This window comes from Myotis daubentonii, chromosome 1 (assembly GCF_963259705.1).
Source record: "Myotis daubentonii chromosome 1, mMyoDau2.1, whole genome shotgun sequence".
Lineage (NCBI taxonomy): Eukaryota > Metazoa > Chordata > Mammalia > Chiroptera > Vespertilionidae > Myotis > Myotis daubentonii.
Genome location: NC_081840.1, coordinates 189,829,930 through 189,938,756, shown reverse-complemented (window position 1 = coordinate 189,938,756; position 108,827 = coordinate 189,829,930). Strand labels below are relative to the sequence as shown.

Genomic DNA, 108,827 nt, shown 5'->3' with positions numbered 1-108,827 from the left:
CTCCCTATCCGCCCTGCTCTGTTTGAGACAGGGGAAGGCGCCCCAACCTCCTGATCAGCCCTGCTCTGTGCCTGATAGGGGGGAGCTCCCCAACCCCCTGATTGCCCTGCAGCTCTGTGTGTGACAGGGTGCGGTGCCCCAACCCCCTGATCTACCCTGCTCTGTGTGTGACAGGGTGCGGCGCCCCAACCGCCCCCCCCCCCCAAGGGCCCTGCTCTGTGTGTGACGGGGTAGAGCCATAACCTCCCCATTGGCCCTGCTCTGAGTGTGAATGTGGCGGCGCCCCAATCCCCTGATCCACCCTGCTCTGTGTGTGACAGATGGTGGTGCCCCAACTCCCCTAATGACCTTACTCTGTGAATGACAGGGCAGAGCTCCTCAACCCCCTGATTTGCCCTGCTCTGTGCATGACAGGGGGGAGCTCCCCAAACCCCTGATTGACCCTGCTCTGTGCGTGACAGGGTATGGAGCCCCAACCCCCCTGATGGGCCCTGCTCTGTGAGTGATAGGGGGCAGCGCCCCAACCCACTGATTGGCCCTGATCTGTGCGTGACAGGGGTGGCACCGCAACCTCCCCATCAACCCTGCCTTGAGTGTGACAGGGGGCAGTGCCCCAACCCTCCAATAGGCCCTACCCTGAGCGTGACTGAGGGTGTCATCGCAACCTCCCGATCCACCCTGCTCTGTGCATGACAGGGACGGCATCCCAACTCTCCAATCAGCCCTGCTCTGAGACCGACCAGGGGCTGCACCTAGGGATTGGGCCTGCCCTCTGCCACCCAGGAGCAGGCCTAAGCCAGCAGGTCATTATCTCCCGAGGGGTCCCAGACTACAAGAGGGCACAGGCCGGGCTGAGGGACCCCCCCCCCCCCGAGTGCCCAAATTTTTGTGCACCGGGCCTCTAGTTTATTATAAAAAAAAGTGAGGATAGTGTCAAATCTGAAATAAAATGAGGAGAAAGTGATTGGTGATGATGTGATCTAAGTTATCAGAAGTGTTCTAGTTCTAAAATGAAGGATTGTTGCAGGATATAAACTTCAAAAAATTATTATTTGAAGTATTAGATAAATTTTTACACTGTTCTCATGTACCAATGCCCTTTCCCTCCCTTTATAGTGGAACCTTCCATTAGATCAATTAATTTGATTTTGTAGAGTCTCTGGCTCTATTTACTTCCATGGCCCCAATATATTTTCAAGAGAACTACAACTACTCCCATCAAATTCATGCCCCCTCCCACCTCCACACACACACATAATTCCTTGCAGGTCCATTTCTATATTTATGTAGCTGTTTAGTAGTAAAAGAGAATCTTGCCTTTAATTTGACTGTACCACAGTGTAATGGAAAGAATAATATGTTGTAGTCAGTTGATAAATTTCAAGTTTTAGCTTTACTACACACACACACACACACACACACACCCTTTGACAAGGTCTTAACATAAGCGTTTTAGTTTCTTTACATGAGAAGTATTTTTTTTTCATAGAATTATAAAGCTTATCTAAGATGTATATTAAATTAAGACACAAAAACATCCAATCCAGTTTTTCTGCAATTTGAATCTATTTGGACTTGTAATTGAAAAGTTTTGAAATAATAAATTTCTAAGGAAGGCTTGGAAAATTTCTCTCTTCTTAAACTGCAATTGTAAACCCTTTCCAAAAAAACACATGAAAACACAATAATGTTACAATAATGACACCTTGCTTATCAGGTTGTTTTGTTATTATTATTGTTTGTGGTTTTGTTCATTTCTTATGGAAACAGGGGATGCAATTTTTTTGGTGAGGTAAAAACTATTTTCCAACTCTGTTATAAAACCCAGGTATATTTTATTTCAATAGTCTTGAAAACTATATTAGATAAAATTAGCTATTAAAATTATAGTATTTTTTGCCTAACTGGTTTGGCTCAGTGGATAGAGCTTCGGCCTGCGGATTGATGGGTCCCAGGTTCAACTCCGGTCAAGGGCATGTACCTTGGTTGCGAGCACATCCCCAGTAGGGTGTACAGGAGGCAGCTGATCGATGTTTCTCTCTCATCGATGTTTCTATCTCTCTATCCCTCTCCTTTCCACTCTGTAAAAAAATCAATAAAATATATGTAAAAATAAAATAAAATGACAGTATTTTTAGAAATGTTAATAGCTAATCAAAAATAATAAGTTGTAGATTTTTACTGTTTTAAATTATTTAAAACAGCATGTCAATGGCTTCTACAGGCTACTAATATAATCTGTAGTTTTTGTTAGATAAGAAGAAAACTAGTGATTGGAGCATAGTCATGAAATTTCCTAATATGTGCTGTATGTGTTCATATTGGTTTTATATATCTGTGTATTCATATGTGCACATAACATGCTTTATATCATATAACTATTTTATATTAACTATACCCATACATTTATGTCATATATATATACATATATATATATGTACAACAAAGCATGTAGATAAACTTTATGTTTACTTCATTAACAAAATTATGAAAATCCTAATAATTTGGACCCATCATACCTCATCAGCATTATCTGCTACCATCCACGTGGGGGCAGCACCTCCTAAAGCCAGATAAACTACTTGAAGGAAAGGAAGTCCTGAGTGAGATCAGGGTTTCGCATTTATAGCTGTGACAGGATACACAGATATTTGTATATCATAGTTTTGAAAGTGCTTTTACAAATAATTTCTTGTTGAATCCGCATAAATTTATTATACCTTAACTTTATGATGTAGATGAAGAAATCAAGGTCAGAGAAGTGGAGAATTTTCTGACAATTGAAAGTTTTGTAATTATATCTCATTTCCATGAATTATATATTTCTCATTCCACTACATTTTGGCTACAAAATTATGGTAATAAAATCATTGGCAGAGATGCCATCTATACAGAAAGCAGTTTCCAGGTGAAATTTAGAAAGCGCTATGAAAAATTATTTTGTTAAAAACCCGGGCAGAGAAATCCCAAATATCATTAGCTTTTGGCTTTTGCTTCGACTGGTATCTACCATGTCAGCTAAATGGAGGAATTTGTGTCTTGCACTCTTCTATTCCTTACCCGGCATAATAAACTGTTTCTTGCCTCACTTAGGAGATAAAAAGGTCAGTTTTCTGGCTTTATGTCTCTCCTAAATTCACTTGCATGGACACAGTGCTTTTCAAGAAATTTAAGCTGGAAGTGCCAAACTCTTGAATCTCAAAAATGCTCCTGAGCATTTTTGCCATCTTTTGGTTAAAAATATCACAAGTAAACAGTCCTTCTATCCAGGCCCTCAATTGTAGAGGCATTATGTATGTTGAGGCCAAAAATCAAGATATAATGATTACTGCCATTAATTCTAATTAAAAGAGCCTTAAAATATTCAATTTTTTTCTATGTAGGAATAATGTGTATAGGAGTAGTTTTTTTTATGGAACTCGAGGTTTGGAAGACAATCTGCAGGTCATTTAAGAGAAACTAAGAAACTTCTATTACTAATATCTTATTTCCTATGTAATAATGAAATAAATCTTATTTCACTTTTCCTATGCATATAATTATAGCTATCATACTTATTAACTCTGGAACCCATTTTCTTATATGATCCAGAAAAAAAAAATTCATCTGGGAGAATATTGGTGAAAAAGAATGACATTTTAAAGTTAGTACTCTGAGATTTGCATATCTGAAAAATACATTTGGGGGGAGTAATTGCTTAATTCCAAAATGGCAGTGATGCTATTCTCACTTTTAATAATGCATTTCAGATTTTGTACATGATCAGAAAAACATTAATTTGTACCATTTCTTAATTCAGAATGTACTTACATTTTATTGTATTTTGGGGTTATAGGGTGATCAACTTGTAAATGCTTTATGAATAAATGAAAGGACTATGCATTCATAGTAAGAAAGTTTTATATCACTCAATTGTGTCATGCATAATAATAAGATCCCTAATCTCTTTATTTTTATCTATCTGTCTATTTTACACTGTAATTTTAGACTCAAAATTTTGTTCATTATTTCTTCTATATGACATGTCATTTAGACATGCCATTCTGTCTTCTGTGATTAAAAATGCTCATTTTATGTATTTTTGCTAGTCTTTTCCTTCCTTTCATCCTTCTTCCCTTTGCCCCTTTTCTTTCTTTCCCTTCCTTCCTTCCTTCCTTCCTTCCTTCCTTCCTTCCTTCCTTCCTTCCTTCCTTCCTTCCTTCCTCCCTTCCTTCCTTCCTTCCTTCTTTTTCTTTCTGCCTGGTCCACGTTTCTTATTATTTTAGATTGCTTATGCTTTTTAACATTTTATTTCATTTTTAAAAATACTGTTATTTTAATTTATTTTGTTCTGCCATGTCATTTGTAAATTCCAATATAATTTTTTTTTGCTTATATATTTCTATAAAGTAAACGTTTTTAAACTATTCAGAGATATATAATTCCACAAATAAAATATTATCCTCCACAAAAGGAATTCTTTAGCAGAACTTTATTTTTTCATTCATAGACTTCTCTTTCACACAGTATTTACAATGAAAACTTTAGTAAGATTTTTCTTTCACACTCTCCCCCCTTTCAATTCCTGAGTTTTAGTGGAAAGCTTGGGGATTCCTCGTCTTATGTTATAGTTAAACTAGAGACTCCGTGCACAAAAATTTTTGCACTCGGGTGGGTCCCTCAGCCATGCCTGTGCCCTCTCGCAGTCTGGGACCCCTCAAGGGATGTCCACCTGCTGGCTTAGGCCCATTCCCTGGGGAATCGGGACTAAGCTGGCAATCAGACATCCCTCTGGCAGCCCGGGAGCCCTCGGGGGATGTCTACTTGCCAGCGGGGAGCAGGCCTAAGTTGCAATTGCACATCCTTAGTGCTGCTGAGGAGGCGGGAGAGGCTCCCACCACCACTGCTGTGCTGGCAGCTGGCAGCCTGGCTTGTGGCTGAGCAGAGCTTGCCCTGTGGGAGCGCATTGACCACCAGAGGGCAGGTCCTGCATTTAGCATCTGCCCCCTGGTGGTCAGTGTGTGTCATAGTGACCAGTCATTCCCAGTTGTTCTGCTGTTAGGGTCAATTTGCATATTACCCTTTTATTATATAGGATTGTTCCTTAGACTTTTCAATTGTTCTTTCATTTTTGTCTTCAAATTTTATCAGCTTTCACATTAAGATTTATAACTATTATATATACTCTATTGCAACCAATAAAGGACATCAAAGTTATTTAATAAAAAAATTTGATATTTTTTTCCTCCTCATAAGCTTTTCTTACTTATCCTGGACCCCTGGCTAATGTTAATCAATTGTTGTATATTTTTCTGTATTCCTACATAAATATATACCCACATACACTCTAAGATGTATGTGTATATGGGCTTTTGGTGAACTTGACAAGAGCATCTGGTGAGATGATAAAGGTGAAAAATCTCACTGCAGTGGATTCAAGGAGGAGAGAATCTGTAGATTTTGAATATATGGTAGTCAACACTTTCCATGAGTTGGTTGTAAAGGAGCAGAGAAATGTGCTTGCTGGAGACTTAAGAATAATAAGGAGATTTTTTTATTTTGTTTTTAACATGGAAGAAATAACATTCATGAAATGAGGAAATGATTGTGAAATGATTCGTGAAATGGGAAGGAGAGCAAGTGGGCATGGGAGACACTACATTCAAAGAAAAAGGAACATATGAAGCACCTGAGGGATCAGACACACATAGGCTGATTGACAAGAGTGTGTGATAATTCTCTTCTGATTACTTTTGTCATGAATTGGAAGGTGGTTTTGGAGGCTTGAGAACAGCAGAGAAAGTATGAAATTGTCTTAGGAGAGTGGAAAGTGAATGAAAACAGAATATTGGAGAGGTGATGACTATAAAATGATGATTATGAATATAAATATTACTATTCAGCATGATTACATGGATTTCCCAGCCACCATTAGCTGTGAACATTGGGATTTTGCCAGACCAATATGAGGATGGGGTAAAGGAGCTAAGATGTATGATTGATACAACAGTGATTGATGTATCATAAAATCTCAACTGGGTAAGATTGCATTTGTATGTGCAATCTAATGAACAAGATAAAAAGAAAAGAAACAAACTCATAGATACAGAGAATAAATAGACTGACAGCTGTCAGAGGGGAGGGGAGTTGGGAGGCTGGGTGAAATCTGTGAAAGGATTAGGCAAAAACAACAAAAACTTATGTACACAGGCAACAGCATGGTGATTATCAGAGGGAAGGTGGATATGGGGGCAGGTGGAAGACGGTAAATGAGATAGATGGTGACAGCAGGAGACTAGACTTTGGATAGTGAGTTTTTTCTACTCATTTTATTAGTTTCTCCTCAACACTGTTCAGATCCATTCATCTTATTTTGAGATCTTTATACTAGTTGTGTTATTTTTGGTATAAATACTTCTAATAATTTTCTCAAAATGTAATGAATGGAATACTGTTTGAACCATTAAATGTTCTCAAAATATTTTAGTTTGGTATTGCTGCATGAGTAATATTTTGGAAGGAGTTTCTTAGTGCACAAACACTTTCCTCAAAAGCTATAGACATTATACTTACAGAGGAGAAATCCAATAGTGGTCCAATTTTCCTCCCTTTGAAATAAAATAAACCAATTTATTCTGACAGAGCATAAACTTTTTCTCTTCACATGTTAAAATCTTTCCAGTGTGAGTTTTCATTTCTTAAAGCCTGCCTTAGATTTATTGGACATATTTCATCTAAAATTTTAATTTATCCTTCAGCATAGTGAAACACATTTTTAAAATTATTTTTTGATTATTGAATTTGTTTTCCCAAATTTTGTCTTTGTAAATCCTTTATTGTTCTCTACAGAGTATTCATCTCTCTTCCATTTCCCTAATCCTTAATCTTGTCACATATTTTTCATTTCTCTGTGTATTATTTATAGGATCATTCTTTCTTCTAACTATTAAGATAACTCAGTTTTCATGAGTCTTTTATATTTGGAAAGTACAATTTTTAAAATATTTGTTGTTGTTGTTGTTTACAATTCTAATTTTTTTTATTACATTTAAAAATTTCCTGCTTGATGCTTCTCTGTCTCTGGATCTGTTTTTGTTCATCAGTTTATGTTGTTCATTATATTCCACAAATGAGTGCAATCATGTGATATTTATCATTCTTTGACTCGCTTATTTCACTTAGCATAATGCTCTCCAGTTCCATCAAACCTCAGAGGGAAGGTAGGGGAGGGTGGGGGTAAGGAAGAGAGATCAACCAAAGGACTTATATGCAAGCATATAGGCCTAATCAATGGACACAGACAATAGGGGAGAGGTTGCATGAGTGGGGGAGGGGTAGGGGGTAATGTGGGGATAAGGACACATACGTAATAACTTAATAAAAAAAATTAGTAGTAATTTTGAAAGACTAAAAAATAGATTTTAATTATGGGAATTAAAAGAATATATAAAGTAAAAAAAATAAAAAAATAAAAATCTCCTGCTTTTTTCAAGGAGTCTATTTAAATAGGATCTTCCTGTCTTGTGGGTTCTTTTTCACATTACTCAAATAAGATCTTGCTGTTGGTGTATTTTCATGTAGCCTTCCTGCTTACAGAGACTAAATCTCCAAAAGTGTTCTTTCATGGCCGTTTACTTACTCTGGCCAGGCTGCCCATTTTCTTCTAGTCTCTCAATAATCATTGGCTAACCGATTCCAAAAATATTTTGCTCTATTTTAGTTTTGTACTCTAAGTACTGTACTGCTGTATTTCCTATATTCTACAGAAAGATCTGTTTTTTCAAATCCCAAAATATTGCACTAATTTACTTATTTATTTTAAAACTAGAGGCCCAGTGTGCGATTGAAATTGCTCCAGGAGGCGCCCCGCCTCCCGCTGTGTGAGGAGGCACCCCGTGGGGGCTGGGACTCACGCCTGACCTGCATAGCTCCAGCTGGCTGCAGCTTGTGTCCGCTGGGGTGGGGGCAGGCGCTCCTGTGTGCTGTGTCTCCACCCTGGTCCGCCCCCAGCCCCAGCCTCCCCGTGGCCACTGGGGTGTGGGCTGCATGCAGTCCCCTCTGGCCCATCTGTGTGTGCAGCTCCTCCTGAGCTGTCCTGATCCAGCCTCCTCCTGAGTGGTCATGAAACTCGGCTAATTAGCATATTCCCTGTTTATATAGATAGACTTTACAGTCTTGAATTCATCCTAGTTATATTCCTATAGGTTTTTATGACTGTGTCATACTTAATATCTAAGTAAATGAACTATCTGACTCAAACTATTTAATCACTCAGTCCCTCCATTTATAAAATGAAGCTAATAATAGTGCCTATTTAAAAGGGAGTTTTTCAGATTAAATGAAATGTTACAAGGTCAACCCAAGCTTGACACATTGAAAGTAATCCATGCTAGTTTTTATGGTTTCACTTGTGATTTTTAATAACTGTCCTAGAGAATTTACTCAATAAATACTTGATGATAACTCATTCTAGTCACCCCCTGTTACTCACTCCTCATCTTACTGGCTTTGCAAATTCCCAACCCTGATTAAGTTAAACATTCCACCTACTTTGTGCCCCAACAAAGCTAGAGAAAAAACACTACTGTGGTAACTGGTCTCACTTTAAATTCAAGTTCATGACCATGCCCTCAGGTTTCTTTCTCTATTTCTTTCTCACTCTCCTACTCTCCTAGAAAACCCTCTGACATCTCCTTTTCTGTTTTTCTTTGCTCTATTTTCTGTTTTATTTTTTAGGCTACCACTCCTGATCTTTTTTGTTGAAATGTTTTAACACATGCGATTCAGAATATGGTGGGAGAAGTGTCCTAAACACTTTGCTTACTCAACTCAGACAAATGGCAAATATATTTACACTAGGGGCCCAGTGCACGAATTCGTGCACTTTGAAAGGAACTGTGGGCTGTGAGGCTGTGGTGGGAACAGGGGCAGGTCTTGGCCCATCCTCTGCACTCCAGCCTGGCCCCTCTCTCCACGGACCCCCCCAGGTCCCCTGTCTGCCAGTAGCCCTGCTCCTGCCACCACTTCCATGAGCTGACAGAGCAGAGTGATGGGGGCTAGCGCCTGTAGTAGGTGCAAGCAGTGGCTGCTTCCTAACTCTGACAGCAGGTGTGAGTGCCCGGTGGGACAGCGGTGCACGGGAGCAAAGAATTTTCAATAACCACCAGAGGCTCATCCCAATGACAGCGAATGACCACCCGCCTTTGTCTGGCTCCCCCGCTCACCTGCTCCACCATCCTACCACCTGCCGTGTTCCACGTGTGCACCCTGGTGGTCAGCGCATGTCATAGTGACCAGTTGTTGGGTTGTTTCACTTTTCGATCTATTTGCATATTAGGGTTTTATATATATAGATGGCCAGCCTGCCCAGGTTCCATTCATGAGGGCTTCATGATAACATAAAATGACTGTATACACTGAAGCTGTGTGTCAGCACTTTAAGTAAGACTTCTCCATCAGAGACAAAAAAATACCTTTTAATACTAGATATCTACATTATGGCTATGGTACTCACCTATTATGGTAGCAAATAAAAATGTCCAAGTTTGCTCAGAATTCTCAGGGGACTGTTGAGAGTAACTTGTGGCAGATATTAAGACCCACTCCCCTGAATAAGCTCTGGAGTACTAAAGACAGATAGTTAAAATAAAATCATTATAAAAGTAAAACGTTACATCATATGCCCTATAACAAAAGTGAAAATTATTTTATCCAGGGGCACTGTATTTTATGAATAAACATTTCTTTTTCAAACAGCTCTAGCATTTTGCACGAACTATATGATTTAGGTGACACAAAGGAAAGAGTTTCAACAATTTCATAAAAACAAGAAGTAAGCAGTGACAATAAACGTTTTGAAAGCCTCAGGTGTTCAGCCCTTAGAATTTGGTCTCCCATAGAGGACCCCCAAAGAGCTCAGAGGCGTCCAGAACCAGACCTAAACTAGCTGGCTTACTCTGAACATCACGGTTTCTTCATTTTTGTACTCTAGTCTTATGAAAAGTTTCTATGTGTAGGTTCATTCCATGTGTAAGTACTATTTTAATGAGACAATTTTTAGGTGGTAAACTTCTTTTCCTCTCTATTACAGTGTTACTGACCACTTATAAGTCAATTGTAGTCAAGAAATTCATTTATAAATCGCATATTTTGGAACACATTTTTCTGGTTTTACTTGTTCTATAGTTCAAAACCAGCCTAAGCCAAACACTTCCCTTAGAATTAATTAATTTGAAATGTTGTACACAATAAACTGTTCTATATGCCTTAATCACGTTCCAATAATAACCTTGTGGAACAATAACCAGAGTGCTAACTTGGAGTGTCAAAAGAGGATCCCCCTGCTGGGGACTGTATGCCCTGTACCTTTCATTCAAACAAATGGTAATACATAGAGGTTTAAATATCTTAAAATTTTCATTTCTACTGACTCACATGCCAGGAAAATAATATGTCAGTGTGAAAAGAGACTGGGAGAAAGAGCCATTTTATAGGTTAATATATATTTTTTATTTTTACCAAATAAAAAACATCCTGGAACTTACCCACTCCTGGCATTTGTGAGATCAAGAGTACAAATAAGCCCTAGCTGGTTTGGCTCGGTGGATAGAGCGTTGGCCTGAGGACTGAAGGGTCCTCAGTTTGATTCTGGTCAAGGGCACATGCCTGGGTTGCAGGCTCCATCCCCAGCAGGGCGTGTGTAGGAGGCAGCCGCTCAATGATTGTCTCTCATCATTGATGTTTCTATCTTTCTCTGTCCCTCTTCCTTTCTCTCTGAAATCAATAAGTATATATATATTTTTTTAAAAAAGAGTCCAAATAAAAGCCCACAGCCCCTCCCAGCTCCATTTACCACCCAAAGAGGTCTTATATAAATGTATTTGGAGAAACTAAGCCACATAGCTATTTTGGTAGAATTAGAAATCAGGTTCCTGTCTGAATGCCATTACTCAATTCATGCTGCCTATTATTGTCACTCAGACCTTCTAACTTGACTGTGTAACCAGGAATATATATGTTTTCCTTTTCACAAAATAGAAGACCCTAGTGGTATTATTTTTAAATGAATGCATGAACAGAAATTCAGAGACAGAAGAGGAAGACCTATGGGATAAGTTACTGAAGAGGCAGTGTTTTCTACAGTATTTCCTGTGGGGCACTGCTACCACAGAAAATTGTTATCCCAGGAAAAGGAGGCATTAATTCCCTCTGTGTTGCCTGAAACTCTTATCTAAATTCACAGCAAGTATGAATCTATAAAATTAATGGTCAAATATTTAATTATATCTTTTTGAATTGGAAGTAAAATGAAAAATATTTACTATTGTTAACTATTTGTTGATATTAGTTTTTATGTTATTACTAGAGGCTCGGTGAACAAAAATTTGTGCACTCGGGGGGATCCCTCAGCCTGGCCTGTGCCCTCTCGCAGTCTGAGACCCCTCAGGGGATGACTACCTGCTGGCTTAGGCCCACTCCCCAGGGGATTGGGCCTAAGCTGGCAGTCAGAACATCCCTCTGGCAGCCTGGAAGCCCTCAGGGGATGTCCACTTGCCAGCGGGGAGCAGGCCTAAGCTGCAGTTGGGCATCCTTAGTGCTTCTGAGGAGGCAGGAGAGGCTCCCACCACCACTGCTGTACTGGCAGCCATCAGCCTGATTTGTCGCTGAGCAGAGCTCCCCCATGTGGGAGCGCACTGACCACCAGAGGGCAGCTCCTGCATTGAGCGTCTGCCCCCTGGTGGTCAGTGTGTGTCATAGTGACCAAACATTCCCAGTCATTCAGATGTTAGGGTTAATTTGCATTTACCCTTTTATTATATAGGATTAGCTGTTAAACAATTAATCAACTTGCCCATCAACTACTAGATAGCCTTTCTTCTTAGTCTTACCAAGGAGATCATTCTGGGGTAGCCAGTCATAGAGCTAAGCATTGGCTCCTAATGTGGCTGGTTTCTTTCCTTTGTATCTCCATAAAACCTGTGGAAGACAGTGACTGTATTTCACAAGTAATACCACAGGATAATGACGTTTTAAGGTTGTAGAGTTTGTATACATCATGCATCTAATCTACTTCAGGTGAAGGTTGAGAAGGGAGTATAGAGGTGTACTTTATAAACACAAAGAAATAGTAGGGTTGGTTATAACAACCTTTTAAAAAGAGTTTGTGGTAATTGCCTGTTATCATTTTGTCTATTATCACTAAGAACTTCCAGGAGTGACATTGTAAGTGAACAATTAGAAAATAATGCCATGATAGCCTAATGAATCAGAGTTTGGCAGTTAAAATTTTTATGGCCCAGGACCTCCATTTAAATTTTTGTCACTGGCAACCCTAGTTTTATGTTCATATTAGTGTTTCTTATGAATCTCATTGCTTTATATTTTGACTGCTTATTTTTGGATGACTGGTTATCATCTCATCCTCCGTTTATTTCTAGCTTTTTTTTTTCTCCCACAACTTTTTTTTATTTTTATTTTTTTTTTATTTTTATTTTTATTTATTTATTTATTTTTTATTGCTTAAAGTATTACAAAGGGTATTACATATGTATCCATTTTATCCCCCTGCCCTAGACAGTCCCCTAGCCTCCCCTATCACCCAGTGTCTTATGTCCATTGGTTATGCTTATATGCATGCATACAAGTCCTTTAGTTGATCTCTTACCCCCCTACCCCCTGCCCCCCAACCCTCCCCGGCCTTCCCGCTGCAGCTCGACAATCTGTTTGAGGCAGCTCTGCCTCAGAAAACTACAGGACGTTGAAAAAAGACATAGAGGAAGACATAAACAGATGGAAGAACATACCATGTTCATGGATTGGTAGAATCAACATCATCAAAATGTCCATACTACCCAAAACAATCTATAAATTCAACGCACTTCCCATTAAAGTACCAACAGCATACTTCAGAGATCTAGAACGAACTTTCCAAAAATTCATCTGGAATAAAAAAAGACCCCGAATAGCTGCAGCAATCCTGAAAAAGAACAAAGTAGGTGGGATCTCAATACCAGATATCAAGTTGTATTACAAAGCCACTGTTCTCAAAACTGCCTGGTACTGGCACAAGAATAGGCATATAGATCAATGGAATAGAATAGAGAGCCCAGAAATCGGCCCGAACCAATATGCTCAATTAATATTTGACAAAGGAGGCAAGAACATACAATGGAGCCAAGATAGTCTCTTCAATAAATGGTGCTGGGAAAATTGGACAGATATATGCAAGAAAATGAAACTAGACCACCAACTTACACCATACACAAAAATAAACTCAAAATGGATAAAGGACTTAAATGTACGACAGGATACCATAAAAATTCTAGAAGAATCCAAAGGCAAGAAAATCTCAGACATATGCCGAAGCAATTTCTTCACTGATACAGCTCCTAGGGCACTTGAAACTAAAGAAAAAATGAACAAATGGGACTACATCAAAATAAAAAGCTTCTGCACAGCAAAAGAAACCATCAACAAAACAACGAGAAAACCCACTGTGTGGGAAAACATATTTGCCAATGACATATCTGATAAGGGCCTAATCTCCAAAATTTATAGGGAACTCATACAACTTAACAAAAGAAAGATAAACAATCCAATCAAAAAATGGGCAAAGGACCTAAATAGACACCTTTCAAAAGAGGACATTCAGAAAGCCACAACTTTTTTTTAAAGTAAAAATAAGGTAGTGCTTTTCCTTATATTCTAAAGTTTGGTGGAGTATTCTGTTTGGTTTCATTTATATAATTATCATATTTGCATTTATATATAATTTTTATAGAATTTTATGGAATTTAACCAAATATACAAATAAACACAGCTGTTGGATGTTTTATAAATAGCAATATATAAAGAGCTGTAATCTAGGATGGTGGTGATAACATTAAAATGAATTGAATATCATAAATTAGGACATGCAAAGGGCTAGGCTATATTAACATTTCTATGGCCTTTTAATTCTAGAAAATGTTAATTAAAATGCTAAATGAATCTAGGCTTCTAATTCTGTGCTTAACTATGATGAATCAAGTCCTAATACAAACAAAGACATGGAGGATATTCTTATGCAGCTTTCATACCTATGTTTGCCATTTCATTTCTCCTTTTCCCTGGTCTTGGAGTAAATGCACTTCAGAACTATTTTGGGAGTTGTTAGAGCAGGCCTTAAGATTTCATGAAAAGTGGCCCTTAATGTTTTCATCTCTATTTCATTGAAAACAAAAAATTGTAACAACAACGCTCAGCAAGCAAGCTGCAAATATGCCTACACTCACTATTGTAATATTTTACAAATTTTTACTTAATATTCATATCTGATATGTTAAGTGTAAAATGAGATTCAACTTTCAGTGGGAAAGACACCAGCCCAGCAGGATTAAAGGTTGTACTAACCTTCTGTGGAATCTGGGCAAGGGCTGAGGCAATAAGATTGCCCTTTTCTTCTGTGAGATTTTGGATGATTGAGCCCAGAGAAAACACCACAATACCATCTTTCCTGAGCTCTGGACAAATTCTTCTATTTCCTGTAGAGAAAAAAAATCTTTGTATTACAGATATACAGTATGTTAGGGAATAAGATAAAGTTCTCTTATCCTTCTAAAATAAAGATTCAAGGGAATTGTCAGAGGCCTGGCTAGATTTTTTAAAAACCATTGACATTTAGAACCACCTCCTTGTTTAGGAGGAAATATATAATGCAATATACAGATAATGTACTGTAGATTTGTACACTTGAAACTTATATAAATTTATTAACCAATGTCACCCCAATAAAGTTACAGTTTACATCTAATATATCATTCCTGCATTGATCGGCTTATGGCTTTATTGGTAATTTTCTCATGTTCAAGTCTTCCTTTATTAATATGCCTAAGCAGATATTTGTTAGAATTTTGGTATCTATAATCCTATCTAATAAAAGACAAAGATGCTAATTGACCGCACCCTCACTACACCCATCAGCCAATCGGAGTGATATGCAAATTAACCACCAACAAAGATGGCAGCTAATTTGCATACTGCAGGCAGGGCAAGCCAGCCTGAGCCGCCAGCCAGGACCCCTGTGTGCCACCTAAGCCCCGCCATCAGCCGGGACCCCCTTGTGTGGCCCTGGGCAGCGGGGCTTGGCAGCGTGATTGGCCCGAGGAAACCCTATTCTTGCAGGAATCTTCCTGCAATGGGTCTCTAGTAATCTATAATAATAAAAGGGTAATATGCTAATTAGACCAGACTTCCTTCCGGATGTCATTCTTGATTTCCTTCCAGAAGAAGCCGGGGCCAGAGTGAAGCCTGGGACCCCAGTGTCTGCCAGCGGCTGCAACAAAGCCAGCCCTGATTCCAGGTGCCAGAGGAAACTGGTGCCAACAGCCAGGGGAAGGAAGGCCTACTCTTTCATGGATTTCGTGCATTGGGCCTCCAGTATAGTAATAGTAATGTATTGGAAAAAGAGATATAACATATTTAAACAGCTCTATAATCATAAATTCCTTTTAGGAGATAGTGATTGCCTGTATTTCTGATGTATAAAACTCCCAACTCAGTGGACATTAGCTACATGTTCTTAATTTCAGCCTTAGCACAGAGTTGATAACTAGCTACTTTTGTAAATTAAACTGCCTCACCATTTAGAGTTGTGCAAGTTGGCCATGGGAAACTCTGGGTTTGGCCCAGTCAGATCATCCTATCTAATAAAGAGGGAATATACAAATTGACCATCATGCTGTAACAGTCAAGATGTCCGCGCCCACAGCGGAGGCAGGTATTCCATAACACAAGATGGCTGTGCCCACAGTGGAGGCTGAGTTCCCATAACAAGTCTTAATGAGCAATCAGCAGGGATCTGAGGCTGTGTGGCACTGGGCTGAGGCAGGGGACCTGAGGCTGTGCCCCCCCCCCCCCGCCTGGTGGGACTTGACAGGGGACCTCAGGCTGCACCCCCTGCCCTGGAACCAGGCTGCGGGACATCAGGGCACGTCCCCCACCTGATGGAGCTTGATGGGAGACCTCAGGCTGCACTCCCCACCCCAACGCCTGGCCGGGGACCTGAGGCAGCGTCATCTACCTGGTGGGGCTTCACGGGGACACTCCCTGGCCCAGGCCAGGGGACCTCAAGATGCACTCCTCAGCCCAGTGGAGCTTGACAGAGGATCTTAGGCCGGGCTCCCCACCTGGCAGGGCTTGACGAAGGACCTCAGGCCATGCCCCCCGCCTGTGGGGCTTGATGGGAGACCTCAGGCTGAACCCCCGGCCCTGGACTAGGGGACCTCAGGCCACGCCCCCACCTCAGTGCCAGGCCTGGGGACCTGAGGCAGCACCCCCTTCCTGGCAGGGCTTGACGGGGACCTCAGGCCATGCCCCCTGCCCTGGCACCAGGCCAGGCAACCTGAGGCCATGCCCCTCACCCAGCAGGATTTGACAGGGTTGGGGAAGGCCGGGTCTCGGTCTCGCACAATTTTGAGGCATACGTGAGTGGGCAGGGACTTTCTTCTGGTTCCTGTGACATGCCCCAGACTCTGACAAGAGGAAGATTTTCACATACATTTTACTAATTTTATTTCATCTCTGACACTTCCATTATAGAGAAAGGGCACATAGCAATATTAAAATATTTCCTCTAATTAATTCTCTTTTAATGTGCATGAATTTTGTGCACCAGGTCACTAGTATTCTATGAGAACAATATCCTCTAGACATGCATCATGTATTCCTTGTGAAATCTTTTGTGGCAAATCTGGAATCACATATTCCCCATTTAAAGGCTGTTAAATGACCAGAAAAGGCATGATGTCAAAGTTGACTATGTCAACTTCATTAATATTAGGAGGACATATTTGACACCACAGAAATTATTTTGTTATTATTTTGATTCACCTTCCCAAACACATGGAGTTTGAATAAAATGTATGTGTGTGTGTGTGTTCTTGATTGGAGGACCTGTCATCATCATTTTTCCTTTTTCTGATGTTTTGACAGTTTATTTTGAAGGTGAGTTAAAAAATATTTAAGGACAATCTGAGAAAAAATTGCACAGAATACACTCATTAAATAAGTATTGTGATTAAATAAAAATAAGTGCAATGCCTTTCTTCTGCAACTCCAGTAATAAGTTGTTATTCTGAAGTTTCTTATACTTCCAAAAATGGGGGGGGGGGGTGGATTATGACAACTAAACTACCTCTTATTCACAGAAACCAACATTTTTCTGTTCTTCCCAATAAGTCAGTTTCCATCTTCCAACTCTGACTTGTTTTTTTAAAAGATATGATGCTAGAAATTCAGAATGATTTGGTAGCCTCTCCTTTGCAAGTACAGCAATTTTCTGTAATAAGAGGCACAACAATCTGATCTAGGTAAGTACAGTTGACAAAGACTGCAGATCCACTTTCTGCTTTGATGATTTTTCTGCATTAATATTCTCAGTTTTACTATCCTCTCAACGTTATATGTGGGACTACACTCAGAATGAGGATTTTTTTTGAAACCGGTGCCTGTCTTCCAGCCTCTGCTCTGGTTCCATGTTGGACACTGCAAGTCACAGTTTCTGGATACCAATCCATGTCTGAGCCTCCGATTTCTAAAGAGCCCTCTGTAAAATAAACCAAGAATTCTCCTAGGAACATCATGTACCCTGAAAACTTCCTAAAGGGATTTTTAAAATATTCTTACAATACAAATAAATGAGGGTTTCCTCTTCAGTCACTATTAATAGTTAAACACAGTACCTATGTAATGCTTATCTATTACTCATTTGTTTTTTAATACTTTTTTTTTCTTTTAACATTCCTGATACTCCTCAGTTGGCAAAAACTAAAACCATCTCCCTTAAGGACAAGTATAAGACAGGGATATCTGCTTTTACTACTCTTCAATATAGTACTAGAAGTTCTAGCCGCTATATTGATTTCAGAGAACAAGGAAGAGGGATTGAGAGAGAGAGAGAGAGAGAGAGAGAGAGAGAGAGAGAGAGAGAGAGAGAAACATCAATGGTGAGAGAGAATCATTGATCGACTGCTTCCTGCATGCCCCCTACTGAGGATGGAGCCTGCAACCTGGACTTGTGCTCTGACTGGGTATCGAACTATGAGCTCCTGTTTAATAGGTCAATGCTCAACCAGTGAGCCACACCAGCCAGGCTCAATGGGATTTTTATACACCAATGATGATCTATCAGAAAGAGAAACTAAACAAATATTGCATTTACCATTGCAACAAAAAATTTCAGATACTTAGGAATAAACTTATCAACAAAGGTAAAACACTTGTACTCAGAAAACTGTAAGACATTGATAAAACAGATAGAAAAAGATATAAACAAGTGGAAGAATATATCATGATCATGGATTGGTACAAGTAACATAATTAAATTGTCCATACTATCTAAAACAATCTATAGATTCAATGCAATCCCTATTAAAATACCAATGACATATTTCACAGATCTAGAATAAATACTCCAAAAATTTATATGAAATAAAAAAATGATCCCAAATAGCTGCAGCAAAATTGAGAAAGAAAACAAAGTTGAAGGGATCACAATACCAGATATCAAATTGTACTACAAAGCAGATAAAAACAGCCTGTTACTGGCACAAGAACAGACATATAGATCAATGGAACAGAAAGAGAACACAGAAATCGATCCAAGCCATTATGCTCAATTAATATTTGACAAAGGAGGCAAGAATACAGTGGAGTTAAGACAGTCTCTTCAATAAATGGTGATGTGAAAATTATACAGGTACATACAGAACAGTGAAAATTAGATCACCAAATTATATCCTACAGAAGAGTAAATTCAAAATGGATACAAAACTTAATGTAATTTATGAAACCATAAAAATCCTAGAAGAAAATGTATGCAGCAAAATATCAGACATCTCACGTAACAATACATTTATGGATACATCTCCTAGGGCAAGGGAAACAGAAAAAAATAAACAAATGGGACTACATCAAACTAAAAAGCATTTGCACAGTAAAGGGAACCAGTATCAAAATGAAAAGGGAGCCCATTGTATGGGAGCACATGTTTGTCAGTGATATATCAGATAAGGGGTTAATTTCCAAAATGTATAAAGTACTCAAACAACTCAACAAAATAAAGACAAAAATATGATTAAAAAATTGGGCAGAGGATGTGAATAGATACTTTTCTAAAGAGGACAGATAAATGGCCTAGATACATGAAAAATGCTCAATGTCATTAATCATCAGAGAGATACGAATAAAAATGACAATGAGCTATCACCTCATACCTGCCACAATGCCTACCATCAATAAATCAACAAACAAGTGTAGAATTTCCTCAAAAAATTAAAAGTATAACTGCTATTTGATCTAGTGATCCCACTTCTAGGAATATATCTTAAGAATACCAAAACACCAATCAGAAAGAATATATGCACCCCTATGTTCATAGCATTGTTATTTACAATAGGTAAGATATGGAAACAGTCCAAGTTCCCATTAGTACATTAGTGGATAAAAATGCTGTGGTATATTTACACATTGGAATGCCATGCAGCTGTAGGAAAGGAGGATCTATTGCCATTTGAGACAGCATGGAGGGACCTGGAGATGATTATGCTAAGCGAAATAAGCCAGTCAGAGAAAGACATATATCACATGGTGTCACCTCTATGTGGAAAGTAATGGATACAATACACTGATGAATAAAATACATCAAGATGTATGGAAACATGGAACAGACTGATGAATATTACAGGGAAGGGGGAAGTGGGACAGTCGGAAGAATTTAACCAAAGAACTTATGTATATTGATGCATGGGTAGGGTCACTAGCCATGGCTGGCAATCAGGGCCTATCGGGGTCTTCAGGCTGCTGGCCTGAACTTCCTTCCTCCAGCTGCCAGCTACCAGCAAGGGCCTTTCTTCGTTCCGTGCCGCACCCTGGTGGTCAGCGCATGTCATAGCAAGTGGTCAAACTCCCAGTTGCTCAAACTCCCAAGGGGACAATTTGCATATTGGCCTGTTATTATATAGGATATACAGTGTCCATGAACACAGAAAGTAGGATGGTGAAGGCCTAGGTGTGTTGGGAACTGTGCAGTTGGGAGCAAGGAGGTAATAAAGGAAGCAACATTTGTAATGCTCTCAACATTAAGAAAAAAAAGAATGGTTGACATCCTGTTCCAGTAAAAATTGAATAAAATTGAGTGTAATCATCATTAATTATAAAAATAAGCATTTGAATTGGATACAGGTGAATTAAATCTATACTAATAAAAGGGTAATATGCTGATTAGACCAGATAGACTGGAAGTCTTTCCAGATAAAGTCATGGTGGCTGGGGCCAAGGCAGAAGCAATTAGGGGCAATCAGGCCAGCAGGGGAGAGCAGTTAGGGGCAAATGTACTCAATGTACTGTATTTATGTAATATCCAAATATGAAAAACATTCCTAACAAGTATCAAATTGTCTTATGAGACATGGTTTGATGACTATAAAGACAGAGTAACCATGGCAAGAGATTTTTGTTCCCATTTTCACTTAGTTTTTGATAACCAATTGATTACTGTTACTGGTAGGGTTTTAAATGGAAGACAGATATTTTAAACTGTATTCCTTTCATTCACTTAGATTTCTAAATTACTTTTGATAACAAGTTTAAAATAAAAAGCAAAATGTCTTACCCAATGCTTCACTGTAAAACTGGTCCCAGAAATGAATGTCATAATCCCGGATCCGTAAGTCAAAGAAAACGGAGAGCATTGTATTTTTTACTCTTTCCAGAAAGGTCATTCGGTCGGTAAGTCCCACCATCTGAACAGGAACATAGGAAGGTGGAGTGGGAAGTTTCCCACAGTGTTTCTCCTTCATGCCTCCCATAGACACCCTTAATGTGAGCACAGAAAGGACTGTAAGCAATTCAGCCACCAGCTCTGCACAGGGCATCACAGGGTCTATGAGCATTACATCGAAGTTGGTTTCCTGGAGCTTCTTCATGAGTGTCTGATTGTAGACTGCACTCTCATAGGCTTTTTACAGTTTCAGTTACTTCAATAAAAACATCAATCATATTGTGGATCGCCCAGGTGTTTAGTTTGGCAAGTCATTCAAAATTACATCCAGAAATTTGTCTTGTCCTCTCTCCATTAATTCTTTCGGATATTCTGGATGTAATACCTCGAAGTTCAGGGAGGAAGGTTTCCTGTAGTCAATGAGCTTAGTATGTGGAAAAGTCAACACGGTTACCTCATGTCCTTTCTTTGTGAGTTCCTCTAGAACGGTCTTTATATTAAGCCAATGGCTCATGTCAACCGGCCATACCAGAACCTTTCCACAGAACCCACAGCCAGCACTACAGAGCTGCAGCAGCAGAACTGCCAAAGCCCACTTCTTGGATAACATGACAGCAGCTCCGTCACACACTGCTCTCCAGAGGTTTTAGGGTGTTTCTGCCTAGTGCAGAGACCAAATGTACTGTAAATACATAATAAAAAATTAACTTTAAAGGAAAACGTTTTTGCATTATATGCAAGGTTAATGTTTATTGGGAGAATAAAACAGAAATAAAAAAGATATCTGGGGAGACTGTGCCATCTTGGGTGGCTGTTGCCGGCATCCAGAGACCAGCTACTAACCTGGAAACAAGGGATCTCAAGCAGCGTGACTGCCTGAACTCAGACAAGCACTGCTTCTTCTCACAGAAAGGTTAGACTTCCCCTAAAGGTGCAGTTTGCAGTTCGGGTTGGAGGGAGGACCGAGCTCACGCCCCGCGGGGCGAAATCTGCGCCCCACAAAGTCCGCGGCCTTTGGGACAGCGTGACCCGTGAGTGGGGAAGGGGCCCCACAGGGCTGCTGGCAGAAGGGAACGCTGGAAATAAGCCCATAGCTGGACTGGATGTAAAAAAGCAGCCTTGGACTTTGCCAGTGTCCTGGCTGCTTGGTGCCAGGGGCGAGTGGGCGCAGAGACTGTGCGCAGACCTGGAAGGTGGAGGCTTGGGAATTCGCACAACGTAGCAGGCTCTTGTTACAGTTCCCCTTAGATCCGTGCATTTGATTATTAAACCCAGTGCATGGGATTCCCCAGTTGGGGTCATTCGCAGAGCCTGTAGGGGAAAGTTCTTTTTGGGGAGCCTGGGAAACAGAGCGGGCAGTAACCATTAAAGAACCAGCTCTGGGCAGTGGACTTTCCCAAATCAGTTTCAAGTACCATAGAGGAAAAAAAACCCTACAGACAGAGAGGACTTATAACCTCCGAGGTCAATCCAGACACACTGCCACCCAGAGGCAGAGCCACGAACTGTCTCTTCTGTGATCACAAATAAAGGTAGTCTGGTAAACAAATACAACCTGCCTTAAAATCAGGACTGTGGTTTACGGCACGGAGGGACAGTGTATCACAGGGAAATTCAACACTCTCCTGAATGCCTGGCAGGACTAAGGCGTGCCAAAAAGAAGAGTAGAAGATCTGAAGCACCTTCACTACTGCATATTTTTATATTTTTTAAAATTCTTTTTTCACCATTTCATTAAGAACCTATTTTATTATTTTTTTATTTTTTTTCATCACTTGATTTTACCTTTTTAATTACCACATTTTTTAACCAGTATTATTGCTATCATTTTACCATTTTTTCAAGTGTCATTTTATTTTTTATTTTTGTAATTTTTCTTTATTTTATTTTGGGATTAGTGTTCTATACTCTATTTTCATTGTTCCTTTAGCATCATTTCTCTCTATCTCACATTTATCTTTAAGCCAAAACTCTCTTCCTCACTTTCCCCCTTTTGCTGTCCTGTTTCTCTTACCTTATTCCTGCTTTAGATTTTCCCTATTCCTTCTTTTTACCCACTGTCTAAATTTCACCGTACTTATATATCTAATTTCCAATCCCTTGCTCTAAATCCATATACACCTCTCTCTTATCTTTCTTCACTATCCAATTTTTTTTTTCTCTCTCTCTGTCGTTTTGCTAGTGTTTGCTTGATTTTGAGTATATTAGGTTTTTTTATGCTTGTTTGGTAGATTGTTTTGTTTTTCATTTTCATTTATCTGTTTGGCTTATTTTTTCTTTCTCTGGTTATTTTTGTGCTTCTGTTTTCCCTTGCCTTGTCTGATATTAGTGGTTGTTTGTAGTTTGCATTAATCTCCAGGGATCTGCTGCTGGAATTCATTGAGATTAGTTGCAGTTCTCTTAGAGTTTTCTCCCCATACAAATAGCCTCTTCCCCACCTCTATTTCATTCTCCCTCTTACTTTTTTTTTGTGTCTGTTTGTTTTTTTCTTCTCTCCCTTTTCCCAATCTCATTTCGGCACTCCTTTTTGTCTTTTCTTTTTCTCTTTAATCTTTTTCTCTTTTTTCTTCTTTATCCCCAAATTCTCTTCGCTCGGGTGGTCACCTTTATTTGGGGTTATTAATATCGTGAATACATTTTGTTCAGTGCCTTGTACGTTGTGCCTTGTTGTGTTGTATTTTGTGCCTTTAAATCGACGCAGCAGAGAGAGAACTACATAACCAAACACCTGGAGAAGAGAGATCATGGTGAAACAAAGAACCAACCCACATATGAAAGAAAAACAGGCATCATCAGAAAAGGAAGTAAACAAAATGGAGGCAATGGAGGCAAGCAACCTGTCAGAGAAAGAATTCAGAGAAATGGCCATAGGTGGATGAAAAAAATGGAAGACAAATTCAACAATATATGTAGGAACCAAGAGGAAATGAAGAGAAACCAAGAAGAAATGAAAAATGACATCACTGCTATAAAGAACTCAATAGAAAGCATCAACAGTAGACTAGAAGAAGCAGAGGACTGCATCAGCGAGCTAGAAGACAAGGTAGGAAAAAATACCCAAACAGAACAGCTTCTAGAAAAAAAAATTAAAAAGCAGGAGGAGAGCCTAAGAGAACTCTGGGACAACGCTAAACAAAACAACATCAGAATAATAGGGGTGCCAGAAGGAGAGGAAACTGAGCAAGGAATAGAAAACCTGTTTGAAAAAATAGTAACAGAAAATTTCCCTGATATAGGGAAGAAAAAACTCACACAAATCCAAGAAGCTCACAGAGTCCCAAACAAAATGAACCCGAAAAGACCGATGCCAAGGCACATAATTATTAAATTGGCAAACACCAACGACAAAGCAAGAATCTTAAAAGCAGCCAGAGAGAGACAGAAAGTTACCTACAAAGGATCCCCCATCAGACTAGCGACCAATTTCTCAACAGAAACACATCAAGCAAGAAGGGAATGGAATGAAATATACAAAGTCATGCAAAGGAAGGGTCTGAATCCAAGAATACTGTACCCAGTGAGGCTATCAATCAAAATTGAGAGTCGAATCAGGAGCTTTACAGACAAAAATGGTCTACGGGAGTTTATTACAACCAAGCCAGAAATGCTAAAGGATCTGCTGTAAATAGAAAAAATGGGAAACAAAGAAGGAACGCAGCGGTAAAGAACAAAAATGGTGACTAACAAGTTTCTATCAATAATAACTTTAAATGTAAATGGATTAAATTCCCCAGTCAAAAGGCATAGGGTAAATGAGTGGATAAGAAAACATGACCCATATTATCTGCTATCTACAGGAAACCCACCTCAGAAAAAAAGACGCACACAGACTGATGGTGAAGGGATGGAAAAAGGTATTTCAGGCCAATGGAAGTGAAAAAAAAAGCCGGGGTAGCAATACTTATATCTGACAAATTAGATCTCAAAGTGAAGGACATAAAAAGAGATCAAGAAGGCCACTTCATAATACTAAAGAGAGCAGTCCAACAAGAAGAAATAACTCTGGTAAATATATATGCACCCAATATAGGAGCACCCAAATACGTAAGAAATCTTCTGGAGAAGATCAAGGGAGAGATTGACAGCAGTACAATCATAGTAGGGGAGCTTCACACCCTATTATCACCACTGGACAAATCCTCTAAACAGAAACTCAGCAAAGAAACATCAATCCTAAATGACTCACTAGATCAAATGGAATTAATTGACATCTTCAGAACATTTCACCCCAAAGCCACAGAATATACTTTCTCCTCAAGTACACATTTGTCATCTTCAAAGATAGACCATATATTGGGTCACAGACAGAGTCTCTTAAAATTCAAGAAAATTGAAATCATATCAAGCATCTTCTCAGACCACAAAGGCATAAAACTGGAAATCAACTTCAACAAAAACAATCCAGAAAAATCAAACACATGGAGACTAAATAGCATGCTATTAAACAACGACTGGGTTATCAGTGAGATCAAAGAAGAAATAAAAAGCATCATGGGAACAAATGACAATGAAAACACAACAATCCAAAACCTATGGGACACAGCAAAAGCAGTCTTGAGAGGGATCTACAAGCCTACTGCAAGAAACAAGAAACAATGAGAATAAATGACCTAACTCTACAACTTGAAGAGTTAGAAAGAGAGCAACAAAAAAAACCCCACTGTAAGCAGAAGGAAGGAAATAACAAAGATCAGAGCAGAGATAAATGACATAGAGACCAAAAAACAATACAAAAGATCAACAAAACCAAGAGCTGGTTCTTTGAAAGGATAAACAAGATTGATACACCTCTAGCCAGGCTCACCAAGAAACAAAGAGAGAGGACCCAAATAAACAAAATCAGAAATGAAAGAGGAGAAATAACAACAGACCCCATAGAAATACAAAGGATTGTTAGAAAATACTATGAACAACTCTACTCCAACACACTAGACAACCTGGAGGAAATGGACATATTCCTAGAAAAATACAACCTTCCAAAACTTAACCAGGAAGAATCTAAAAATCTCAGTAGGCCAATAACTATGGAGGAAATTGAAGCAGTAATCAAAAAGCTTCCAACAAACAAAAGCCCAGGACCAGATGGCTTCACAGGGGAGTTTTACCAAACATTCAAGGAAGACCTAAAACCTATCATCCTCAGACTATGTCAAAAGATCCAAGAGGAAGGAACACTTCCCAGCTCATTCTATGAAGCCAACATCACCCTAATCCCAAAACCAGATAAAGACAATACAATGAAAGAGAATTATAGGCCAATATCCCTCATGAACATAGATGCCAAAATCCTCAACAAAATCCTAGCAAATCGGACCCAGCAGTACATCAAAAAGATCATACACCATGACCAAGTAGGATTTATCCCAGGGATGCAAGGATGGTACAATATCCGCAAATCAATAAATGTGATACATCACATAAACAAATTGAGAGAAAAAAACCAGATAGTCATATCAATTGGTGCAGAAAAAGCATTTGACAAAATCCAACACCCTTTCTTGATAAAAACTCTCAGCAACATAGGAATTGAAGGCTCATACCTCAACATAATAAAAGCCATATATGACAAACCCACAGCCAACATCATACTCAATGGGCAAAAACTAAAACCATTCCCCCTAAAAACAGGAACAAGACAGGGATGCCCCCTCTCACCACTCCTGTTCAATATAGTACTGGAAGTACTAGCCATTGCGATCAGACAAGAAGAAGAAACAAAAGGCATCCAGATTGGAAAAGAAGAAGTAAAACTGTCCTTATTTGCAGATGACATGATACTGTACATACAGAAACCTATAGACTCCATCAAAAAATTATTAGACTTAATAAATGAATTCGGCAATGTAGCAGGATACAAAATTAATGCTAAGAAATCCATGGCATTTCTTTACACCAATAGTGAACTTACAGAAAGTGAAACTACAGAAGCAATCCCATTTACCATTGCACCAAAAAAATTAAAATACCTAGGAATAAACTTAACTAAGGAGGTAAAAGACTTATATGCCAAAAACTACAGGACATTGAAAAAAGAGATAGAGGAAGACATAAACAGATGGAAGAATATACCATGTTCATGGATTGGTAGAATCAACATCATCAAAATGTCCATACTACCCAAAGCAATTTATAGATTCAATGCAATCCCCATTAAATTACCAACGGCATATTTCACAAATCTAGAATGAACGTTCCGAAACTTCATCTGGAATAAAAAAAGAACCCGAATAGCTGCAGCAATCCTGAGAAAGAACAAAGTAGGTGGGATCTCAATACCAGATATCAAACTGTATTACAAAGCCACTGTTCTTAAAACAGCTTGGTACTGTCACAAGAACAGACATATAGATCAATGGAATAGAATAGAGACCCCAGAAATCGACCCAAACCACTATGCCCAATTAATATTTGATAAAGGAGGCAAGAGCATAAAATGGAGTCAAGACAGTCTCTTCAATAAATGGTGTTGGGAAAATTGGACAGATACATGCAAAAAGATGAAACTAGACCACCAACTCACACCATACACAAAAATAAACTCAAAATGGATAAAAGACTTAAACGTAAGACGGGAAACCATAAAAATACTAGAGGAATCCACAGGCAGCGAAATTGCAAACATATGCCGAAGGAATTTCTTCTCTGATAATGCTCCTAGGGCAATGGAAACTAAAGAGAAAATGAACAAATGGGACTACATCAAAATAAAAAGCTTTTGCACAGCAAAGGAAACCATCAACAAAACAACAAGAAGACCCACTACATGGGAGAACATATTTGCCAATGATACCACCGATAAGGGTTTAATTTCCAACATTTACAGGGATCTCATGAAACTTAACAAAAGGAAGATAAACAATCCAATCAAAAAATGGGCAACGGACCTAGATAGACACTTTTCGAAAGAGGACATACAGAAGGCCAAAAGACATATGAAAACATGCTCAAAGTCACTAATTATACGAGAGATGCAAATCAAAACGACAATGCGTTATCATCTCACACCTGTCAGAATGGCTATCATCAACAAATCAACAAACAACAAGTGTTGGAGAGGATGTGGAGAAAAAGGAACTCTTCTGCACTGCTGGTGGGAATGCAGACTGGTGCAGCCACTGTGGAGAACAGTATGGAGCTACCTCAAAAAAACTAAAAATGGAACTCCCATTTGACCCAGTGATCCCACTACTAGGAATATATCCCAAGAAATCAGAAATGCCAATCAGAAAGGATATATGCACCCCTATGTTCATAGCAGCACAATTCACCATAGCTAAGATTTGGAAACAGCCTAAGTGCCCATCAGCAGATGAATGTATTAGAAAACTGTGGTACATCTACACGATGGAATACTATGCTGCGGTAAAAAAAAAAAAAGGAACTCTTGCCTTTTGCAACAGCATGGATGGAACTGGAGAGCATTATGCTAAGTGAAATAAGCCAGTCAGAGAAAGATAAATACCACATGATCTCACTCATTTGTGGATTATAGAGAACAACATAGACTGATGAAAACTGACAGACCCAAAGACTGAGAAACAGCGATCAGGCTATCAATCCCCAGAAGGAAAGTAGGGGAGGGCGTGGGTAAGGGGAAGAGATCAACCGAAGGACTTGTATACATGTATATAAGCCAAACCAATGGACATGGACAACAGGGGGATGGGAGCATGAGTGTGCGGGGCCTGGGGGGGGGGAGATTGGGGGTTAATGGGGGGGATGAGGACACATTTGTAATACCTTAACTAGTAAAAAAAAAAAAAGATATCTGGGAAAAAAATTTAAAATTCAAGATTTGAAATAAGGAAAATAACAAATAGGAACCACCTAAAGTTAATATTTCTGTCCTTCTCTCTCTGTCTCTCTGTCTCTGTCTCTGTCTCTGTCTCTGTCTCTCTCTCTCTCTCTCACACACACACACACACACACACACACACACACACACACACGAGAGCGCGCGCACGCACACGCATATACACCAACACCCATTCCACTCTGAGTTTGAAGGTGGCAAGTGATTTAGGTGAAAACATATTCCACATCATTTTCCCTATGTGAAATAGCAAATAATTTGCTTGGATATCTATGGGGAATATTTTGATAATACTCTTATGATTAGTACAGGGTGTTCAGAATTCCAGAGAGAAAACGTAACCCTTTATGGAATAATTGGAAACAACTGTAGTAAAATAGATAACATTTGAGGTGAGATGAAAGCCTTGATAGGATCTAGGCAGAGTGTGGCAAAAGGACAGATTTCACAATGAAGAGAGGATGAGAAAAGTTCATGTGTATTTGGAAAACATTCCAGTGTGTATGGATCACAGAGAAAGTTGTGGGAAGTAGGTTCTAGAAGAAAGTTAGATTGAAATAGGACACAATAGGTAGTGTAAAATGGTTTCAATTTTAATTTATAGGCAAAAGTTATTTACTCAAATTTTAAAGAAGGGAAATCACAAGGTCAAATTTTCCCTTTAGTAAATAATTCTGGCAGCTAAACATAGAATACATACAAAAGCAAGAGTTTAAAGGACAGGAAACTGATTAAAAATGTGTATTGATAACTTAAACATGAGACTATTATAGCCTGAAACATGGACTAAAAATAGTAAATACGGGTTTTTCAAGATGGAGGTGGAGTAGGTGAATCTTTCTCACACTTCCTCTCAGAACCAAATTGGAAATTGGAAATAACACTAAATTGGAAAACAACCACCCTGAATTACTAACTGAAGACTATCTGAAGAGGAGACATTTAACATACAGTATATCAAAATAGTGACTAAACATTTATAGATTTTATGATGTGATCACCCTAGAATTCTAGTGCCCATCTGACATCATATATTATGTATGTACTTAACAAAGGATGCAGATGTTGTTATATTGCTATTAGAAAATAATTGATTTTAACTAAAAAGCATTACTAAAAATAAAATCAATGAAAAATGAAGTTTTTCATTCATTTGGAAGTTTTCTAATTTTATATAAATGAAGCAATTACCACCTTAAACTGTAGAAAATAAATAATGACAGAATTATAAGTAGAATGGCTTGCTTTACAAATCTACAGACTCATGGGCAGTGACCAATGGATTAATTGGTTGGTTAAAGACTTGGGAAGAATTAGAGGCAAGATAAAAGGCAAGAATATTTAGAGTAGAATTATATAGATAAACCTTTTTTGAAATTTGCGTAATGAAGATCTTAGTATCCAATGGGAATTTCTTCCAGAATCCAAGTGCTGCAGACAACCTTCTTAATAATAAGGTACTCTGGATGATAGTCCTGTAGATGACACTGTTTTTTCCTCCCTTCCGGAATTTGGTCATAAAACTTATCCCATTGAGCAATGTACAATGGGATGAAAACTATACATGAATGAACAACATTGAATTCACCTCACTAGGATTTATCTGGCTACTTCACCTGTTATATCCTCAATTTGTTAATAGAATATATCTCCCCACCTCCTTCTCAATGTGGCACTACTCCCTAGGGTTCAAGCTAGCCAAAAGGGAGAAGATAGCATTATTCCCCTTCCATCATAGAGATGCATCCATTATCTCCATAGACTTAGTTACATTTTAAATAACAAATACCCCCCACTGCCTTGTAGTACTTTTTCCAGCTTCATAAACCATGGGTATGAAGTCTTAGTAAAAATCATGGTATTGATATCAACATGACCAGGAAACTTATTGTTAGCCAATGATTTGAACAAAATCTAATATCCATACAATTTACTGATTTTACCAAGTTCCCCATTAGCTAATGAAAGCTGTTCAGGGTTTTAGCTGAGATAATCCCCTATGTATTTTAAGTGCTATATTAAAGGATGCAGTATATGCTTGAAATCATGGCCTGATATATGATGCCTTTGGTATTTTAGTTTGAATACATGGGTTAAGAGTTCAAGAGATTGGAAGAGAATGGCTCCCATCTCAAGTATGCTTCACCAGTCCCCTTCGTCAACTTTGTTTTTTATTACAACTTGGAGTCAGGCAGTTTGGAAGTTGCATTTTTGTAAGAGAAGAATGATTCCACCAACAGACATGGACATGATTTACTTAGATTAGAACCTGTGAATGCTACTTGATTATTTTGAGCTCTTCTGCTGTGGTACTTTCCTGGCTGTGGTGTTTTATCTAAAATATCAAGGATAAACTGGGCCGCTGACGCATCATAAAATGTAGGCAAAATTATGTCCCCCTATGCAGTAGATTATTACTTAACACTCTGATGTCCAATAGTAAAGTTCAGTGGAAAGCTGTGACAAATCATCCAGATACTATATATTATCACATTGATTTGGAATGGATGAAGATTTGGATCATCTTGTCAGATAGGGAACCCTGACCAGAGGAGATGCTGCCATAGGATAAGGGGCATATGGAATGTATATGAACAAAATAGGTAAAAGTATTAAATCCAGGCTCCTGAGCATCTCTGAGTCCTGAGAATGTTAAGAATTGTGCAGAGCACTCTGGGCTATGGCACATAGTTTCTGCTTCGTTAGGGATGAGAGTTTCCTCATCTGAACAGTTTTATGAATGACTGGTAAGGAAAAGTCCATTCTAAGACTTTTCTTCTTTTTACATATATGCTGAAGTTATACTACCTAGTGAAGTTGGTATCCCCCAGGAATTTTTGGCATTTGGCTTCTAATGCTATTCAGGAAAAGAAAAAAAAAAAACAACTACAGATAATCAGAGAAGGGCAGGGGGAATCATGTGAGCAGTGGATACTGAGCACAAGTCTCTTATGCAATGGCGGCCTATATGAGAAACCAAATGGATGCCTGAACTTGGGTAGAGATCAGCACTATTGATGACCAGCCCTCTTTTCATTGGTTCTTAGCTATTCACTGCATTCTAATTGCAGAAAATAAACTGGGCATAGAGCAAAAATAAAGTTATTCTCAAAACATAATAAAAGTGTAAAAGTCAAAATACATCAATATGAATCACCCTTTAAAAATGTCAACTTATAATAAATGCAATGTTAGCCTTCACAAAAATATTGTAGAATTTATTTAGATTTTCAGTAATGAACATATGCAAGAATACTTATATGCTTTCATGATACAGTTATTTTAAAATTGGAAATAATGTTAATATATCATATTAAAATTAATAAGTATTTCAAAACTGTCAGTAGGCCAGTCGATATCATTTATCTCTTTAATTATATATCAAAAACTGAAGTTAAATCTTTAGTTAGACATGTCATTGAGTTTATAAAGGGTAAAGTTCAATCTTAATCTATTTGTTAAATGAATGCAAAGCTGATTCAAATATGAACATTTGACTTTAATTAGTTTTTTGCATTGATAAAGATTTACTATAACATTTTTGGTCAAGGAGATCTACTAATATCTTCTTGACATAACAATTAATTGAAGAATTTAAATTTGTATATGATAGACTGAAACAGCATATAATGATCTTACATTCCCAGTAAATGTTTGTTTTGCTGACAAAACAAAACCTTTGATTATAGTGATTATAGATTATGAGCATTAGTGATTTTTAAATATGATAAATTGACATTTCACTTCTTTATAAATTGTACTATTAATTAAAAATTTTATACAATTACTAAATTATCTATATTTAGTATTTTTATTTCCTCTAAAAGTGATCTGCTTACCTTTAACATATTGCTACATTCTATCCTTGAGAAAAGATGACTAATTGATCTCTTTTGTTTGCAGGCCCTTGCACTAGAAGGTACCCAATATAATTATTGACTAAAGGTGGAATATGAGCCATGATTATGCATGTGTTCAGTGGAAATTTGTAGACCTATCCTAGTGTGATTTGCCATCCCAGTTATTATCATTTCATGCTCTGACTCCAGTAACATTGGGAAAGCAGAAAAAAAAAATCAATACTATTCTTATAACATACTAATCTTCTACGATGTTTCCCTGATTTGTATGTTCTAGCTGAATTTGTGAATTTTACTCTTCCATGTTCCCTACATCCATCAAACACACATTTTGTGTGTTCCCAGGATTTAGCATATTGTTAGTCAGCATACCACTTAGGGTTAAAAAATAAAGATAATATTGTGTATAGAATCTACATAAAACTATTAGTGTCTCTGTGTCAGGAAAGTGAGAGGAAGAGGGTAAAGTCATCTGGCAAAAGACAAAGGAAGAACAGGACATGCTCGCTAGTTAATGGTATTGTCAAACTCTAGGCTTTATCTGTAGGCTAAGGGAGCGAAATTGGAATTTTGAAAACATGATGAAGATGATATGTTTTCATAAAGGTCATTTTGGCTAAACTGAACAGGATTACCCACTCAGACCTGTACCACCCTTAGAATGATCTATTCCCTCTTTTTCTTGTTTCCTGTTCTACCAAATTTTTGACAAGAAAATAAGCAACATTTTGTGACCAAAAATATAGCAGTTGCCACACAGGCCAGCAGGAACCCAATGACATCCAAAGAGTGGTACTGGACCCAGGTGAGGTTGTGAGCAGCTGGCCGCAGGTGTTTGGCTCCTTTGTGGCGCATGACAAACTCGATCCAGAAGACCGCTCGATCCAAGGGCTTTATAGGTTGATCATGGTGAATGCTTGATAACCTCATAGCATTCTCTTTATAGCTGGTAGACAAAGACAGACAGAAATTAGAGCTTTGTTTTCATTGAAGTTGTAAGTATATGATACCTTTGAATAACATGTCATCCATAGATGTGTTGAGGAAACATTTAATTCTAGTTGTGACACGAACTTTGCTGATGGAATGGTATTTTAAGAGTTGTAAAGGGGAGTGTATGGAAGAAATAAATTTTTGACACAATGTAAATAGTTTTATATTTGATCAAATGTCCTATATAATAAAGAGGTGATATGCAAATTGACCATTACACCCTCACAAAGATGGCTGCCTATGACCAGGCCGGCAGGGGGGTTAGCGAGGAATGATCAAATGACTGAAGAACATGCTGCATGGGGTGACCAGGCTGGCAGGGGGGTTAGTGAGGGACGACCAAATGACTGAACAAGCAGGCTGCATGGGGCGACCATGCTAGCAGGGGGGCCGTGAGGGGAGACCAGGCCAGCAGAGGGGGCAGTTGGGAGTGACCAGGCTGGCAGGAGTGTTAGTGCGGGATGACTAAACGACTGAACAGCAGGCTGCATGGAGCGACCAGGCCGGCACGGGGGTTAGTAAGGGATGACCAAACAAATGAAGAGCAGGCTGTGTGGGGCAACCAGGCCAGCAGGGCAGAGCAGTTGGAATTAAAAGTAATTCAAATAAATAACATACAAAAATTAATTTCTGAAAGGAAAAATTAAATTCTTGTTATTCTATTAATAGTGTTTAAAGGAATCACTATAACTTAGGGAAAATATAGAAAATTAGTTATAGAGAAATATCATAATTAAGTTTCTGAATTAATAAAATTAATGATAGTTTTCCATGCTGGAAAGGAAACACAGAAAAAGAGAAAATTATCAGCTAGACCTTAAAACCCACATCAGCATTTAAAGCTAGAAGATAGTGGGTAACATTTATGTAGTTCTGAAGAAAGGAGAGTAATAGCTAAGCCCTAACTGGTTTGGCTCAGTGGGTAGAGCATCGGCCTGTGGACTGAAAGGTCCCAGGTTCGATTCCAGTCAAGGGCATGTACCTTGGTTGCGGGCACATCCCCAGTAGGAGGTGTGCAGGAGGCAGCTGATTGATGTTTCTCTTTCATCGATGTTTCTAACTCTCTCTTCCTCTCCCTTCCTCTCTGTAAAAAATCAATAAAATATATTTTAAAAAAAGTAATAGCTAAGTATATTCAGATAGGTGTGATTTTCATATCAAGGCAGTTAGCAAGTATCAATAAACATGATCTCAAAGAATTCAATATCCATGAAACTATTGAAAGAAAATTCCATATAATATATTCATTTAAAAGCTAATGCAAAATACTTTGGAATAAAGAATCTCTCATTCAATGGAGAAATTTGATTCCATATATATAGACTAAATAAATGTGAAGAAAATAAGTACCAAAAATATCGACAACTTAAAATTTTAAGTAATACATATCTGAGATGAGCTTACTTCTATAGTGTGAATTAAACTGAGAGAGACTAAATTTAAAACATGTAGTTAAAAATTAACACAAAAAATAAATAAAACAAAAAACACAATCAACACTATATATACATATATTAATTCTTAACTTTGATGAGATCTTCTAGAGAAAAACATAAGAGATAACTATATGTATCTACAGTTAAAATATGTAATAGATTCATTTTAATTTATTTTTAGGTAAAATAGGTAAAATTTAAAGTTTTGTTTAAAAATTTATACAATCTATATTTATAAAGTTATTAACTATTCTAGCTCTCCTTGCTGTATATATGCATATGCTAATGGTGGTATGCATTCAGTGTTAATGATAGTTATATTTGAATGATTAATATTTGGCAAATTATCACTTCTATTTTTATATTTACTGAAAATTTATCTATACTAATAAAAAGGTAATATGCTAATTAGACTGGGAGACCTTCCAGGAGACCTTCTGGACGTCCTTCTGGAATAAGCCATGGTGGCAGGGCCAAGGTAGAGCATTTAGGGGTGATCAGGCCAGGAGGGGAGGGCAGTTGGGGTGATCGGGATGGCGGGGGGAAAGTTGGGGGCAATCAGGTCATCAGAGGGGTGCAGATCTGGCCTAAACCAACAGTCAGACATCCCCAGAGGGGGGTCCCAAATTGGAGAGACTGCAGGCAGGGCTGAGGGACACCCCCTCCCCCTGTGAATGAATTTCATGCACCAGGCCACTAGTAATATATGAAGAAGCAGATATATTTATAAAAATAAGCAGATGAGCCCTGTCCGGTGTGGTTCAGTTGGCCGGGTGCTGTCCTGTGTACCTAAAGGTTGCTGATTCATTTCCTGATCAGGTGCCTCAAAATATCTGAGAATTTTTGTTATCATTAACATTATGGTGAAAAAAACATGTTGATAGATACTTGAAATGAGGATTTTTGCGATTTTAACAAATCACTTCATCAATTTGGGGAATGAAATAATAAAATGGTGTTTATATTAGTCATCTTATGGTTATTATTTAAAAGTATACCAATTACAAATACATGGTACATTGGACATTCTTGAATATGATGAGTAATGTAACCAATGTTAAGTCTTTCAAGGCTATAGTACTTACGAAGGTTCATTAATGACTGTTTTCAAGGCATCATGCAAATCTGCACTTGTCATTGTGTTTATGTTCACCTCCACGGCTGCTCCTTTGGCCTTCATGTGAGCAATGTTATCATGCTGATCAGCAAACATGGGAACTCCCACCATAGGGACCCCATGATAAATACCTTCATAGATCCCATTTGTTCCACCATGAGTGATAAAAGCTTTTGCTTTGGGATGACCTGTTTGAGGGTTGGGCGAGAAGCAGATGAGGATTTCATTATATGTTAGAAGAATTTCAGAGAGAGATGGAGAAAAGCTACAGGATAAAGCAATGAAGAAGGCAGTATTCTCTATAGAAGCTGAACGAGGGTTTATTGCTATCTCAGAAAACTGTGATCTCAGGAAATGGCAAATTCACCTTCTGCGTTGTCTGGAAAGACTTTTCAAGGAGGTGATATCTGAACTGCGGTTGAAATTTGAGAACTCAGGAGAGTCTTAACTGAAGGTTCTGCTTTGTGAACCAGAGGAAGCAGGAATCTCTCAATGGCCAATTGTTTCATAATATCCACTTTAAAATTGGCAGCAAAATGTGAAATTTTAAAAATATTAAATGTTGATTGAACTTAGCTGCTCTCAGTTACTTAACTTGTTCATCATCCAACTGTACAGCTTCCCCCCCCCCCCAATCTTACCAAGAAGATCATTCTGGGGTATCCAGTCATAGAGCCGAGTATTGGCTCCTAATGTGGCTGGCTTCTTTCCTTTGTATCTCCATAAGACCTGTGCAAGAAAGTGCATTAATTTTACAAGTAAGAATGCAGAGTTAAGGAATTTTAGGGCTGTAGAGTTAGTTAAAAATCATGTAGTCCATTTTATGTGATATGTAAGAGGTACAAAAGGGGTAGTTCGCAAGCATTGATTGTATTTCCTTGAAAATCACTTTGCAAAAAGATGTACTGTATTTCCATAGTATTACAAAGGCTCAGTAGGCAAATGATCAAATGGGCCCAAATACAACATTTTAGTGTTTTGAGAAATTTGTATTTAAAGATGGTATCAGTTATGCTCAATCTATGAGTTTCAACTTTCATCTGGAAAGAATACTATTGGTTAGCTGCACTTTCTCTCCAATTGGCAAGGTGGCTGCTAACTAGGATCGTAGGTTGTACTGACCTTCTGTGGAATCTGAGCGAGGGCTGAGGCAATGAGATTGGCTTTTTCTTCTGTGAGGTTTTTGACCATTGACCCCAGAGAGAACACTACAACTCCATGTTCACCTGAACTCTGGACAAATTCTTCCATTTCCTGTAAAGATAAAGTGCTGTCTATCATGAAAGTACAGGACCACAGGGGAAAAAATCACTTATATCCTAGATATATAAAAGCACAGTATGCAAATTGTCCCCTCTCCTGGGAGTTGTCCGGGAGTTTGACCAGGGGCTTGGGCTGGCCAGGGGAAGGGAGGGAGGCCCTGGTCAGTGATGGAAGCTGTGGCGCCAGGTGGCAGGGGGAAGGGAGGGAGTACCCAGCCATCAGCCAACAGCTGCTAGGGACCCTACCAGTGCATGAATTTTGTGCACTGGGCCTCTAGTTTCTAAATAGGCAGGGTCAAGGACAGCATCAGAGAAATTGATAGACTGGTTAGGTATTCTACCACATGGAACCATCTAGTATCTTTAAGAGAAAAACTGTTTCTGAAAATTATGGCTTAAATATATAATGAGTGATTACAACTAAAGATATGGAGTCAAACCATTATCCTATATAATAAAAGGCTAAGATTCAAATAGACCAAATGGTTGAACAACCGAATGACCGAACAACCTAACAACCAGTCGTTATGTTGTGAGCTGACCACCAGGGGGCACACGAAACATATCGGGCATCAGCAGCAGGTGGCAGAGCACTGAACATGGTGGGTGTCAGCCACAGCGGGATGGTGGAGCAGGTGAGCTGGGGTGCTGGTCGCTGTCTTTGGGGCAAGCCTCTGGTGGTTACTGAAAATTCTTTGCTCCCTGCACCATGCTCCCGCTGGGTGCTTGCACCCTCTGCCAGAGCCAGAGCTGCTGCTTGCACCTGTGCCAGCTCTGATCGCTCAGCACTGTCAGCGGGTATGAAGGGCAGCTGATGACCCGTATCACCCCTCGGTACTTCTCCACTTCCCCCTGCTACTGAGGGCAATCAGGGCAACAGCAGCTGCTCTCATCCTCTGATGGTGCCAGCCCTGCTCATACACACTGCTGGCACCAGCCCCAATCACTCCACACAATCAGCGGGTGGGAATGGGGCTGGCGCTGTCAGCCCATGAGAGCTGTTGCGGGAGTGGGGTTGCTGGCAGACAGGGGACTAGGGGCCTAAGAAGGAGGGGCAAGGCGGGGCTTCAGAGGATGGGCTGAGACCTGCTCCTTCGCACTACAGCCTCATTACCCACAGTTCCTTTCAAGGTGCATCAATTCGTTCACTGGACCCCTAGTACCAAATAAATAGATAATAAGAGGCAAATCTTCCCATGGTATGTGAAACTGTTACTCCTAAAGCTTAACCCCTAGAATGCCGGGGAGTGCGATCACGCTCCTCCTGTCTTTCGCCAAAAGTGCCTGGAGCACTATCAAAGCTTCGAAATGGCGTCCAGTTCTAAGTCTGCTTTTATTAGTGATGATGATATTGCTAAATATGTCAATGCAGTAAAGGTTTCCTTAAGATTTTGAATATGTAACTTCATTTGCTTGCGATTCATAATTTTTTTCCTAAACTGCTGTAAAAAAACCAAAAATGCCTTGGCAATTTTAGCATAGTTCCTAGGATATTGGTTGGCACTCAAAGGGTTAATTTTATGACCAATAAAGTTGTTTGCAAGCTCATAAAAATATTCCTTGGAGGAAAGCCCCCCAAAAGGGGTTTAGAACTAAGCTTTAAAATTTTTCAGCATACCAGTTTACAAGCAATAAATTATTAATGACTTCATCTAACTTTCTGTTAGGAGTTTAGGATATTTGTCTGATATTTATTCTTTCCCTGATTTATAGGGCTAAATAGAGTTTTCTTTAAAAGGGATATATAATAATTTGTTTAAAAGGTGACAACACAGTCAAATGCCTGCTATAATCATGATAAATTTATGAAATAGTGATTCACTCTCTTTCCACAAGAATGTGACACTAACTTCATGCCATTAGTTTGATCCTTAGCACAGAAGTAAAATATACATTTCTCTGCAAAATAAAATTCATTGCTTACACTGCTCAGGTTGAACACTGCAGCCTTGGATTGGGGTTTTGCACATTGTAATCTATGTGAATGTCAAGCTCTAGAGATGATCATGCATTCTCTTTGTAATTATTGGTGGTTGTCCTGTGATCACTGACATGCCTCAATATAAGGCTAGTAAAATTACCAGGGGAAAGATAATGCCACAAAAGTAGACTGCTATTTTTAGCTTAGTTAAACTTAGGAGAATATCTCTGAAATCATAGGAATTGGTGTTTTACCATTTTGATTCATCCTCTTAAGCATATGATTGAATAAAAAATATATTGGATAAAAAATATATACAGCACACGCACACACACACACACACACACATACACTAAGACTTACATAGCTACCTGTCTGATTTGGATTCTTGAATTTACTGCTCTCATTGCTTTTTTATTCAGTGACTGGTTGAATCCCTTTTTCAGAGATATAAGGCATGATTGCTATTCATTTGCTCAAATATCTATATTAATAATTGGGTTTGAAATGGAAAAATTCTTCCCTCTTGTGAAACATATCTGAGTTGGTTTTATGAAATTGTAATAAACAAAATAGTGTGTCAAGGTGTTATGTAGTAAGCCACAGAATGTGTCATGTCTCTTACTCTACCTTTATTTAGACATTGGTTAACTCTCTCCTGTAATAACACTCAATAGAGTTTTCCGGAAGCTGTAACTGGTTGGTAAGAAAACCATATTCACAATCCTGAAATGATATTTTAATGTTAAATATGCACCTTAGCCAAAGCAGAAATCAAGAACGCTACTGGGAACACCATTTCTTCTGCAACCTTCAAAAGAGATTATTTTGTTTAACTGCAACTCAAGCAAATGAGTGTTTCCTCACTCCCTATTGATTAAAAATAGTTAAATACAAGATAGTTTTTACTCTGCTTACCTATTACTCTCCTTTGTTTCCCAATATTGTTTCCCTCTAACATTTTTGGCAGCCCATATTTATCCTTTTATAGCTTTAGAATGTGTTATAGAATTTCCTTTTTTACTCAAGAAACAAACAACCAGAATAACTGACATTATGGTCTTAAAGAACCAACCCAACATTTGAGTTTCTTAGTTCTATGACTTCTACTTTATGTTGATGACTCCCAATCTATTTCTAATGCTCTTCTAGGACAGAAACCTTGTATTACTCATACAACTTCTAGAAATCTACATCTCAAAATTCCTTTGGCTCCTTAAAGTGAATTTGAACTCATAACTGTCGTCTCAAAATAGTGTTTCATTAATTGTTTCTTATTTCAGCAAAGGCCACTGCTATCCAAGAAGCCACGTCTTCTGGCAATATTTACTTCTACTCACCAAATCCTGTGTAATCCACCCAACAATTCTCACAAAAGCCTCTTTACCACTCAAACAATCATAGTAAGTGACCCTATTCATAATTCCATCACGCTTGCTAGGAAGACTGCAGCAGTCTCCTTAGTGAGTTTCAAGTCTTTAGTTTCCTGTTTCTTCAATTTCATACACACACTATAGACCCACTGATATTTTTAACACACTCCTTAAATCACTTCATTCTTCAGCTTAAATATCAAAGTAAAGTCCAAACAAACAAGTAATATCACTCATAAGAGACCCCTATGACTTGGAAAATTGATTTTGAGTAGCAAACTGAAGATACCAAGCAGCACATCTCTGTTATTTAGACTGTAAAGTTTAGAGGGAAATCAGAACTTTTATCATATGGTACACAAAATCCTCCACTATAATAGACATACCTTAGGTAACGGTTTTGCAGGTTTACAATGCAATCCTCCTACAAACTCAAAATTAGGTAAGTACGGACGAGGAAATTCAAAATCCCAATATGTCCTCATTAGCCAAATTTCTGCTTTCCCCATAGTTTCACATAACGTAGTGGGTCTTCCTGGAGAAAATAAAGTTGGGAGGATGTTATTAGCATATATGTTTGTTAGGAAAATAAATGTACCACTACTTCTCTGATGTTCTATTAAGGAAAAAGAGAAATCTAGGCCCTCTAGATTACTGATTATGTCCAGAATTTTTTTAAAAAAGGGAATTTAAAGTAATATGGAACAGAGAGAGAGAAGGAAGTAGCGATAATATTTGGATAGTGAAAGAACAGTAATGCGTAAAATAATACATTCAATAAAATAAATTTCAAAAAATCAAATAACAATGAATAAAATAAATTCACAAAAAAAGAAATTAGTAAAAAAATGTAACCACAACTCCAAGTACTGATGAATTTTATATTCACTGTCTCCCTCCACTTAAATGGCAGATGATACATTAACCCCATCATATTAGCACCAAATCACCTCTCAATAGTTTTCTAATTTCCTGTCAGGAATATATTTCCATTTTCTAGATTTGTATACTTTCTCATTCACTCATAGTGTTGAATAATCCCAACAATAACAGTTTAACTTATCTTTCTGAGACAAATCCAATCAACTTCAATCCATTCATCATTTTTTCTAGGTAGGAATTCTGAGTAATTCATAACCAGTACAACTCCTTTTAGAATGTGAAGTATACATTACACATTACCAATATCACACATTTATTTTAATGTTGCCTTTAAATGGTGTTTCTTGAAAGGGACAGAGTCTAAGTATTAATTTTAGAAGATTTGTTGGAAGAGTATTGGCCAATGACCAAGTCAACCATTTTTATACACAGAAAACATGTTTTGTATCTAAGGAAAGAAAATCCTCCCTTCAGGTGACAATCCTCCTTTCTTGAAGATTCTAATAGAAATTAGTGATCATATACACCCCAGGTTACGTAGCCTCTTTTTAGTCATTATTTTGTATGTTTGAATATGTGTCTCAGGTTGTATAGTCAGATGCTCTAATTTGATAATGAAGAAGCATTGCGCAAAGACACTCAACTTCTTGAAGTTGGCAGAGAGTAGATGAGAACACCGCCTCACAGCTTCTATGCCAAAATGTTTATGCCCTTGAGAAGTCTTGTTCCATTTGTGTGATATTCTGCTTGATTAGCAACCCCCTAGGGAAAATTATTGTGCATAACCTGTAAGCCACATTTTAAGAAAGATCTAACTTAAAGTATTCACTGAAAATCTGTATCTGCAGCAGCACAGTATCAAATCTAAAGCCAATCAAAAGTGAAGAGAATGAAATTGAGCAAAAGTATGCAGAAGTTGATAAATAATTTCATAAGACATTTTATATGTCATACTGAGAAATTATGAAACAAAAATATAGAATTAATATTCACCACTAATCTTTTCCCATCATTACATTACACAAAATGAGTGATGAACACAGTGGAAAATTGTGAAAATAACATAATAAGTGGGCTGTTACATTTCTCTTATCATGTCAATATTATTATTGTTTGAATATATTTTTATTATTTTTAAAATATATTTTTATTGATTTCATAGAGGATGGGAGAGGGAGAGGGAGAGGGAGAGGAAGAGGGAGAAGGAGAGAGAAAGAGAAACATCAATGATGAAAGAAAGAGAATCATTTGTCAGCTGCCTCCTGCACGCCCGCCTCTGGGGATCGAGTCCTTAAGCCAGGCATGTGCTCAGACCAGGAATCTATCTGGAAATGTGACCTCCTGGTTCAATGCTCAACCACTTAGCCACACTAGCTGAAAGAATATATTATTTTAATCCTACATGTGAGTCTACCGAAATGATTTTTGAAAGAATTCTTAGAGGTAGCCTGACTTTATGGCAAAATGGCTCATGTAGATGAGATATACAGGCGAGAATTTCATGGGAGACAGTTACCAATTTCTCAGAAGTAAGTCATGTTAGCTGGGTTGATATTGATAGACAACTTTTCTAGGCTCCCTAAGTTATTAATTTCTTTCCACAGGCATGAATCACTGTTTAAAAATTAACACTTTACAATACATTTATATTTACTTATAAATAAATAAATTCATGTTTTAAAAACAATTTTTAGGATGGTCAAGATACCCAATATACCCTTGTTTTGGCAATTATGCATAAAATTGCTATAACCGTATACTTGTTAGTCTTTGTTTGAACATAAATTTTTAACTCCTTAGGTAAATACAAGGAGCACAATAGTATGTTAAGAGTATGTTTGATTTTGTAAGAAACCTTCTAACTGTTGTCTAAAGTGGCTGTACAATTTTACATTTCCACTCATGAAAAAGGAGAGTCTTTGTTCCATAACTCACCAGCATTGAGTGTCATCTGTGTTCTACATTTTGGTCATTCTAAAAATGTGTAGTGGAATCTCATTTAAATTTGCCTCATGAAAAATGATATGGAGCATTTTTAATATGCTTATCTCTTTGCCAACTGTATATCTTCTTTATCAAGGTATCTGTTAATGTATTTGATCCATTTTAAAATTAGGTTTTATATTTTCTTATTGTTGAGTTTAAAAATATTTTGGATAAGAGTTTTTTATCAGACATGTTTATTGCAAATATTATCTCCCAGTTTGTGTCTTATCTTTTCATTTGCTTGTCATTGACTTTCACAAAATGGAATTTTAAAAATTTAACAAAGTCCAGCTTGTTCATTGTCTTTCATGGGTTTTACCTTTGATGTTGTAGCTAAAAAGTCCTTGCCATACCCAAGGTATTCTAGGTTTTCTCCTACATTTCCTAGGAGTTTTATAGTTTTGAATTTTACATTTCTATGTATACTTCACTTTTGAGTTAAATTTTGTGAAGCTTAAAAGGTTTGTGTTTATATTTATTTATTTTTGCATGTGGAAGTCCAGTTGTTCCAGCATTACTTTTAAAAAGGCTATCTATCCTTTGTATTGCCTTTGTTTCTTTGACAATGATTAACTGACTGTCTTGTGTGTGTGTTTCTATTCCATAGATCTCTTCTGTTTCATTGAACTTTTTGCCTTTTCTCTTGCTAATACCACACTCTCTTGATTACTCTAGTTTTATAATATATCCTGAAATTGGATAGTGGTCATCCTCCAACTGTTTTTTTCCTTAAATATTGTGTTGGCTGTTCAGAATATTTTGCCTTGCCATTAAACTTTAGAGTCAGTTTGTTAATGTCCATGTAATAACTTGCTAGAATTTTTATCAGGATTTTATTGATTCTTGGATCAAGTTGGGAGGAACTGACATATTGACAATTTTGAATCTTTCTATCCATGGGCATGGAGTATCTGTCCATTTATTTAGTGTTTTAATTTCACTCATCAGAGTTTTATAGTTTTCCTCATATAGATCTGTATTTTATTTTGGGGGTACTATTGTAAATGATAGTGTTTGTAATTTCAAATTCCAATTGTTCATTACTGGTGTATAGGATAGTGATTGAGTTTCCCATATTAATCTCGTATACTGTACTCCTGCTATGATTTCTTATTAGTTCCAGGAAGGGTTTTTTGGTACATTCTTTCATATTTTCTACATAAAGTCATGTGTCTGTTAATGATGGGAATATGTTCTGAGAATTGTAGAGTTAGGCTATTTCTCATTGTGTGAACACCATACAGCATATTTAGATAAATCTAGATGGTCCAGCCTCCACCACACTTCGGCTACATGGTATAGTTTATTGCTCCTAGGGTACAAACCCATAAAACATATGTCCGTAAGTTATTTATATGCACCAATACTGTAGGCAGTTGTAACACAATGGCAGGTATTTGTGCATCTAAATAAATCTAAACATAGAAAAGGTAATGCATTAATATGGCATAAAAGGTTAAAAAAAATGGTATACCTGTATAGGATTCTTACCATGAGAGGAGCTTGCAGGACTGGAAATTGCTCAATGAGTCAGTGGTGAGTGAATGTGAAGGCCCGAGGCATTACTGTACACTATTGTAGACTTTATAAACACTGTACACTTAACTTATGCTAAATGTATGAAAATATTTTTCTATAGTGATACATTTACCTTAGCTTACTTTAACTGCTTTACTGTATAAGCTTTTCAATGTTTAAAACTTTATTATTCTTTTGTAATAATAGCTTAAACCAAATACTTTGTACAGCTATACAAAAATAATTTCTTTTTTATATACTTATTTTGTAAGCTTTTTATATTTAAATTTTTTAACTTTCTAAGCTTTCTTGTTATAAACTAAGATAAACATATACATTAGCTTCTTAGGCCTACAAGGGACAGGAATGATCAATATCACTGTCTTCCATCTCCACATCTTGTCTGTCTGGAAGGTCTTCAAGGGCAATACATGCATGGAACATTGTGTTGGAAATTTTGTCTCCCATCTAAGTGTGATTCCCTTAACACTTTAGTGTTAAGTTTTTTAAATGTTATATAAATACAAGTATAGATTTGGAGTGACATTAATTACTATGTTTCATATTTTGTTTTGATAGCAATCTATTAAATATCAAAGTATCTTACAAAATGACTAGATGACTGTAAAGAAAAAAGTAACCATAGCAAAATATTTCTCACTTCTCCTTTCCCGTTAATGCTGCTAACAGTTTATTGCTATAAATTATAGACTTTTAAATAGAAACTCAAGTTTTAAAATATAGTCCTCTCGTTTTCCTAAACTAGTCTTAAACTTCCCAAGTTTCTTTTAATAACTACTTTAGAATGGAAAGCATAACCTCTTACCTAATGCTTCACTGTAAAACTGGTCCCAAAGCTGAATATCGTATGGCTCGAGCCAGAAGTCAAAGAAAAGGGAAAGCATTACATTTTTTACTCTCTCCAGGAAGGTCATTCTGTCTGTAAGTCCCCCCATGACAACAGGGACATAGGAAGGTGGAGCTGGGAGTTTCCCACAGTATTTCTCCACAGTGCCACCCATAAAGAACCTCAGTGTGTACACAAAAGGGACTTCCAGCAACTCAGCAATCAGCTCTCCACAGGGCATCACAGGGTCTATAACCATTACATCGTAGTTAGTTTCCCGGAGTTTCTTCATGATTGACTGGTTGTAGACTACACTCTCACACAGAAGTTTTAAATGTCCAGTTAGTTGAAGAAGAAATTCTTGCATTTTTCTTGCTGACTGCCAGCGTGACATTGTTGGCATGACGTTAGTAGCTAAATCTAAGAAGTCATTAAGTACATTTGTAGTAAAATCTCCCTCCTGAGGTCTAGGGATCACCTCAAAGTTCAGTGTGGAAGGCTTACTGTAGTCAATGATGAGCGAGTCTGCAGAAACCAACACAGTCACCTCATGCCCCCTGTCTGCGAGATTCTCCAGAATGATCTTTAGATTGAGCCAATGGCTCATGTCACAGGGCCACACCAGGACCTTCCCACAGGATCCAGAGCCAGTGCAGCAGAGCTGCAGCAGCAGAGCTGCTGAAATCCACTTCTCGGACAGCATGGCAGGGTTCTTTCACCCACTGCGCTGCTGCGGGTGAATGTTTGCTGGGCACAGAGGTGAAGTGGCAATTTAAACATAAAGTTAAAAATTAATTGCTCTGGTGACTGACAGCTGCACAGAACGTTGTCAGTGTTGTTGACTGGACCCACTACTACATGATACTTGTTCAGGAGAGGATCTGAAATATTTAAATATTTTGTAGGCAATGTTTGCAGTATTCTAGCAGTTTGCTTTAATTATATTAAAATAGAAAAATATTTTTAATTGGCAATTTTTAAAATATAGTAGAGTAACCCATTTTTGTGGATCTAGTAAATAACACGGTGTATCTTATGGAACAAGATGATTGATAATTTGGGGAAACATACAGTATAGGTTTTGTCAGAAAGATAATTACATGCTGGTATTGCTGGTATGTGGATAAGACATATAGTATGTAATAACAGGAGGAATATACTAAATATTATAGTGTTTCAGGGCACCAGAAGAAGCTGTCACTCCACTGTGAAGAAACTTAGACAGAGGTTCAGGTTGGAGGAGGCATTTCAGCTGTGCCCAGATGGCAGGGTGAGAGGAGGGTTCTGAAGGTAAATGGAGGAAAAAGAATGACTATGCAAAAATTATGGCCACTTAAGTGAACATCACTTCAGTATGTTTAGAGTTGAGGTTAACACAGAGCAGTGCAGAAAAAAACACATTTTTTTTTCCAAATTGAATTTATGGGAGTGACATTGGTTCTTACAATTATATAGGTTTCAGGTATACGATTCTATAGCACAGCATCTGTATATATTGTATTATGTGTTCACCACCCTAAGTCAAATCTCCTTCCATCATCATCTATACCCTTTTTACCCTCTTCTACCTCCCTCCACCTACCTTTTCCTCTGATAATCACCATACTGTGAGCTTTCTCTTTTTTGCTTAATCCCTTTACCTTTATCACCCAGTCCCTCAAAACTCGCCCCGCTCTAGAGCTGTTAGTATGTTTTCTGTGTCTATAAGCTTCTTTCTCTTTTGTTTGTTAGGTTATTTGTTCATTAGATTTCAATCTAAGTAAAATAATATTGTACTTGTCTTTTTCTGACTGGCTTATTTCAATGAGCATAATATTCTTCAGGTACATCCATACTGTCACAAAAGGTAGGATTTTCTTCTCCTTCTCCTTCTCCTTCTCCTTCTCCTTCTCCTTCTCCTTCTCCTTCTCCTTCTCCTTCTCCTTCTCCTTCTCCTTCTCCTTCTCCTTCTCCTTCTCCTTCTCCTTCTCCTTCTCCTTCTCCTCCTCCTCCTCCTCCTCCTCCTCCTCCTCCTCCTCCTCCTCCTCCTCCTCCTCCTCCTCCTCCTCCTCCTCCTCCTTCTTCTTCTTCTTCTTCTTCTTCTTCTTCTTCTTCTTCTTCTTCTTCTTCTTCTTCTTCTTCTTCTTCTTCTTCTTCTTTTTTCAACTGAGTAATGTTCCATTGTATAATGCACACAGATTTTTATTTACTCATCTACTGATGGGCACTTGGGCTGCTTCCAAATCTTGGCTATTAAAATAATATTGGAATGATAGGGGTGCATATATTCTTTCAAATGAGTGTTTCTGGATTCTTTGGATATATACCTAGAAGTGAATCACTGGGTCATAAGTTCAATTTTTAATGTTTTTGTTGAAACTCCATATTGTTTTCCACAGTAGCTGTACCAAACTGCATTCCCACCAACATTCATGAGGGCTCCCTTTTCTTCACATGCTCGCCAACATGCGGTTTGTTGATTTATTGAAGACAACTCTTCTGACAGGTATGAGGCGATATCTCATTGTGGTTTTAATTTGCATTTGCTTGTTGATTAGTGATGTTGAGCATATCTTGGCCTTTTGTATGTCATCTTTGGAGAAGTGTCTCTTCAGGTCTTTTGCCCATTTCCTATTGGATTGTTTGTTTTTGGTGTTGAGTTTTGTAAGTTATTTATAAATTTTTATGATAATGACTCTAGCAAAATCATGAAACACGAAAGAAGGAGTAGCTATTGGAAGAGTTTTTGACCTGCAGTGTGTGAGTTAGTGATTGCACAAGTCTGTGGAGATACCAATTTGACCCATGAACACTTCCATTTCAGGAGAGAGGGAGGGTGGTAAATTTAGAAACATAGATTTTTGTATCCATCCATCCATGCATCCATCCACCCATCCATCCATTCAAATTGTCTCCAAATCCTTGAATATGTCATTCCTTCAAGAAGCAATTTTAACATAAGTATTTGCCAGATTCTATACAATGCACAAGAAATAAAGAGATAAGTAAGATACAATTCCAATTCTAAAGGAGTTTACAGATTATTGCAGAAAATGTGTCAGTTAAGCCTACACTCATTGTACCCCTATAAGGGAGATGGATCTTAGGTGGTAAGGGTGAACTGAGGAGGGACAAAGCTTACGAAGGAAGTTGTTTGATGGAGGAAGGAAATGAAGAAATAATACTTTAAGCCTCTAAGTATGATATTTAGCTGGTTGAAAAGTATCGTTTGGAAGTAAAGAATAATATTAATAATTCTGTGTTCTAAGTGTGACATAGTTATATCCAGGGTTATATTCAATTATAAAATCATATTTAATTCATTAATTTGAAAGAGACATATTATTGAAATTTCAAATTCCTTGAGAATGTTTCTGTTATGTTGAAAAACAAAAATCCAGAGTAGATTTGTTTAGAAGTTGCAAAGCTAAATCTAGGGTCAGGAACTGGGGAGATTTACTCTTTTGCACAATTAGGCGTTGCATAAGTTCTGTTGGTAACTGGTAGAAAGCAGAGTCCAAACAAGCCTCAGAAACAGGAAGCTAGGACAGGGCTATAAATCCACTAGAAGAACGTTGAGGTTATGTTATAATCTTAGAGGATGAAAGTCCTTTTATACAAGATAAGTAACTCAGAAATTATAAAAAAGGACTGATAAACTTATCTACTCACTATATAAACAAGGTTCATGATACATTATAAACAGCACAAACAAAGCTGGAGAAGAACAATGACATAAATACAGCTCAGATATTGACCTCAAAATAAATGTGTTATTGGATAAATATCTAAGTTACTTTATTATATAAGAAAAATAAGAACTCAGGTTTCCTAGAGAATCCCTTTGCATAAATTTAGAGCTATAGACATGTTTTTATGTCCAATAGAAATATTTAAAATTCGGGATGAAATACAAAATTGCTAAGAAAGTAAAAAAATCAGACTTATTAAACAAAGTAAAAACAGGAATTCTGATGTACAAACTTTTACCAAAAGAGGACTTGTTTCATTGAATAATACACGGTATGTGTCAGGAGTGAGAGAGTAGGGAAATCTGAACCCTTATCAGTCTCCCCAGCCCACACATACGTTCATGTAATGCTAGGTTCCCAAGACCAGTCCTCACCTGTACAAATGAATTCCTTAACACAGACGTTACAGCCAGGAAAATCTCTGGGTTTCCCTTGGCGTTCCTTCCTTAGAGTCCTTAGCACAGTCAGCTGTCGTGGATTTCCAATTCACAGTCAAACTGGAAAAGCCTCTTTGACGAAATCCTGACCCTAGGGTTAAAAGGCTTCTCCCAGAACAAGTTCCAAGCTGAATAAGCAGCTCCCTTTCCCAAGGAGACAGGGCTTCATAACTGAGAACCAACATAGCGACAGGCACCAGAAATGCAATCATTTGAAATATTATTTGCAAGGTTCTAGTTAGTCAATGGTTGAAGTAGTTCATTACTGGAGTATTATTAGATAACATTTTTTTAGAAGAATTTTTTTTCTAGAAGGTAATCTTTTAAATGGTACTTTGAAAGATGTTGGGAATATAGATATTTGATCCATTTGACTTTTCAGAAATATTTTTAAAAGTAAGTTTTCCTGAAGAATGAAAAATGATGTATATTGAAAGTGCATATATTTATAATATACATACTAGAGATGGGACATGCTATACCTATAAAAAATGAACTATAGAGGAGAGCCTTTATTTATTCCCCAAGAGAAATCTGGGTCTCATATTTATAGGCCCAGATATTAGTCTGCAAAATGTGTTGGAGAGAACAACATTTTTCTGTATAATAAAACTGGTGTCCAACAACTTTGACATATAGTGGATCAAGGCTGGTGTTATAAATGGATTTACCAGACTTCTTTGGATCTGGCTAGCCATGTTAATACTGACAGTTTTTCCAAGCTGGATGTTATATCATCCAGTAGCTTGATGTTAGTCCAGGTGGGAGAATTTACACCACAAGTAGAGGTAAATGCTACCAAAGTGTTATTTTACTCTTTTGTTAAACATTGATAGCATGTCACTGGATACTAAAGTGTAGAAAAGAGAGTGCATAAATAGAGGAGAAAGAAAGGTAGAGTTCTAGGATTTAACAAATAGAGTAAGTCCAAACTAGAAGTGTTTTTATTTGTTTTCCATCATTGAATGGCAGACCACCCAAAACCCTAGTGTCTCATAACAATACATTTCTATTTAGCTCACAATTCTGATGTACATTTAGCAGAGCTGTTCCAGGCTAATCTAGTTCATGGTCATATAAATATGGGCCAGCTGATCATAGACGACAGCAGTTAGGAAAAGGCTAGCTGATTTTAGAGGACATCATTTATATGTTTTGCAGTAGTCTGGTTAATATCATTGTGGATGAATATCTTGGGGCGATGTATCCCTTACCATTTATCATGCCAGTTAAGTTAAATCACAAAAAAAGGTTCACAAAGCAGTGAGAATAAGATTATACATTCCCAGAACATCAGATTATACATTCTTCTCCAGTGTACATGGAACATTCTCAAGGATAGACCATATACTGGGCCACAAATCTAGCCTCACCACTCTTATTCAATACTAGAGGCATGGTGTATGAAATTCCTGGGTGGATACAGTCCCTAGGCCTGGCCTGTTATTAGGGTGATCTTCCCCAGCTGCTGGCAGCAGGCCCCACCACCTGCCGCCACTAACCCCCGGTTCGCCATTCACCATCTGGCGATCAGAGCCTGCCAGCCAGGAGGAGGGACTAAGAGGTCAGCCATTTTTGCCCGCTTGCCAGTCCCAACCCTGCCGCTAGTCGCCCTCTGTGTGTGGGATGACCAGTGGGGCAAGGGCCTTGGCCTGGCACTGCCTGCATCCCCCGCTATCCACCCATGGTTCCCCATTTGCCATTGGGTGATTATAGCTTGCCAGCCTGGGAAAGGGACCAAGAGGTGGTCAGTGCACCTCATAGTGACTGGTCGAGCAGTCGTTCTGGTCATTCTGCTGTTAGGGTCAATTTGCATATTACCCTTTTATGATATAGGACTAGAGGCCCGGTGCACAAAAATTTGTGCACTCGGGGGGGAGACGGAGGATCCCTCAGCCTGGCCTGTGCCCTCTCGCAGTCTGGGAACCCTCGGGAGATAACGACCTGCTGGCTTAGGCCTGCTCCCGGGTGGCAGAGGGCAGGCCTAATCCCTAGGTGCAGCCCCTGGTCGGGCTCAGAGCAGGGCTGACTGGGGAGTTGGGGCGCCGCCCCCTGTCATGCACAGAGCAGGGCAGATCGGGAGGTTGCGATGCCACCCTCAGTCACGCTCAGGGTAGGGCTGATTGGGGGGTTGGGCACCGCCCCCTGTCACACTCAAGGCAGGGTCGGTGGGGAGGTTGCGGCACCACCCCCTGTCACACACAGAGCAGGGCCAATCAGGGGTTGGGGAGCTCCCCCCTGTCACTCACAGAGTAGGGCCGATAGGGGAGTTGGGGCACCGCCCCCTGTCACGCACAGAGCAGGGCCCATCAGGGGGTTGAGGAGCTCCCCCCCTGTCACTCACAGAGTAGGGCCGATAGGGGAGTTGGGGCACCGCCCCATGTCACACACAGAGCAGGACTGATCAGGGGGTTGGGGCGCTGCCCTCTATCACCCACAGAGCAGGGCCGATCAGGGGGTGGGGCACCGCCACTCTCACACTCAGGGCAGGGCCGATGGGGAGGTTTTGGCTCTACCTCGTCACACACAGAGCAGGGCCCGTGGGGTGGGGGGGGTTGGGGTGCTACACCCTATGACGCACAGAGCTGCAGGGCGATCAGGGGGTTGGGGTGCCTTCCCCTGTCAGGAACAGAGCAGGGCTGATAGGGAGGTTGTTGCCCCGCCCCCTGTCACACACAGAGCCACAGGGAGATCAGGGGGTTTGGGCGCTGCCCCCTGTCATGCTGGTCCCGGTGCCGGGAGGCATATTACCCTTTTGCTATATAGGATAGAGGCATGGTGCATGGGTGGGGCTGGCTGGTTTGCCCTGAAGGGTGTCCTGGATCAGGGTTGGGGTCCCCACAGGGGTGCCTGGCCAGCCTGGGTGAGGGGATGATGGCTGTTTGCAGCTGGTCACACACCCTTCAGGGTGGTGGTCCCCACTGGGGTGCCTGGCCAGTCTGGGTGAGGGGCTGAGGGCTGTTTTCAGGCTGTGACTGAAGCTCCCAACTGCTCCTTTTTTTTTTTTTTATTCCGGGCCAGCTTTAGCCTGGCTCCAGCTCTGAGGCTTCCACTTCTGAAAGCAGGTATCTGGTTTGTTTTGGTTCTACAATCGAAACTCTGTATCAGCTCCAGTTCTGAGATCCCAGCTCCCTGAAAGCTGGTTTCTGGGGGGTTTTTTAGCTTCTATTTGTTACTATGTTTCTCAAAGTGCAGGCTGAGAGGCCGGCAAGGCAGGCGGGGAACGTTACAATCCTCCATCACTGAAGCAAGCAAGCCTCATGTTCAGTTTAAGCTTCCTGGCTGCCGGCCGCCATCTTGGCTGACAGTTAATTTGCATATTGCCCCTGATTAGCCAATGGGAAGGGTAGCGGTTGTACGCCAATTACCATGTTTCTCTTTTATTAGATAAGGATAGTCTGGAAGTTCTAGCCAGAGCATCAGATAAAAGATGTCCAAATTGGGAAGTAAAAGTGTCAGCTTTTGCAGATAACATGATTCTATATATAGAAAACCCTAAACATCAAAAATCTATTAGAAACAAATACAATAAAGGTGCAGGATACAAAATCAATATACAAAAATCTACTGCTTTCCTATATACTAAAACAAAACTTCAGAAAAAATAAATGAAAAACATCAACTGCTTTTGCAATTGCAACCAAAGAGTAAAATACCTAGGAATAAACTTAACAAAGGATATGAAAGACCTGTTAGATACTTAAAACTATGAAGCATAAATAAAAGAGGTTGACAAAAGACACAACAAAATAGAAAGATATTTCATATTCATACTTAAAATGGCCATATTACCCAAAGCAATATACAGATTTAATGTAACCTCCATCAAAATTCCAGTGTCATTTTTTAAATAAATAGAAAAAAACTCATCAGATTTGTATGGAACCACAAAAGACCCTAAATAGCCAAGGAAATCCTGAGAAAAAGAATAAATCTGGAGGTATCACACTACCTGGCTTCAAAATATACTACAAACCCATAATAATAAAACAACATGTTATTGGCAGAAAAACAAACACACAGATCAATAGAATAAAATTGAGAGCCCAGAAATAAAATCACGTGTAGTTGGGCAAATAATTTTTGACAGAGGAGCCAAGAACACACAATGGAGAAAAGAAAGCCTCTTCAATGAATGGTGCTGGGACAATTGGAAATACAAATGCAAAAGAATGAAATGATTACAGCTTGTCCCCATGTACAAAAATTAATTAAAAATGGATCAAAGATGTAAATATAAGATCTGAAATAATAAAGTGCATAGAAAAAAAAAACATAGTACTAAACTTATGTACCTTGGTCATAGATAACATTTTATGAATTTGATCCCAAAGGGAAGTAAAGGCAAAAATGAATAAATGGGATTATATCAAACTTAAAAGCTTCTGCACAGAATCAAAAGGTAACTGACCAAATGGGAGATGATATTTGCAAACAACAGCTTTGACAAAGGGTTAATATCCAAAATATGTAGAGTTAAATGAGTCCTCACTTAAGATCATCAGAAGGTTCTTGGAAACTGTGAGTTTAACTGGTGAACATTATGCTAAGTGAAATAAGCCAGTCAATGAAGGAAAAATACCACATGATCTCACTCATTCATGGATAATAAAGACCATTATAAACTTATGAACAAAAATAGATACAGAGGCAGAGCTGCCTCAAACAGACTGTCAAACTGCAGCGGGAAGGCCGGGGAAGGTAAGGGGGCAGAAGGGGGGGCGGGTAAGAGATCAACTGAAGGACTTATATGCATGCATATAAGCACAAACAATGGACATAAGACACTGGGGGGTAGGGGAGGCCAGGGGATTGTCAAGGGTGGGGGGAAAAAGGAGACATATGTAATACCCTTTGTAATACTTTAAACAATAAAATAAAAAGAAAACAAACAAACAAATAATCCACAACAACAACAACAACAACAAAATCCAAAAATACGAAGATAGTGTAAGGAGCCTCTAGGACAGCTTTAAGTGTACCAACATCAGAATTATAGGGGTGCCAGAAGAAGAGAGAGAGCAAGATATTGAAAACCTATTTGAAGAAATAATGACAGAAAACTTCCCCTACCTGGTGAAAGAAATAGACTTACAAGTCCATGAAGTGCAGAGAACCCCAAACAAAAGGAATTCAAAGAGGACCACACCAAGACACATCATAATTAAAATGCCAAGAGCAAAAGACAAAGAGAGAATCCTAAAAGCAGCAAGAGAAAGAAAATCAGTTACCTACAAGGGAGTACCCATACGACTGTCAGCTGATTTCTCAACAGAAACTTTGCAGGCCAGAAGGGAGTGGCAAGAAATATTCAAAGTGATGAATGCCAAGAACCTACAACCAAGATTACTTTATCCAGCAAAGCTATCATTCAGAATTGAAGGTCAGATAAAGAGCTTCACAGGTAAGAAAAAGCTAAAGGAGTTCACCACCAAACCAGTATTATATGAAATGCTGAAAGGTATCCTTTAAGAAGAGGAAGAAGAAGAAAAAGGTAAAGATACAAATTATGAACAACAAATACACATCTACCAACACGTGAATATGAAAATCAAGTGAATAATCTGATGAACAGAATGAACTGGTGATTACAATAGAATCAGGGGCATAGAAAGGGAGTGGACTGACTATTCTTTGGCGGGGTGGGGGGGGAAGGAGTGAGGGAGATGCAGGAAGAGACTGGACAAAAATCGTGCACCTATGGATGAGGACAGTGGGTGGGGAGTGAGGGAGGAGGGTGGGGTGGGAACTGGGTGGAGGGGAGTTATGGGGGGTAAAAAGAGGAACAAATGTAATAATCTGAACAATAAAGATTTAATTAATAAAAAAAAGAAACTGTGAGTTTAATTGCAATGACATATAATGAAACCAATTTTACCATAGGCTAATTGACATAAACAGTAGTCCTATGCATATTTCTGGTAACAGAAACATCAGAAACTCACAAATGAAGACTCAAAACGCTTCTAATATTACATATTGAGTTAAATGTGAGTTATATGCATATTTAAGAATCCTATCTAATAAAAGAGAAAAATGGTAATTGGCGTACGACGATACCCTTTTCATTGGCTAATCAGGGCTATATGCAAATTAACTGCCAACTAAGATTGGCAGTTAACTGCCAACTAAGATTGGCAGTTAACTGCCAACAAGATGGCGGTTAATTTGCATATGTAGGCACAATGCAGGGAGGCAGAAGGGAAAGCAGGAAGAAGCCCCCTGCCACTGACAGTGATCGGAAACCCAGGGGGGAGCTAAGAGCTGGGGGGCAGGGCAAAGGCGGCCCTGGGGCCGCCTTTGCCCTGCCCCCCAGCCATGATCGGAGAATCAGGCGCCTTTGCCGCCCTGGCCAGTGATAGCAGGAAGTAGGGGTGGAGCCAGCGATGGGAGCTGGGCACGGTCGAAGCTGGCAATCCCGGGAGCTAGGGGTCCCTTGCCTGGGCCTAAAGCGAAGACCATGATCACGGGGCCGCTGCAGCTGTGGGTCCCCGCTGCCCGGGTTGAACACCTAGGCCAGAGGCCTCAGGCCTGGTCAAGGGGCCGATCCGGTGATTGGTGATCAGAGGGTGATGAGGGTCAACTCCTCTGGCCGAGGCATCAGGCCTGGGCGGGGGGCTGAGCCGGGGATTGGGGGGATATGATGGTCCCCTTGCCCAGGCCTGAAGCCTGGGTCAGAGGCGTCAGGCTTGGGCGGGGGGTGGAGCAAGCGATCAGAGGGAGATGGGGGTCCCCTGCCCAGGCATGATTTCTGGGCCAGAGGCCTCAGGCCTGGGCGGGGGCCAGAGCCAGTGATCGGGGGGAAGATGGGGGTCCCCTGTCCAAGCCTGACACCTCTGGCGGAGGCGTCAGGCCTGGGCAAGGGGCCGATCAGGTGATCAGAGGGTGATGGGGGTCTACGCCTCTGGCCGAGGCATTCAGCCTGGGCTGGGGGCAGAACCAGTGATGGGGGAAATGAGGGTCCCTTGCCCAGGCCTGGGCAAGAGGCCGATCCTGCGATTGGAGTGTGATGGGGGTCAATGCCTGAGGGCTCCCAGTGTGTGAGAGGGGGCAGGCTGGGCTGAGGGACACTCCCCCCCCACACACACACCCAGTGCACGAATTTCGTGCACCGGGCCCCTAGTGATTAATAAAAGCAAGTAAGTTAATTATTTTCAACCTACTTATTCCAGCTCAGGGTCGTGGTGGCTGGGGCTCTCCCCAGCAGCTCAGGGCATAGGGCAGGAACCCACCCACTCTGGACAAAAGAGGCCACTCCGTCAGAGGATGCACACACACACACACACACACACACACACACACACCCCTACCTCCCTTAGACTGGGACAATTAATTCATCTAATGTGCACATCTTTGGTGCGAACAGCGACCCCTGCTGGGAATGTATAATATTTTCTCTCATTGATTATGACAAAACAAAATTAAATGAAACAATTATTCAAGAACCTGCTGAATTTCTAAATTGCCATGGCAATGTAAACAGGCAGGAGAGGCCTGGGCCTTTCATACTTTTCCTGAGGATGCAACCTTGTATAAGGCAGAGCAAAGTTCTGCACCCAGGACCAACCATGAACTCCTATATGAGAACTCAGACAGTTTGTACGAAAATATTAAAAAGTTTTAAACTTGCAAAACAAACTGTGTCACAAGGATGTCACAGAGTATACTCAGGGAAGTTGGATGGGAGAATTCTCACAGGACGCACCAGATCACCACTCAAAGGGCAGGCAGCCTTGCTTCTTTCTCTTCCTTATGTATGACTTCTAAAATAAAAATCCTGGACATTCTCGAGCAGCTTACTCCTGGGAACCATAAGTTTCTTTCTGTAGAAGATTAACTATTTCTATGTTCTTATCTTGTTCAATGACATATTTTGTGAGCACAGCAACTAATCTTTCTGAGTTTCTAATGCATTGAGTCTAAAAGGCAGATAATGATAGTTCTTGGATGTTTTTGTTGTGGATTAGCAACATCTGCAATGTACCTATCAAAGTGCTTGGTACCAAGCAGGTGTTTATTAAGAGTTCCTATTTATTGTTAACAATAAAGATGTTACAGTTAGCAAAGGCATTAATTACCTGCAGAATCACTGAATAACTAGTGCAATATCAGAGATTCTTGATGGATCACAAACTGAACATGAATGACAATGTAATTATGTCACTTTTATAATTAAAATTAGAGGCCCAGTGCACAAAAATGTGTGCACTTGGGGGGAAGGGAGGTCCCTCAGCCCGGCCTGTGCCCTCTCGCAGTCTGGGACCCCTCGGGAGATAACGACCAGCTAGCTTAGGCCTGCTCTCGGGTGGCAGAGGGCAGGCCCAATCCCTAGGTGCAGCCCCCGGTTGGGCTCAGAGCAGGGCCGATTGGGGAGTTGGGGCGCCTTCTCCTGTCATGAACAGAGCAGGGTGGATAGGAAGGTTGTGGCCCCGCCCCCTGTCACACACAGAGCCTCAGGGCGATCAGGGGGTTTGGGCGCTGCCCCCTGTCACACTGATCCCAGTGCTGGGAGGCCTCATGGCTCCGCTGATCCCGGTGCTGGGAGGCATATTACCCTCTTACTATATAGGATAGAGGCCTGGTGCATGGGTGGGGGCCGGCTGGTTTGCCCTGAAGGGTGTCCTGGATCAGGGTGGGGGTCCCCACTGGGGTGCCTGGCCAGCCTGGATGATGGGATGATGGCTGTTTGCAGCTGGTCACACCCCCTTCGGGGGGGGGGGTCACCACTGGGGTGCCTGGCCAGTCTGGGTGAGGGGCTGAGGGCTGTTTTCAGGCTGGCGGGTGACTGAAGCTCCCAACCGCTCCTTTTTTTCTTTTCTTTTTTTATTCTGGGCCAGCTTTAGCTCTGAGGCTTGGCTCCAGCAATTAGGCCTCTGCTGCTGAAAGCAGGTATCTGGTTTGTTTGGGTTCTATAATCAAAACACTGTTTCAACTCCAGCTCTGAAATCCTGGTTGGCTGAAAGCAGGTTTCTGGGGTTTTGTTTAGCTTCTATATTTGTAACAATGTTTCAAACTGCAAGCTCAGAGGCTGACAGCGGCAGGTGGGGAAAGTTGGAGTCCTCCATCACAGAAGCAAGCAAGCCTCATGTTCGCTTCAAGCTGCCTGGCTGCCGGCCGCCATCTTGGCTAGCAGTTAATTTGCATATCGCCCTGATTAGCCAATGGGAAGGGTAGTGGAGGTACGGCTAATTACCATGTTTCTCTTTTATTAGATAGGATGATTAAAGGATGCATTAAAAAGCCAACAAGCCCTGGCAGGTTTGGGTCAGTGGATGGAATGTCGGCCTGTGGACTGAGGGTCACGGGTTCAATTCCGGTCAAGGGCATGTACCTTGGTTGCGGGCACATACCCAGTAGAGGGTGTGCAGGAGGCATCTGATCGATGTTTCTCTCTCATTGATGTTTCTAACTCTCTATCCCCCTCTCTTCCTCTCTGTCAAAAATCAATAAAATATATATTTTTTAAAAGCCAACAAAATAACAATAGAAGTGAATAAGAATAAAAACTAAGATATTAGTTTTCAGGAGTTACTCAGTATATGAAAAACTCTGGAGAATAGCTTTGTTAGAGGGGGATCCAAGAGAATGATAGTCACAGAGGTATATACCTTTGTCAAAATAAAACACACAGTAAACTATGTATTTTTTTTAGACATAGATCAATTATCCCTTAATAATAAAAAAATGGGATGACAGTATACATCAACAGCATGGTTATATTTTATAAAAAGAAAAAAATCTAAATGTTGTTAAGAATTGAGAAAAAGTGGAATTCCAGTGGATCACTGGTAGGGTTATTAATTGATACAAGCACTTGTGAAGCTAGATTTTAGCAGTACCTACTGAAGCTAAACATTGGCATATGCTATGGCCTAGCAATTTCACTCTTATAAATAAACCCAGCACTATGGCACATGTGTATGTATAAAAGACATGTACAAGAATGTTTATAGCATTGTTTATCATAAATAGCTAACACCAGATAGTCTACATGCCCATCAACAGTAAATGCATAAGTAAATGTGTTGTATTAGTTCAATAGAATTCATATAACTGTGAGAATTAACAAATTATAATTACATGCAACAAATATAATAAACAAATATATTATTATATTTGCTATAATTAGACAAATGTAAACATAATGTTAAATAAAAGAAGCATCATGGGACTTAGAATGGGAGTACATAATGTGTGGTTCATTAATACAAAATTTAAAATCAGGCAAAATTACTTTATGGTTTTAGAATTTAAGAAAGTGTTCAAACCTAGATAGGGATGGGAGTTGTAGGGGTTGGTGTGAACAATGAAGAGGAGTTGCGGGTTATAACAATATGTTGTTTCTGGATTTGGGTGCTGGTTACATGGGTGGGTTCCCATTGTGAAACTTCAATGAGTGGTAAATATTCAATTTATGTTTTACTTCAAAAGAAAGTTTACAGAAATTTTAAGAACACCTCGCAGCACTGATCACAGGAAAGCTGTACATGACAAAGAATTTGAAGACTCATGTGACAGAAGATGAACAGAGAGATCCAAGTTTTCCAGAAAAAAGGATGGGAGGTAAGAAATGGGGCTTGGAACGGGAGTGGGATACATTAAAAACTAACAAAATACTGGGCTCCAAAAGGGAGCGAGAGATCGCATATACGTAAATAATGTTGGGAGTAATGTAGCCCAGTTCCAGGCAAGTGGGTTTGGGGGAAAACGTTCAGAGGTTTTTTGTTTCCATGGGCTGGAATAGGTAGCATTACTTCTAGGAAACTTACCTAACATAGATGGAAAGAGAGGCGAGCATAGAGCCAACATGGTACTGACAGGTAAAAGTAGGCTACACTGGCCAAGTAGTGCACAAGTTAGTACTGGGCTTTCTGCTCTCCTGATCTGCAGTGCACTTGGGAAGTGAGAAGACTGGGAAGCCAAGACACAGGCCCAGTGGGGCCATCCAAGTTGCCTTACTGTTTAGCTATTTTCACTACAGTGTTCAAGCCCTTGCCTTACTATAGGTACAGCAGAGGCTAGTCCCAATCCTCTGAACATAAGAATTACCTATGTGTTGTGTGGGATATCTCTCAATTCAAGGGTCAGGGGAGAGATCAGTGCAATCTGAAAGTGCACCATGGAACACAGCACCTGGGTGAGATTTATCAATAGATTCATTCCTGGAAATGAATAGCAGTTATTGTCATATTTTCCAAACATGTCTGTTCCATTAAGTGTTAGAATCATATTTAAAATTGAGTTGATGATCATTTTTACTTGCTTCCTCAATAAGATTTAGGACCTCTTCCCTGATAAATAAAACAGGATTTTTTAACTAGTGCAGTTAGATATTTCCTTATTATTTCCTTCTCTTTCCTTCAATATAGATATTGGGGGTTTTCTTTACCACTGTTAATCATACTGTTTTTCTGGTTTATTTTCCCCATTGAAGTGAAGCACAACCATTGAAAGGGAAACTACACAGAAATTTTACATGTTATTAAATCTCCTGTATTCAAAGATAATAATATTAAATATCAGGTGCCCCTCCTATTTTATGATCAGTTTACAGTTACCAGGTGTCATTAATACTTTTAAAATACAATTAAAAACAAAAGACAAATTGGATTATACCAGTTCTTCCTGACAATATATTTCAAATAGGTTTAGTAATATGAGGAGCATGAAGGATTTAAGTAAATACTACACTGAATTACTCAACCCGTGGGATTTCTGAAATAGATTATCCTGTGAAAATGAGAAGTTGGGAACATGCTTTCTCACACATTATATAATCTGTCCTGGCCTTGCCTGAGATCACACAGTTAGCAGGTTAAACTTGAACTAAGAATCTTATGTGCTTTTCAAGACCCTTCACAACCTTACCTTTTGTAATCTCCTTATTAGCTTATTCAGTACCTACAATACTCAGCATGTGATACATAAATGGGTAGTGATAATTATTATTGAACACATTTTGGATGTCTTAGAAAATAATCATGTGACTAACATCTAAATTTACAGAACAATACATTTTTGAGGCATATGAAATTTGGAATTAAGAAATAAAGAAAATATACTTAAATTGCATTATAAAGAATATTAAAACAAAATTTTACTTTCAAAATTCTTATTACCATATCTTCAAAAGTGTATGCAAATTTGAGTTAATTTGCATATGTCTCCGTTATATGTATGATAGGTCCAATATTCTCCCTCTAGACCAATTCTGTGAAGAATTTCAAAAGTTTAAGTGAAGGAAAATTGAATGAAGAATATTCTAACATCAAGGAGAGAAAAAATACACATATGCAAATCCTACTTGTGAAGGATGCGATTAATGTTAAATTACAGTAAAAATGTTACTGCATGTATGGCTTACACAGGTCGTTGTACTTGTTCTTATCTATGCCTGAGAGCTTTTCCTCCAGGGAGCCTGTTGGCTGTCACCCTCACTGTCCTTGAGTCTTTGTTCAAAGGTCACCCTTTCATTCATTGAGACCTTTCCTGACCATCCTATTTAAAGGTGGAATCCTACTCACAGAACAATCCAGTTTTTTAAGTCTACCATAGAGCATATATTATACTTTTATATTCTACATATTTTGCCTATTTATTTTATTTATCATTTGTCTCCTCTTACTAGAATGTAAGCTTATAGGGATAGAGATTTTGGTTTGTTTGCTAACTCTTGTATTCCCGGTACACAGAGAAGTTTTAGAAACTGTGTTGTTGTTCAATAAATACTTTTTTACATAAAGAAAGCAAGATAGAAAGGAAGAAAAGATGGAAGGACGAAGGGAAGGAAGAAAGGAAGGAAGGAAGGAAGGAAGGAAGGAAGGAAGGAAGGAAGGAAGGAAGGAAGGAGGAAAGGAAGGAAGGAAGGAAGGAAAGAAGGGAGGGAGGGAGGGAGGAAGGAAGGAAGGAAGGAAGGAAGGAAGGAAGGAAGGAAGGAAGGGAAGAAGGGAGGGAGGGAGGGAATGGGGAATAAAGGAAGAAAGAAAAAAAATGAAGAAATCGAGGGATAAAGAAAGGAAAAGAAATTGAGGGAGAGGAAGGCCAAAAGTTGTGCAACATAACCATCTTTTGAATATGGCCGGTGTAAGAAAGTACAATTGATGGATTCAACTATTAATTCCTGCTGTTAATTAAAACCTGGAATACTATTGCTAGATCCAGAGGAAAAATATGCAAGGAAGAAGAAATTAGAAAAATAAAGGAAAGAAGGCTCATAAAGAACAGAAAGAGAAGTAAATAGGCAGTCAGAACTGGCCTTGACAGTTTGCATTATGTTGCTTGATCCTCATAAGGAATCTGTGAAGCAAGGAAAGCTGAGACTTGCCAAAGTATACTGAAAAATTAAGTCGAAGACACCGCTATCCCAAACACTCAGGGGAGTCTGAGGATGGAGAAATAGTGAGAGGCAGAGAAGGGTATAAACTCAGGTTTCCCATGTTCAACCCAAGTTTTAAAAATTTTCTGCAAAGAAAGTATTGAAGAACCAAGAAGGGAAAGTAAATCATGTATCACTTCAAAATGTTTGCCAAAGTATTTTCTGCCAGTGTCATAATTTATCCTACTAAGGGTACTTCCATTGATATCTGAAGATTCATTTACACATTGAAAAGCTGTTTCTTAAATAGACACAATATTATTTGAATTCATAGCATACATATTAATACCACCATTTCATTATTAAGGAATATATCCAAAAATAATGACATGATTTACATGAAGATATAATAAGTATATTTACATGAAGATATAATAAGTATATTTACTTCAGTTTGGCATATGGAGTGGGATGAAAACCTTTTACTGTATTTACAAAAAGAATAAGGTATCAAGAGTCATTAATAAGAGGACATTGTAGAGACTTACCTAGAACTTTGCTGTAGTACACATTCCATTCTCCCCAGTAGGACTGAAATATATAGTCTTGCAGAGGATAAGATATGGCATTTTTAACCCTTTCACCAAAGGTCATCTGGTCAGTGAGCTCTGACAAAGCTGCAGGTACATAGGAGGCAGGTGCGGGGATTTTCCCACAGTGTCTCTCTACTGTTGAGGCTGGAGAGAACCTCAATGTGTACATAAATGGGATTCCTAATTTCAGAGCAACCAGGTCCCCACAGATTGTTACTGGGTCGGCTACTAGCACATCAAAACTACCTTTCTGAAGTCTTGACATTAAGTTGGGATTATTTAATACTCCATCACAGATTTGTATGTTAATTTGAAAAAAAGTATCTAGGAGTTTTCCTAATTCTTTGTAAAAAGTCCAGAGTGTGAGAGGAGTTGGTCTATGGTCTGTCCACAGCATGATCATATGTTCAATTAAGGAATCTATATTGCTTTTTGTGAAGGAAACAGGTATCACCTCAAAATTCACAGGAGAATCACGATTGGAGTTGATGAATAAAGTTGCTGATGAAGCCAGTACTGTCACATTGTGATTTCTTTGAGTTAACTCTTCTAGAATGATCTTAATATTTAACCAATGGCTACCATCTGTTGGCCAAATTAACACATTTCCACTTGACACAATTTCAGTCAGAGTCAAATTAAAAACCAGCAGAAAGACAAACTTCTTAGGCATGGTGATAGCCATTATGGAAACCAATCTACTGAAGTTCTTTTCAGATGAAAATAAATTTTGAGAGTATATTTATGTAAGTTTTTTTCCAAATAAAATAATATTTTATGAAACAGCTACATTCATTCATAGGTCACTTGATCTACAGATGAAAAGGAAAACAATGTAATTAAAATTCTTATATCCATTAATATGATTATTTCAACAACAAAAACAAAATATGGTCCTATTTTAAAGAAAAAAAAGGCAAGCAGGTTATAAGCCTAGTATCTGTATACTCCGTGATAATAACTATTATTTATAAAATGTGTCTCCAATTTAATATATCTTTCCAAGATCAGGTTAAATGAAAAGTCACACTTCTTATTGCTAAAGCCACTTGGTCAAAACAGATAACAACTTCAAATTGTATGTCTTTATTATAAGGTATTTTTACATACAACACAGATTAACCATAGAAAATTTGCACCAATTAGAATGTTGTCCTTGTTCTTTAAATCAAGTTTTCATTTTAATTTCTATCTGTTTACTTTAAAGGGAATAAAATAGAAATAAAACTCATATTTAATCATATTTGGTATATAACACTTACTGAAGAACATTTAGTTCATCTGTATAAAATTACCTTAGAGTAAAATTTCTTAAATTGCCTATAATGCTATTAGTTTGAATTGAAAATCCTTAAAACAACATTTTCGTTTGGAAGTTCTTTCTTACATAATTTCCACCCAAAGACATGCCCTGACTACAAGGTCTCTTCCTCCTGTGCTTCCAAAGCATTGCCCAGGACAGCTAGGATTTCCTCCTGCTGATTTATTTCTCATTGCCTCTCAGATTTGGAGGTGGCCTCAGAGGCCACAAAAGCCTGGAAACCAGCCTTCATACTGTTTTAGGAATATGAGTTGTCAACTCCTTAGTGACTTTAAAGTTTTAGCCTCACATAGGGACTTCAATTTTATTTGGCCTTGATGGACATTTAGTTAACTCTTTTGAATGCTTAAATTTACATATATACTGAGAATCTTTCTAGAGCTTTCATTTTATCCCCAGGTCTGCCATCAAATGCTTCACCACTTTCTTGATTATAACCTCAGGCCAGTTACTCAGCTTTCTCGCTACAAAATGGGAGGGAATGATGGTGCCTATTTTCCTATAGTTGTGAAGACTGAATGAAATAATGCATGCAAATTATTCAGAACAGCGTCTGTGTGCCATAAATGTTAGCTATATAGGATATTGTAGGAAGAGAATTTTACATTACAAATGACCAATTTAACCAGATCTCATCACCTGCTTTCATTCCTCTCACGGGGCTGCCCAAGTTTTGGTGCCAAGGGGAAGCAGCGTTTGCCACCCTAAAATATGCCTTTTGGGATATTAATAATTTTAAGCTGGATATTTTCAAGAAATGAAAGACTGAAGACAAAACTTTGACTTTCTTCCCAAATGCCTAAAAGAATTAGATAGAGGACTTGCTCCAGGCAGGGAGACATCATCACCAATAACTAGTTTACTATGACCAGTGTTTGGTAGACAGGGAGGAACCCAACAAGACACCTTTGATCAAAGTCTGCTCTGTGTCTTACTGTTCAAGATGGCCCAGCAAACATTTATTTACTGAAAATTTGCTTTTCTATCTCCATGTGAATTGCCTCCTGCTCTCTGAAGTCCCAAACCACACCACCCTTTACACCTTGGCTCAACATGGTTTGTGTGCCCAACTGCCTGAACTGTCAGGTGTCTCATATTCTATGGAACCCCCGTATGTACGTACATAATAATTTTGGTCACTTTCTACTGTTAATCTGTCTCGTGTTAATTTGATTATTAGTCCACCCTTTTATTTTGGTTACTTTGACCTTTTATTTTTCGGTTAATAATATGAAATTCAAGATCATACCCACAAAAATTATAACCTCCATTCTCTTTCATTAAGTGGGAGAAAAACAAAAGAGTGACAGCTCTCTCTGGGAATTGTGCATGACCCAGAACAAATTCCGTCTTGGATGTCATGCCTGTGGCTGTTATCCAGCTCATGCATCATTGTGGAAAAGGTAATGCTACCAACAGTTATTTGAAAAGTTCTAAAAAATCAAGATTAAGTTAGATTTAAAAATAGAGGAAGAAAGGAAAAAAGGAAGGAAGGAGTAGCACAATGGAAAGGCTAGAAGGAAAGAGGGGGGAAGGAAGAAAGAAAAAGAAAGATCCAAGCCAAAATATATTATTCTTCAGGGAAAAGATTTTAATACATTTTTTCTCCTTTAATATGTTCAGTGTAGCCCTGGCCAGGTGGTTCAGTTGGTTGGAGCATCGTCCTGTACACCAAAAGGTGGCAGGTTTGATTCCCCGTCAGGACGCATGCTGGAGGCCAAAGATTGATGTTTCTGTCTTACATTTGTGTTCTCTCTCTCTCTATCCTTTTCTCTCTCTCTCTCTCTCTCTCTAAAAAAATACAACAATAAATTTTTAAATAAATAAATAAAATGTTCACTCTACTGTAAATAAAACACTTTGGAAATATACAAACTCTAATTTGTTTAATTTCTATCATTTTATTTTATGTTAATTACCTGTGGTCTGTGAATACTCAGTTCATGCACAGATCTAAATATTATGTTCATAATATTTTCTTTTTTGAATATCTGTTTTTTTCTATTTAAAGTAATATATTTGCAATACAATTTATTATTATTATAGATGGCATTCTCAGAAATCATTCATTTAATTATTTATAATACTACATTAGGTATTTATAAAATTTTAACATATAAAGATTACTCATACAAATAAAAACCTGTTTGTTTTTATAGTGGCCAAAGTATAAAACTGTTGCTAGCAATAGGTAATGTTTATGGATTATAAATATTCTTTACTGTCATTAAAATGCCACATTATTCTTCCTTAAATGTTTCCCTAATTTTTGTGGCTTTTTTGTTGTTAATACAAACATAGAAACAAAATTTACCTGGTTCAACTTTAAACAAATATATTGAAATCTGCAGCAGGTTTTTCTTTTTTTAAAAGAGAAGCTTTCTAAAGACTTAAAAACTATCCTCAGGCAAATTTCTCCAGGCAACTGAATCACCTGGAGACTTGTACTTAAGGGACTAGCAAGTTCCCTAGTGATAACATGGCCCAATTAAATTCCAATCAGCAAATTAAAGTAGATGAGAAATAGAACTGCAGATTTCACAGTCTAAATACACAGAAAGGAAGAAGAAAGCATCCAAGAAAGTTTAAACCAAAAATATTCTAAATAATTTCTAGATTTGCACCTGAAATTTTAAAAGGAGAGAAAAAAATTTCTAGAGCTGTGGTGTCAGAAAGACTTCTTTAAGTCTGTGAAAACTATTTTCTCAAACTGGTAGCTATATAAGTTTATTCTAACATGTTTGATATTTCTAAGCCTCAACATTTTTATCTGTAATAGTAGTCTTTTTCTTCACAAATTTATTGCAAGGATAAAGAGATATAATACACATGACGCACTTATCACAATGTCTGTGGCATAGGATGAGATCAACAAATGTTAACTGCTGTTACTAAAATGATATCCAGGAGTCTGAGCCAAATACCCGTGACTTGAAATAAAAGAAGTAATTTGACATTATAATATCCAATTCCTAGCAATTAGCAAAGATTAAGGACTCACTTTGAGGTTCTAATTGCATGACACTGCAGAAAACTAATCTTACAGAGTCTGTTTGTTTATTTACTCAAGTGTGACAGCCTGAGACCTGAGTGCATATGGATTCTTTGCAATGAGTTTGATTAGAGCAGTCAAGAAGCTAAAGCAAAAGTAAATTCAAATTATAAATTGGAAGTGTTATTTTTACACATGAGTTCTATCTATCATTCACATTTATCCCATGTACAAAGACTTGCACAAAAATAAATTACTCTGCGATGTCAGTGCTACTGCTTCTTACCTGGTATTAGGAGTATGAGTGTTCATGTCTCTGGGCATCATTAAGAATGGGTTTTTAGTAAAACAAACTTAAATAGTCATGCTAAGTCAGAAAAGCATAATTTGATTAGAAACATGATATTATCAAAATCTGAGTGTGAGGAACATTTTTAGAAATCTTCATTATATTCCCATGAACAAATTGTTAAGGAGCATTAGTCTCGTGTGAAGACTTGAAGAATAGTGAGACCCAGTGGTTTTATTACCAGCATTAACTTACCAGCACAATACAATGGAACCTGTGATACTGAGACTGCCAGCATGGGGAAGGTTTATCTGGGGATAATCTCACCAGGATGAATAGGAGCAGTGTAATCATGATAGCCATTACTTCAAGGTTGAGAGGGAGCAATTGATAAAAGTTTAGATAATGAGATAAAAATGGGGACATATCTAGTGAGCAAAGAACTCTCCGCTTACCTTCCTCTAGTTTATGAACTGAGACACTGCACAGACTCGATGTCACTGTTAGTTTACTGAATGCATGAGGAGATTAAGGAGTTTTTGAAATATTAACAGCTTCATTGGCTCATATAATGACAATTTCGTCATCCTCTATTTATCACTTTTAGCCCCATGATGTTGACTATTTACTGCTATCATCATAGGATCATTTATCATCATAGGATCATTTATAATAGCTTTGTTTATTCTCTCTGAATGAAAGGATAAGTAGGTCTCTGTTTACATTCCAAGAGAAAATCCATTTTTTAATTTGGGGGCAACTATTTAATGTATCTAGAGAAGGTGATGCAGCAACTAGAACTAACACTAAGACACTCCTTACCAATAAACTCATGCCTATATGGTCAATTCATTTATGAAAAGGGGTGTAAGAATATATAATGGGGAAAGGAAGTTTCCTTAATAAATGGTGTTGGGAAAACTGGATAACCATATGCAAAAGAATAAAACTGAACACTATCTTACACCAGACACAAAAATTTACTCAAAATGGATTAAAGACCTAATGATAAGACCTGAAACCATAAAATCCCTTGAAGAAAACATAGGCAGTAAGCTTCTTGACAATGGTCTTAATGATGACTTTTATGGGATTTGAAACCAAAAGCAAAGGCAATAAAAACAAATATAAACAATGGGATGACATAAAACTAAAGAAGCATCAGCACAACAAAGGAAACCATCAACAAATGAAAAGGCAACCTCCTGAATGGGAGAAAATGTTTGCCAATCATAGGTGTGATAAGGTGTTGATATGCAAAACATATAAACACTTATACAACTCATTAGCAAAAATATGTGGTAAAAAATGGGCAGAAGATTTGATACTTTTCTAAAGAAGATATATAAATGGCCAACTGGTACATGAAAAGGTGCTCAACATCACTAATCATCAGGGAAATGCAAATTAAAACTACACGAGATATCACCTCACACTTGTTATAAAATAGATAAGTGTTGATGAGAATATGGAGAAAAGGGAACCCCAGTGCACTGTTGGTGGGAATGTATATTGGCATAGCATTTTTGGAAGACAGTGCAGTTGTATACCACTTAAGGATGGGTATACATTCTGAAAAATGCATTGTAGGCAATTTTGTTGTTATGCAAACATCATAGGGTACATTTAAACAAACATAGATGGTGTAGCCTACTACACCCCTAGGTTATACACTATAGCCTATTGCTCCTAGGCTACAAGCATATACAGCATGTTACTGAGTGAATACTGTAGGTAATTATAAAACAACTAGTAGCCCGGTGCATGAAATTCGTGCACATTGAAAGGGAATTAATTAGAGGAACCTAATTTGGACTCACTATCTAATATCAATAATATGTGAGTGTGATGCAGTCTGCATTTCTGAAATTCAATGACATGAATTTTAGCTATTACTTTGCCAAATAAATGGAATTTACAGATATCATTTAAAAGAGTATTCAGTTTAATATTAAAAACTCTGGCTACCATGTTAGGTCTGTTTTCAACTTTTTGCCAGCGTTGTAAATTGTTTGCAATATCTGCCCATTTGGGGTTGCATGTCATGGTTATGAATAAATCGGGCTTGCCATACCTCGTTACATTGCCATAACATCCTAATATCGTTGCTGCATATTTCTGGGACTACCCTCAAAAGATGATGGAAGTATTATCATTTTTCCAATTGACATATTGTCCTTTTCAGATCTAGATTTGAGATAATCCATCAAACCACTATATTTTTCAACTCTCAACTTAGATTGGTTTGCTTTGATGAAATTTATCTGATTGGTCTCCACTTTTGAATGTGAATCCTGATAAACTGTTGAGTTAATTTTCCTGCATTTTTTAAAATATATTTTATTGATTTTTTTTACAGAGAGGAAGGGAGAGAGATAGAGAGCTAGAAACATCGATGAGAGAGAAACATGATCAGCTGCCTCCTGCACACACCTTACTGGGGATGTGCCCACAACCAAGGTACATGCCCTTGACGGGAATCGAACCTGGGACCTTTCAGTCCGCAGGCTGACGCTCTATCCACTGAGCCAAACCGGTTACGGCAATTTTCCTGCATTTAAAATAGGATTGAACGTGTCCCCACAGAGAGATGAAATCCATAATACTTCATTTGTGTGACTCATGTCCTTACATTTTGTCTAGTATTATTGTCGATTACACTGTTGTCTCTAAGTCTTTATGCAATATCTGTTCCCCAGCCTTGTTCATCATGTGGAAAAAGAATAAGATATGTCATCACATCTATGTAGGAAACAGGATATTGATTTGTTTCATTTTAGTGGCATTTGGATTATTGGGATCTGGTTTACAATGAATGAGCAAGTCCCTTTGAAAAGGAGGTTCTCCATCTTCGTTTCTGAATATGAGAGAAACCTTGGTTACACGGGGAGAATTATATCTACCTAGGTCACTGTTACGATCATATTTAATCACCATTGTTACCTCTGTGGGAGCAATACCTTTTGCTGCTGCTTCAGATTGGGCTTCCTTTTCTACCTCATGTAGCATCTTGTACGATTTTTTAATTCATTTATTTCATTCATGAGGTTGTTGATGTTGATCATGAGCCTGTCTGAGCAGCCCTGGTTTTCTGGCATTGTTAATCTTTTACTTGTAGCTTCGGCTGTATCCAAAATATAGAGTTGAGCAAACTTCTGAGAAACACCATCCGAAGGATATAAAGTTCCAGTACGGTTGTAAACTTGTCCGTGTATTCTAAAACAGTAGGGCCCATATCCTGATGGAGATGCAATATTTGCACCCATGGAAGCAAAAGCAAAAGAACTATTTATGGAACGAATATTTTCCATGAAATTTTTACTGTCAGAATCTTCGTTTGTCATTAATCTTTTTAAATATGCTGGGTAATCTGGAAAATGTATATCATTCAGACAGACTTTCCCTTTGCTACAACATCAAGTAAATTTCCCATCGGATGGTTTTTCATCCATGAAATTAAGTGATAGGTAAAATTCAAATCAAACATTCATTCCACTACAACTATGTTCGAGGATTGCATCGTCATGTACCCATTTTCGCTTAGAAGGCAGTTCCTACTGGTATTGGTAGTACTTGTTGATGACTGTTCTCTTGACATATTCTGTCGTCACCACCGCCTTCTTTCAACTTCAAAGGCACGTTGGTCTTTAGACATTTTCTGTTGATAATGCCAGTGTTTTTCAGCATCAGAGCGACGTTTTTCCAGTAGCTGATGTTCAGATACATCCTGTCTCAGGTGCCGCCTTCTTTCAAGATCAGACACATGCTGCTCTGTAGACACTTTTGTCAATAACATCGGCATCTTTCGGCTGCAGAGCTATGTTGTATCAACAATTGCTCTTTAGACATAGTCCCACCTCTCTGCTGTCACAGTCTGAGATGCAGGTGAATGAGAGTCCTGGCTGTCAGGCTGCTGAGAGCTGTCTGACCAATGGCTGATTCTGTTGGGATGAGACTTCCTCCTCCCTGCTGTCAGTTTCCACAGCTGTGATGAGGAAGCTGGGGTGACAGAGAGAGCCTCGCCCTCCAAGCTGCCCTCTATCTCGCTCTGCTCTATGTCCAGCGTCTCCTGCTCTGACAAGTCCTCCAAATCTCCTGCTCTCTGCCAGCAAGGTGCCAGGAGTCCATGGGCATGGCTAGGCACAGGCAGCCGTACCTCCCCAAATGGCGAAAGTCCTGGGAGCCCGCGGCCACAGCCGCTGTCACCTCCTGGGGCGCTCGACACCTGCATATACAAATTAACTGCCATCTTTGTCAGATAATTTGAATAGTCATTCAGATTGGGTGGTGGGCGTGGCTTGTGGGTGTGGCTTGAGCATAGCAGAGGGATGGCTAATTTGCATGTTTCTCTTTCATTATATAAGATGGTAAGTATTTGTGTATCTAAATATATATCTAAACAGAAAAGGTACAGTGAAAACACAGAATGAGAGATTAAAACATGATACACTGGTATAGCACACTCAAAAATAATGGAGCTTGCAGCTCTGGAAGCTATTCTGGGTGACTCAGTGAGTGAGTGGTTAGTGAGTGTGAAGGCCTAGGATATTTCTGTACACTACTGTGAAATTAAAAAAAAAAGTGAGGTTAAATCAAGCATAAGAGAAAATGATGCACTCAAGAGACACAATAAACACAAGCCGTATGAGGCTGCTGCTAGTGTAGCATCGCATACTGTTTTACAGCAAGCTTTTTTAAAAAATTCATGTTTTTTGAGAGAGAGAGAAACATCCATTTATTGTTCCACTTATTTCTGCATTCATCGGTTGCTTCTTGTATGTCCCCTGATGTGGGATCTGAACTCTCAACCTTGGTTTATCAAGTCCATGCCCTAACCACCTGAACTACCTAGCGCAAGCTTTTTTTTTTAAATAAGTAGAAAGAATATACTCTAAAATAACAAAAGTATAGCTGTGTAAATATACAAACCAGTAACAGAGTTCATTATTATCAAGTATCATGCATTGTACATGTTTTTATGTGTTCGACTTTTATAAACTATCAGCACAGTATGACCACAAACACAGGAGTATTGCATTGCATTACAATGTTACAGTATCTACAACTGTCATCACTAGAAAATGTTCAGCTCCATTATAATCTTATGAGACCACACTTATATATGTGGTTCATTGTTGATCAAAACTTTATTATGCACTGCATGACTTTAAAGAGATTACTGAAAAGGTTAAAAATAGAACTCCATAACGATCCATCAATTCCACTTCTAGAGTATACTTCCAAAGAAAAGAAAATCACTGTTTCAAAGAAATGTCTGGACCACTAAGATCATAGCCTATTATTTACAACTAGAAGCCTGGTGCATGAAATTCGTGAACTGGATGGGGAGGGGGGGCTGTCCCTCAGCCCCAGCCTGCACCCTCTCCAACCTGGGACCCTCAGGGGATGCCCGGCTGCCAGTTTAGGCCCATGGGATCAAGCCTAAATCGGCAGTTGGACAACCCACTCACAATCCAGCACCACTGACTTCTAACCATTCACCTGCCTGCCTGCCTGATTGTCCCTAACTGCTTCTCCCTGCCAGCATGATCACTCCCTAACCACTCCCCTGTCAACCTGATCGATGCCTAACTGCTCCCCTGCTGGCACAATCACCCCCAACTGCCTTCCAGTGCTGGCCCGGTTGCCCCCAACTGCCCTCCCTTGCTGGCCCAATCACCCCCAACTGCAATCCCCTGCTAACCTGGTTGCCCTTAACTGCCCTCCCTGCTGACTGGTCGCCCCTAACTGTCCTCCCCTGCAGGCCTAATCCCCTTCAACTGCCCTCCCCTGTCGGCCTGGTCACCCCTAACAGCCCTCCCTTGCTGGCCTGGTTGCCCCTAACTGCTCTCCCCTGCAGGCCTGATCACCCCCAACTGCCCTCCCCTGCCGGCCTGGTCACCCCCAACTGCCTTCCCCTGCTGGCCTGATCAGCCTTAACTGCCCTTCCCTGCAGGCCTTGTCCTCCCCAACTTCCCTCCCCTGCCATCCCAGTAACTCCTAATTGCCCTCCTCTGCCTAACTGCCCTTCCCTACAGGCCTGGTCCCCTCCCCAACTGCCCTCCACTGCAGGCCTGGTCCCCCCCAACTACCCTCCCTCCCCTGCAGGCCCAATCGCCCCCAACTGCCCTCCCCTGCCAGCCTGGTCCCCCCCAACAGCCCTCCCCTGCTGGCCTTGTTGCCCCTAACTGCCATCCCCTGCAGGCCTGGCCCCTCCAAAAAGCCCTCCCCTGCCAGCCAGGTCACCCTTAATTGCCCTCCCCTGATGGCCCAGTAACCCCTACCTGCCCTCCCCTGCTGGCCTGGTCACCCCAACTGTCCTCTCCTGCCGGTCATCTTGTGACCATATGGGTATGGCCAATTTTTGCCCACATGGGGGTGGCCATATTGTGCAAGAGTGTTATGGTCAACTTGCATATTACCTCTTCATTATATAGGATAGCCAAGACATGGAAACGACCCAAATGTCCAAAGATGGGTGAATAGATAATGAAAATGTGGTTTACATATACAATGAGATATTCAGCCATAAAAAAAGAAAATCCTATCATTTGCAACAACATGGATGGAACTTGAGGACATTATGCTAAGTGAAATAAATCAGACAGAGAAAGACAAATACCATAAGATTTCACTTATTTGTGGAAGCTTCAAAAAAAAAAAAAAAGAAACATAAAAACAAAAATTAATTCTTAGATACAGAGAACAGAATGGTATTTGCCAGAGGTGGGAGTAGGGGGTGGACAAAAAGGGAGTTAAAACGTACAAACTTCCAGTTATAAAATAAATAAGTTATGGGAATATAATGTACAGCGAGGTTACTAGTAAATAATACTGTATTGTATATTTGAAAGTTGCTAAGAGAGTAAATCTTAAAAGTTCTCATCCCAAGGGAAAAACTTGTAACTAGGTGTGGTAATGAGTGTTATATAACACTAGAGACTGATTTTGGTGATCACTTTTTTGCAATATATAAAAACTAGAGGCCCGAAGCACAAAATTCGTGCAAGAGTAGGCTGCCCTTCCCCCGGGTGCTGGCGCCGGCTTCCCTCTGGCCGCTGGGACCCAGGCTTCCCTCTCAGCCCAGCTTCATCTGGAAGGTGGTCTGGAAGGACGTCCGGTCTAACTAGCATATTGCACTTTTATTATTATAGATATCAAATCATAATGTTGTATACCTGACATTAATATATGTCAATTATATCTCAATTTAAAAATAAATAACTTAATCTCTTTCTCATCCCTTATAACACTCTCACTAATTAGCTACCAGTTTGTTTTAATTTTACCTGATAAACAATGAATACTAATTGAACAGTTTTTATCTCCTAAAAATCATTTTAGTTAACTAATATAGTCCTTTCAGTAGTAACCCTGTTTGAGATGGGATAAATAAGAGTAGGTACAAAGAAACTTACTTTTTACGGTCACACATGTAAGCAGAAATTGTTTTTTAAGAGTCCGCTCTCCTGAGTGTGTTACTATGTATTCCCATCTGAATTATTTTTCTAGCTCATAAGCTACTTCAGTAGTACATGCTTTCCCCACATGTTTCCTGGAGTGATGCAGTAGTCTACAGCCTAACATTTGTCCACTCTAGGTACGCATCTGTCCATTCTATCTAATAAAAAACAAAAAGGGTAATTGACTGTACCTTCGCTATGCTTCCCATTGGCTAATCAGGGCAATATGCAAATTAACCGCCAACAAAGATGGCGGTAAATTTGCATACATAGGCTCCAAGTGGTGGAGCAAAGTCAAAGGTATCTGAAGCCAGCTGAGCAGCAAGGCCTCAAGCCCCCAGGATCAGCGGAGCTGTGAGGCCTCATGGCCCCAGGATCAGTGGAGCCACGAAGCCTGAGGGGTGGGGGGACGGGGGCCTCTGGCCGGAGCCCAGCCAGAGCAAAGGCCAGGGTCCCGGGTGCCAGAGGAAAACTGATGCCAGCAGCCAAGGGAAGGGAAGGCCTATTGCACGAATCTCTTCATGCAACAGGCCTCTAGTGTGTTTTATATAACACTAGAGGCCTGGTGCATGAATTCATGCACCAGTGGGGTCCCTCAGCCTGGCCTGTGGGATCAGGCTGAAACTGGCTCTTCAACATCCCCTGAGGGGTTGCAGATTATAAGAGGGTACAAGCCAGGCTGAGGGACCCCACCAGTGCATGATCAGGGCCAGGGAGAGAAGCAGGAGGTTAGCCAGCTGGGGAGGGACTGCAGGAGGGTTCCAGGGCATGTCCAACCCATCTTGCTCAGTTCCGATCAGCTGGACCCCAGCAGCAAGCTAACCTACGGGTCAGAGAATCTGCCCCCTGGTTGTCAGTGCACATCATAGCGACTGATCGACAGGTTGACTGTCTGCCCCCTGGTGGTCAGTGCACGTCATAGTGAGCAGTTGAGTGGCCTTAGCATATCTTTAGCATATTACTCTTTGATTGGTTGAACAGACAACTGGACACTTAGCATATTAGGCTTTTATTATATAGGATGCAATCTAGTCATAAAACATCCCTTCAGGTTGTTCCCAGTACTTGTTAGATACAAATCAAGATGCTTAGCATGATATACAAGAAGCCTTGAAAAGTATCTTGTATGTCATACTAGATCCAGAAACATAGAATTTTCTAACAGACTGTCAAACCTCAGAAAAAAGGCAGGAGAGGATGGACAGATGGGAAGAGATCAAACAATTAACTTGTATGCATATAAGAATAACCAATGGACACAGACAATGAGAGGATAAAGGCCTGGGTTGGGGGATGGGGACAGGTTGGGAGAGGTCAATGGGGGAAAAGGGGAACATATGTAATACTTTCAACAATAATGAATTTTAAAAAAGAAAAATATTTATGTAATTCATTGATTCTTGACATCTTCAAAGTGTTTTTTTCCCCATACCTCTGCACCTTATACTTTGACCTTCCTAAATACTGACTCATCAATAATACCCAACAAACATGCTATTTCTAGATTCCACAATATTGGGCACACTTTCTTTCCCCACACACTTCATTTTCAGGAAAATTCATATTTACTGTTTAAAAATTTCCTTGTGTGTCATCTCAACTCTGAAGTTTTTCAGAGTACCACTCTTGTCCTGTCATATACTGCCTATCTCCTTTATATCGTTTCTGTTCTTTGTATGTATTTTTATTATCCACACAATTCATATTGCAAATATGCCCTTTCATGTCTAATTTCTCTGTTTGACTGTGAAATCTTTGAAACCAGGAACTTCAGCTTAGTTTTTGTTGTACCTCCCTATCCAAGAGAGTGCCTGCTAAAGAGTAGGAAGGCTATGAGCAATGATAAGATTATTCATATACATGTGTGTTTTAAACACACACATAGACTCAAAGGTCTATTTAATAATGGGCTTGTAGAAAGCGTAATCTCTTTCAGCTCCCCCCAGGCCCCCTCCCCCCACACACCACTGAAGTTTCTAGGTGATTTCTATTTTCAATACAATATGTAAATGGGAATCAAGTCCTAATTTAAAAAATGCATTTATCTCTGTATGTTATGCATAAAAATATGTAGTTCGTATCTTCAAGTTCATAAAATTAGAAAACAACAAAATATAGTTGCAAAGCATATTGCACTTTATGTCCTTTCCTGTTATGAAATGGTAATAAGAGATAGTTATCAATATGTATGACTAAAATTATCATAGGAAATAAAAAAGAGCTCTGTTTGTTTTAATTTAAATAATACAAAGAAAGTTACTTACCCAAAGCTTCACTATAATAGGAATCCCACTCTTTCCAAAGAGTATCAAACATGTAGTCCTGTAGATGGTAGGAGATGAAATTTCTTATTCTGTCAGTAAAAGACATCTGGTCAGTGAGTTCTGATAAAACAGCAGGAACGTAGGAAGGAGGGTATGGTATTTTCCCACAGTGTTTTTCCACTGTTGATGCTGGAGAAAATCTTAAGGAGTACATAAATGGAATTCCAAGTTTTAAAGCTACTATATCACCACAAGGAAATACTGGATCTGATACCAGGACATCAAATTTGCTTTTCTTCAGCTTTTCCAGCAACTTTTGGTTTTTGAGAACACCATCACAGATTTCTCTACTCAGCATGTGGAAGTCCTTGACGGCTATGCCAATCTCCTGATAGAATCTCCAAATGGTTGAAGGAGATGGTTTATTTCCCATCCATGTCAAAATAAACTTCTTGATCGTTTCTTCCACTTTTTCTTCCTCAAAGGGCACCTTATATATTTCATATGTCAGAGATGGGTTAGAGGTGGGCTTGATGTAAAGTGCACCAGAAGCAACTAGGACAGTGACATTATGCTGTTTGTTAATCAGCTCATCTATAATTATCTTAACATTTAGCCAATGACTACCTTCCATCGGCCAAATCAGAACATTCCCACCAAGAGTGACTCCCAGGAGACTTATCTGAAGAGACAACAGCAGAATGGATTTTTCTAACATGACGTGGCTTGACATAGAAAATTTGATGAGATGTGACGCAGACAAATTTCTCTGTGTTTAAAACAAAAAGGAAAGACAAATTATTTTTCAGCTTGATTCAAACCAGTGATAGCCTTAAGAGCGTTCTCTCTAACGAATGTTACTTGTCATGGTAGCTTCATATTTTATGATAATTACAGGTTTAGGTGCAATGTGTGTTGTACCTTTCAACTTGTTGCTTTAGCTTTAGTTATGATTCTTTTTCTGAAACTTAATCTTTCAAACCTTTCTTTGCATCTCATAATTGTTAAAGTCTTACTATTCGATTTCTTGAAGCCACTGTATATCTGAACTCTACACTCAGACCTGGGAACTGATATTTCAGATGTGACATGAAATGTAGAGATGCAAACTCTATAGTTATCTTAGAATGTAGATATGCTAATTCTATAGGTTTTTCAATATTTAATATATTTTATATAGTAACATTAGCAAAAATTATTATTTTTTAAATATATCTTTATTGTTGAAAGTATTACAGATGTCCTCTCCCTCCCCCTCCAACTGACCCTCTAACCTCTATTCCTGCCCCTTCCCCACAGGCCTACTACACTGGTGCCTGTGTCTATGGGTTATGCATAAATGCATGCAAGTTCTTTGGTTAATTTCTCCCCCCTCCCCACCTCTCTCCCCGTGAGCGCCGCGGCCCTTCCCTCTGACATTTGTTAGTCTGTTCCATGCTTCCATGTCTCTGGATCTATTTTATTCATCAATTTATTTTGTTCATTTATTCCTCATATAAGTGACATCATGTGATAGCCGTCTTTCTCTGACTGGCTTATTTTACTTAGCATCATACTCTCCAGATCCTATTATTGTAGTTACCAGTTATTAATAGATAAGATTATTACAAGGAGAAGACTTACAATATTAAGTACAAACACAATAAGTATAATATTTATTACTACTTTATCTTAATAAATCACTGAGAAAAAATGGCAAGTAAGTAAATAAACTGTGTATGTGTACATATGCCTGAGATGATGGGTAATGTTACTGGTAAATAAGAGCTCTTAGGAGAGACTTGCTAAGTCAAGCATGCTTCTGTGGGAAGTGATGCTCAAAAGGCCAGCTAGCCTGTGTGAATAACAAGAACTTTCCATTTAGACTCAGCCTTTCATAGTTGCTAACATTTGTTAACTGCTCACTACCTATCAGACATTGTGCAACGTGTTGTACATATGTTAATGTCATTTAACTTTGCACTTAAAAAAAGATCCAATAAGTTACAAACGATAATTATTTCCACATCAAAGAAAATATTGGTCAGAAAAGCTGAGTTAATTGGTAAGTTCATAGAACAAAATAAGAAAGGAACTGATGGTAGCTGCCTTAAGGCTCTTTGGCTCCAAAGCCTACTGGGTTGAGAAAATTGATACAAATGTAGCCATTACAAAAAGAGCCCACCATTCCTTGCACATCTTGTTCCTTGTACATTTCAAATGATTGAATTGAGCAAAATAAACTTTGGACTTGAGCAAAACCAATATTGTCTTAAAAAGAATTGTTTGTAAAGTTAATAGGAAAGCAGACTTCCTCACCACAAGCACTGATGATTTTGACATTTTTAATCAGCAACCAGCCATGTATAGTTAGAAAGTAATTTAGCTTGTTAGCATCAATATAAATTCCTCTATTCTATCTATGTAATTATTTCCCTTCCCTTCCTCATAAAAACCCCTTTCCTTCACCCCCATAACTGGGCTACAATTTGGGCTCCTTCCTGAATTTATCCCCATGGATTTCAGTTTGTTTTGACCTCAAATAAATGCTAGTTGCCTCACTTTGGCCTTTATTTTTCAAGTTATCAGCATTCACACCAGGACAGTGTATCATGAGTACCATTAGAGTGTATCATGTCATGTTATCAACTACAACACAAATCTTCGTTAGAGGTATGGTATTTGATACTTATCTGAGTTCCTTTCTATCTGCTAGATGGGATATTGCCTGAATCATGAATTGCTGAATAAAGCCAGTAAGACCTGTAAAATGTACATAGTTAAAGTTTGTTTTTTAACAGAAGTATCTGGACGTGAGTGATAAGCAGTGTGTTCAAAGGAAACGTTGTACAGTGTGTCACACAAACAAACTTGATTAAAAATACCTCAGAAATTGTGACTTTGAGAAAAACAACTTTGGAGAAAAAGCCACTTTGCTTTTCTCAGTTACTGCTTAGGCATTTTATAGTATGACTAGCTGCCCGGGGCATGAAATTAGTACACTGGGTGGGGGAGAGGTGTCCCTTAGCCCAGCCTGTGCCCTCTCGCAGTCCAGGAGCCCTCGGGGGATGTCTGACTCCCCTGGGGAGGGGGCCTAAGTCCTCAGTCAGACATCCTTAGCGCTGCCTAAAACTATGATATATATATTTGTGAAATAAGGTGTGTTCAAAGAAAAATGAATATATTTGAAAAGAAGCTAGTAGTCTATACAAATGTTTTTATCATAGATGATAGTAAAAGATGTGCTGTAATTATTTGTACAAAAAGGCACAACAGGTTATTGATGCTACAATAGTATTTTCTTTTTTTTTTAATATATTTTATTGATTTTTTACAGAGAGGAAGGGAGAGAGATAGAGAGTTAGAAACATCAATAAGAGAGAAACATTGATCAGCTGCCTCCTGCACATCTCCTACTGGGGATGTGCCCACAACCCAGGTACATGCCCTTGACCGGAATCGAACCTGGGACCTTTCAGTCCGCAAGCCGATGCTCTATCCACTGAGCCAAACCAGTCTTGGCAGTATTTTCTTGAGAAGCTTTAAATTTCCTATTTTTAATAAATAAATTTGATTATGCATAAAACTCATTTGTAAATACAACATATACATTTAAAATATATAAAGTTGAAATATGTAAATATAAATAATCTATTGCACAATATTAAAGAAAGAAAATACCCAGAAAGGACGACATCTTGCTTCTTATGCTTGTGCTGTTTTGAAGACCACTGTGACTTGTAAGAATCATTTTTGCCTTCACCGTACATTAGCATACGTCTTATTTCCTATGTTATGTGTGCCTAATGAAGGAACAAATTACCTTTCCACTGGGAGGAAATAGATCAACTTTTAAAAGGTCCAATGAACTCACACTTAAAAAAACTCTCAATTTATTCCTCTATAATACACTTCCCTCAATATTTATACAGTCATTATGAAGTGTAACTCCTGGGAGGAAAAAGCCCCCAAATTATTTCAAAATAAAACTAAAAACTTTCAAAGGGAAGTAATAAAACAACCCAAAAGTTAACCCACAACCTTGTAATGGTTGATATTGCTATTAGAAGAAAATATAAAATACATCTAAATGTTTATTACACAGTGCTTTTATATAGCTTATATACTGATTTAAATTTCTTACCTGAAGTTTACAGCTGGACCTTTAAAAGCAATCGTTTTCCATTAGGAACCTGAGCATAAATAACCCTTGGTTGGGTAAGTGTGGTATGATGAGAAATATGATCTTAAGTAGACAGATTTGTTTACTCTTAGCATGCTTCGTGAATTACAGTATTAAGCAGATTAAGTTGTGCAAAAGGTATATCCTTCAACCACTTTCCTGGCAAGTATTTGCATTGAATATTGCCTTTGCTATCATTGTCTCCACTGCTCCCATCAACCAAGAATGTCAGATGTATCTGAAATAAAGACTGGTAATGATTAATAATCTTGGCTTATTATTAAGAAGTATGTAAAATAAATAGATCTCAAACTAATGCCACATAAAATTATTATTTTTATTTATTATAAAAAGAAATTTAAAAAAATCAAAGTGTCTTTTTTTTCCTAGTCATATAATGATGAGAATTGGTTATGTTAATTCAAATGTAGAAACCACAGCAGAGTTGAATTGCTCTGAATAATAAAGAAATATCTCTGAAAAATCTTGTTTTTTTAAAAATTTTTAATGTATTTTAAAAGATACTAATTTAGATAATTAAATATGTTTTAAAGTTTTATATTTTCATTATGCAACATCCCTGTGAATGATATTCTATCCGATCTAATAATAGACAAACATGGTAATTGACCGTACTTTTGCTACACCTCCCATGGGCTAATCAATGCAATATGCAAATTAACCACCAACAAAGATGGCGGCTAATTTGCATACTGTAGGCAGGGCAGGACAGCACATGAGCCACCAGCACGAGCCACCATCCAGGGCAGGCCCAGCCCCGCCTTGCCTCAGAAGACCAGGAGCCGGCCCCGCCTTGCCGCCCAGGACCTGATCAGGTCCCCGGTGGCAAGGCAGGCTGGACCCAGAATCCCCAGATGCCAAGACAGATTATGAGGGTGAATCAAAACAAAAACCACTTTAAATATAAAGACACATATAGATTAAAAGTAAATGAATTAAGCTGCAGCCTGTTTTGTTCAGTGAATAGAGCATTAGCCTGTGGACTAAAGGGTCCCAGGTTCAATTCCAGTCAAGGGCATGTACCTCATTTGCTGCCTTGATCCCCAGTCTCTATCAAAGCATGTGCAGGAGGCAACCAATAAATGTGTCTCTCCCTTTCCTTTCACTCTCTCTAAAATTCAATGGAAAAATATCCTTGGGTGAAGATTAACAAAAACAATGTAAATGAATTAAGTAACATTAAAGAGATTATAAGAAAAATATATTCCATATTTTTTAGTTGTATAATGGTTATGTTTAAATTATTAAAACCTATGAAATTGGGTGAAGGGTACATATAATATGCTGTAGTATTTTATAGTTTTTTTTACATGTATGAGATTATTTCAAATTAAAATATTAAAAATTAATAAGATATTAATTGAAATTTATCTGCATTACATGAAAAATCTCCTAATTGCTTCTAGCATAATTTATTAAATTGTGCTAAAATTTACAAGGGTTCAATTAAAAAATATCTTAATTCTAAATGATATAATAGAAAATATATAATAGTGCAGTTATAAATACTTATCTGAAAATAAAAATTTAAAGAAGTGAATTTAAAGAAGGGATTAGCCAAAGAAAATATATGCACAACCCATGGACACAGACAACAGTATGGTGATGGCCAGAGAGAAGTGGGGGGCAAGAGCTGGGTAGAGGGGGCAAAAGGGGGGAAATAGGGACATTCTATATAATAATAATAATAGGCTAATATGCACATTGACTGAATGGCTGAATGACCAGTTGCTATGATGTGCACTGGCCACCAGGGGGCAGATGCTCAATGCAGGAGCTGCCCCCTGGTGTTTAGTGCACTTCCATATGGGGAGTGCCACTTAGCCAGAAGCTGGCTCATGGCTGGCCAGAGCCGAGGTGGTGGCAGGAGCCTTTCCCACCTCCGTGGCAGCACTAAGAATGTCCCTTGGGGGCCTAAGCCTTTAGTCTGACATTCCCCGAGAATCCCTGGATGCCAGAAGGATGTCTGACTGCAAGCTTAGACCTGATCCCCTGGGGAGTGGGCCTAAGTCGACAGGTGGACATCCCCCAAGGGGTCCTGGACTGTGAATTGGGCACAGGCCGGGCTGAGGGAGCCCCCCACCGAGTGCACAAATTTTTGTGCACTGGGCCTGTAGTATATATATAAAGAGCCAAGGTTCATAAAGTCCAAAACAACCGGAGGCTTGACTAAACATCAGACAGGGGTTGGGTGGGGAGGGGCCAGGTGGGTGCAACGAGGTCATTAACCTCTGGCCTGGGCAACCCACTGCTTCAGCGGTTGACTCCAACAGAACCTGGGCTCTCCCCTCTGTGGACCAGAGGCCCTTTTCCTGATACTAAGTTCCCAGGATCTCTCAGACTGCTTTGTAGAAGTCAGGAAACACTGCATGTGGTCATCCTGCTCTGGGGACTCCCAGGGCTGACAGCAAGGGTGGGCTTCTGTGATGTCCCCTCTGTTATGTGATCCAGGATTGCTACATCCTAATGTTGACTCTGGCAAGACTTGGGCCAGTCCTCTGCGTATCTGAGGTCTCACTCCTTATAGCAAAGCTCCTGAGTCTCTGAGACCCAGATGCAGAAATTGCCTGTTGTCGTCATCCCACCCTGGGGACTCCCAGGCTTACACCGGGGGAGGGCCTTGGTTGGGATCCCTTTGTTGTGGCTTCCAGCGTCCCCTTAGTGTTTCCTCAAGGTCCTCACCTTGACTCTGGCAGGACTTGGGCTGGTCCTCTGCATATATGAGGTCCCGTTCCTTATACCAAAGCCCATAAGTCTCTGAGAGCTGGATGCAGAAATCGCCTGATGTTGTCATCCAGCCCTGGGTGGGATGATTCTGTTCTAGGGTCCAGGTTCCTTCCCTCTTCCCTCATGTTCCTCACCTTGAGCCCTGGAAGGTCCTGGGATCCTCCCTCTGTTGACTCAAGGCCCAACTCCTCAGATCAAGGCCTCACTGCCCTGAGACCGCTGTAGGAAGTCAGTATATGTCACATTCGGTACCAAGCCCAGCAATTCCATGGGAGGGGCTGAGATGGATACCATAGGGTCCTTTAGCCCAGCTCCTGATCCATACTTTGACAGGGCCTGGGCCTCCTGTCCTCAATCAACCAGAGTCTGCAACCCTCAGACCAAGGGTCTGACTACCCGAGTTCCCTGAGGAGGTGGGGCAGGGGGAGGTGAAGTTTTCAACATACAAACAGGAAGCCCAACTTCGGGAATTTAAATTTCTGCCTCATTCACCTTATACTGTTAAACCTCACATGTAGATACTATACCTACTATGATCACCCCAAGATTGTAAACAAAGATAAGATAACCAGTTGAGCAACTCTATTCATTAAAGACAGCCTAAAGGCAATGATTTCAACCTTGAAAACAGAAAGCTGGGGAGAGCCACAGGGACAGTGGAAAAAGGGGGATGAGATGGAAAATTTCTCTGGCAGTAGCCAAGAAGTGAATGGTTTTCAAGGTGCATAAGAGCAACCTGTACTAGGGAAGCAGGATGATTCACATCTCCACAGAGACAGTCACATTACCTTGAAAAGATTTTAGGTAAATTTTATGAAAACTAGCTAATGGTGAAGGATGAGAAAGAACAATGAACCACTGAAATGGGTGGCCTAGGGAAATGTTTGGAGGAAGCATCATCTCCCTACCATGTGACCCATCAGAATTGAACATGGGGTCAATAAGTTTGAGAAGGCTTCCGAGTGCTAAAGAAATGCCTCCTTTCTCTTACCAAAACAACTTGGCCTCCTCACCACTCCCCATGGAAGTGTCAGAATGGTGCTTTAGGATGTCTAAGTTTCTCTCCCAGAGCTAGCATTAGCTGGAGGAGAGGATTTCTGATTAATTAAAGCCTAGGGGGTGTGGCCCCTTATTGTCCTAGAGAAAAGCATATGTTCAAGAGGCCTGGGGTAGGGCCCTGGGAAATTTTGACATGGTGAAGATGACCAGGTAACTAAAAACTCCTAGCACAGTTATGTAACAACCAACCTCATTCACCAAAAGAAGGTAAAAGAAGAAGAAGCCCTGTTAACCCAGGTCTAGTGTCCAGGATGAAAGGACCACACCCAAACTTCTCCTCCTCTTCTTTAGTGGCATATCTCCAAGACTTCCTGGTCTTGCCTGGCAGATTCCATCCTCACCCCATAATTTTTCTCATGAAGACTTTTTTCCCTTTCATCCCAGCCATTTCCTCACAAACCAATGTATTTTTGTGCTCACTCTGTTGTCCTTCCAGGCACTAAAGAGAGCCATGGGGGTACAAAGATGTCTTTAAGGGAGTTCAAGGAAAGGAGCCTTTCCAAAAATTCCTACCCCTTCAAGAAAACCTACAAACGCTATAAAGCCAACAATATGTGGCCATGATCACAGGCCAAATGAGGAACTGAATAAAAATGATCCAGAAAAAGACCAAGACAATGTAGAAAAATTCACCACCTTGAGTGATAACTTGGGCAGCCAGTAACTTCAGAGCAAGGCCAAAGACCTCAGAACTATCTATGACATTTCTGAAGTCTGGCCCCTAAGAAATGCTGACAGTGTGGAAACCAAATTTTACACCTACAGGGTACACCAATAGTGATGATTAAAACAAAATTAATTAGTGGTTCACTTCCAGTGTTATCATAATCTTCAGAAAATTTTTATTAAACTTATTGGGATAACATCCTATCTAATAATAGACTAACATGGTAATTAACCATACCTCCGCTACACTTCCCATTGGCTAATCAGGGTGATATACAAATTAACTGCCAACCAAGATGGTGGCCGGCAGCCACGCAGCTGAAGCGAACATGAGGCTTGGTTGCCCTGGAGATGGAGGAAGTGAAGGTTCCCCGCCTGCCACGGCCCAGCTCTGAGCTTCAGATGCAACGTTGTTGCAATTATAGAAGCTAAACAAATTCCAGGTACCTGCTTTCAGCCAGCCTGCCTCGGAGCTGGAGCCTCAACAAAGTTTCAATTACAGAAGGTAAATTAATCCCAGAATAAAAAAAAAGAAAAAAAAGAAGAGACTGGGAGCTTCAGTTTCAGGCTTGGCCAGACTGAAAACAGCCCTCAGCCCCTCATCCAGGTTGGCCAGGTATCCTAGGGGGAACCCCCATCTTGAAGGGGGTGCAGGTAGCCTGAAAACAGCCATCAGCCTCTCATCCAGGCTGGCCAGGCACCCCAGTGGGGACCCCCACCCTAAAGGGGGTGCGAGCAGCCTGAAAACAGCCATCAGCCCCTCACCCAGGCTGGCCAGGCACCCAAGCGGGACCCCCACCCTGATCCAGGACACACTTCAGGGCAAACCAGCCGGCCCCCACCCGTGCACCAGGCCTCTATCCTATATAGTAAAAGGGTAATATGCAAATTGACCCTAACAGCAGAAAGACTGGGAATGACTGGTCACTATGACACACACTAACCACCAGGGGGCAGACGCTCAATGCAGGAGCTGTCCTCTGGTGGTCAGTAAGCTCCCACATGGAGGAACTCTGCTCAGCCATAAGCCAGGCTGATTGCTGCCAGTACAGCGGTGGTGCTGGGAGCCTCTCCCGCCTCCTCAGCAGCACTAAGGATGTCCGACTGCAGCTTAGGTCTGCTCCCCGCTGGCAAGTGGACATCCCCCGAGGGCTGCCGGGCTGCCAGAGGAATGTCTGATTGCCAGCTTAGGCCCAATCCCCTGGGGAGCAGGCCTTAGCCAGCAGATGGTCATCCCCCGAGGGGTCCCAGACTGTGAGAGGGCACAGGATGGGCTGAGGGGCCTCATCCCCGAGTGCACAAAGTTTTGTGCACCAGGCCTCTAGTCTATACTAATAAAAGTGTAATATGCTCTTTAGACCAGAAGACCTTTTGGGAGACCTTCTCGATGTCCTTCTGGACAAAGCCATGGTGGCGGGGCCGAGGCAGAGACAGGGTGATCAGGCCAGGGGTGGAGGGCTGTTGGCGGTGATCAGGACAGCAGGGGGAGGAGTTAGGGGAGATCAGGACAGCGAGGGGGGCAGTTGGAGGAGAATAGAATGGAAGGGGGGCAGTTGGGGGCAAGCAGGCCAGCGGGGGGGACAGTTAAGGACAAGAAGGCCAGCAGGAGGGCAGTTGGGGGTGAACAGCCCGGCAGACAGAGTGGTTAGGGGCGATCAGGCAAGCAGGCAGGTGTGTGGTTAGGAGCCAGTGGTCCCAGATTGCGAGAGGGATGTCCGACTGCCGGTTTAGGGCTGATTCTGCAGGGATCGGGCCTAAACTGGCAGTAGTACATTATCCAAGGGGTCCCAAATTGGAGAGGGTGCAGGTTGGGCTGAGGGGCACCCCTCCCCCCATGCACGAATTTTGTGTATCGGGCCACTAGTTATCATTATGTTTCTTTGTCCAATCATTTTATTTTTTTTAAAATACATTTTACTGATTTTTTAAGAGAGGAAGGGAGTGGGATAGAGAGTTAGAAACATCGATGAGAGAGAAACATCGATCAGCTGCCTCCTGCACGCTGCCTCCTACACACCACCTACTGGGGATGTGCCCACAACCAAGGTTCATGCCCTTGACCGGAATTGAACCCGGGACCCTTCAGTCCGCAGGCTGACACTCTATCCCAGTGATGGTGAACCTGTGACACGCATGTCAGAGATGACATGCGAACGCATTTTTTTGGTTGATTTTTCTTTGTTAAATGGCATTTAAATATATAAAATAAATATCAAAAATATAAGTCTTTGTTTTACTATGGTTGCCAATATCAAAAAATTTCTATATGTGACACGGCACCAGAGTTAAGTTAGGGTTTTTAAAAATGCTGACACACTAAGCTCAAAAGGTTCGCCATCACTGCTCTATCCACTGAGCCAAACCAGCTAGGGCTGTCCAACCATTTTAAAGGAGGAAAAAAGAAATAAAGTTAGTATGTCTTTTGCCATAGAGTCCCCAAACTGTCATAAGTACTGGAATAGAACATGAACATTTATTGTATTAACTGACAAACAAATGTGACAATAATTTCATACAGATTTTAAGGGGTGGCTGAGAATCTTGAGGGACATCTCAGCAGCAGAGGTCCCCCGTAAGTAGTGTGGGGCCTCGAGCCCGTTCTGGGCTCCCAAGTCTGGAGCACTGGAGCCAGAAAGAGGAGCATTCATAACATCTGGCTGTGAAAATCAGTGGAGATTCTGCTCGTCACAGAGGAACAGGAGTCTGCTAGAAACCCAGGTGCCCTCTATAAGGGCCAACACACAAAATCTGCTTTGCACTCACTTTCCCTGAACTCCATCAGAGGGAACATACCTCAGAGTGGACTAAGATTGTGCAAAGAGAGACTGGGTTGTGTGGCTCTGGTGACAGAGCTGAAGGGACAGTTGCCAGGGTCCCTGCGCTGAGTCCCTCTGACACACTGCCCACAGCACCACATTTTCTGTGTCAAGCACTCCGCTACATATTGCATCTGCCTGGAGGAACTCCGGACTCCCTGTTGCTCTGCCTAGTCACGATCATGCACTGTGGGGGAGTCTGCTGCCTGAGCCCATTGTATAGACTTTTTTGAAAGGCTCTTGAAGGTGAATGCAGAGGGTATCAAAGACTGAGTTGAATGGTTCTAGGGTGGGACCATTTTCCCCCCACTTACCTGCCAGAGCAGCAGCAATCCAGTCTGTATACCACAGCAGCACTGTCTCACCATAAGGTAAACACTAGCTTCACTCTCCTGACTCCCAGTGGCCCCTCCCTGCTAGGCTTGTACTGAGAAATATTGTTAGGTGGCTCTGGCCAGCCTGAGCCCACAGTGCAAAATTGTTTGGAAGACTCTTGAGCAGATATGTGCAAACTCTGGGAAAGACAAAGTTGTGTGGCTCTTGGGTGAGGGTCATATTTCCCTCGCATGTCCAATCAACACCCCATTTCTGTGCAAAGCCCTCCCTTCACATGGCTAAATTTTGGTCTGTTTGGGACTAATAAATATTGCTGGCGTCACCCTGAGGACTTTATGACACTCAATCCTCATCCATGCATAGGCCAGCAGAAATCAAGATAAATCTATAACAGAGTCAAGATAAATATATTCACATAACCCACACAAGGGACATTCCAGGGGACTGTGCCACTGAGGCCCACAGACACCTACTACATAAAGACAACATACCAAGACTGGAGACACAGCATATCTACCTAATACACAGAAGCAAATATAGAGAAGCAGCCAAAAATAGGAAGACAAAGAAATATTCTCCAAATAAAAGAATAGTATAAAGTGCCCCAAAATTGCTGGGGTCCAACCCCAGCAGGTCCAGGGGTCCCCAAAGGTGTAGACGGAGTCGGGGAAGAAGGAATGACATGGAGACAGCGTTCAGTTGATCAGCAGCCTAGCCAGGATCTCTAGCCAGGATCTCCAGCCAAGTTCTGGTCTGGATCTCCAGCAAAGTTCTGCTGTTTATTGTCTTGTTACATCCGTATTTATACCAGTTGATTTTAATCCTGTCAATTTCTATTGCAAAGGTTAGGGCGTTTCTTATCTCCATTCCAGGGAGTAAGGTTTATGTAGCTTAAGCGTGATTGTTTGTAGTTAAAGTGATTAACTACCCGCCTGGCACTTAGTTAAGGAGTTTTATCCTCTCCCTGACTTCAGGGAAAAATCCCTACCTGGGGAAACAACCTTTCTTGGAGAGGTGACCTTGGTTAAAACACACAATACTAAGGGGAGCAAACATATTAAGAACAGTATGCTATATATGCCAGGTCCCTTGAAACATATTGCAGATGTTTCTTTCCTGCAGCGACTGTGTCAAGCAGCAAGGATGGACTGGCTTCCGGCACAAAATAAACAAAATAAAATGTAGGCAAGCAAGCTACCAAATATAGAGCTCAAAAATTGTTTAAGGATGTTCAAGGAAATTAAAAAGAAGGATGGATGAAATTCATGAGAATTTAAACAAAGAGAAAGTAAATATAAAAAGCACATAAAATCCATAAAAGAGAACCAGTCAGAGGTGAAGAATACAATATCTAAAATGAAGAACACACTAGAAGGAATCAACAGCAAGCTAGATGAAACATAGGATCCAATTAGTGATTTTGAAAACAAGGTAGCAGACAACACCCAGTCTGAAGAACAAAAAGAAAAAATAACTTTTTAAAAATCAGGATAGTCTAGGGACATTCGGGACAACATGAAGCATAACAACAAGCACATCATAGGAGTGACAGAATGAGAAAAGAGAGCAAGAGATGGAGAACCTATTTGAAAAAAATAATGACTGAAAACTTTACAAACCTGGTGAAGGAAAAGAACACAAAAATCCAAGAAGAGCAAAGACTTCCAAACAAGAATCCAAAGAGCCCCCATCAAGATATATCATGATTTGCGGGAAGTCACCACTTTCCAAACACTGTCATAGAATGCACCAAGGAACACAGAAGGCTGAAGGACCTTGGGCATTAGGAGGCTGATGCTCAGCATTGACTGTTCTGTATTGAGATATGGTTGCTCAAAGCAATTTCCTGACCTAATAGTCTCAAAGTAAATGTTTAGTGAACCTCACGGATCTTTACTGATCTTTATTGACCTTACAAACAATCTGTCTACTACCTGTTTGCCATGCTTTACTGAGGACAAGTTGTTTATCTAAAACTGAATAAAAATCAGGTAAGGCCAGGTTTCAGTGTGCCTCACCAAGAGAGAGGTGTCCACCTGGCCCCCCATGCCTTCTAAATTCATATTTATTGTATAGTATTTTCATTTGTGCATCAGCCCCTCCTTCGGATCCTGAACCCCTGCCTCAAAAGGTTGCGACATTCTGGCACCATGAACAAGAATCTTGGCCTAAGCCTTATCTCTACAAGGATGCTATGGAATAAGCCCAAGATTGTTTTTATTTAAAAGATGGCAAAAATGACACAAGGAAAACATACAGGATGTGTTTGGGCAACAAAATTAATGTTTCCATGATAAAGGACAGTTCTTGAATAGTAATAGACCTCATTCCAAGGTTGCCTCACAGGTGGGGCAGGGGGTACGGGGGGGCGGGGAGAGGCACTCCTGTTTTTATAAAGAAAAATAAAATAATACTTTAACATTAAAGCCACTGAGAGTCAGTAAGTTATCTCTGTTACAGAATTTGCCAAAGAAAATGCCTTGGATAATAATAATTGGCTTTAAAATCTCAAAGTTGTTAAGGCATAATATACATAACTAAAATGATAAGTATATGGTAAATCTTTTTCAGTGGTAATTATATATGACTAAACATATTTTCCAAAGTCTTTGGTAACTTAAAACTTTGGAGTTTGCTGAATTAAATAATAAAATGTATTAAATGTATAGGTATTTTAAAATGACAAAATACTAAAATATTAATCTGAGTTTGTCTCATGAAAAATCTAGAGGATAGATTTAATTCTATTAATTGAATAAGTCTTGTATTTTATTTGAAATATATCCTTAAAAATGTAAACATATTACCAATCTAAGAAATGCTAAGTATTTAACTTGCCACCTAAAATGTGAAGCTTCCAAAAGTTAAAAATTCAAATTAAATTGGGAAAAATTATATGGTTGTAATAATAAAATGCATAAAGTATGTAAATTTATTTTAAGAAAAATAATTCTTACCTTTGCTCTGTAGAAATTAGTAGTTCAAAATATATTGTAGTCCTTGTGTGTACTACATGTGGTAAAGTTTCAACCTAGGATATAATATTCTATTGGTCTGATTAAGAAAAAGGATTAATTCTATGGTCTAAACCAAATTTTTAATATTAAAACCAGTTTAAATTTAATTGATATCTTTTAAAATAATTATAAGAAGTGTATAATATAATCTTTCAGTTATGTATATTTGATAGTCTTTCCAAATTAAATTTCAAGACTTTAATCAAGAGTTGGCTTTGGGACATTTCAAAGGCCCTGAAATGATTCAAGGATTTATTCTATCTTGTTAAAAGAAATATTTTTGAACTAAATTGGGCCAATCTAATATACTTGAAATCACGTGGGAAGCTTTATCAGATAAAAATTAATAAGTGTATTCTATTTATATACATACTGGAGGCCCAGTGCACAAAAATTTGTGCACTCGGGGGGTCCCTCAGCCCGGCCTATGCCCTCTTGCAGTGTGGGCCCCCTCAGAGGATGTCCACCCCAGTGGGTACCCTCACCCCAGGTTTGGCCTGCCTGGGTGAAGGGCTGATGGCTGTTTTCAGGCTGGCCACACCTCCTTCAGGGTGCGGTGTCCCCACTGAGGTGCCTGGCCAGTCTGGGTGAGGGGTTGAGGGCCGTTTTCAGGCTAGCCAAGCACCCTGGCGACATAAGCTCCCAGCCTCTCCTTTTTTTCTTTTTATTCTGAGATTTATTTACCTTCTATAATTGAATCTTTGTTGCCTTTAGCAAAGGCCTGCAGAAAGCTTGGCTTCCTCCTCCATTGCCAGGGGCAACCCACTCCTGCTCGCTCCTGCTCTGTGGCTGCTGGCCGCCATCTTGGTTGGGTTAATTTGCATATAGTCACTCTGATTGGTTTGTGGGTGTGGCTTAAGGCATAGTGAAAGTACGGTCAATTTGCATGTTTGTCTTTTATTAGTATAGGATAGTTTAAATGTTATAAAGGTTTCAACTTCTAAGCTTGGCAAGACAAGGTTGCTGAATACTTAGTTAGCTTTTCACAATATAATCAAGGTCTTATATAAACTCATTTATATGAGTAGCCAATATTTTATGAGCAATTGGTTCTAGTAAACGCCAAAGTAAAATTTGCATACATATGCAAATGAGCACTAACCCAAAAGAATGCTGTTTAAAAGTAAATTTAAACTTAATAAAAAGGAGAAATTTTAAAATCTCTTCCGCTATTTAGAAACTAAACTAAAAGTTATTATTCAAGCATTAAATCTCACCATTAATGAGACACCATAAGTAAAAAGAAAGTTACTTTTACTTGAAATGTATGTTTTGCAGTATTGGCCAGCATGTTTTGTTCCTACCAGTTTTGATGAAAGGCAACCAAGTTGGTAGCTATTTAAAAGAAAGTAAAAAAAATTAAAAGAAACTCCCTAAATGTGGTATAGAGATTACTCTGGGAGAAAATACAGAAGGAAATGCCTGTCAAATATCTAAGAACTGTAATTAAAAATCAATATATTAGGCCTTAAAAAGTAGAAATAAAAAAGAATTGCCTTAAAACCATTAAATGACTTTCAAAAATTATTAGGGGACATTAATTGGTTAATGCCTTATCTAAAAGTCTCTATGGGAGAAATGAAAAATTTATTCAATATACTTAGGGGTGACTCTAATCTTTCCTTGCCTTGTACATTAACCAATGAAGCTAGAAAGGAGTTACTAATTATTGAGCAGGCAATCTCCTCAGCCCAAATGCACAGGTACAGCCTGAATTGCCTTTATTAGGACAGATAAATCCTACTGCAAATAGTCCCACAGGAGTCATCTTCCAAAATAAAAACTCTCCTACTATTATTGAGTGGGTCCACCTAGGGCATCAATCCTCTAAAACTGTGGTTACATATAGAGAGCTCATGGCTCAATTAATATCTCAACTGAGAAAGTGCTGCAGGCAGCTTAGAGGAGAAGAACCCCAATGCATCTATCTTCCCCTCACTGGGAAGAAATGTTATTTCAGACTGATTTGAATTGGCAAATTGAAATAAGTAAATATTCAGGGGAAATTAGTTGTCACCTACTAAAAAAACAAAATGCTACAATTTTTATATTACACCCCTCTTTTTATATCAACAAATATTAGACAGGAACCTATTCCTGGAGCATTAACTGTTTTTACTGATGGTTCATCTAATATTAAGGCTGCTTATCATACAATGGACTCAGACTGAGTCATCCAGACTAGTCACACTTCTATACAAAGGATTAAATCAGAAGCTATCAAGGCTGCATTGCAGGATTTCCAAAAGCCTCTTAATATTATTTCTGATTCTGCCTATGCTGCTGGCCTGGTAAACAGAATTGAAACTGCTAGATTAAAATAACTGAGTGACCAAAGTCTATTTATACTATTTAAACAGGTACAGCATGTTGTACAGCAAAGATAGTATCCCTTTTTATATTACTCATATCAGGGCTCATACCATGCTGCCTGTTCCTTTAACAAAAGGAAATGCATACATTATTACAACAGGCACATTAGAGGAATACAATTCCCATGAACAGGCAATTATAGAATGCCAACATCAGTGGCTAAAATCCCAACTTGAAAAACAAAAAGGGAGAATAATGATGCTGGAGAAATCTCCTGTAGGTAAACTACATCAAGCTGTAATTACTTTAAATTTTTTCACTTCTAATGCTGATGGCAAGACACTTATGGAATTACACTGGTGTTAGAATAAACCAAAGGAAAATGGTTTGGTTATATGAAAAGATTCTGAGTCTGGTTTATGGAAGGGTCCCTTTGTTAAACTTTGGTTGAGAATATGCTTGTGTATTTCCAGAAAATGCTACCAAGCCTGTGTGGATTCCTGCAAGAAATATTAAACTTCAACATGGATCCAAGAGAGGAATTAACCAGACTAATGAGAACCTTGCACCTGGAGCCTCGTCATGTACCTGCGGCTGCAGACAGATGACTGCTCCAGCCACAGATAGCAATAGCCCCAAGCAACATGCTGAAGATAAGGAGTGGGAGGATAATGAGACAGACCACAGACAGTTCAGAGATGACCTGGGAGATGGTGAAGAAGATGGTCCAGAAAGCTGAGCGAATTTGTGAGAGACCAAAATCTCAAGAACACCGGAGAACGTTTTCCTTGCCATGCTAGCAGCCATCAGTTGTGCGGTAATACTCTCAGGGGCAAATGGGGAAGTATATTGGACTTATGTTCCTACCCTCCATGAGTAAGACCCCTTACTTGGGCTGATCCCCTGCCTAGTGTAGTCACCAATAATACCAAGCACCTTGGTCATTCAAGGGGACCACAGGTGGGACAAGAAGTACATGGGTGTCGCCACCCAGCTTCCCTTTTGTATGACACAGAATCCAACTACTGCTCCTGTGTGTGTAGAATTAAAGAGAGGTTTCTGGCTAGCATGGACACCAAAGGAGAGTGAAGCAAAATCCCAAATACATCTACTATCACTACTTGCTCCTGGAGAGGTACATAAAATGTAACATTACTAAGACATCTCCCCAGTAAGTTATTATGTAAAAAGTCTTATGAATGGCAACCCACCTAGGAATAAATTAGTTGGCGAGACTGTTATAGTGGCTACCCCACCAGTAGCAAACTTAATAACAGTTTTCCTTTGTGGATTGGAGCCCCTACAGGTCTGCATATAGTAACAATAGCACCCTAAAATGGAAGGGGACCGCATCCTATCTATATGTTGAAGCTAATCACTCCATCTCATGGTATGGAGGAGAATTTGTTGGATCTCAATTACAACGTGATAATTGGCCCCCACAAAACACGCAATGGAAATTAGCTGCTGCACTTGCACCTATAAAATGGTATAGTTTTAATTGTAACTTAAATAATTGCATTTGTACCATATTGGGAACTCCCAATAAGAGAGTATTTGCCACCATTTGTGTATTTGATCCCTTTTTACTCCTCTCAGGCCCCATTCTGATGTGCCTTAATGCAACAAGCCATTTGTGTGAGGTGTCATGCACAGGCTGCACACTATCCCATTGTATTAATTCTACATTCGAAAAATATTCTCTCTTGATTTTAAAACAACCTGCTTTCACTTGGGTTCCTACTAACCTAACCTAGCCTTGGGAATCTCATGACACCTACCAACTGTTACATGACCTGGTAAAAATCTTAAAACGACAAAAAAAGATTTCTTGGAAAGTTAATTGCAGGACTCTTTGCTCTAGTATTGCTACTTACTTTTGTGGGAATTGCTGATTCATGCATGGTACAGCGTTCAAACTTCTCAGCCAGTGCAATAAGTTAAGGAAAATGTAACAGACTTTGTCTATACAAAAAGGAATTGACAGGCAGTTTCAGATAGAATTAGCGGCACTAAAATCTACAATTTTATGGATGGGTGATAAATTCCACAGCTTAGAGCAAATAATGTCTTTATAGTGTCATTATAATTTTCCTTAGATTTGTGTTACACCTGTTCCCTATAACAGTACCTTACACCCTTGGGAATCCATAAAATATCACCTTCTTGATGCTTGGGGTAAAGGTAACACAACCCTTGATATTTTAGAATTGCAATAGCATATTGTACAATTATCCCAGGAAAACTTACAAATTAGTTCTTTAGATGCCTGGAAGCAATTTAAAAAGGACATGAAAGAGTTTAATCCCTTTCACTGGATCGTCTTACATTTGCCTCTTAGCGTAACTACTATTGTCTGTCTCATTCTTGTTCTTATATATTTATTTCTAGTCTGTAGATGCAGAATGAGGAGTCTTAAAAGGACTCAAGCCTTACAGATAGCATACACTTTTCAAGATTTACTAAGAAAATAAAAAGGGGGAGATGAGAGAGCCACAGCTATCCCAATACTGCCATAAGAGTGCACCAAGGAATGTGGAAGGCTGATGGGCCTTGGACGTTAGCAGGCTGACACTAAGCACTGATTGTTCCTTGTTGAGATAGTAGTGGCTCAAAGCAATTTCCTGACCTAATAGCCTCAAAGTAAATGTTTACTGGACCTTACTGATCTTTACTGAAAACTTTACAAACCTGGTGAAGAAAAAGAACACAAAAATCCAATCCAAGAAAACCAAAGAGTTACAAACAAGAATCCAAAGAGCCCCCATCAAGATATATCATGATTTGTGGGAAGTCACCACTTTCCCAACACTGTCATAGAGTGCACCAAGGAACGTTGAAGGCTGAAGGACCTTGGGCGTTAGCAGGCTGATGCTCAGCACTGATTGTTCTGTATTGAGATAGGGTTACTTGAAGCAATTTCCTGACCTAATAGCCTCAAAGTAAATGTTTACCTAACCTTACGGATCCTTACTGATCTTTATTGACCTTAGAAACGGTCTGTCTGCTACCTGTTTGCCATGCTTTACTGTGGACAAGATGTTTATCTAAAACTGAATAAAAATCAGATAAGGCCAGGTTTCAGTGTGCCTCACCAAGAGAGAGGCCTCCACCTGGCCCCCCATGCCTTCTAAATTCATATTTATTGTACAGTATTTTTATTTGTGTGTCAGCCCTCCTTCAGATCCTGAATGCCCACTGTAAATAAATAAAATTCCAAAGATAAAGAACAAAGAAAGAATCTTAGACGCAGCAAGAGAAAGATAGTTAGCTACTACCTACAAGGGACTTCCCATAATGCTGTCTGCTGATTTCTCAACAGAAACACTTCAGGTCAGAAAGGATTGGCATGAAATATTCCAAGTGATGAAAAAACAAGAAACTACAACCACTAGAGGAAGTTAACATTAACATATAATTTTTTATAGCTTGCCTGCTCATTTGTTTCTCATAAGTGTGTATTCAATTTTTTGCATTTTCCTGAATTTCTTTGTTCTATTATTTGTGTATTTATCACTAAATCACAATGGTATTATTTTGTATTTTTCAATCTTTAGATAATTATTGTTAATTTTATTATATGTGTGAAAATATGTATACATATATTTAATATTTAGAACAAAGAAAATGCTTAATCTGTGATTAAATTTTACCATTAAATTAATACAACATTAAAAAACTCATAAAATTGAAAAACATAGCAGAAAAAAAGAAATAAAATATATGGTAGCATGTAAGTCATGAGGGGTAAATGGAGTTAAAGTGCCATAGAATATTACACTGAGTAGGAGAAAAGTGAAAATACTGATTAATTTTATTCATTGATAAGTAAAATAAGAAAGTTAAGTAAAGAAAATATACAAATAAATTACCAAAATTGAAGGAAGAGTAAATTTATTTGATCATAACCAATTGATAAATTACCATAAAAACAAATGGTTTTCTGATAAATAAATTCTTATGTCCAGAACAGATGGGTTCCTGAAAACATTTTACCATATATTCAAGAATAAGTCACTTTAGATGTTCTCCTATGGAGCTAAGTAACCATGACCCCAAAATATGATTTGGAAAATACAATAAAGAAATCACAGGAAAATCACATTGATATCTATAAGGCAAATAATAAATATTAGCAAAACCTTTTTAAGTTATGTATAATAAGCTTCATGTATAAAACAGGATAATTCCAGGAATTCAAGTTTAACATTTAAAAATCCATTAACATAATCTACAATATTAGTAAGTTAAAGGAAGTTAAATAAAGAAAAAGATGATAATTTTAATAAATGTAGAAAAGCCATTAGTAAAATTCAACATCATTTTATGATTTTTAGAAACTATAGAATACTAGGATTAAAAGGACTTTCCTTAACCTAATGAAAGGTACCTACAAAAAACAAACTTTTCAAAGAATAGCTTCTTAAAGATGGAAAAACAAGCAAAATTAAATTTTCTAGTAATAAATACATATCTGGTAAAACTATGAAAATAAAATAAAAGGATTTATTATAAAAAAAAGTGAGGATAGTGGTTAAATCTGAAATAAAATGAGAAAGTAATTGGTGATTATGTGCTCTAAGTTATCAGCAGTGTTCTAGTTCTAAAATGAAGAATGGTTGCAGATGTATGCCGAGAGCCGGTCCATGCTTGCTGTTTCAAGGGACCTGGCATATATGGCATAGTGTTCTTAATATGTTTGCTCACCTTCTTGGCACTATGTGTTTTAACCAAGGTCTCTGAGAAAGGTTGTTTCCCCAGGTAGGGATTTTTCCCTGAAGTTAGGGAGGGAATAAAACCTCTTAACTAAGTGACAGGCGGGTAACTAATCACTTTAACTACGAACAATCATGCTTAAGCTACATAATCTTTACTCCCTGGAATGGAGATAAGAAACGCCCTAACCTTTGGAATAGAGATTGATAGGATTGGAATCAACTGGTAAAAATACAGATGTAACAACACAGAACTTAGAAGACAGAACCTACACAGAACCTAGAGACAGAACCTAGCGAGAGAACTTGGCAAAAGATCCTGGACTGAACCTGACTACAGAACATGGCAAGAGAACCTGACTAGAACCTGGTGACTGAACCTGGCTGGAGAACCTGGACAGAACCTGGCTGGAGATCCTAAGCAGAACTTCGCTGGAGATCCAGACCAGAACTTGGCTGGAGATCCTGGCTAGAGATCCTGGCTAGGCTGCTGATCAACTGAACGCTGTCTTTGTGTCATTCCTTCTTCGCCGACTCCATCCACACCTTTGGGGACCCCTGGACCTGCTGGGGTTGGACCCCGGCAGATGTACACTTTAAAAATTATTATTTAAAGTATTAGAGAAGTTTTTACCCTGTTCTTATCTACCAATGCCCTTTGCCTCCTTTTAGAGTGGAACCTCCCACTAGATCAATTAACTTGATTTTGTAGAGTCTCTGGCTCTATTTACTTTCATGGCCCCAATATATTTTCAAGAGAACTACAACTACTCCTATCAAATTCATGCCCCCTCCCTCCTCCACACACACACATAATTCCTTGCAGGCCCATTTCTATATTTATGTAGCTGTGTAGCAGTAAGAAAATTTTGCCTTTAATTTGACTGTATCACAGTGTAATGGAAAGAATAATATGTTGTAGTCAGTTGATAAATTTCAAATTTCAAGTTTTAGCTTTACTACACATACACACACACACACACACAAACACACACACACACACATACCCTTTGACAAGGTCTTAACGTAAGAGTTTTAGTTTCCTTACATGAGAAATATTTTTTCATAGAATTATAAAGTTTATGTATGATGTATATTAAATTAAGATACAAAAACATCCAATCCAGTTTTTCTGAAATTTGAATCTTTTTGAACGCGTAATTGAAAAGTTTTGAAATAATAAATTTCTAAGGCCTGGATAATTTCTCTCTTTTTAAACTGAAAATGTGAATCATTTCAAAAAAACACATTAAAACACAATAATGCTACAATAATGACACCTTGCTTATCAGGTTGTTTTGTTATTATTATTGTTGTTGGTTTTGTTAATTTTTTTATGGAATCAGAGAATGAAATTTTGTTGGTGAGGTAAAAAACTATTTTCCAACTCTGTTATAAAACCTAGCTATATTTGATTTCAATAGTTTTGAAAACTATTATCAGATAAAATTAGCTATTAAAATGATAGTATTTTTAGAAATGTTAATAGCTAAAAATAAATAGTAAGTTGTAGGTTTTTACTATTTTAAATTATTTAAAACAGCATGCCAGTGGCTTCTACAGGCTACTAATATAATCTGCAGTTTTTGTTAGATATGAAAGAAACTAGTGATTGGAGCAAAGCAATGAAATTTCCTAATATGTGCTGTTTGTGTTCATATTGGTTTTATATATCTGTGTATTCATATGTACACATAACATGCTTTATATCATTGTTTTATATTAGCTATACCCATACATTTATGTCATATAAATATAACAAAGTATGTAGATGAACTTTATTTTTACTTCATTAACAAAATTATGAAAATCCTAATAATTTGGACCCATCATACCTCATCAGCATTATCTGCTATCATCCACGTGGGGGCAGCATATCCTAAAGCCAGATAAACTACTTGAAGGAAAGGAAGTCCTGAGTGAGATCATGGTTTCACATTTACAGCTGTCACAGGATACACAGATATTTGTATATCATAGTTTTGAAAGTGCTTCTACAAACAATTTCTTGTTGAATCCTCATAAATTTTTATACCTTAACTTTATTTTATAGATGAAGAAATCAAGGTCAGAAAAATTGAAAATTTTCTGACAATTGAAAGTTTTGTAATTATATCTCATTTCCATGAATTATATATTTCTCATCCCACTACGTTTTGGCTACAAAATTATGGTAATAAATTCATTGGTGGAAATGCCATCTACACAGAAAGCAGTTTCCAGGTGAAATTTAGAAAGCACTATTAAAAATTATTTTTTTAAAAAAACTGGCAGAGAAATCCCAAATATCATTAGCTTTTGACTTCGGCTTCAACTTGTATCTACCATGTCAGCTAAATGGAGGAATTTGTGTCTTGCACTCTTCTATTCCTTACCCGGCATAATAAACTGTTTCTTGCCTCACTTAGGAGATAAAAAGGTAAGTTTTCTGGCTTTATGTCTCTCCTAAATTCATTTGCATGGACACAGTGCTTTTCAAGAAATTTAAGCTGGAAGTGCCAAACTCTTGAATCTCAAAAATGCTCCTGAGCATTTTGCCATCTTTTGGCTAAAAATATCACAAGTAAACAGTCCTTCTATTCAGGCCCTCAATTGTAGAGGCATTATGGATGTTGTGGTCAAACATCAAGATATAATGATTACTGCCATTAATTCTAATTAAAAAAGCCCTAAAATATTCAATTTTTTTCTATGTAGGAATAATGTGTATAGGAGTAGTTTTCTTATGGAACTTGAGATTTGGAAGACAATCTGCAGGTCATTTAAGAGAAAATAAGAAACTTCTATTACTAATATCTTATTTCCTATGTAATAATAAAATACATTTTATTCCACTTTTCCTATGCATATAATTATAGCTATCATACTTACTAACTCTTGAACCCATTTTCTTATATGATCCAGAAAAAAAATTCATCTGGGAGAATATTGTTGAAAAAGGATGACATTGTACAGTTAGTACTTTGAGATTTGCATATCTGAAAAATACATTTGGGGAAAGTAATTGTTTATTTCTAAGGTGACAGGGATGCTGTTTTCACTTTTAATAATGCATTTCAGTCATTGTACTTGATCAGAAAAACATTAATTTGTACCATTTCTTAATTCAGAATGTACTTACATTTTATTGTATTTTGGGGATATAGTGTGATCAACTTGTAAATGCTTTATGAATAAATGAAAGGACTATGCATTCATAGTAAGAATGTTTTATATCCTCAATTGTGTCATGCATAATAATAATAATATTAAGATCCCCATTCTCTTTATTTTTATCTACCTATTTACACTATAATTTTAGACTCAAAATTTTGTTCATTATTTCTTCTCTATGACATGTCATTTACATGCCATTATGTCTTCTGTCATTAAAAATGCTCATTTTATGTATTTTTGCTAGTCTTTTCTTTCCTTCCTTTCTTCCTTTCTTCCTTCTTCCCCTTTTCCCTTTTCTTTCCTTCTTTCTTTCTTTCTTTCTTTCTTTCTTTCTTTCTTTCATTTCTTTCTTCCTTTTTCTTTCTGCCTGGTCCACTTTTCTTATTTTTTTAGATTGCTTATGCCTTTTAACATTTTACTGCATTTTAAAAAATACTATCATTATTTAAATTTATTTTGTTCTGCCATGTCATTTGTAAATTCCAATATATTTTATTTTTACTTATATATTTCTATAAAGTAAACATTTTAAACTATTCAGAGATATATAATTCCACACATCAAATAATGTATTATCCTTCAAAAAAGGGAATCTTCAGTAGAACTTTATTTTTTCGTTTGTAGCCTTCTCTTTCACACAGCATGTACAATGAAAACTTTAATAAGGTATTTCCTTCCACTCTCCTCCTCTTTCAATTCCTGAGTTTTAGTGGAAAGCTTGGGGATTCCTGGTCCTAGGTTATAATTAAATTATTCCTTAGAGGACTGGTATAAAAATAAGAAATAAAAAGCTCAGAAAGAAAACAACCACACAAAAAAAGAAATGGCTACAAACAAGTACCTTTCAATAATAACTTTAAACGTAAACTGACTAAATGCTCCAACCAAAAGACATCGAGTGGCTGAATGGATAAAAAAACATGACCCATACATCTGCTGTCTACAAGAAACCCACCTCATTAGAAGGGACTCACACAGACTGAAAGTGAAAGGATGGAAAAATATCTTTCAGGCAAATGGAAAGGAAAAGAAAGCTGGGGTAGCAATACTTATATCGGACAAAATAGACCTCAAAGTGAAGGCCTTAACAAGAGATAAGGAAGGCCACTTCATAATACTAAAGGGATCAATACAACAAGAAGATATAACCCTGGTAAACATATATGCACCCAATGTAGGAGCACCCAAATTCATAAAAAAACTCCTGGAAAATATCAAAGGAGAGATCGACAACAATACAATCATAGTAGGGGACTTTAATACACCATTGACAGCACTGGATAAGTCCTATAGACAAACAACCAGCAAAGATACAGCAATCCTAAATGACTCACTAGATCAGATGGACTTAATAGACATCTTCAGAACACTTCACCCCAAAGCCAGAGAATATACGTTCTTCTCAGGTGCTCATGGTACATCTTCAAAAATAGACCACATATTGGGTCACAAGCAAAGTATCCCCAAATTCAAGAAGATTGAAATCATAAAAAGCGTCTTCGCAGACCACGATGGCATAATATTAGAAATAAACTACAATAAAAATAACCCAAAATACTCAAACACCTGGAAGCTGAATAGCATGCTATTAAATATTGATTGGGTTACCAATGAGATCAAAGAAGAAATTAAAAACATCCTGGAAACTAATGACAATGAAAACACAACAATCCAAAACCTATGGGACACATTGAAAGCAGTCCTGAGAGGGAAGTTTATAGCTCTACAGGCCTATCTCAAAAAACAAGAAAAAATGGTAGTAAATCATCTAACTCTACAACTCAAAGAATTAGAAAGAGAGCAACAAGAAAACCCCAGAGTGAGCAGAAGGAAGGAGATAATAAAGATTAGAGCAGAAATAAATGACATAGAGACCAAAAAAACAATACAGAAAATCAATGAAACCAAGAGCTGGTTCTTTGAAAGGATAAACAAGATTGATAAACCTCTAGCCAGACTCACCAAGAAGCAGAGAGAGAGGACCCAAATAAATAAAATCAGAAACGATAGAGGCGAAATAACAACAGACCCCACAGAAATACAAATGATTGTTAAAAAATACTATGGACAGCTTTACTCCAACAAACTAGACAACCTGGAGGAAATGGACAAATTCCTAGAAAATTACAACATTCCAAAAATCAATCAGGAAGAATCTAAAAATCTCAACAGGCCAATAACTATGGAAGAAATTGAAGCAGTCATCAAAAAGCTTCCATCAAACAAAAGCCCAGGACCAGACGGCTTCACAGGGGAGTTTTACCAAACATTCAAGGAAGAACTAAAACCTATCCTCCTCAGACTACTACAAAAAATTCAAGAGGAAGGAACACTTCCAAGCTCATTCTATGAAGCCAGCATCACCCTAATACCAAAACCAGGTAAAGACAACACAATGAAAGAGAATTACAGGCCAATATCCCTCATGAACATAGATGCCAAAATCCTCAACAAAATCTTAGCAAATCGGATCCAGCAGTACATCAAAAAGATCATACACCATGACCAAGTAGGATTTATCCCAGGGATGCAAGGATGGTACAATATCCGCAAATCAATAAACGTGACACATCACATAAACAAATTGAAAGAAAAAAACCACATGGTCATATCAATTGATGCAGAAAAAGCATTTGACAAAATTCAACACCCATTTTTGATAAAAACTCTCAGCAAGGTGGGAGTAGAAGGATCATACCTCAACATAATAAAAGCCATATATGACAGGCCCACAGCCAACATCATACTCAACGGACAAAAACTAACACCATTTCCCCTAAGAACAGGAACAAGACAGGGATGCCCCCTCTCACCACTCCTGTTCAACATAGTACTGGAAGTGTTAGCCATTGCAATTCGGCAAGAAGAAGAAATAAAAGGCATCCAAATTGGAAAAGAGGAAGTAAAACTGTCCTTATTTGCAGACGACATGATATTATACATACAAAACCCTACAGATTCCATCAAAAAGCTACTAGACTTAATACATGAATTTGGCAATGTAGCAGGATACAAAATTAACCCCAAGAAATCTGAGGCATTTCTATACACCAATAGTGAACTTTCAGAAAGAGAGATTATAAAAACAATCCCGTTTACCATTGCACCAAAAAAATTAAGCTACCTAGGAATAAACTTAACTAAAGAGGTAAAAGACCTCTACTCAGAAAACTACAGGACGTTGAAAAAAGATATAGAGGAAGACATAAACAGATGGAAGAACATACCGTGTTCATGGATTGGTAGAATCAACATCATTAAAATGTCCATACTACCCAAAGCAATCTATAAATTCAACGCACTTCCCATTAAAATACCAACAGCATACTTCAGAGATCTAGAACGAACTTTCCAAAAATTCATCTGGAATAAAAGAAGACCCCGAATAGCTGCAGCAATCCTGAAAAAGAACAAAGTAGGTGGGATCTCAATACCAGATATCAAGTTGTATTACAAAGCCACTGTTCTCAAAACTGCCTGGTACTGGCACAAGAATAGGCATATAGATCAATGGAATAGAATAGAGAGCCCAGAAATTGGCCCGTACCAATATGCTCAATTAATATTTGACAAAGGAGGCAAGAACATACAATGGAGCCAAGATAGTCTCTTCAATAAATGGTGTTGGGAAAATTGGACAGATATATGCAAGAAAATGAAACTAGACCACCAACTTACACCATACACAAAAATAAACTTAAAATGGATAAAGGACTTAAATGTACGACAGGATACCATAAAAATTCTAGAAGAATCCAAAGGCAAGAAAATTTCAGACATATGCCAAAGCAATTTCTTCACTGATACAGCTCCTAGGGCACTTGAAACTAAAGAAAAAATGAACAAATGGGACTACATCAAAATAAAAAGCTTCTGCACAGCAAAAGAAACCATCAACAAAACAACGAGAAAACCCACTGTGTGGGAAAACATATTTGCCAATGACATATCTGATAAGGGCCTAATCTCCAAAATTTATAGGGAACTCATACAACTTAACAAAAGGAAAATAAACAATCCAATCAAAAAATGGGCAAAGGACCTAAATAGACACCTTTCAAAAGAGGACATTCAGAAAGCCAAGAGACATATGAAAACATGCTCAAAGTCACTAATCATCCGAGAGATGCAAATCAAAACAGCAATGAGGTACCATCTCACACCTGTCAGACTGGCTATCATCAACAAATCAACAAACGACAAGTGCTGGAGAGGATGTGGAGAAAAAGGAACACTTGTGCACTGCTGGTGGGAATGCAGACTGGTGCAGCCACTATGGAAGACAGTATGGAGTTTCCTTAAAAAACTGAAAATGGAACTCCCATTTGACCCTGTGATCCCACTTCTAGGAATATATCCCAAGGAACCAGAAACACCAATCAGAAAGGATATATGCACCCCTATGTTCATAGCAGCACAATTCACCATAGCTAAGATCTGGAAACAGCCTAAGTGCCCATCAGTAGAGGAATGGATTAGAAAACTGTGGTACATCTACACGATGGAATACTATGCTGCTCTAAAAAGGAAGGAACTCTTACCATTTGCAACGTCATGGATGGAACTGGAGAGCATTATGCTAAGTGAAATAAGCCAGTCAATAAAGGAAAAATACCACATGATCTCACTCATTCATGGACAATAGAGACCATTATAAACTTTTGAACAATAATAGATACAGAGGCAGAGCTGCCTCAAACAGATTGTCAAACTGCAGCGGGAAGGCCGGGGAGGGTTGGGGGGCAGGAGGTAGGGGGGTAAGAGATCAACTAAAGGACTTGTATGCATGCATATAAGCATAACCAATGGACATAAGACACTGGGTGATAGGGGAGGCTAGGGGACTGTCTAGGGCGGGGGGATAAAATGGATACATATGTAATACCCTTTGTAATACTTTAAGCAATAAAAAAAAATTATTCCTTAGACTTTTCAATTGTTCTTTTCCTTTTGTCTTCAAATTTTATTAGCTTTCACATTCAGATTTATAACTATTACATATACATGACCATTGCAACCAATAAAGGACTTCAAAGCTATTTAACAAAAAATTTAATATTTTTTTTCCTTCTTGCAAGTTTTCTTACTTATCCTGGCCTCCTGGCTAATGTTAATCAATATTATATATTTGTATATTTGTAAATTTGTATATATATTGTATATTTTTCTGTATTCCTACATATATATACCCACATGAACTCTAATATGTATGTGTGTATGGGCTTTGGTGAACTTGACAAGAGCATCTGATGAGATGATAGAGGTGAAAAATCTCACTGGAGTGGATTCAAGGAGGAGACAATCTGGAGATTTTGAATACACGGTAGTCAACACTTTCCATGAGCTGGTTTTAAAGGAGCAGAAAAATGTGCTTGCTGGAGACTTAAGAAGAATAAGGAGATTTTTGTATTTTGTCTTTAACATGGAAGAAATAACATTCGTGAAATGAGAAAATGATTGTTAAAGAAAGATGGGAAAGAGAGCAAGTGGGCATGGGAGACAATACATTCAAAGAAAAAGGAGCATATGAAGCGCATGAGGGATCAGACACACATAGGCTGATTGACAAGAGTTTGTGATAATTCTCTTCTGATTACTTTTATCATGAAGTGGAAGGTGGTTTTGGAGGCTTGAGAACAGCAGAGAAAGTATGAAATTGTCTTAGGAGAGTGGAAAGTGAATGAAAATA

The 108,827-nt window shown here is 38.9% G+C and overlaps 1 protein-coding gene and 2 pseudogenes across 2 annotated transcripts; all 3 read right to left on the bottom strand.

Annotated features, from left to right (window-relative positions):
* Positions 1-17,196: 17,196 nt before the first annotated feature.
* LOC132227331 (protein dpy-30 homolog) lies at positions 17,197-17,494 on the bottom strand (annotated as a pseudogene).
* Positions 17,495-19,791: 2,297 nt separating this feature from the next.
* LOC132239973 (UDP-glucuronosyltransferase 2A3-like) lies at positions 19,792-21,379 on the bottom strand (annotated as a pseudogene).
* A 10,352-nt stretch (positions 21,380-31,731) lies between these two features.
* Positions 31,732-90,052, bottom strand: LOC132218348 (UDP-glucuronosyltransferase 2A1). 2 transcript variants are annotated; one of them, XM_059669492.1, is made up of 7 exons: positions 89,916-90,052; positions 78,151-78,919; positions 40,899-41,047; positions 37,079-37,210; positions 36,598-36,685; positions 35,925-36,144; positions 31,732-33,356 (listed from the first exon to the last, which is right to left on the bottom strand). In XM_059669492.1, exons 1-7 carry the CDS (start codon positions 89,967-89,969, stop codon positions 33,077-33,079), a joined length of 1,692 nt encoding a protein of 563 aa, XP_059525475.1. In that variant the 5' UTR covers positions 89,970-90,052; the 3' UTR covers positions 31,732-33,076. The 2 variants fall into 2 exon arrangements, with proteins under 2 accessions (XP_059525475.1, XP_059525482.1); XM_059669499.1 differs by lacking the exons at positions 78,151-78,919; positions 89,916-90,052 and adding an exon at positions 45,725-46,493 and having other exon boundaries at positions 31,734-33,356.
* Between the last annotated feature and the right edge of the window lie 18,775 nt (positions 90,053-108,827).

Excerpts from the sequence above, each read along its gene's own strand:
- LOC132218348 (XM_059669492.1), bottom strand. The coding sequence starts at position 89,969 with ATGGTGAGACAGTGCTGCTGTGGTATACAGACTGGATTGCTGCTGCTC. Across the intron at positions 78,920-89,915 it reads GATTGCTGCTGCTCTGGCAG|AGAAATTTGTCTGCGTCACA; the intron begins GTAAGTGGGGGG and ends TTTTAAACACAG. Across the intron at positions 37,211-40,898 it reads CTGCAAAACCGTTACCTAAG|GAAATGGAAGAATTTGTCCA; the intron begins GTATGTCTATTA and ends TTATCTTTACAG.